The sequence below is a fragment of the Patagioenas fasciata genome, chromosome 2, assembly GCF_037038585.1.
Source record: "Patagioenas fasciata isolate bPatFas1 chromosome 2, bPatFas1.hap1, whole genome shotgun sequence".
Lineage (NCBI taxonomy): Eukaryota > Metazoa > Chordata > Aves > Columbiformes > Columbidae > Patagioenas > Patagioenas fasciata.
The window spans coordinates 71,059,505-71,203,683 of NC_092521.1; the positions used below are offsets into that span (position 1 = coordinate 71,059,505).

Consider the following 144,179-nt stretch of genomic DNA (forward strand, 5'->3'; position numbering starts at 1 on the left):
CTATCCCTTGGAAATGCGTATAGGCATGGGCATATCTCTGCAGAGCTTGAGAATCATCTTCTTGGGCTGCTTCTATTTTGCTCTGAGGTAGATTTGCAAGCAACTTTGCATCTGTGCTTCAGAGGCTGGGTGATGCCAGTGGAATTGATGATCTCTGGTGAGTCCTGGATACTTGTAGAAATTGCCCAGGAGGTAAGCTGTATTTTTAGAGGGCCAGAAGTACTTTAAATTATAGATTTAGAACCAGATGGAGACAGGAAGACTTCCATGAGCCTTGGTGGAGGTGGTACTTTTTGCATGCATAAAGGGAATCTCCTGCCCCACACAATAGCACCATTAAGTCCTGCAGTGCTTGCATCGAATATCCCTTTGGAGCTGCTGCCTTTGGCTCTGAGTGATTTGCCAAAGTTGCAAGTACTACAAAGGGTAAAGCTTCCATGAGGGATGAAGCCTCCTGGCTTCACAAGCCAGGGGAATTCCTGGGAAATGAAGATGATCAGCACCTCGCCTCAGCAACCCTTGGGAGTTACACTTGAGTATGGGCAGAGTCTCTCCTGCAGTGGCGACACACAGAGCTAATTTTCCTTTACAGCTGCACCTGATGGCATGTGTGACTGTTGCTTGCCTGAGAACAGGCACATTTTCACGCTTGACTCACAGTTAGTCCAGTGCCACAAGCCAGCACTGCCTGTGGTTACACGGAAATTCAGTAGGACTGGGAATGCGTACAGCAGGGGAGAGAAATAGGTCAGAAGAGTTATTTCACGCAGCTGTTGGTGATAGCTGCTGGTAGCAACAGTAAGTTATCAAAAGGAAATAGATACATATATAATCTTCAAAATGAAAACCAGCATCTGCACCTGAACAGAGTTTGGTGATTGCTAAATGGCTCCATAGGCAAGAGAAGAGCTTTATGGACAGAAGGTTTTGCATAAAGCAGTTGTTGTTTACACCTGAACCTCGTGTACAAATAAAGCCATCACTCTTTACTGCCAATCCTCTTCTACTCCAAGCCAAAGCAGCCTGTGGAGCCGCATGACAACACTCCTTGCAATTGTTCTCACAGGTGTAGCTTTTATACGCATTTGCCAACAGTCGTCCAGGTCAACTCACATGCTGAGTCCCACTTAATCCAACAAAGCAATGTATTAAGAAAAGCATAGAGGGTATTATTCAGGAAGGAGAACTTTGTCCTGGTCTCTAATTCCCCTTGGATGGAAAAAGTAGAAAATTGAGTTAATTTTCTGCTTTCAGTTTCCCTGCAGAAGAGTTGAACTTTTTCCATTGTCAGGGGAGCCCAGGGAGACAAGCCCCTGTGGACAGAAGTTTTCTAGTACAGCTGCCTCACTTCCCTTCCACGGGCAGCAATCACAGCCCCATAGACAGACCTTCAACTGAGTGAAAAATGAAGCCAAAATTGTAAAACACTATAAAACAATAGGTCTGAAATCCAAACACTTTCCCCCTCTTCATTTCTCTTCCTCTTATAAAACCGTCTCCATCATCTGTTTCTCCTGGATCTTCCTCCTTGCTAACATAGGTGACATATGGTGCTTCCACCTTGGAAGGGTCAATTTTGGGAGTTGTGATCTTCTGGTACCTCTTGCAGCAGCTGCGCACTCCCTGCAATGGCAACCCCCAGCTGCTATAGATATCCCAGGAACCGCTGTGACCCTCAGCACCAAAACTGCCTTCTGCCAAGTCTGTGTTTGACATGAAGGCAGCAAGTGCTGCATTACCACGCTGCCTTCTACAGCCCTGAAAGCCACCAGAAGCCTGGGGTGAGAAAGTGCCATTCCGATGGAAAGGACTTGAGCAGGGGACCAAGGGACTGTTGGGGATTACTGGTTGCTCACAGTGACTAGGAGGAGCACAGGGAGGTGGTGAGGAGGGAGGGAAGTCTGGGAGAGGCAAGGAAGAGGAGAGCTGCAGGCTGGAGTAACTCCAGGAGGAAAAAGGTGGAGAAGCAGAAAGGATTTGTACGTCTTAGTAAGGGAAAGAGGTAGTGATGGTGGTAGGGAGCCCTGAGCATCATTATACAGTGCTGAATAATTCTAACACACTGTTGTTATTGCTACACTTAAAAAAAAAAAAAAACCCACACTAGATCTCAGAAAGCTCAAAACAAATAACTAGAGACTGCTTAAAAACAGTAAGTTCGACCCTTTTTCTTTTCACTTCTCATTGTGGAAGGAGGACTCTGGTCACATATTCAGGATTTTTTTCTAGAAATTAACATTCGAGAAAATAATTTTCACCAAGCTGTGTGACCTAAAGAACTCGGGCTTTGGGGAAAACATCAGATATCACAAACCTTACCACCAAACAGCAACCATTAGCAAGTGGGGGATTAGGTTTTCTCAGGAGCCTTCCTGTTGAGTTCCTGGTAGCCTGTTTTGATGTTGTTGTTGTTGTTTTTGTTTATTTGTTTGTTTTTGTAGAGGTAGTTTTGATTTAGCAGCAGCGAAGTGAGATGGGAGCAACAGACCACATACTTCCTCCTGGATACTTTCCTTTTGTACCTGCATGTGATGCTGCCATTTAACCTTGGCTGAAATGGGAATGGATGTTTTTTCTTTGTGCGGGGAGCACAGATATTTCCCATGCAGGCACTCGCAGCCATCCATCCATTTGAAGAGGTAGTGGGAAACTGGGTCCAGTCCCAGCTGGTGTGGTTTCAAGAGACAGTTTCCCAGTAGAGGTCAAGCCAGGGCTGGCAACCTGATACCTGGGCACATACGCAGGGAAAAAACAAGCCACAGATGCAGACCCCGGCTGTGAAGCACTGCAAGGTACAGTGCTGTCCTCCTGGCAATCTTTGTTTAGCACTCAGAAACTCCTGAGAAACAGCTCAAGTCTCCAAATTGTGTCTGGACAAAATTTCCGGATGGAAAAATAACATATTTCTAGAGAAATCCGGGCTGTATCCAAAGCAAAAAAAAAAAATCCAGTTTCCCATTCAGACACCAAGTGATAGCCAGCCCCAGCCTTCAGATTTGCAAATTAAACCTCAAGCCTCCGCTTCCCCTCAGACAGTGTGAAAGCTAATTTGGGCATCTGCAGAAATCCGGATAAAATCAAGCTCATCTTAATCTTTCATCCAATGAGATATTTGATGCATTTTAAAATTTCTCTCATCTTTTAATATTACCTGTGGCTCCCTTTTAAAATGTTATCATCACACCCATAAAAAGTCTCGCTATGGAAGTTCATCTTTTAGACATTAAATTAGAATAGAAAGCAGCTGTATACATAGATACACAGAATAAAACAGAGTGGCTTACAATGATGTATGTTGTCTGTAAGGAAATATATTAGCAGTTCCCCATACAAAAACCACCTTTCTACCATTTTCTACCACTATGGAATGCATCAAATGACACTTTTTAATATATTTTTTTTTCTTCTCCAGTGAGGAAAAAGCGATTTGTCTGGATATGTCACTTGCCTGAGCCAAACCCCAGGGTGTGTACTATCATCCGTGTCACTGTGAATATTTCTGGTAGTCTCTGCCACAGAGAGCAAGAGAAAAAGACTTCTTTCTAAGGATGCTTCCTCCTAGTTGAAGTGATCAAAAGCAACAAATAAGAAATGTCTTAAGTTTATTTCCTTGCTTACATGTTTTCTTTCCTCTGAAATGTGTATTACAAGCACAATGAATAAGAACTGGAAAATTAGTCCTATGCTAGGTTAGATTACAGGGGCTTTTCTTTAAAGGTAAAGCACTTATTTTCCATTTTACATCTGCTTTTTCAAGACTATCATATTTTTTTGAGATTTGATAGCTCACCCAAAGCCACAGATGGTGTTACAAACCTCAAATCAACTCTCACATAAGTCTTCATCATTCCTTGGAAAAAAACCCCAGTGGTTTCTGTCAACAAGTAATTTTTAAAATATTGGCTAATTGAGAGGTTTAAACGGTTGAAACCCCACTCTGTGTGAAGCAACTCCTGATGACACCAGGTACCACTGTCTAGAATTGTGCTGGCTCCGTCCTCCTTTTTCACCCCAGGAAGACAAAACAAACCCTCCCCAAGAGATATTATTATGTGATATTGAAAAATTTCCCATCAGATGTAGTGAACAGAGACTTGGTGGGAGCCCTTTTGGTTGCAATCCTCTGCTCAGGAGGCTTGTGCTGGGGCTCTTTGGGGGCCACACATCTCATGCCAGTCATTGAGGGCTCCTTTCCGGCCCCGGTCCACCTGCTGACACTGTTTGTCCTCCGTCTTCTTCGACCCAGGGTGGTATTCAGCATCTTGTGAGAACTTTCTGCTGAGTTTCATTTGTACCTCGATGGGCGATTTATCATCTCTTTTGCATGGCTAGGCTTACTGGCTGTGCCCGCTCCAGTTTCCCACTCTGTGGCTTCTTTCGTTTGACCGTGGACGGCAAGAGAAGTGAGTCAGCAAGCCCTTTCTCTTGTCAGCTGTTTCCCAGAGAAAGAAACATTAGTGCATCAGACTGCCAGACAACACACTGCAGAGATTGTCCCAGATATTGCTTCTTTCCTTCCTTTTTTCATGTCAAGAGCTAAAGAGGTGGGTGACAGATTTCCAGTGGGGGGCAGGAATTTATGCTGAGTGCTGCTATTGTGACCTCTCTGTCTTTTACACTTGAATGGGAAGGGTTTGTGAAAGTGATGCACTAGAGTCAATAGTTTATCTACAAAGCCCCTGGCTAATTAGTCATTAAAAAAGAAAAAATAAAAATTGCAATCTGTCAAGAGAGGAAAGAGGGGTTTAAAAGGATATACCTTTATAGCTATAAATTGCTATATTTCAATCCCAAATGAAAAGAATTACAGGATAATGTGCAAAGGGTCAATTCAATTAAAGGAAGGAAAGAGACACCTGAGTTTCCTTGAACTCACCAGGGAGGTAGCTGTGTTCAGCGCACTTGCTGCACATACATGTAGCTGGATAATTGCAGGTTAGGAACTGAAATAGCAGCATGTGGGCATGATCCAAAGGATCAAGAAGACACACACACAAAAAAAATCACCAGCCCAGCCTTGGGCAAAGTTTCACTGCATGCAGAGCAGATCAACTATTTATTTCTGAAATTTATACTTTGTAAGTCATCAAATTTGCAGGGAGGATCAGCGTGCTCCCCCAGCAATCCACATACCCTCTGACAGATACTGCGTTTGGCTGTGTCTAATGAGTGCAGCCCCAGAAACAAGACTAGAGCCCTGCAGGAGTTGTGTGCTCTCACACAGCATTTTTTTAGAAAGCAGCTCAATTAATCTGAAGGTTAACTTAATTAAGTAAAGCTCACCTCCTTATCAGGTTCTTCTAGGCTTTTACATCTTACCAGGTACTGTGGAGCTATTCATTAGGCCTCACAATGTGCCTCTCAGCTAGGTAAATATGTGCTAATCATATTTCACAGGGTGTCTGGACAAAGGCAGAACAGTTAACCCCGAAGTTCTGAATGTCTGGCCTGCAGGAGTTGTGTAGGGGGCACAGAGGAAAATCTGGGCCAGTGGAAGGAATCCCACAGCATCTGGGAGACAGTGAGAGCCAGACAAAGGAGGAAGAGGAGACTGGAAATGAACAGTCACCCAAAATGCCAATGAGTGTTTTCTAAGCCCCAAGCTGTGTGCTGCATGTTCAGGGTAGGCCACCAAGGCTCTCAGGGCTGGGGTTGATTGGAGAAAAAACACACACGCCCTGGTTTCTGCAGCTGGGAGGCCCTGAGGAGCCAAGGTCACCAGAACCATGTGATAATACAGATCCTTTCCAATACATTTTAGGGTTCTGCTTTCCCAGTAGGAAAAAGGAGACCTCACACTCATCAGTGGGTGTCAGCCCCAGCAGGGTAGTCACTGAGCAAACCCCACTGGAAAGCCTGTGTGCAAACACAGCTGATATTGCCTGCACACAGCGAGCAGACAGCAAACCAAGTCAGAGCAGGGCTGTGCTCCGCTGGGTGCACCAACACGTCAGTGACGGTGAAACGCGGTGTCTGGAACAGCGGTGTGTGTGTCTCAGTGGCAGAGACTGGAGGGAACTGTCTCCTGTTCTTATGTGATGGAGAAGGGGGGATTGTCCTGGCAGTCACATGTACTGCAGCAAAAGAAACCTAAAGCAACTGGACAAGGTCACTGAGAGAGACAAAACCGAATGTGAAAGAGGTTTTTCATCCTGCCTTGAATCCGTGTCCCATTTGTGCTCTTCCTGTCTGTCCTTGCACTCCCAAGTTACAATTCCTAAACCCCAGTTTCTTTTCCTATAAGAGAACAAAAATAACGTAGTGTTTATTCTTACAAGAAGTGCAATGCCATAATCAATTTAAGAAGACAATTGACTGAATGCTGACATATATTACTGAATGAAACTTAATTCTGAAAAGCTTCATTTGATCACTGGGGACATATGTCTTGTTTACAGTGTCAGTTCTGTTACAAGTGTTTTTAAGGACAGATGCTTCTGAGAAAGAAAGGAGCCTGATGGTCTCGTGAATCTTGTACGCAAATTCATGAGGCAGGTTCAACTTCTGTCTCCTTACCTATCAGTGCTAATAATAATCACACTTATTTGTCTCATTTGAAGAAAGAGAGAGGGAGGGAAAAGGAGACAAAGAGCAAGAAAGGAGAGATATGAAAAGAAGGAGAAATGGAGGAAGCATGTGGATTGAGGGCAGCTGTGAAGGGTTAGTGGCAGAGGTGAGAAGAGCTGGATGTACATCACTAGCACACGGTCCTGTCTGCATTAGCTCTCTATCAGTTCTGTACCTGCCTTGAAAGTAAGTTCCTTGGTGCTACTTAATTACTGCATAGTCTCTGATTTCAGAGAGAAATCCATCTCCTGGAACACTATTTTTGTCTTGTCCTATTCTTGGCATTTTCAAAAACGTATCACCTCCCACTCCCGCCTCAACCAGTCATATTGATACTTTTCTGTCTTACCAGAGCTTCCTCAGCATTTTTATACCTATTTTCATTAATCAAAGTGGTTGCTTTAAAGGCTGATTTTTCTCATAAGTTGCTATTCTGGAGGTAACAGCCTCAGCAGCTGATTAGGGATCTTGTCTAGGTTTCCTTTCCCTGATTAGGACAGAGTCCATGTTTTAAGGACACATTTTGCTCACCTTTACATTCATATCCTCCTAATTTCAAACAAGCAAGCATTTTTTAATTAGAAAAACGAAATCTGTGATAGCCTAATCTCTTAAAACTTCTAGAGGAACAGCCACATACGCTCCAACACGGAAGACCAGCAGGTGATACCCCATGGAGGCAAGAGTGTCTCTCCATTGCCTAACCTGGAGAGGCCCAGATTTGCAACTTTAAGGAGGCTCCCAAGTCTTAGCCATTTTTGAGGGAGTTTAGATTACTATAATTTCCATACTTTTTGCTTTCCTGTGCTCAAAAGTACATGTGCTGTGAGCAGCCTAACACAGCTAACACAGCTAGCACAGCTCTGTCTGGTGTGCTGACTGTTTTTCCAAACCTTGAGCATTTGGCATGTGAAGTCACACTTGGCCAGCTACACAGCAGATTTGGCTATGATTAAAAAGTGTCCCCTCTAAAAAAGGAAGGGCTCCTTTTACTTGCACACCATCAGCTGCAAGAGTTTATGCCAAGACTGTAAATAATGAAAGCATGATAAAAGTACATGATTTTTTTTTCCCCCCTCCTTGATCCCTTTATCACATTTTCTGGTATAAAAACAATAATCTGCTGTTGTCCACCAGGTTCCTCATTTATAGAAGACTTCAAGTCCCCTTGAGGTTTAAGAAGTTGAATCTGCAGTAAAGAGCTGCACAGGTTTATGCAGACCTCTCCTGATTCATTGGGAAGGCCAGGAGGAGCGGTCAGGGTGATGTGCCAGCAAACTAGAGTTGAGAAGTACATGCTGAGGCACTCCTGCAAAGCAAAACAAAACAGAGGGGCAGGGCTGGAGACACACTGTTGAAAGAAGAGTAAGTGGCAATTTCTGTCAAGCAGTGGCTGAGGACTTAGCTGTGGGACTGCCAAACCCACAAGCGGGAACCAAGCCGGTTCATGGTTTGGAAAATGTACTCTGTGTTATGAGCTACACATGGTCCTAAGAGTCCATAGTTTAGCCTCAAAGTCAGTCTGATTAATTTATACACAGGACTGGGAGCAACATGGAGGTTCAAGCAATAGAACAGAGCTGGAGAGAAAAGAAAGCAATCAAGAGAACATACTCTTTGGAGCTCCATGGTGTTGGAGATACTGGGTACTATTAGCAATCAGTGGGTTTGATGCTGGGGTTGCTCAACACCTTTAGAAAAGGCAGAAGATAATGAGAAACAGCATTAAGTACAAATCAAGGTGGGAAAAAAATACTGCTGTCTCTACTGAGAGACTGTGGATAGAAAATTTGGAGAGAGACAGTGAAAATACTAAAAGAGGCCAAACAAACAAATTCCATGAGAAACAGCAGAGTGTTTTTAAATTGTGTCCTTTAATAATCTACTATTTGCATTACCATAACATGCCGTTGCGTTATTTGGGCATGCAAACAATTGTTGAGTTCCCAACTTCTGCTACTGGAAAAAAATGATGACCTGGGGGAAAGACTTTCTGTAGTAAATACCTCAGCATGAAAAATAAGAGGAGGTTATTTAAGTGACAGCTCCTTGAAAAATTAGCCTAACTTCCTAAGAACTGTACTACATAGCTTAAAGAAATCTAATTTTATCTCTGCCTCCCACACAGTAAATCTCCCTATCACATTCTTTCCTTGCTCCATTGCTATTTCTTTGCTTAATAATCAGCTACTTAAAAGATTGGGGATAATGTTAATAATAGGCAAATTAGATACACAGAAAAGAAATGTTTTCTGTGCTTTCAGAGGTACCCAGCATGACTGTCATTAAACCAAAACCAAGGCTTGAGGAGAGAGCACAGAAACCCGGGCAGGCTGCAGCGGAACAGGACAAGGACTCTTGCTAACTTAGTGTTGAGCAGACACCGTTAGTGTTGCAATGGTAAAATATTTAACAACAGGAGCTCTGCTCCCCTTCAGCATTTTTCTCCCATAAACTAATTAAGCTATAATACTATGAGCACTTCCTTTCAGCCTAGGCTTTCCTTTTAGCATTACTATGGGCAGGCTGGGCAAAGCTGGGTTATCACTGTGATGAAAAAAACTGACACTACATTTTGCCTCCATCTCCTTTATTATTTTTTTCAAGCTCTACACAAAGCCACTCACATGCCCAGTGGCTCAATCTCACTTCCAATTAAGTCAATGATAAAACTCACATTGACTTAAATGAGAGCAGGTTTGCATCCCAAAGGCTAACAGTCAAGGCTTTTAAAAGTCAGACTACTAATAGGAAAAGTAGAAAGAGTTAGAAAATGTTGTCATTTTCTCTTTCCTCAGGAGCAGTAATTCAAAGTGAATAGAGTAGGCATATTCAGTTTGAAATTCTTTTCAGGGAGAAAAAATACGTAGTGAGGCTATTTATAATGTGGTGATTCAGCTCTTCTTCCAATATGTGTGGATGGATCTGTTGCAGAGAAGGAAGCAGCACATAGCAAGAATTATCGACTCTCCCTTTAAATAGTTTGCAAGCCCTTTCTTAGCCCTTACTGTATCCAGTCCTCACTATATTACCTAGCCTGTGCAGCAGTGTACACATGACTAGGTTTTAAAATGTTTTGGCCAATTAACTTGTTTATATTGGAGTCCGCTGCTGAATAAATAGCAAAAGACCCGGCATGCTCCAGTCACTTCCGCAGCACTGGCCTCCTGTTATGGACAGAGCCCATACAAGTCCCAGGAAGAAAGAGAATTTTTATTTTCTTTTCACAAAATTGACAAAATCAAGACAAACGGAGAGATTAGAACAACAACAGCCACATTAATGTTGATTTCTCTCACACAAACCCATACACTTTCTGGGGAGGGGAGTGTAATCCACAAGTAAAAAAGCCTGGAGAGGGCTCTAGAAACAGCCCAGTGTTTACATTTCCCATGAGCATTTCAAAGGTAGCTGCTTCCACCCAACACGGTTTGCACAGCATCTGTGTGATTCCTTCTCCTCACAGAGGGCAGAGCCACCCCCCCAACACCCTCCTCCAGAAGGACAGCCCTTTGGGAGTAGCGTTTCAGGTGGCAACAACCTACTGGTCACAATAACCAATTTCTCCTCCTTCTCCCCTTTGCCCCAGTGGAGGAAGAGGGATGCAGGCTGCAGAGTGACTAAGCTGTGGTCCCTGACACCCAAGGGCTTCTGCCAGCAGGGAGAGAGTAGGGAGAACATTGCTACTACCCACGGGAGCCTGAAATCTGCCACCTTGCGGGGTGGCAGGCTGCAGTGTGCCAGTGCCTGGTGGATACTCGCCTCAATTGTGGCAGGCACCCCTCGGCTCCCAGCCTGGTGCCGCCCCAGTACATACAATGGAGTCATTCTAGGGAGGTTGGTGCCATGGAAAGTTTGAAACTTCCTGCCAAGTGGATTTGATATTTCTTCAGGATGGCCCAGACAGCCATAGTTGTAACTGCCCTGCCCTGCCACAATGTTGAAAGTATTTTCCATCTATTCTGGATATTGTTTGTTCATCACCTGGTGCATACATTCCACCTATAGCTATATCAGTGCCTCTTCCACTCCTTGCTTTTCCCCTGCTAGCACAGTGAGACATATTTGCCTTTTGCAGTGTTTATTATCAAGCTCAAACGGAGAACGCTGAACTGTAGTGCTGCCAGAGTAAACCGGTGCTATACGCCCACACATGAGGGAGAGGTAAAGGGGACAGCTTTTGTGAATGACATTCAAGTTCAGCTTGCAGGTTGCAACTCTTCTAAAAAATTGAAATGATTCATGCAGCAAGGACTGGGAGCAAAGTTTCATGACTCGTTACTCTAATGGGAAGCCAGGTGGCTCAGCAGAAGTTGATAGAGTTGCTCTGGATGAACACAAGGGTAACAGCAATCTATAGTGTCAGCTCTCAAATGGTTGCACCTCTGCTCAGTCTGTGATCAGGAGAGTACACCTGCATACACCCACACATGCACTGTTTTTCTCTGCTTTTCTGCACCGTTCTCTTTTCCAAACTTTTTTTTTTTTTAATTGTCATGGCTTCAGAATTTGAAACAGTTCCCACCTCCTTTTCTAATTAAAGCAGAGATCATGGTTTTACATTTCTGCGTCAAATGCTGAGGGCAAATAGCATTCCAAAAAACCACAAAGTAGATTATGACTGCAAAACCTCTTGGAAAAGGAGAAGGCAGTGCAGTCCTGAAGGCTATGGGTCTGGGATCCCTTCTCTTCCACCCTCCCTCCCAGCCCCCATAGAGCAGTGTGCCCACTCCCAGGCTTGGATGTCCTGACTCCAGCACACTCCCCTCCTGCTCCAGCTGCACTGCATGACCTACAGACCCCCTCCGGCCCCCTGTGCTTCAGAGGTCATCTCTGGCACGGTGATGGCGAGGAAAAGATGTACCAACGGCACCTCATAGGAAATCCCACCAATCCCCCTGCTGTTGCTGGCTCTGCCTCATCTTTGGAGAGCAAAAACAGAGAATAAAAGCATCAGAAGTGCAGTGGGGGCAGAGAGTAGCCCACCATTGAGGTGAAAGCACCCAGTGACCTCGGTACAGTTTGGTACCACATTCATGAAGAGCAGCAATGCTGCCGTGGTGTCAGCATGTCAGCCAGTGGCAGGACAGAGGAGCATTCAATTCATGATAGGGTTTGTACTGCCACGCCAGCCACTCTGTTTTTAAAAAAAGGTAGATGACTTTGAAAACTGCCCTCCCACAGCTACCTCGTTTCGCAGGCCAGTGCGAAGAGGGAAGAAATGTCCTCCCCACTTTCCTGCTGCCACAGGCACTGATCTGACTCACCCCATCACTCCCACCGGGATTTCATGTCAACCCCATGTCAGAGTTATGGGACTGCTCTGCCAGATCTCACCTCACTCCCTCCTTCGCCTGCAGGGAGGACGAATGTCCACCCACTGGCCTGCCATGCCCAGCCTGGCCCTGCACAAGGAGCACTATGGGACCCTGTGCTCGCTGTGCCTCTTCGGCTCAGCTTTGGAAGTTCACCCAAGGCTCTTAACGGATGTTTCTCCTGCATCATGACTACTGATAAACGTTTTTCATTAAAGTACTAAATTAATCTCTGCTGAATATATGCGACGCAGCCTGAAGCCCACCTCAATCTCCATTAACTGCATTGTTCTCACAGCCGAGAGAAATAAGATTTATTTTAGTCAGTAAAGTGAACAAACACCACCTGTGATCCACTCAGGAAGCTGACCTGAGCTAGAAGGTGACATTTTTGCTGTTTCTTTTTGACTATAACCAAGCCTAATGGTGCATGGATTATTATGCTTCCAGCCAAGATGTCTTTTTCAGTCGAAAATGAGGTTTTTGTCAATTAAATTCTCAGTGAAACAAAGATATGTACACCATACATATAATAATTCGATTTAAAAAACATACTGAAAGAAAGGAGCTTTAAAGAATGGCGCTGTAAATGACAGACAAGAAATTATTTTTGTGGCTTGAGTGAATTGCCATTTTGTTTACATGGTCTATATAGTGTTCACAGACTGAATCATCCTGCAAATATGAACAGTCTCTGTCCTTTCCAAGCAACTCACTGGCTACAGTAACTTATATAGTGCCACTGTTTTATGGATAAACAGGCTAAGTCAGTTCTTCACACTGTCAGTATGGCGCTCTGACAATCAATAAGTTAATGTTTTGAAGAGGGATGGAGAAATGCTTTCAGTGAACTGTGTGGGACTTTCAAAGCATAAATAGAGCTTATATGACAACAAGGATACTTAGAATCACAGGATGTCCTGAGTTGGAAGAGACCCACAAGGATCATCAAGTTCAACTCCTGTCCCTGCATATGACAACCCTAAAATTCATACCATGTCTCTGAGGGGGTTTTCCAAATGCTTCTTGAACACTGTCAGCTTGGGGCCGTGACACCTCCCTGGGGAGCCTGTTCCAGTGCTCCACCACCCTCTGGGGGAAGAACCTTTTCCTAATGTCCAACCTAAACTTCCCCTGGCACATCTTCCTGCCATTCCCTTGGGTTCTGTCCTTGCTACTTCTTTAATACATCTCTTTTTCATAGTTAATGCAACTCTTGGAAAGTTCAGAGCCTGTAGGAGTTTAGGCTTTTTCCATGTATGTTGCAAAGCAGGTTTCCTCCAGCAAAGTCAAACAGTATTTGCCAAGCACACATTGCCTTCCCACTCTGTCCTTCAAGATGTACTGTGCCTGATTTCCCGCACATGGCATGACAGAATTAAAAATACAGTTGGGAATTATGTAGTAGAGCTTGTATTCTGCTAGTGCTCTCTGCTGGGACTGTCTGAGGGTCTGAGCCTTAACAGGGCTCAACAACTTCAGCACTTGTCAAATCAGAGGGGGCTGAGGGTTCCCAGAGGAGGGAAAGGAGAAGGGGGAATGCAGAGAACAGATTAAATCACAAAAGGCTCGAGCACACTTGGGATAAACTTCTAGATTTTGTATTCCACACTCAGTCTCCTTCTCTGCCACCACCTGGGAACACAAGATGAAATCAGAGCCCCTACTGGGACAGCTAGGATGATCGTGTCAACTTGTGCTGATGTGTACAATAAGTCAGACCAGGTGGGAATTGCATGTCCCGATGCAGGACCCAAGCAATGTATATGCCTCATGTGGAAGGAAAGGAGGGGAGAGAGAAAAGAGCCTTTTAAAGGAATACTTTAGGTCCGTTCGGGACTAAGCTTTGGTTCATGATTTGAAGCAAATCTTGTGAAGCAGATAAATTATAGACAGACTAATGCTGTAATGATTATTAGTGTCAAAAGCAACTAACTCCTTCAGATTCCCTAAAAAATCCCTGCATCGTTGTCTGTCGCACTGACATAGCAGACTAAGGGCTCTGACTAGTACAGGGATAAAAAGCTCCCACCATTTTCATGCTTCATCTATGGTTTCCATAGCAGATTTGGCAACATCTCCAACCTTCCTCAGCCCTATACCTATTATCGGTTACGTTATGTTACAGTGCAGCATTTTAATTGCTGTGTTTTCTGAGACAGGGGGAGCTGAGTCTAAATATATCTCAAGCACCAGCAGTGATATTTAGCACAGCTACTGTAATTAAGTATTCAGCCACTGCCAAGAAATAAAACTTCTCACTTGAGCGAATAGGCTCTCTGAAAAACACTGAAATGTTTGACAAAATTCCATTTTCTGTTATTTTAATATCATTAGGAGGCCTTGGCTTTCTTGATTGGTGGGGTGTGCATCTAAACTGCCAAGGAATTACCCGTTTTTGATCACAGCTCTTTTCCTTTCATGAATACAGACACTGACAGCTCTAACAAAGATGCTCAGCTAGGAACCTTTTTCTCCTTTAAGAGAAATGAAATACTGCTGAGTTTAAACCACTAATTACAGTTTATAATAACAATACTTCCTGGAAAAAAAAATTAAACTATACTTAACTGCTGGGTTTTATTCTTCTTTAAACTAGGGGTTTGGCTACAGTCTGATGGCCAACTACTCACAAAAGTCTTCTCAACTTGTACAGTCTAGCTGGTAGATTCCAGAGCAAAAATATGTCCTTCTTCCATAGTACAGACATATTTTTCTGTTGAACCATTTTGTTCATATTTCTAGTGCAAAACTTAATGTATGCAATGGGAAGTAAAGAATTTGAAGAAAGATCACTGAAAAAAACCCAAAGTACATCCTTCAATTTGAGTATTTTTGAAAGGGCTTGGAATTTTTGCTAGTCCATAGGGAATAATTTAGAAAGAGGAAAATCACTAGGTAAAATGGTCAGCCTGGAGTAAACTGGTGCAGCTGCATATATTTATACCCAGACCTCTGTTCTTTTATATAAGTGCACGTGTCCCTGTTTTCTCCTGAGGTGTTGTCTCCTCCAATGTCTTCCACTGGGACTGGGAAGTTTTTCTCACTCTTTTTCCTCAGAAAATGTCTGAACATGACTTATATTTGAGAATGCTGAGAGATGGAGCTTCTCTAGCAAGAATTTTCAAATTACCAGGTTTTATGCTCCTGGGATTGAAAGAGATGCTGGAGGCAGAGACAGACACACACGGAGATGCAACAAACAACTGGGCTTTTCAACCCGATGGGAATTAACAGGGCGATGGATGGCACTGGAGCATCTGTCTCCCATGGGTTATTTTGCTAATTCTTTCCACTGACTTGCTCCAAAGATCATAAATGGCATTGAAAACTAAGCCAGGAGTACTGACCCAGAAGGACACTTTCTGAATGAAAGCACTCTCTCTCGTTTAAATGATAGCTACACAAACTGTGCAGGAAACACTGAGCCTGATCAGAGAAGTGACGGTGAGAATATTTATTTACTTTTCTTCTAAGTGCCTTTTCATTTTTCCCATGGGACACAGCAATCTAAAATTGACTGCAAAACCACAATATTTATCAGGTAAAGGAATCTTCAAAAAAATCTGCCTTGTGATGATCCAAGGATTGTCTCCTGCTACTCTTAATCCCTTGAGCAGAGCTTTGTTTCATGTGTATTGCCACTGAAATCAATGAATACAGAATGGGGCAAAGTCTGAATGATCATAGACTGTCTGGAAACATACTCTGAACTATTCAGATCTTTTACCCTAAAATTTAACAATGTTTATTGCCACATGAGGAGACATGTCTTTGTAGCTTCCTACAAGATATCAACATGGAAGGATTGGAACGTGAGCATTTTTAATCACCCACTTTATTTTAACAGCTCAAGCCACAAATCCAGAGCCCTCTTCTGGGTATTTCAGTGGCACACACATTTTCTTAATGTAGATATTGAAAACATTATATCCCAGTATATGCAGTCTAACAAAGTATTACAAAGGAAGATTTCAGTTGAGTCTACTTTAATACTTGATTAGATGGGACATACTGGCATGCAATATTTTAAACAAGTGGTAAAGTTAAGCCAAAACAAAGAAATCATGTTGCAGCTCCTGCTCAAGCTGAGGCTTACTGCTGAAGATGTGAAAAATTTGTCCCAGTGAGAAACAAAAAAATACAATGCTAATTATAAGCATGTTCTCTGCTCCAAACATGTGAGGCTACTTAATTCTATTTCTGTTGAAAACTCACACTTACAACTGCTGAAGTACAGAAACAAAACCACTGAGTTTCAAAAGGGCAGGTCACAAGATACTTGCAAACAATTTAGTGTTTAATTCAGTGTTTCTAGTCAAATTTGCAGCAAGAAACAAAAAGACGAATACGAGTGGCATTGTAAGCACAGTAACTTTTACTACCTGATTCAGATCTTCCAATCTGCATTCAAGAACAGGCAGAGATCTGACATCTCCTCTGGCTCTAGGAGAAAGCTTCAAAGGCTAATGCCAAGGATCGCATTCCTGAGTCTGCTTCTCTCAGATGTTCAGTGAAGTCCCACGCCCGTCTCTCACTCTCTCTTTACACCTCTTTCATGTTGGTTTCTTCCACTTGTCTCAGACTGGGTTGAAAAGATGTGCCCCTCTGGCTGCAACACAAGACACGAGGGTTCAGAAAAGCTCCCATGTCCTGTGTTGTAGCCGGAGGTCTCACAATAGTTTAGAGCAAACCCTTTGGAGTGCAGGCTCCTTTGGCAGACAGAGATCTTTCCTGCACTTTTGAATTCAACCTACGTGTCAATCTGCAAAAGAAAAGCAGAGAAGAATGGAAATCAGGCGCATATGGACAGCATGCAGATAACACTGTATGCTATTGCTACTGTCAACATCGCAAATGGAAAAACTACCCAAGTAGCTGCCAACCTGGGTCAGAAGGTCAAGTTCAGACCTGGACTTAAAAGCTGCCATTCGGTTGACCTCAACAAAGACACACCAGTTCCCAGCAGTCGGAATTAGTCCTACTGCCTTTCCAGTGCGACCTCCAGAACTTGAGACTGAAAGCATTTCTTTGGCAATTTTGCCAGCACCTCTTCCTTCAATGGCAGATAAAGCCAAGCAAATAATTAGCAACTAATCATGTATAAACAAATTCTGCCTTTTGTTTCTTGTTTGCAAATTGTCCTTACACGGATCACAACATTTACAAATTTGTTATGCAGAATTATGTATGAATGCCTTTATAATTAATAATTCCAGGTCTGCAGATCACTTATAAGGAGTTGTGAACATTTGCAAATCATGCTGCATTTCTTAATTATGTAAGCCATATAAAACTAGTTCCTGATGAGGTTAGTTGTCTAATTAACTGACACTGCGGATACACAGCTCAAGAAATTACTTTTGGTAAAGATTCAAACTTTCACATTTAAAATGGGCACTGTTGAGAATGGTTTCTGCTAATAAAGCTTCATGCCAAATATCCACAGAACATAATCCCTAGAAACGGTTCAAAGAGTTAAATTGAAATTCACTTATGACTCCAAGCAGATATTCACAGGACAGCATTTTTTTTTACTGTTTGCTCAACTCATGTCATAAATTAATGCTAATGAAAATATTCAGAGCTGTTGTTGAATTTCTTATGAGATCAGTGTTTACTTGTAAGTGTTCTTTTCTCTGTGGACTTACAATTCATTCCCCACTGAAATGCCTTAAGAGGCAGAGCTTCAAAATACTTTTTTTTTTCTTTACAAAAGTCAATCCAGTATAGTATATTGCTGTGCATTACAATAAAGATCAGCAACTTGGAGCCAGGTATACAAGACAAGATTATTGCTATCTCTGTTCAAAATATCTTTGGCAGATTTATTGCTTTTTTGTCTCTGATTCTCTACATATCACTTTTATGCTGTTGCTACTTTGTTCGGTACTTTTGCTTCTCCAAACAAACTCAAAGAAGTGGGAGAGGAAATGAAGTGTACTTAGCTGCTATTTTTATGAAGGTGACCCACTGAATGTCTGTTCAGGCACTCTGATGAGAAGTACGCACATTAATAGAATTTAGTAAACAACATAAGCTGTTTGCTCGAAAATGTACAACTTCTGTTCAAAAGATTTTTTATTTTATTTTATTTTATTTTTTTACCTTTCCTATCTACTTCAAATAAAACTCACAGCTATCAGCTTTGTTCATTTCCAGACTTATCTGGCATGGAATAAAGTACTGTTCAACTAGTCACAGCTCAGATTAGGCAAAGGACAAAGCTATGAATTAAAAGATCTTTCCATACGAGTGCATCAAAAGGAATACTATCAATATTTTTGACAACATAGCTTTTAAGGTTGTCTAATGATGAGTTTGCAACTTGAAAAACCTTCAGATCTTTTAGTGTATGTATTCTGAGGTTTTTGCTATGAATGATGTAGTTTATCTAGACATTATTTCCAGCCACCTGCCTTTCTTATCTCAGCTGCATAGTAAAAAGAAAAAATTAAATGAAAAAAAAATTACATTCAGCGTGGAAAAAAAATCATGCCAAGCTCCGTCTGTCTTACCAATTCCCTAAACTGTGCCTATATAGGCACTAAATGGAAATCAAAACACAGAGTACTAGAAACTTGGGACCCAGAATTAATTTGCTTTTACAGAAAAATTATGTTCAGATAAAGCTAAAAGATTCACTCCATCCCCATTACAGCAAGGAAATTCAAGGTTAGAGCTGAAATTGCATCCTTAAAGATATGCTGATGCCCTGTGGAAAAAGCATGAAAATCATTTGAGTTAGAGAAGATTCTGCTTAATTAGCCTTTATTTCCTTCTTTTGTGCCTCCTCATTTTTGTTCACTGAAGGCGTTTCCAAGAGAAGTTATCCTGAGCTCACAAGCCTCTCTGGAATGGTCTCGCTGTCTGCTCCGCAAGACGTCTCACATAGGAAGCAGGATGCATTAGCGCCACAACCTGCTCTATACAATGTATCCTTTTACCTGTTTTATACTACCAACAGGGGTAAATCGATTCATGGATAAATGAGAAACCTGCTCATTCCTTGGGATTAATTTCCCTAGTCTGACAGTACAATAATCTTTCACTCCATGGCTATAAACTTTAAGTCATGAGGAATGCTGATGAGATGGAGGGCAAGGGGGAGATTTGCAAATCACTTCTTGGGTGGCTTTTCACCTCCTTCTCCCCCAAAATGAGTGGGGAGCTGGTATGGCAAGCTGCAGTGGATGACCATATAAATTTGGCATCTCAGGTGGGCTGGTCAGTGTAATCTTCACAGTGAGCCGTTGAAGAACAACTACTGATGATATCATTAGCCAGACAGTCATTACTTCTGTGGTTTGCATCAGGAGCAAGAATGGATTCAATGTACTCATATGACTACAGAGGTGTCCAAGAGATCCTCCCCTGGGGTGAGAAGCTGCCATTCCAGACCTGGCCATCAAATCAAACTTCTAAACTGGAAGTCTGAGGAATTCTGACTTCCACCACCAAACCCACACTTAAAATTTGGTGGTGTGGCTGGATCCAAAATGGTAAGGGGGTTATTTTCCAGTTCCAAAAACACATCACAGGGATACTGAAGCCACAGAATGTGAATTTGAACTTGAGCCAGGGTGATTTGTCTTAATCCTTTAAGCCATTAAATGTAAACTAGCACTTTCCTTTGGATCTGGATACCACCTTCTTGGCCCATTACTATTATTAGTTAAGGGACGCATCTCTTGCCACTGTTGGAATCAACTTTCCCAGCCCACATTCTTTATGATTTTTGAGTTTGTGACAAATATCCTTTTGTTCTTCTAATTAAATTTCACATCTGTTCCACACCAGTTCACCTTATTCTTTGGAGAGGACCGTCTTGCTAGGGCATGCTAAAAATTTCAGTCACTTTATAGAATAATAAATGTGAGTATGTGTTACTATTTACCTAACCACTGTGATTTAATTTGGTGTTTAAGGTGACACTGCACTAATTACACATTAGCACATTAATGTAGTTGGAAGGTGTAATCATTTCCCTTTGAATGAGCAGTGCACATTTTCAGCAAAGTCCTCAAGAGCTGTTTTGGAATGCAAGAAAGCAATAATCAATTCTCTTGTCGCTGCTACTTCAATATAAAGCAAAGAATTGTCTAACTTTATTTTTAAGAACATCAATCTCTGTTTATTATTAGCAAAACATTTTTGACAAACTCTGCCCTTGCATGAACACAAACCTTTGTTGTACTCAATAGGTACACATCACCTCAGGCAGAATTTGGCCCTCGGTGACCTTAAGCTCTCCATGAGCCCATTCTTCTTCTAATCTGTATTAACTGTGGGATTTCCTTCATTCCAGACTCCAAAGTCTTATAACCATGCAACCTGGGAGAAAGCCTTTGCAGGACACGTAGCAGTGCCGCTTTAACACGGTCATGCACAAGCATTTATCAACGCTGAGTGTTAAACATTGATTAGCTTAATTTGAGAGAGCGAAAGGCAAGATATTTACTTTAAAACATGGAAAGCATTATGCAATATTTTATGCATTAAAGACTGTGATTTAAAATAATCCTGCAAATTGAAAATCTATATCTGATGTGGCTGAAGGGGGACTTCAAGACCTAACTGTCTTAAATATAGATTTTAAATCAATATGAGTAGTTTTGGAGCATTACCATTCAAGGATTTTGTGCCACCGCTGTTAAAGCATTATTAATTCATGTTCCTGTTCTTCTCATTTCATAAAGTGTAAGGGTCTTTTTGCTGCAAGTCTATTAATGTAGGAACTATAATCCATCTTTTTCTATTTTGCCTTGGTATTGTCTCCCCAGATCAAAGTTAGATTATACCACAGGGTGAATTTCATAAATTATTTTGAATGATTTTACAGAAAAAAAAAAAAAAAGGAAAAAAAATGCAGTTTAGAATCAGAAGCACACCACATATCACAAAATTTACCAAGAAGCAGTCAGACTACTTGAGATAATCTGCTAAAACTCAGCAATAAAAAGTTTGTTTAATTTCCAAAGACGGTAGATGTCATAAAAAAAGAGGCTGATGAAAAAATAAAGCCTCCTGAGTCTGGCAGTTCTGTTCGGATGTCAATAAAAGATAATGTAACCTGTCAAATTTGCAAGCATGTTTTATCCAACCATCGCATTCTACCTTCACCACTCAAGCATTACCTTCCAGGAAACATCCGCATCTGCCTGATTATCCTAAAGTAATTCTGATGAAGAGAGCAGGTTGCAATTTAAAAGTGCCTTTCTTTTCCCAGTTTTCTCTCTCTCCCTCCCACCTCACTTTTTAATCCCTCATTTTTTACAGTTCAGCTAATTTTTTCTTGAAAGGTTAAGAAGCTAGCAATTATTTCAATGGCTCTTGCAGCTTTAGGGTAAGTGTCTCATCTGGCCTTTATTTTCAGGAGCTTCCCTTCATGCTTAATACCCGATGCCTCTTATTGAACATTGACGTTACAGTTGCAGTGTAATGGTAACTTGGGAGATACTGTCTTGTTCCTACTGGGGCAAATAAACCGTGGTATGGAGCTGGTCTGCACATGTCATGTCATGGTTCACACTCCATTGAGCTGGTGTTGCACCACCAGACAAAATACTAAAGGCTTCTGCTGGCTTTATGCTGATTTAGATGTTTTCTCTTCTGGGAAACAATTTTTTTTTCCTGCATCCATTATGATTTTTTCCAAACATTTTAACTTGTTTTTTGTTAAGTCAGCCTTCACATTTTTTACCACCAGTGCATACAACGCGACTTTGCAAAGTTTTAGAGGTTGCTTGACTATTTCCATTGTATATGTTCATTTCTGGAAAGAGGCCCAAAGAAAGCCCACAGTCTCAACAAATCACACGTTTATTTTGAGGCTTCTGCTGACAGCCCTCATCACTGAACAGAGACAGTTTGCATCATATCCACATGATATCTCTCCGTGTTGTTATGCTTGATGGAATCATTCACCCTGGCCACGGTGTTTCTGGGAAATCTGTCAAAATTCTGCATCAACCTCCAAATAAAGTCTGGAAGTCAAAAGATCTGTTGCTTGCTTTCCAGCTGCACAGCAAACATGCATAAAATGTGGTTCATTATCCAGCAGCTTGGGTAGCACAGATAAAGCCCACCTCCACAGACAAAACCAAAACTGAGCCAGGCATTAATTCCTAAACAGAAAGTATCTCTTTCCTAAGTCACGGCAAAGAAAGGGGAAGGTGGCCCAGCACTTCCACTCACCACAGAGGAAATCTCACAAAACTGCCACTTCCACCCCACGATCAGTTTGGGAGAGAGGCTGTCGACACAAGCTGCGTCTCTTCAGGCAGTGCTGTTCTGAGGGCTTGCTCTGCGTGGCCGTGCTCTCCTCACTGGGAAACCACTGGCACGTGCCTGCTGCCACGTGTGCACGCCCTTTGACGAGGATGCTGTGGCTTGCACAGTTCAGGATGCTTTACCTCCCTGTTCCCACGGGGTGAAGATGAACAAGGAGACTGTCATTGTCATTATGACAAGCCATAATTTTTTTTCCATTTCTTATTTGGGCATGATTCCAGCTGTCCTTCTCCCACAGAAATGCATTTGTGTAACAGCATCCGCATCCTGCTTGTGCGAACTTAACACCGTCTTTCCACTGCTTTCTGGGTACCAATTTACAAAGCAGAGTTAGGCACTCAGTTATTAAAACTGACCTAATAAATTAAATGATGTAGCATTGGGGGAAGGCAGGTAGCTATACCCATGGACTGATATAAAATTCTCATCTAGCGGTTGTCTTCACTGATACAGTCACCCTCAGACAAACGTCTCCACAGGCTGGAGACATGCCACTGAATATTGCTTCTTTGAGAACGGAGCAGCTATTACAGACATTTTATGTCTAGGAGAGCTGCCACTCACTAGCTTATCTATGGTTATACAGAAAGTATGGGGTAGAATCAGCAATGAAAATAAGATTTTAAAGCTGAGACTGAACAGGCATTTGCTGATGTATGTAAAAATCCTCTGCCGGTTTTGAGCTGGTGCCCAGAGAGTATCAGAAAACAGTAGACACAGCGCGCAGCGTGTGCCACAGACACACACGAACAAGCCTCTCAGGTGCCACCAGCCATATGCAGCACTTGCCTTATAGCTCATCCCAACCAGCCCCTAGAGCCGAAGTGCAAACACAGCCTGTAAACCTCACCTTCCCAGAAACCGATTTCCATAGTCACTGTTAAGCCCCTGTTTGTGTTGTCTGTGGTACGTAATCGAAACATGGTGAATAATGGAGCCAATAATGAATTTAGAGATATTCTAAATTTGCTGGTCTGTAGGTGGTTTTGTCCACTGCTATTTCCTTCCAGTACTAAGCACTGACTATTTCTTCCAAAATTAAATACTCTATATGAAAGTTTTTTCCCACAACACAACTGACAGAAATTTGAAACGATATAATAATGTACAGTCCATTTGCTGTCTAATGTATGTGTGGGATTGAATAGCTCTTTGCAATACATTCCCGTCTTGCTAAATTACTCTAACTTCAAACTGAATTAAAGTAGCTACTTGCCACTACACTATTGAACTTTGATAGCCGGATCCTTTCCAAAACTTGGGATTGCAGTTGCTTTTCTTACAGAAATTCACAAATAAGATAAAAAAGATAATTAAAAAAAAAAAAGGCTAAAAAAGCTTATTCCATTCTCTAAGCTCTGCTTTGTTCACCAGTCTGGAAAGTGTGATTAGGACCATGAAATGTGTATCAGCTGCAAATGTCCCGCCAAGGTGGGGGTCTGCTGTGTAAGTGTTCCCCATCTCTTCTTCCACTGCAATGGTACAGCTACATCTCAGGCTGTGGCTGGGTGTTTACTCATGTACTAATTAATACACATAAGAGTAACACCCCCACTGGTAATTTTTGCTTACACAATGACATGCCAACAACACTACAGCAAACCTGGATACCTGCTACAAAATTCAGTGCAACAGCTTCCGACACCATTACCTCATGTCTTCCTGTTCTCCATTAGTGCCAGCTATGCTGAACTGTGTGAGAACATACCAAATTATAGAACACACAAAAGTATGCTAAATTATTGCACTGTACAAGTATTGCACCTAGAGTCCTACCCACAGGGCAGACATTAGCCCTGGCTTAGTTGCTGCTTAGATAGGTTAGGCTGTGACTGTGGCTGTAACGAAGTCATGCACCCAGGTGCAGCCATTTACTCAAGCGTCTACACTACAGTTGACTACAGTATTTGCTTTTCAACAGGCCCCACTGTACCACATTGGCAAAGGGGCAATGTCAGTAACTGTTTGCACTGGGCATGTCTAGTACCTGTCTGCTCAGCGCAAACCTCCTGTTTTATTGCATTTGCTCAGGAGTGAAGGATGTAGGCAGATACAGCCTGATGCAACTGGCTACCAGAAAATCATCCCCTTGTATTCTCCACATCTTTGATTACTCTTTCATTCAGTGATACTTTTGTGCAAAGTCCTTCTGACTCTGAACAAGCACAAGTATGTCCATTCTAGTTCTTAAGAACATGAAAGACTATGCTATACTCCTGTCCATAGACGCCCTTCTGTTACCCAGCCCTCTCAGAGAACAAAAGCATTCACTTAAGGAAAGAATAACATACAAGGTATTTTTTGAAGTTCAGGCTATTGAAGTACAGTATTTGAGCACTTCTTATACTTCAATTACTATTCTTGCAGCTAGCTGCAAAAGAAGAACAGACATACAGAAATAGTAAGTAACTTGTCCGAAGTCACACAGACTGTGGCTACAGCATCTGGCAAGGGCAGCCTCAAAGCTTAAATATTCTCAAAACTAAACATGTCTGCTGGAGAGGGGGGTGAGACTGAAATTCGCTGGTACAGCTGGGAAATGCCTTCCAGAGTATATGCCCTGGCAAGACCAGCACATTAGTGCAGGGCTTTCACAGACTGCTGACACCCTCCGCTGCCTGCCTCCAAGGCAGCCACCTGGAAGGATGTGAGGAGGAGGTAAAGGATGTCACCCTCGCACCCACTCTGGAGACAATCCTTTCCAAGTGCTGTAGATGGATTAAAGTCACTGAACTGGTTCTCTTGACTATCATTTAATGTTTCACCCATTTCCCAGGGTCAAAGGTGTTTTGGGTGGAAAATATAAAACTTTTGGGCAAGTTTGGAGGCATAGTGTGCAATACTGGGAATGAAATGAAGATATAACAGAACAGAAGGTTCCCAAAGTTAGCTGTGGGACCAGAAATGGGAAAAAGAAAACAGAAACTAATCAAGTCTCTATACATTCTTTAAGGGAATCATTCAGCAGTATAGTCTTGAGGTATCACTAGATCTTCTGCAATATTACTGACAAGAAAACAGCAGCAACAAAAATACTTTGCTTGGACTTTGTATTTAAGTTAAATGGCTTAGATTAATCAGTATCATGCATTTACACAGAGTGCATGTACCATCTGTGTAAAGAGTCTCTGAGTAAATCTAGATTAGAGCTTGTGTTCTGATTTTAATTCAAGTGAATTGGCTGTAAATTAATTTAAAGACAGTAAATGGTGATCAGAGCATGCTAAGAATGCTTGGCTCAGTGTGGGCTGAGCTCCAGAACAGAGGGTGTCCAGTGACAACAAATACAATTGAGTCGGATGTCAAGGGACAGCAGAGAAGCTTTTTGTGGGACGCCACGTGAACTTGGAGCTCTGTACATTTTCTACAGTCAGATGAAAGGACAGAGCTGGAGAAGGTTTACAGCTGTGTATGTCTGAGAGACAGTGAAAGTAACTGGAAGTTTTCAGTGGGACACAGGCAGGAGTGTGTGAGAAGCAGCAGGAGGCAACCAGTGCAGATTATGGGTGTGTATGATAATGCAGGAGAATATGATGCTGAGAGCCCACCCGTGTGATGGAGCTGGGGCTGAGCTACACTGCTTCAGTTTTTGCCAGCACGCTGGTACAGCCAGGCTAAAATCAACCAGGCACCAACCTCCTGTCAGTTTCAACAGAAGAATATGTACTTAAATCATCTTTGAGGATTTGTGTATAAAATGGTATTACTGCTGTCATCTGTCAATCCACCCAGGGAAGTCTCCATCTCCAGCTTGGGAGATATTGCTTATAGAGGTAGGAGAAGGTTGCGGTCTGGGAAATTTGTAAAATAATAGATTTATATAAGCAACAAAAAAATTACAATAAAGGCAATACTAGTATTCAGTAAATGAGGACTTGTATTTCTCCTTAAGAGGCCATAGACAGGTAAAATTAGCCCCCGTGGCTGTTCTAGTATTCAGACAGACAGATTACCTTTGTAGTTCCACATAAAAGAATGCAGGCAAAGGAGAAATTAACTATTGAATAAAAATCTTCTCTGGGGTTCAAATATTCTAAAATTCCCCTGCTTGTAAATACTGTTTTTCTAGCTCAAACCCAAGTAAAAAAGAAAAGCAATACCCATCACTCAAAATTATGCTCATTTACAAAAAATATACAGAAACACGCTTCACAACAAATCTCTGTGTCTTGTTATAAGCAAGGAGGCATCAAAATCCATAATAACAGCACTTTTAAGGTAAAGATCAATATGGCATTTGGTATTTCAAAGGCAGAAAATGATTTTATTAAAATTCTACTGGTAGAAAATAGACTGGACAAACTTCCTACAAGCCATAGTGGGTTTAACCTCTCATACTGTGCCACCGAATAAATCACAGGAAAACAATCACAAAATTCTTTGTAAAAGATGCACTGGAGCCTGCTTCACCCTCTTCTGATTGAAACAACAGCTCTACAAGACAAGATGGTGGCTCAATATGTCACTTACCTTTTCAAACTCACATCTTATTAGAGTATCTATGTTGTCATTGGCATGTGGGGGTAAAGCTTAAGTTGTTTTGGTTTTTTTTCTTCTTTTTTCACTGAGTGCCAGTGTTCTAATATTGTGTGCGTAACTAATTTAGTTGTGCTACATGAAAAAAAAAACACAAAAAACAAACAAAAGGGTAACAGAGTTAAATACTCTGATTTTGATTCCCATTTTAAACACATAAAAGCAAAACCTAAGAATGGCCACAGTGGGTTAAACCAAAGTTCTGTCCACTCCAGGAGAGCACCCTGTTTTTATAGAATTGACATTAAGAGATCTCTGAACACAGTTGTTGCTCCTGGGAATGCTGACAATGTCTTGTTTTGCTGCCTCAACCAAAAAAAAAAAAAAAAGTATGGCCATAAGTGGATGGTTGTTGAGCAGTAAGAATGGGACAACCAGGTGTGAAACCTCTTGCTATTACTCTGTCTTTAATGATTTTAGCTCAGGACCTTATTTCTCTGACTATGGGCTTTTTGAAATGCTCAGTGGATTTATTTTGTTGGGCTTCAGCCTCTGGTAAATTTTTAGTATCTACCATATACTTTAGCAAGGAATTTCACAAGTCATCTACCTGTCATGGGAAGAACTGAATGAGACAGCCCTAGCTAGTGGGAAGTTACAGTGTCAGCCCACTGGCTGTCAGCATTGTCATGTACTCTGTTGGTAACTCATAAATGGAACTACAGAGGAAAATAGTTTTGAGGTTTGATGGTGAAGTAGATGTTACTGGATATTTGCAGAGCATAGTCCCCCAGCATAAGGGTCATCAGAGGAGAAAGCATGAAAGTGTCTGTTTGCAAACCTTAAGAGACTGTGGAAGATGGCCTCCAGGCTGGCCCAACGTATTGGGTTACTGGCAGGGAGATGGTACCCATGACTGCCTCAGACCTTCCCAGGAAGGGGTGGTTCTGTGAATATAGCACTGAAGAACAGTCAGGAAGAGCAATATAGAGTCAGGCTGTATTTCAAATACAAAACAGATATTGCTAGGTCAGGAAAGTCTGGAAAGTTGTGTCTTTATTCCTTATCCTTTATATAAGTGATCAACCATCCTGTTCCTTCATTTCTGCATGACCTGGAATGACTGTGCATTCAGAGAGGAGGACAGACCAAAGCAGCAGCTCCCCTTTTCCCCTTGAAACCTGTGTGAAAGCTCATTTTGCTGCAATAAACTCTGAGCCTTTTTACAGTCAAATACAAATCCAGCTATTCATGCCATGTGTAAATGGCCTCGTCTCAGAGTAAGGCTCAGTGCTGAAGCCAGTGACATTAAATGAAGTTAGAGGCTGGATTTTTACATGCACCTGAGATAAAACATAGCAACTGGTATGCAGCCTTAAAAATTTGTACTTTGGTAGTAATTAATACCAGTCATTAACCTGGGAGCCAGAAGGGCTTATGGTGTCTGAAGGCCTCCCAGGATGCTAATAAAGCCAGGCTTTTACACAAGGAACAGAGCAGTTATGGATAAAAGCAGTAGGACAGATCTGACAACCTGCAATTTTAACTTACCAACTTGGAGCTTTATTTTTGAAAGCTTTTACTTCCCACTGATTGCAGGCTTCCAATTTTGTGTTGTCATGTAATAAATTACAAAAATTGGAAGCCTTTTTTTTTTTTTTTGGCATGGTGCTTCATAGACAAAATATCTGAAAAGCTTATTTTTTAACAGAATTAGTTAAGTATTGCTGCCATGGTGATTATAAGAAGAAATCAGCACCAAACAGCAGCCTAGAAATCTAGATACAGATTCAAAATTCTCAGTAGCCAAGGTATTTGATTTGAGTCCTTCCTACCATCAGGCTTTTACTGTGTGTGTGGAGGGGGTGGGGGTGAAAGGTTGAAGCAGAGGTCATTTTGAAAAGCAAGTCTTTAACCCTTTTCCTGAAAGCAAGAGTACTGTCTAACTTACTAATTTGTCTGAAGGAGAACACTCCTAGCAGGGAGGTGAACCACCTCCTGCCAGCAGACGAAGGTATTGTCATCCCTGGGGTGACTGATCATTTAAAAGCTGTCTCATTTGACCAGGACCTTCCCTATTTTGTGCTAAGGTAGTCCTGACTTGTGCATATACCAAATACTAACAAAGTTTATTAATATTCACTGCCACATTTACTTCCCACTGAATTTATATTCCAAATAAGTATTCTAGACCAAGAGGTCTAATTTGCTGACAGTGCACATGGCTGATCGTAACTGTCATACAAAGTCAGCAATGGATGCAAAGACAAAACTTACAAGAGCCATTGTGAGGCCAGTAAAAATGTTTTTAATATTTAATTAATTATCTCATATGTATCACCCACAAGAGGACAAAGATGTTGTAGTATAATTAGAGAACTAAAAGCACAAAGCTGCAAAAAATGCCTTACTCAAAACCGGCAGCTATGAAACCACCAATAGCCTGTTAAGCACCTGACTAAAAGGTAAAGTCTTCCCTTCAGAAAAAGGTAGTGAAATCAAAGATGGAAGGTTTCTGCCATTAATGTCCCCCATGGCTGGCTTGAGAAGGGAGCCCAGTGACTGACAGCTAAACTGACCTCTTCCAGGGCCATGGAGATGTAGGTGGTCACTTCAAACTGCTCCGTTCCATACAGTGCAGGGCATTCAAGATTAGTCACATTTTACAGTCAGTAATATAAAACTCTTTCATAGTGATCCATGTGCTATAAGTTATAATATATTATTTATAATATTTTAATCATCTAAAGTTCAGAGACCTCAAAGCACATATTAATTAATGCCTATTTTAATTAGCTCTGCTTCAGAGAGAGGGAGAAGACAAAACTGTGCAGCCTTATTAGCACTGCATTCCAGCACTGTAATTAAACCCAGAACACACAATGTAATACACATCAGGACTTAAAGCAGTGGAAGGTTGGTCATCACCATGGTAGCCTCCTACTCTTATAACTTCCTTTTTCCTTAACATCATTCTTTTTCCTCTCTGTGTTTTCCTGTGAATGGCAGTTTCCACAGGGGAAAAGGGGAAAGATCTTTGCTCCTCATGGGCCAAACTCAGTTCTGTTCTTGCAGTAACAGCATCACCTTCAGTGCAGTTATTCTATACTCCATTGTACCTGGAAGAATATATTGTTATTATGAGGAAAAATCTTTTTGTGTAAGTATCTTCACATGCAATTTTTTTCTTCCTTTTGGCTATCAGCCACTGTGGATCTGTCTGCAGGCACAGAAACCTCTGCTTTGCTGTCTTCGAGCATTCAGTCTCCTTCCCTAAGAATCCCCGAAGACACTTCATTTTAAATTTCACAGCTGCTGCATTCTGAAAGGAACAAAAAATGGATTCTTCATATTTTCTGATTCTTCACAACAAATGGGTCTGAAGGGGCAAGTCAGTGTGCAAAGGTCATACAGCCAGTCAATAGAAAAGCGTCAATACCACACTCAGTAAATGCCAGTCTCTAGCATCCTAACATTGCTTGCTGAATGACCAAGTTAGGAAATTCCAGTCACTGCTATTCAAGCATCTTCTTACATACATTTTAGCCGTGAAAGAGGAACAAAACTCCAATAAACTGAGGTGCTGATCCCAAGTCCCTAGAAGTCTGTAACAATTTTCTTGTTGACATCAAGCTTTTTAGGTTAAGACCTAAGGAGTTTAATAATGATATTAGAAAAATATTACCTAACTCTGTACTATCATATAGCATCATTGAAAACATCTGCTAAGAGGAAGGAAAGGACATTCATATAAAAAAAAAAAACAAAACACAAACCTTATCAGTAACTAAATACAGAAAAGTTCTTATTTAGTCATAGTTACCAAATTATTTCAACTCTAGCATTCCTCCTACCACATCCCATAAAGTTTCTCCAGACAAATAATGAAGCTGAATAGTTGAGCTTGCAGAAATTGCTATTACTTTATCAATGCCTGAGCCAATAAAAGCATTTTGCACACACCTCCATAAAAGAGAAGGAACTAAATAGCTTTTGAGAAATGTGCTACATTGTCATATGTCCTGGTGACATGTAAAAGCATGTCTACAATGCTGAAAGGAGTGGAGATGGAAGAATGAGTGGAGAGGGCTCCACCAATAACACTATCTGAGCTCAGAGCACTCTGTAATCCAAGAAATTTTGAACACTCATGCTTCTTTGTAATGCATTTATTGGTGGTAGAACAAACAGTGGTGCCTTGCTCCAGAAACAATTACTGGCCAGTAGGTTTTGCATCAAATCCTATATCATCATTTTAGTAATTTCTAAAAATCAAACCAATGTAAAATGTTAATGTTTCAGTATCTTTTACTCTTAAATGTAATATTTCACTTTATTATTTACTTATTTGCATTTGCTATTATTTTGCTTTACCATATTATAATTTATTTTGCAATCTTAACTGGTTTTGTGATATATTTAAAGTTTTAGTAATTCTGATAGTTTTCTTAACACAACACAACAGCATATTTAGTGGATTATAGCAGGTTTCCTTCCACTACTCAGCATCAAGCAACTGTAGAGACATAAATGTATGCCTAAATTGGACGAAAGCAGCAAGTGAGTTTAGACTAGTTTAACCTTCCCCAAAGTTTTAGAGGAGCTCATTAATGTTGCTCTGCAAAGCATCTATAGTCTTATAATGGAGCCATTATGTGATATCATTATGATACTTTTTTTGCAAGCTCCCAGTGTCTTGCAAGTAATTGACTTTTTATGCCATGTTATTCTCACTGGCAATTTTCAAGTTGCATCACCACAATTCTTAATTTTGACTCCTCCCATAAAGTGAAGTTTTCTGAAGTCCTCCTTATATTTTGTATGTTTATTAGAAGGACCAGAAAGAAAAGGGGAAAACAAAAGGCCAGGGTGTCATTCCTCTTATTCATATCAATGAATAATGCTTTGCTCCATAAATAATTAACTGAACTCATAGTGTAAGATACAAATGTTAGTTTGTCACAGTTTAGCCTCATATAGATATAACCAGTATATTCATGAACCCTTGGGGGCTGGGAGAAGACTTGCTTGTCTTTTGAAGCTGAAAATTAAAAAAATATCAACAAAAATTTTAGGAAAACTGTTTACAAGGAAAAAATACACACATACTTTATTACTTCAGTAGCTGAACCCCAGCCTGAGGACTCAGTTCAAGACGAAAGCTTCTCTCAGAAGTCCTTAAATTTGGACAGATGCAAAACTGAACTCAGGGACATCTTTAAATAGAGTGCAACAGAGTGTTCAGTTTACTGGGGGCAAATGTGACAGCTAAACTTCATTAAAAACCTACTTCTGCTTTCTCATGAATGTATATCTATGTATAAGTTCTGAAGATTTTGTTAAGTTAATGAAAATTTTGTAGAGAAAACAAAACAAACAGGTTCAGTCACTTCTGCAAAGCATTTGCAAAACACTAGTGGATGCCAGACTAGCATCTTTGAAGTCAAAGGGCAGGTGAATGGACACAAAGACTGACACTGCAGATTGACTTTCCACAGACAGCTGGCAGTCATTTTGGAAATACAGAAAAAAGGGTCATTATTTTTCTCCTCTGTCCCCAACTTCTCTCTTCAGTCCTCAGTGAACAAATTTTATTTTAACTATGAACCCAAGTGCATTGGGATAACTTAATTTCAACAAATGAAGCACCAGCTTCTCTTTTTGGACCTCCATTTTTAAAACAATATTTATTAACTATTAAATATTTAAACGTTAAATATACCACGCGCGCATGATAAAATGGAAAATGATGGGCCTAGTTCTCTGGCTCTCTGCATTCAGGTGGCTGAAGCAGAAGTGGAAACCAGATGGAACATGGCAGATGGGTATTCTGCTGCTGCAAAGAAGTCCCTGGAGTTGTAAAAGGTAATGCAGTCCGGGTTCTGAAAATCACACTTCAGGCAAGATGACTAACTAGAATAATCACAAAATCAGCAACAAAAAACCCACAAACAAACAAACAAACAAACAACAACTTTCTGCAATAAAATCAGAAAGAGATGCAAAGATAAACTAGGAGGTTGACTTTGCAATACCTTATGGTATTGTGCAGAGATCAAGATTACAATGAAGAGATTCATGCCTGAAAGCTGGCATGCTTCTTCCAAGTATAGCAGATGATCTAATAAAATATAATCTCTCCCCTAAAACCTTGCCTCTCAGATTTTTAATTCATGCCGTATAGAAAAATGCCATGGTTTAACTGCAGGGGGCAACTAAGCCCCACACGGCCACTCACTCACGCCTCCCCCTTGTGAGATGAGGGAGAGAATCGGAAGGGTGAAAGTGAGAAGACTTGTGTGTTGAGATAAAGACAGTTTAATAAGTAAAGCAAAAGCCGTGCACACAAGCAAAGCAATGCAAGGAATTCACTCATTGCTTCCCATGGGCAGGGAGGTGTTCAGCCATCTCCAGGACAGCCAGGCTCCACCACTTGTAACAGTTACTTGGGAAGACAAGACCATCACTCTGAACGTGCCCCTCCTCCCTTCCTCTTCCCTCAGATTTTATACTGAGCATGATGTCATGTTGTGTGGAATATCCCTTCAGTCAGTTGGGATCAGCTGCCCTGGCTGTGTCCTCTCCCAGTCTTTTGTGCACTCCTCACCTTCCCGTTGGCAGGCCAGTATGAGAAGCTGCAAAGGCCTTGACAGCTTAGCAACAAATAAAACACCAATGTGTTATCAACATTATTCTCATACTAAATCCAAAATATAGCCTCATACTAGCTACTGTGAAGAAAATTAACTCTATCTCAGCCAAAACCAGAACAAAAACCTACTGCCATTTCATTTTTCATTTGGAGATTTTAAAGAGCTTTACAACAAGATTTACAGATATCGCTGGGATTATTGATGTATAACGTATGATGGACTATATAATCAGAAAAATATTCCTTGATGTTTTGACATTTTACAATCCATATCCTGACTTAGATACTGATGTGCTATTAGATAGAGCATGGAGACTCTTACATGCCTCAGCATGGGACATATGGAAGGCCAATCTACTGAGGCTGGCCAAGTGGCACTGGTGGATGGAGGTGCCCCTCTCTTCTCTCCCTTCTCCCCAAAATAACTGCCATCCTGAGCCGTAGCTGGCGTTTCTCTTCTGCAGTTCATAGTTATGAACCCTTTCCTGACAATGGACACTATAACCATCCCTTTCTCACAAAATACAGAGTAGATCCCCTCCAACCTCCTTGGAGCTCTCAATTGGGGTCTAGAATCCCAGCTTCAAATCCTTCAAATGTCTGAATGTATTCATTTTGCCCTGCCCCAATCCAATGAACATTTAATCACTTCCTAGAAATTGGAAGAGCTTCAACTGAGGGAGGGACAACTTTGGCTCCATGTCACATCACCCTTTCTCAAAGTTTACTCTATAGCCAAATGCAAATTCATATCTACTCAGGCAGAGGTGGGATTTGAAGTGGGATCTCCCAGCTAATGGATGAATACCACTAGATCAGACTGAGGGTGTCAACGCCATGCTCAAAGAATATCCATAACATTGGATCCTGTGGGTGAGCCATGCATTTCTAAGTTTGAAAACCTGACAGGTCTGAGGTGCAAGACAGATGCTGAACTGCTCAGTAATGTCAAGGCATGTAAAGGATCAAACCTTAAGGTACACTGCGAACATCCTAACATTAGACACTTAGGCTACACCTGATATTCAAAGACAAGTGGTTCTGCATATATGTGATTGCAAAGATCTATATATTTTCTTATCTTGGAAATGTATATACTTTCAGAATGACCAAGCATCACCAGCTTCCAAACCTAGAACACAGAGCAGCAGGCTGTAAACAGAAGGGAAATCTAGGGTACATTAATTTGAGCTTTGTAAATTAAAAGCTAAACTGCTCAATAAGATCCTGGGAACTACAGATACATGAAGAACCTGGTGATGGCATGGAGGTGTGCTAGGAGATAGAAAATGAGGACAAAGCTCTGTGTACCTGGGGTCAACTTTCCAAGTTGTCTCAGTTCTGTTTTTTTTTTTTCATATGGTGATTTTTCCTGTGTACATTACCTGTGCTGCTAAGCACAATTTGGCATGAACTTGTCTGAATCCATTCACATGCAACTGCAGGCACATACCCTGTTGAGACCATGAATCCTACACAAATGTCTCTATGTAAGAAACTTTACACTCATACAAAAGGAGGCTTTTAATATCCTGTGCTAGGTAGCTATGGAAATTTCATGGGTATATGAGATGGACACATTTTATGAACCCTTAACTAATTATTGCGCCATTACTACCCTTGGTGCTTTCTACATTTGCTGACCTCAAACTATACTTACATACCTCTCTTCACATAATTTCAGACTGAATATGACTTTCCTCCTATACCCATTTTCATTTAACTCTAATCTGTCCCTTTTTTTGACATTCTGAGATGGTTTTCATAAAAATCTTATCTACAATCAAAGTTCTGATTCTCTTTAATGCTCTGGGATATGGCCTTATCTCATGCTATTATTAAAAATGGAAAGCTCTTTTATACGGGTATATATTTGACCTCTGCTCTTCTCTATTTGGAACAAAACCTGCAGCAGTATGGCCAAGAATAGAAGCAGCATTGCTCAGCTCCCAATTCTATACTTTAACCACTAGATGATGTTTCCTGTGAGTATATAAAATTTCATTTAAATGCAAAACTCTCGTTATGTTTGCTTCCACTTATGATGTGTTAATATTAGTTTTTACATCCTGCCTCTCCTTGACTGCCCTTGTCCTCCTGGGCTTAGCAGATTTTCCAAGTCTGTTACAACAGCGGAGGACGGTTTATGTTGCTACTTGTCACTCAGCCTGTATGTGAAAGGTTCCCAACAAGCAGCTGGGGATAGTTATTACACCATAGTCAGCCATGTTTAAACAAAGGACTCTCCTGACTCTTGTGAACAAAACTGATAGCTCAGGTATTTTAGGAAACAAGCAGAAATAGTTCAAGGAAATTACCACCAGCCAGGCATTTGTATTATCCAAGAGTTCGGCACTTTCAATATGCAATGAGGTGTCCCAAACTCCTTTTTTTTTTTTTTCGCAGCCACACGTGTAAATTGGGATGTATTCCACTTAAACTGAGAGCACCGTATTCGTATAAAATAGTGTAAAGACACAGTCAATCACCATTACAGTAAAATAAAAACAAACACTCTGGTTCTGTAGATAAAGCTACCAGGTAAGTGCATAAAGATTTGTTGTTAGCATATTGTACTCTGCCAAGAAACTAAGATTACCAAGAAAGTAAGAAAGAAGTAAGAGTGAATAAAAGGGTCAATAAAAGAGGCTTTATTGCACATCAATCTATTGCAAAAGCTTCTAATAGTAAAACTACAACTTATTTGTGATTATGACTTATTTATGACTATAGGTCATGAAGTTGTTTTCCAAGTGCAGTAGGAAAGTAAAAGAAACACGCTATTTTCTACAAAAGCTTGGGTTCTATTTAAAAAATCTTGTCAACCAGAAATGAGGAGGAGTGTCTGATCAAAAGCAACCATAAGAATAGTCATTATCTTCCAAAAATTTCAAGTTACCACAGACAATGCATTTGACCAGCAGTATGATCATACGTTCGTGTAATTTTGATCAGGAATAACGTTAGCCTGCTAAGCTCCCAATTTGCACAGCACTTTAGCACCCAGCTTTTCATTGAGCTGGTAAACAGCCACACTGAATTAAGTAATCACTGCATTGAGAGATGGTCAAAACTGAAATTTCTGTTCTGCAGGAAATCTTGACCCTTCAAAATCTGATCATGCTCTAAATCAGAAAGAATGCCACCACTTCAGAATTTCCCATTAAACAAATGTCTTGAAGAAAAGAGATTCAAGAATCTAAACCAAAAGCATTTTGTTAATGACTAAACAATTTCTTTTTACATGATTGAATGGTTTTAGTTTGATGTAGTAAGAAGCTTTACATCAATTGTATCTAATTGCTACTTAAACCAGTTTAGATTACATTTCATGTCATCATAGTAATATGGTCAACATGAATAGATAATGTAAAAATCAGGATGAAATAAAGAACCGGCATTACTAAACCAGAAGATTTTTACAAAACTGAAATAGTTATTTCTGACAGTTCTCCAAGGATATCTGCACTGTATCTAATATAAAACCTTAAAATATTGACTACCTTTCATTCATTGGTAAAAAACAAAACAACCATCCCTTCCCCTGTCTCAAAACTATTCTGTTGAAAAATGTGGTTAGTTCCGGTCTCACTGAAGTGAGTGGGAGTTTTGGCATTGACATCAGTGAAGTCAGAACTTTATTCACTGATTTCAGAAGGACTACTTGTGTAATTGAACACATGCAAACATAAGTCCTGTATTGATCTGGAACCTTAACAACAAAAGTTCAAGGAAAACGACCTCATCTCAATCTCAGCTGAGAGCATAGAGCAAGACTCTCAAACATAGTACACAGACTCTTAAATAAGCAAAAACATTGTCCAGCTAGATTCTGAAACTATTTTCCATGAATGTATATCATCTGGAACAACAATAAAAACAGATTATTTCAAAATCCATACGACCAGTCCACAAATTTTACATGTATCTTCAACCACAGGATAATAGTGACACACCATTTTTTACCATACACTTAGAATAAGTCCTCACCATTATTGCATTATTAAAATCTGCATACTTAGAAATAAGACATTAAGGAGATATTGTTCTCAACTGCTAATAGAATAAAACTAAATCATATGGCAACATAAACAAAAGGAGAATACACTATGAAATGTGGGAAAATATGCCTCAGGCACCATCTATTATGTGCACATCTGCCCACAGGGCAGATTGCTATCACCCAGCATTATCAAGAGCCTCCATGTATTTCTCAGGAAACAAGTACAAACACTCCCAACAAATAATGGTGCTAAATATATGTTTCTCTGTCAGTAAGACATTGCCTTCCATCTTGGCTATGCCTGGGACAGAACATTTCTTGTATTGTGAGTTAAAAAAAAAAAAAAGTAGATTCTCATCTTCCCTCCTGCCTAATCCCTTGAGCAAGTGTTTTATTACAGGTTTGAAAAGCCTTGTGAGGCCATGGAACAGGCAAGGCCTCATTGCCCACATGTGGGCTTCTTTGCCCATCTATACTGCCCACCACTTTTCTGATGATACCTTGGAGACTAAAATTCTTTTAGATGTCCACTGAGCTGGCTATAAACATGAAACTATAGATCCTTACATCGTATCAGGGCAATATAGTCTGAAGTGATATCCCCACTGCTGCAAATGATAAAAGACTAACAACCACCTCCATCTACCTCCGAAACCAACAGCCAGTACAAAGTAAAAGTATATTTAAGAGAAGGTAGGAAACAACATTTCAAGCACGAACCATGCAATGCAAATGACTGCAAAATGCCATTGAAATATTCAGAATGATGACTTAAAAGCTTCTTTGTTTTCTTCAAATGAATGTTTATTTTTGGTACATTAACTTGGTATTTTTGGTATCAGTAGGTGGAATGTACTATCTAATCTCAACTTCATATGACTATTAAGCAGAGATTTGCAACTACTTTCATCCAAACAGATAACTGTACTTAATACTGCAGTATAACCTTGCTTAGCCTCCAAAATAAATTTGCAAAAGGACTGGAATACTCAGAAGATGATTAATGTGATAGGGAGGTTTCTTAAGCTTGATGTCATTACTTGAAACTGACTAAATTAAGTCTGTTATGTTATGGGGCACCAAATGGAATTGGAACCCTACTTCGTAGGTACATAAATACAGCAGGAAACAAAGCCGTGTCACAAAGTAAACTATCCAAGCAGCCAGGGCATAAGAAAGAAGTCAGGCCTATTATGACTGGCCCAGGAGCAACTCACCTATGTTCCCAGAGCAAATACATAACAGGGCAGGGATCTCCCAAGTGCCAAGATCTTAAGTGAGGGTCCCAGTCACTACTATAGAAGAACCCACATTGACCCCACTGAATCTATATTTGATCTATATTATGGCAGCCAGATACAAGACAAAACAGAGATGGGGAGCAAGTAAATGTCCACTGAAATGCTAGTGTAACAACCAACTGTCTGTGCTGACAGACGTGTTGCCTCATTTTGACAATGCACCTCCACTGAAATTCTCTGATCAACGTTTAAGTATTGTTGGATATTGTTAGGGAATGTGTTACATTTTTTAAATGAACAAAGAAAGATTAAATACCTTGCTCAGTTAATGCTATTTTATCCTATTATATTAATTATCTCTATGGACAGCAAAAGCCAATAAGGTATTTAACAGAGGTGAAAATTAATGACCTGTTAGAATGTGCAAAAATTTCATTGGAAACTCATGGAAGAAGTCAACATTACCACAAGCATAAATCTAGAGGATGATTCCAGGCCAATTAAGGTTCAGTGAACATTCAGCATCTGTGGGTTCCTTATGCTTGTTATTAAGCCAGAATGAAAGGGTTAAGTACATCATTCTGTATCTCTTTTTCTTTTTTCCTTTATATTTTTCAGGTGGTTTTTGTTTGTTTTCTTTTTTTTTTTTTTCTTTTTTTGTTAGGAAGAGTCTCCCTAGAGGTCTCCCAAGGTCTGAATCTATCGCCACATTTAATCACTTTTGGCGTCTTTCCTTCTTTGCAGCAATTTTGCCTGAGCACTCCTGGGACTGGTGTTGCATTACAGATTCATCAATGATTTGCTGCTTACTCTACATTATCCCACAAGTGCTGAGGCAAACAGTTCTTTGCCAGGATCAAATGATGTACTATATTCGTCTGCAGTTTAAAATCTTGTTAATGTTGACACTTCTGATGAAAACTTTGCAGTGAAGCTGGAATGAGTGAAACCTGCAGGCTTTGGTGACTGCCAAATAAACGGGTATTCAGGGCACAAAGTTTTTCTGTGTCCTCTATATGCGCACAGGGGCATCATAAACTTAGCCAACATCTTTACCAGAACCAACGGCAAATAGAACACGTAACTCACTCTGTCTGTGGGTGATATTGCTGGTGGGTGACAGGGTGACTGTTTGCTACCCTGTGTTGCTAAACCTGTGTGTCTGAGAAAGAACTTTGCCCTAAAGTCAATTAACTTTAGTGGAAAGACTCCAAATTACTTCAATGATCTTTGGACCAAGCTCAATAAGAACTAATTAGGTCTCCGTTCCAAAGGTTAGTTGTCAGAATTATCAATGGATTTTTGTTTTGTTTGTTCTTAATACTGGATGAGAGGTTCTTTTTAAATTATTCAGAGTGACTGACACCACTTTGAAAGTCATAAGTTGCAAATACAGTTGCCAGTATTTAAAAAAATGATTTCAGATAATAAGACAAGTAGAGAAATTTTACGCACTGTGTAAATGTGGTCCACTTTGTGGGGATGAAGGAAATAAAAACTACAGTTAGTGACACCTGTAATTTAGTTCTGTGGTATTTACTATACCCCACAGCCTTACCAAATGTTACATGTGTTCAACATGAGTACAACTAGGTTTACTGACTACAGCTTCCAGTTCTGCCAAAAAAATTAAGGACCGGAGCTGAACTTTTCAGAACTCACCTCACTCCCTCTTCTCAAAACTCCTGAAACAGAAAAAGACTGTTTCTGAAAAACTTACCACAGGAGAGAAGATACTTGAAGAAAGATGATGATGATACAGATTCCTTTTGTGGCAGTGATACCACAACAAATGGCTGAGCATTCTTGGCATTTTCTAAGATTCACATATTCTGGCAGCACATTATTACCTGCAAATCAAATTAAGAAATGCTCAAAATCTGAAAGTCACCAATTAGACTAGAATGGATCATATGATGTCATTTATCTGATTATTTTCTTCCTATTTTTTTCTTCCTTGTAAGTTGTCCCAGTAGGCCATGAAGTTTTTTCTTCGGACTTTTTCCATTACTAAAAAAAGAAGTTGTTAAATAATTCCTATATATTGGTCAGTAGCTTATTAATTTTTTTAAAGGAAGTTTTCCTGGAAATTGCAGGAAACACTTAAAGTTCAAAGTCTGATAAATATAATATACTCACATTGTATTTATAGCATACAATACAGGAAACAGATGTAATTTTTTGCGCTGAATTTGTCAGACAAAAAAAAATATTTATCTTAGAGCACAGTCTTCAAAAAAGACCTAAAATCTGCGTTTAGATACTAGAGTCCAATTCTCTCTTGTGCTAACAAAATTTCAAGTCACATTTGGGCAGAACATGGGCCTGTACCTTTGCTGTTAAACTCTGAAAACCTAGTTATAGGAGAAGAGGAGGGTCTGTCTTTGTGCTGTAATGGAGGGCATGATAGGAAGGACACAGCTCGCACACTCATATGGTGCATACAAAGGCAGAGAGCAACAAACTCTTCCTATGTGCATGGGCTGTTCCCCCCTTTCTTCCTGATAGGGATTAATCCCCCTGAAATACAAGGTGAGGCAAGGAGGATGGTTGCTTCCCTCTCCTCAGCCTCCCACCCCCCTTGTACTCACCAAAGGGACAAACTCCAGTGAATTATCGCAGAGAGGTTTTCAACAGGCCAGAGGCCATGTCAGCTGAAATGTGCGTCTGCTCTGCACCCCTTCCAAGTCACAGCTCACTCATTATCTTACAGCAGGTGAAACACTGGGGTAGAAATGGGATGAACTGAACGTGGCCTGATGGAAGTCATGGTGGACATAGATATATGCACACTCCCTATTTGCTCTGTGTGGACAAGAACCACTGACTAACCCTTCTGGTCTGAAGTGTTAGTCTGAAGAGCTATAGGTTAACTGCAGAGCTGTGACATATCAGGTACAAACCCAAGCTTTAGAAGCAGTGACACTGTTGACCTGCACTGAAGCCAATGAAGATATTGGCAAATGGCCTTTCTGAAAATCAGTTTCTCAAGAGCCTTGTAGTTACACTGAGAAACAGTTACTCAGATTTCTAATTAATAGACAGACTATATAAAAGTGTTGAGTGAATAAAAAGAAGAATTGGAAGAGCACGGATACACTAGATAAATACCTGTGACGACCTTAGCCTAAAGGCTCAATTATGTTGTGCAGGTATTTTTGCAATTTGTGTTAAAAATAATAACAGCAGAACTGGCACTAATTTATGCCCAGTCAATCAGAATGATCCACAATGTGGAAGTTTTTAACACGCTGCTGTCCAACAGTTTTGACATGTTTTAAAACATGTCGTGATCAGCCCTGTAGAGGGTAAGGCTTCTAAGCCTAACGACGCTCCAAAGAGGAGGAGGCAGAAAGATTTAGCGACTCGGTAGACACGACTGCACAAGCCCCTGCAGCCAGCTTGGAAATGACAAACAATTTGTTAATAGAGGAGTTTTATCCTTATATTATTTTTTGCCAGTTAAGTGAAAACAGAGCATTGATTAAGCAATCCAAGCTAAGACCATTCTATCCAAATCGGAGAGCTTTCAGACTGGCAGCTGGTTTTAAGGCTTTGAAATAAAACTTCTGCTTGTTGTTCGATCCTTAAAGATACCTATCCTAGAGCCACAGAGAGTAATTGATGTCAAGCTGACACTGCAGTTCACAATGGATTTCAGTTGTGTGGACCACGCCACATTCACGACACTTGTGTAAAAAATGCATTTTGTCTCAAATGCTATGAACTCAAGGAAAGGATTAATAGAGCCATCAACAAAGAAGTTCTCTGTACAAATAGAGTATGGCAGAAGAATACCAATAGCCCAATATGCTCTTAACTCACCATCATCCCTCTGTTCCTTCTATCAGATGAAGTAATTTGTATATACATTCAGACTGAGCCTTTCATGTGGATCTCTGTGTTTCTGCACAGTTCAAATTCTAAGCTCATTTCCTGTGAAATGAATTTACCGAAGTCACTGTATATATTCAACAGTAAATGAGAACTAGGTGTACAGAGGTAATTAAAAATATCTCTGTTTTTTCCTTTGCAGAGAAGAATTTAATTTTCCAGGGGACCTTTAAATACAAGCTTTTGGCCCTCACAGATATTAAACTTTGAGTGACTCAAACATTCATTCTCTTGTGTAGCTACATTATTAGACTCTGTTTCCCTCAATTCATCAGAGAATAGGTTATGTCTTTAGCCATAAAGCAGAGATAGTAGTACGTCATGGAAGATTAGGTCCAGACAGGAAAACAGGCCCATAAGTAGAACATGAGCAAGAAGCATCTCAATTGTAATACTCAGAAGGTATTATGGAGCCTTTTTGGAACTAAAAATTATATGATTTTGTGGTTCAATATTTGAGTTTTGAAGTGGTTTTGTTTTTTGCTAAAATAAACCCACAAAAAGAACATGCCTGTCACCACAAATCTCCTAATGCACCCATAGAAAACTGCTGCAGTGAAAAATTTTCACATTAATCAGGTCAGTGTGTTTGGACAGACTGCTGAGTAAATACCTATGCCACATTATTTGTATTGTAGCTCTTTCTCCACAGCTAAGACAAATCAACATGGACATATAAGCCAAGCAAAAAATGTGCTATTTTTCACAAATAAGCGTTAAATTATACATTTTTTCAACAATAGACCTGTACATTTTACATCATTTTACATGTCTGAAAATTCAACCAGTTATTTTTGTCTCTCTGGATATTAAATCAACACCCATCACTCTAAGAGGCTGTTAACAGAGGGAGTATCCTTGATGCAGTAGAATTGTTTTCCTGAAAAGTTCCTGCAGGAGTACAAATCCTAAGGCTAAGATCCTGTTTTGTGAAAATCTTGCTCAGAAAGCCAGCACATATACTGGAAGGGGCAGCTTTCCCTTACCATGATTTTTTATCCCCATGTAACCTATTCCCTCCACATTCTTGATAGAAAAGTTTCTAATTGTTTGAATAGCGTCTCCTTCCCTGAAATTTAAAAAAAAAAAAAAAGAAAAAGAACAAGAGAAACAGATTTGTGTTGGATATTTCAGAACAGAGACTGTGGAGAAAACATTACTGGTGGTAATATTAGGTGGATTATTTTTTTTCTTCTTGAGATGAATTACTGAGCACAAGATCTGCTGGGTGAGTAACTGCAAAACTGGTGCCAGCGGAAACCCTCTTGTGGTGTTGTTTACAACACTGTGCTGGTACCTGACAATTCTGTAGGTATTCATAGCATGAGTATCATCTTGAGCAGAATTTCTCTGAAATTCCTTAAGATAACATATATAACATCATGTGAACACCTCCATGAGATTTGTTGCTGTTCTTTTGGTAAATACAATACATAGTTTCACTGCCAGAGAAGGAAGTAATAGCTTTGTACATACATTATATGACACTCTTCAAAATTCTGTTTCTTTTTCTTTCCTATGACCCAGGATCCTGCCTTCTTGTGAAGCTGACACAGCATTAAGTACTGAATCACATACAGATTCCTCACTAATCTCTCCTGAATCTTTCCAGCACACACAGGAGTGACACTGCAGTGAAGTTTTATTGGTCAAACTTAGATTCAACAAGATGCTGCTGAAGTAAATGGATGTATTTATACATGAAAGAGATTTGGATAGTTTGGGTTTGTGTATTTTTCATTCTCACAGCAAAAAATGACATTATTCAAAGTAGTTGTGTCCATTACATTTAAAAAAAATACTTTTTCATTAACTCATTATTTTAAACTTATTTCATAATGTATTTGTAGCAGAAAAAAGATTTGTAAGTAGAAACCACAGAAGAGTCATAATTCAGGTCACATATGTGCAGCTCACCAGCTAATCTGAAAATCTAAATGTATTGAGACTTCTTAATATCTTCTCAGAATTGTGTGTAATGTTACTTATGAACAGGCTCAATCAAAAGGCAGATTTTATATACCAAAAAATATTTTGTGCATTGGCATTTATTTCCTTGTTTGGTCATTTCATGCCTACTGCTCAAAATTTGCAAATAGATAGCCAAATCAGGTTTTGACCCATCTGCTGCCTTTTCTCTGTAACTGATTAATAGCTCATATGTACTTCCCTACTGCATTGGCTAAAAAATGCAATGGCACCAGTAAAGAATATATGATGCTCTCTCCTTCTACCAACTACTTCATCATGTAGTGACAGATTATAAAAGTAAGTGAAACAGCAGGAAAATAAATGAAAATTTGTCTCTTTTAATTCTCCGTATCCTACTGAAATTTCCCACTCCTCTTAATGACTGTAGTGAATGAAAATAGGAAAAATCTTCCTGCAGCTGAGAGAGGGATTGAGCAGTCAAGGAGGCTGGGTTCAGCTACTGGTTATGCCATACATAAGTGACACTGGCTTATTTCACACATTTCACAGTGACCGTAAAAAAATGTTTGCTTCCTTCAGCTCTGAATGTATCTTACGTCTTCCACTTGCAAGCTCTTTGGGGCAGAGGCTGCTGCTGAATACGCTTTTCCAGTGTTAATGCAACACAGCCATGATGTATCTTGAGACGTGACAAAAATCTAAGTAGTAAGTAATTAACAAGGAACTTCCTCCATGCAACAATTTAGTTCTGTGAAAGATCATCTTCCTGAGTAGTCAGTACAGTACTTATACATTTGCAAATCACAAGGGTAACAAAATAAAATCTACTTAAAAAGACAGAAATGAAAACTGAGTCAAGTGGCAAAAGGCTATTACAGAAATACTAAGGCACCTGGACAAATCCCTGAATCCTTCGGTTTCCAAGCAGTTTCATCTTCCTAAATATTCTGCCCTTTTTTTTGGTACTGCACGTGTATCTCTTAAACAGCTTTTACACTTCAGCTAAAAAAGGCACCACTGTGAGAAAATGCTGCACCTGCTGAAAGTACTTTAAGGAATGTAGACCCTGGCCTGCAACCCTTTTCTCACACAAATAATCTTCATAGATTTGATTATTACATGAGTAGGATTACTTATGTAAGAAAGAACCAAGATAGGCATTGAAACTTAAGAATTGCACTGGCATAGTAAAGCATTGTAAAATGACAATAAAAATGGCATTTAAGCTCTCACAAGTTATGTCTGTTCTGTGGTGCAGAAAAAGGACAGTAAATTGAACAAGTTGCTTTTACAAAGCTGCAGCCAGCAACTAGCGGCATGTTGTAAGAAGGGATCCCAGGTATAACCTGAATGAACCACGTCAAAAAGAAGGTACTGGAAATAAGCAGAGTCCACATAGAATGCCAAACGTACTGTTCACAAACTGAAAATATCTGAGAGGTCAGGAAGTACAAAGATAAAGTTTGAACTGCCAAGAACCCAACTGAGTTATATCTTGCAAAGCATATGAAAATAAATAGTAAAAGACTCTTTGGTAGTATAAATAAGAAAAAGACAAGGAAAAACACTGTGTCACTGTGGAGAAAGGATGGTGTAGAGACTGAAGACAACACAAGGAAAGGCCATGAGTAAGTATTTTGTCACAGTTTTCAATAAGAATTTTTAAGTTGGACGTAGAGATGGGGATAGGGTGAATACCGAGAATGTGGGTATGCAAATAGAAACTACCACAGCTAACACAAAAGCTCGATTCAAAAAGTTAAATGCATCAAGCTTGAACTCTGGCTAATCACTATGTTTGACTTCTAAAAATTTCATATGTGTAATGCTGGTCCAGTGAAAAATATTTTTAATAGCATAAGCAAGTTGGGAGTGAAACTGAAAAAATAGTAAATATAGTTTCTTTCCTTAAAAAAAGTGAAGAAGAATAAGAGGAGAAGGCAGCTGGGAAATTACAAGCTATTTCATTTGACCTCATTAGTATCAAAGGCCTTAAAATACATTTTGAGGGAGACAATATACAAAGACACAGAGATAAATGAAAAATGGGATAAAATGCAACAGCAATTTACCAAAGGATCACCATACAAACTATCCATGTAGTTTTCTTAGATGAGGTAAGTGATTCTCTGAACAGATGAAGTGTAATAGACCTCATTTTTCAAGACTTTAGGAATGAATTTGACATCATATTATACATTATTAAGGACTAAGGAGTACAGTTTTTTTGGCGGTTTAAAAAATAGCTAAAGGAAAAGTAGTATCAGTTAAGTGCCGTTAAGATGGGATGCATCAAGTCAATTGACATTAGCAGTGAGGGTCTTCAGGATCCATCTTGGGGCTTCTTCTGTCCTTTCATAGTTCTTGATCATTGTGGCCCAAGTAGGAGAATACCTGGGCACTCTTGTACTGTCAATACAAAAGAGAAGTGAAACTATACAAATAGAACATCTTGAAGATAGGAGCCACAGAAATGGGGCAAACAGCAAGGTCACGTAAAGAAAATTCAAATGTAACCTGGGAGACGACCAGGTAGAAACAAATGAAGACTGCAGTTGCCAATAAGAGGATGACTGAATGGGCAACGTGATGAAAAAGACAAGTGAGACTGTAGGACATTTTCAGTAGATTTTCAGTAGACCCTGGGAGACACCATGTCCCAAGTACCTCACTGGAAATCCTATACACATTCAGAAAGATGAACTCAAATGGGGAAAAGTGCCGACAATATATCCTAAAATGAGTAACCTAGCAATAAGTCTATGAGTTACTCAAATAGTCTCCCAGATAGACAAGTTAAAGCAAAATTACAGCCTTCCAGTTGCAGCCTGAGATGCAGTTGGAAGTATCACATGCTGTACCACCCTTCACAATTGCCCAGGTCCACTGCTTGTGTCTACTGCAAGAATGTCCTTTGGCTCTTCCATAAAGAGTGTGGTGGTGATATTTTCACTGCTTTGATGTTACTACTGTCATTTTGGAGGACATATCCAACAAGATTTGCCATTCCATTTTTCACATAGAGTCTTCATTACAAAATCCATGTAAAGCTAATTACATAGATAAAGGCTTTTGCGATAATGCAGGCTACTTGTAAGTGAAAATAAATAAACAGAAGAATGTAGGGCCCAAGATTATTTGAATAGCTATGGCTCACACAAATATAATCAACAGGAGCTTAAATTAAGAATAATTAAGTCTTTTGTGAAATAATCCAGGACAAACTATGGAATTGTTCTAAAATTGTTATTAGCTGCTCAGATGAGTTTGTCAGATCAGTTTTCAGTGCTCTAAAGCTGAGAAATTTAACAGAAATAGTATCTTGCTGTATTTTCAGAACTTGTGGAGAGATATATCTCTCCTGAAGAAAGTGAAGATTTGGCACTTCGTGTGAGCAGAGAGGATCTGGCCCAAGCATTCCTGTTTGCAGATGATGACTTTACTGTATTATTCACTTTGTCTTGGCACAGTTAATCAACAGAGGAAGTGCAGTGGAAATAACAAAGCCTTTTCTCTATTTGCTGATAACATTTTTAGCACATTTAAGGAGAAATCTGGAGAACCACAGTAATTTCTGCACCTCAGAAAATGTGTTGAGCAGAGAGAAGAGGACAGAGAGGACATCAGTACATGCAAAATACAAAACAAAACCCAGGAAAATGTCTCCAAAAAGGGAATGTGAAAAAAATAACTCTTAAAATACATTTTAAGGAAATATTAGAAAAAACCTTTCCACGATACAGTGTCTGTTTATACCCATCAAGTGTACACCTGTTTGAACACAAATCTGTGGATTTATACTAGGGATGAATCTAATCCTTGCTGAGTATTCAAAATAATAGGTTCAAGGGATTAGCCAGGACAACAGCAATTTTATGAAATAGAATTCATAGAATCATAGCATCATAACATCATTTAGGTTGGAAAAGACCTTTAAGATAATCAAATTCCTTTGTAGCCATCCTCACATTATCAGAAACACAGCTATCTCCTAATTAGCACAACTCCAGCTTTAACCTTTTGTCTTGACTGCAGTCTCTTAGATTAGTGGTGATGTTCAGCCTCCTCAAAACTTCTTTCATAAACTGACTATTTCCATGGTAACAGCTGCCACTTTCATTCTACAAGCACCAAGAAAATGTGATTTCCTTTATAACAGTGGGCCAGGCTGGGTGCGCAACTCTGGCCTTTGTCAGTACTCTTTTCAGAGAAAACTGTTTATTCCAGAAGAAGAGGAAACAGGTGCAAGCACAATTCAGGAGACAGTTGTTGGCTGATCCAGGAAGCAAGATTGGCAATGGTTCGAAAGGGAGCTGTCGGACAACCCACCTGCAATGCCAGTATGTTCTGCAGCTGCAAGAGGGAAGGCCAAACACATTCAACACCAGCCACCAAACTTAAATCAGTATTTTCTGTGGATTTTTTCACTTGTCTGTTTGTTTGTTTTGTTTTCTTTTTGCTTGTTTCTTTGGTGGCTCCAGAAACCGTAGCAAGAAATCAGCTTAATGCCTCCACAAGAATAGTTGAGAAATACTTAATGTAAATCAAGTGTTCTCATTCAAAGAACATTAAACTTCAGCCAAAAAGAACATCAGTTCACTGCTGAGAAGCTGACACAGGTTTGATGATCAGTGCCTTTATCTTCAACAGTCACACCAGTCTATAACCAAAGTCTTAGTCCCAGCTAAAGCCAATTCCCAAAGTGGGACCAGCGAACATTCACAACAAAGGCGCTTTGTCTCCTGTTAGTCATGGGAAATTTTTCTGGAACTTTATCAAACTGGAGGCTTTTTCCAGAACACCCATCTGTTCCATATGAACTCACTCTGACACCTTTACCTCCTTTGAAACTGAAGGTTTCCAAGTCAATCTGTTAAGATGAAAATGGGATAAAGTGAGATTCACATCTACTTCTCCAGCAATCCTCTAAAATAATCGAGTTTTTCCTTGGTCACAAACATAAGGGTATAAGAAAACAGAGCTGCAATTTTCTGAAGCTAGTTTTGTATTTTCAGTTTCCTAAACTGGTCTTTAAAACGTATTTTTTTTTTAATGAATCTTTTAGCACTCATGTTAAGGACTAGCAGACAGGAAAGGGACTGAAAATTTAAACACATCTCCAGTAGCATTTTTTAATTGTCTCCTTAATACCTCATTAACCCTTTCGGCGCTAGACCAGGTGACTGCTTGCCTTTCCTTACATATTTCTAATTCCTGGTGTACCAATACCTGTTGTCAATTAGGCACTTTGAAAACTAGAACTCAGTTTGGATATGGGCCTATTGTTTTACGCCAAAATTACCAAGTGTTTGAGGACACAAAAATTACCGATCTGTTTTTCTGGAAGTGAACAGTCGATGACTGCAGTTGTGCAACCTGCATAAACTCTGTCCATGCTAACAGGTGTTAAGATTGTTTAGAAATTGATTTATTTCTGACCCTCATATCTGAGCATTTATAATGCTTCAACATTTGCAGGTTTTGCTACCATCATAAGGCACCAAACGCAATACCAACGTTAAAGCCCACAGCTCCTCTCACTGTAGCTGAAAACACCACTAGTTAGAAATGAACAGCAGGTTGCAAACACACTGCAAGCACTAAACTCAGATATTTACACGAGTATCACAGAAAGTGGATGCCATTCAGATTCAAAACCTAATTCTGTCGTTGGATCATAATCCACGAAGGGCCAAATTAAAACTATTAGTTCTGGGCTCACACTGGGAAAGCCTGAGTTTTAGTTTGAGCTCAGAGTCCTAAACTCATGTTTATTGTCACTTCAGCTCACAAAAAATTGGTCAATAATCCAGAACTGCTCATCCAGGAAAGATTCCAAAGGCTTGCCAAGTTCCAGACAATAGTCCATGGAAAAAAACAAGCACACAGATCTGCTGGCAGGAGATGCCTCTATCCATGCTCAAGTCACATGTGTTCCTAGGGTGGTTCTCAAAAATGGAATGCCCTTTGGGAAGGGAAGGATGAGGGAGTTATTTAAACTGTACCTGTGAATGCCATGAATACCCCTCAGATTTAATGCAAAAGAAAACCAAAGAAATGACTGCAGATTAATGAAAAAGAGAAAATGGTTGGCAGGAAGGGTTGCCTGCATGATTGGCAATATCACAGCAACAAAAGCATGTTACAGGACAACTCATAGATCTGCACTGTGGATGTTTGCCATCTCAATAGTGGTAGCCTGTATTCTGATGCCACAGCCCAGTTTGGCAATTGTACTACAGGTAGCAGGGCTGTTAAGGTGTTGTGTGCCTTCCCATGCTGTCTGGCCTGACTTCCACCCAGGACAGGGGTGTAACTGTATCTGCACTGGCTCCCGGAGTCAGAAGCGGCACAAGAGACCAGCAGCACCCGTCTCCCGCTTTCCTCAAGGGCTGCTCTTTCTCCCCAGTAAAATACAAGAGCAGAGCTGCTGTACATTTTACAAGGATCTGTGGATTCTAGAGAGCTAAAGCACTGGATGGTGCCAAGATGGAAAGTCCCATACTTGAGAAGGATAGAGAGGAGGGGATCTCATTTCCAATGCCTTCCAAACTAAATCCTTCAAGGCTAAGTCCTGGCTTCCCTCCCACCATCCTTGCAACAACGTCAGTTCAGATCTTACAGGAAGCATGCTAGGGAGGAGACCACTATCTTGACCCACAATTCCCACAAATCTCACTCACCCTTTTCTCAGAAATGTTAATGGAATTGCCATATTTAGTGTCTTTACTACACTGTGGTTTTTTTGTATCCATAATAATGGGAGAGTCAAATGGTGTTGCTTTGTCTTCACACTGCTTGTGCCTCCAACTTCCGGCAAGCATCGCATCACAGGCCCTTCCCACCTTATGCCAGGGAGACATAAACAGCATCCTTTCATCACTGTATGAGTTTTGAGCTTTTCTGCATATGCTTTTAACATATATTAATGGAACTCGGCCTGAACCAATTGGTGTCAAAGCTGTCAAAGCAGATGGTCAGACAGGCCTGAAAAAAATATTTGGTACTTTTTTATAATGTGAGTGAAATGTATAGGAGAATGGATGTCGTTTCCATATCCTGAGGGCAGGAAGAAAGTTAAAGCAAACTTTTATGATCAGTGGAGTTTGAGGAACAATTATCCAGTTCCAGTGGATGCATACCTTACATCTTGTTCTACCTGATGCTCTCCTCTGTGGTTTAGTTTGCCTCCTGGGAACATGATGTGCTGAGGGTTCATAGACCGCCAGTTCAATCTTCTCCAGGCACCAGTGTTCAGATAGCAGCATCATGAAGCAATTCAAGATACCAAAACCAGGAGCAAACTCATAAGGTACTCATGATAAGAGGTAACATATTTTTCTACATTCTGTGCAGTTATCTTGGAGGGATGCTGGCACAGTAAAGCCCTCTGTGGGAAATTCTTGCACAGTGCTAACTTTCCAGTGGTGGCCACCATAAATATTCAAACAGAGATATAAATAGCACTGCACTATAAAAAGTAACAACAGCAACAGAGGTCTGTATGAGGATCAGACCTCAAAACGTGACACTGCAGAAGAGATGCTGCATAGGAGCTATTCAGGCAGAAAGCTTCATATTTGGAGAAGGAAGTATAGCTTGCCAATTGGCATTCCATCAGTTAGTTGCCGGCCAGGATTCTCCTAGGATTTACCCCTAGTTTCACAAAGGTCACACTAGCAAACTGATGGGGATTAAAAGAACAAAGAGGTATTTGGGTCTTACTCCAAGGCCCTATCCCCCATTTTAATATTGATGACAATGGAACAAACATCCCAATAGCTGCACAGAAAGGCCAATGCACAAATATGCTATACTCAACATATGGAAGAAGTTTGAAGCCTTTCAAACCACTTATGTTTTCATGAGAAAGCTGTGGATATCAACAGCAGAATGAAAAACCTAATGTGTTAATTCATATTATTAGAGAAGAAAGTACATGGCAATGTTAGCTATGCTGAGGATTTTCAAAAGCTGTATTTATTTTGGGTTTCCTTTCAAAAATTATATTTTAATGAATATGCAGCATGCTGGGTCTGTGGCACTGGTAGTGTGCCCACCACTATGGTACCTGAGCACTCAAGCAAATGATTAACCAGCAGAGCAAACGAAACAGAAGCAGAGAGCCAACAGGCACTGTGACAAGCTCTTCACAGACCTGCCAGTACATCTCTATCTGGACCTTTATTCCTTCAGGCTTTCCACTGTCCTGTCTTTCACCCATGCTCTCGTGATAACCAGATCTCTTTTTCTAAACAGTGCTAAGGGATGCAGAGATCCCAGACTGGCTTAGAAGGAAGGGTGTGATTAATAAAGAAATCTAAAACACATATTTTCATCAGTAAAACTTCACTTAAGGAAATAAATAATTTTCATTTGCACAAACAAAGATGAATTATGAACTGACAAAATTTGTTATGCCTGCCATGCCATCAGCCTGGTCACTTTAAAATTACTTTTCTAAAGAGGGAAAACAAGCCTTTTCCACATTGAGGGCCAAAACCACCTTTCAAGAGACTGGTGCAGACCATACATGAACACCACTGTTAGCATTATCTAATAATAATGAAAACAATACATAAAAACATATGGCTGTGAGCCTTCTGGGAAAAGTCTGGAGACTGCATCAGCCCCTCCCCACACTTCAACTAAGTAGCAAGTCAACGACAACTCTGATGATGTTTGTTTAACATACGTGCATATAACTACCTCCAGCTTTTTCTGACTTGGGTTGCTTAAGCAGAGACCTCTGGGGTTTTAGAAGAAAATATTCCATTGAATCATCTACCCCTTGCTGTTTTGTTTTCTGTATAAAATCTCTGAGGAGCACAGGAAAACAGAGGGCTTTGCATGCAGACCAACTTTAGGCAGCCTAGCTCCTTTCTGTACTGGGAAATGATGCAGCTATAGTATAAAAACCTCACTGAAGAAGTTTCCTGTTTTGCATCACTAGTCCGGACAGTAACACTGCAGTCTAATTAAATTACTGTCACGAGGAGCTTTTTCCTCTTTACTGTAGCTGCTTCTGATTTACAAAGTAGTTACATCCTCTCCATTCCAGTTTTTCCTTTAAAAGAGGAATTAGTTTTGGGGGCAAGCCACATTAGTAGCAGTGAAGACTCAGGTGCTCTCTTCCCAATGTAGATAAAATATGCTGTGCTAACACTGTGCCTCAGCAGGAGGTTTGAAACAGATAAGGAGCACCAGACCACCCACCCATATTCAGCTGTGAAATTCTGGTTTAACATTCACACCAAGCCTCAGTCTGTTACCTCTCTTGTGTCTAAATTATATCCATCACTGTCATCTCTAAACATTTAGATCTCCCATGGACTTTATCAGTCTTTATAATCGAAGCTTATGGAATATGTGTTTGTTTAGCACTTGTATGGCTTTGAAGATCCCAGTCTCAGCAAGAGTGATGAATTAAAGATGTCAGCTGGGCAAACAGTTTAATTTTTAATGAATTTAGCCAAAATTGATTACTGAAAAACTGATATGAATCTTTCAAATGCATATTATTTCACACACTTTTGCAGTAAATATTCCACCCCTTTTTGCCACCAGACTCACCAAGCATAAAACTGGAAGAATCAACAATGATGGAAGCTTCTCAGACATTAGACCAACTTTGGATACTATAAACAGAGGCGTGAGAAGCCACTTTTTGATTGCAGCAGGGAATACAGCCCTAAAATGGTTTAGCCCTCAGCTGACTGAATTTTTCTGTAATAGCAATTCTGTTAAGCAGCCTAAACATGATGGCTGAAGCAGTTATGACAAAACTCAGAAGCCAACAAATGCAAAGAACAATTACACAGTTATTTATCGGAAGCACCTGTTTTTTAGTCTCTCTGGTTCAAGTGAATTTAAATAATAACTGGGGGGATGAAAAAAATAATCTTAATATAGTATATTTTTCTTTTCCTCTCACAGCTAATTTGGAGACAGGAAGAATATAAAATAACAGCATGAGTGTTGAAAATTACAGGGGGAGTTTGCAAATCCCTAGAGGTCATCTAGTACAACCTCATGCTCAAACCAGTGCCACCTTAGAACAACAGGTTGTTCAGAATTAAAAGGAAAAGAAAATACAGCAAAAAGAAAAATGACGACTTGCCCATCCCCCCTCTGTACCAGGAGAAAAAAAAAAGGCAAGAAATGTTCTTCTGAAACATATAGCTCTTCTGTCTTGCTCATAAGTAAATATGACCAATATGGAAAATACCTACATCTGCCTCCTTTGGTTGACCTAGTTCCCTTTCTGTCTTGATGCAGGTAAAGTTTAGCACAGCATGTGGCAAACTCCAACTCAGCCGCCAGCACTGCTCTGCCACACTCCAGGTGGGAAAAGGCTAGGAATGCTGCACGTTCAGCTCCAGCGACAGAGAAAATGCTCCATATTATTCATTAGCAGTCCCCTCCGAGTTAATTAAGGAACAGAGCCTAAGGCTGCTGAAGAGGGTTCCACCCCATCTTTGGGCTGGGAAAGCAAGGCCTCTAGGGCGGGGGCTGGACTTTACAGCAAAGAAGAACAGGGTGGGGGAAACTTGCGAGATATGAGTGAAACCCAGATGACTCATCAGAAAGTAAAATGTTCCTATTTTGGCAAGAGGCTCAAATAGCAGTCCTGGGTTGTGCTGCAGCACAGCAATAAATGACCCCGAGCACTTGGGACAAACTCTTTGCACAATGATATTCCTAACAGTAGTGGCTATTTCACATCTCATTAAGCAAAGAGGTTTACATGACAATTAGCACATTAACTAGCAGTGTCTTGCACAAGTGGAACTTCAACTTGAGATTTCAACATTTTTAGCCAACCGTTTTGTGAGGTAAAATGAAGGAATAGTTTCTTAGGACTCAAGGTGACAAGGACTCATATCCAGAACAGGCATAGGAGTATATTTGTCTGTGTACTGAGGGACACTGCAACCAGACAGTGCCCTTTCCCATAACTTCTATGCAAAGGGGGCCTTCCTGTACATCTGCAGCCTGCTATTCAAAGCCTAGCCCTTAGCGTGGGCAAGATGCCAGGCTGGCCACTTCATAAACTGACCATAAAAAAGCCCAAGGTATCACAAAGTCACACAGAGGCAAGGCAAAGCCTGGACTTCAACAAACAGTAACTCCCATTTCTCAGCCCCAGCTGCTGACCTGTATGGCTCCCCGCTACATAAATCCCTTTCATTATATCCATAGAGATATGACCCGTGAGAAAACACTTCGGCAAACACCAACAGGCAATCATGCTAATTTCACTGAAAATAGGTATCAGCTATAAGAGAATGTTTATTGCCCTAGAGCTTCACATTTTAGATGAGGAACTAATCATTTCTACCAGAGACCGCTTTAAAGAAGAGTTGGTACACAAGTAAGGATTTCCTTCAACTGCAGGTATGTTTCTCTCCGAGGTTTTTGTTCAATACCATCTTTAATTTCTATTATCTTCTGAAATAAGGGATTTGCAGGTATGCCAGAAAATACAGAGCACTGGAAATGAAATAAAAGGAAGAAAAATTGGAGACTGGAACTGGAACTTGTAGCCTTCAAGATCAAAGGGATTCTGACATTCATTGAGTCTCTCCTCTGTCAGTTGGGTGTTGCCAACCCCATGGAAAATTGTGACATACTTTATGTGTGTTATCTTTCACTTCTCTCATGTACCTACTTCAAGGAAGTTGTGTTCTAAACAATGTATAAACAAACACTTATCATATTAATCTTTTACATATTTTGGCACTCAAAGCACAGATAAATCACTGTGCTGTAGCCTTCCCTATCATACTACTTACAAAATAAAACCAGGCTCAGGAGGAACGCTAGATAACTTTTCCTTTAATTAGCTTTTCAAAGCTGATGGTATTTTCTGGAATATGATTTATTATTTTTATTTATCAGCCTGCCTTGTTTTGGATAGGTACTGTCTGACTGACCTCTAGATACCCTTGCACTTGCTCTGTGATATCCCTAGAATGTCAATGCTTCAATTCTTCATCTTGCATTTCCCAAGTGTTTCTTATTGGTCACTTCTGGTATCAGTGGCAGCTGAAGTGGAAGTTTATCCTCTGATAATCTGTACTGCTTTAATGGTTCCCAGCATCCTGAGGATATTTTCCAAGTGTTATGGTGACACCAGCCGAGATGTTGGCAACAGAAAAGTGTTTCATATGCTTCTTTCCTAACTTAGTCTCTTGGGTTTTTTTCTGCTTTCCCAACTGTCTGTCAGACCCCTGATTTCTGTGGCTTAACTATTTTTGTTATTGCCATAGTCTTTAGTATTATTTCTCAATATCTATCTGATAATAAAGACTGAAGAATCTGACGGCATCTCCACCATACATGCAAAATCTCTTAATAAATTTCTCCAAACCTCCAAGCCCCATTTGTCCAAATGCTTAGCAAAAATTCTCTCTAAAAGGAAAAATAATGGTGACATTTTCTCCATCTATTTATCTGTAAACTAGAGTCTAGGAACTATAGCATATAAACCTTGTAAAATTATGATCATGTTTCAAACACTTCTAATATAAAAGATTACACATAAAACAAGTCACCAGTTTTAGCATGTCTCCAAAATAATGTATGCTTAGAAATGCTTATCCTTGTAGCATGACTATCTTTTTCTTTTCCAACATAAAATTAGTCGTGCACCAGCATGCCTGAAAAAGCAAAATTCTCATCTAATTTCAATCACTCAGTTTGCTCATGACTTTTATACAGCTGACTGAATACCTATTATCTCACCTGAAAGAGAAGCTGTGAGTTTGCTCACCTCAGTCACCTGCAGATTCTTTGAAATGCCTCCTCTTCTGTTCCTTCTAAAGAGTGCTTTTCCGCATCTCCCAGTCCATTCCCGAGTCCACTGAACATGCAGTCATCAATAAGTTCTGGCTAAGTTACCCTCGGTAACTCTGAGGAAAAAAGGAGAGACTCGCAGATGCTGCAGAAGGTCGTCTTTGCTCTCTTTTAAAATTTTGTTTTATTGGTGGTCTGTCACAGTCAGGTCTCGAGTAGTAAACTGAACAACCTATCCTCCCGGCTCTTCTTTTCTTCTTTTTCTTTTCCGTAAACACATAATCAGTGCTTCAAATCCTTTAGGTATCACAAACTGTATTTCTCTATTGCCCTCTACTGACTGCTAGCTACCATCGCCTTCCCGGGGAATCGGCAAGCAACAGATACAGAGTCTGCTTTCCTCTACCGACCTCCCTCAAATCAATAATGATACACGATGACCAAAGTCAACACTAATCATTCTATTTTTTCCTTTGCTACAAAACACCAGGCAAGATTTACAGCTTGTTAGTGAGTCGTGGTAGCTAAAAAACACTAAACAACAAAAGCAGGAAGCAGTCAGTAACATGGGTCTGCTAATGTGGGGTGTTTTTTTTGTGAACAAAAGCCAGGAAAAAGTAGAGACAAATCCATTCTGCCTTGAAATGCATACACGGCAGTGATGCCATAAATACTGCATGCGGGAGCTGAGGGTTATCTGATTTTAAGGGTCTTGTTCTGTCAGCACTGGATGCATGGAAATACTGGCTTTTGATGGTAGTCCTGCAGAAAGGGGCTATTTGAAAGCCATGGAGGCCATGGTTTCTTGGTCATTTTTCCTTCATTTCTAGAGTTTTATTTGTTTAGTACATTCAGCACCACACCTAATGTGAGTAATACAGAGATACGTAGTGGGACACGACATATGATATACTGTATGTGAATGGCACCAGGAGGTGCTGTTTGCGCTGCTTTTCAGACAATGATGATCTATAATGCAAAGAGAAATTAGCGAACTAACATAAAAAAAAAAAAGGGAATGGCCCATCCTAGTTTTAGGAGCAGAAAAAAAAATTATATACATGCATATATATATATATGTAATCATTTCAGACAGACCGGAAAAGACCAATGGGAAAAAAAAAAAAAAACAGGGATAAGAAAAATATAAGAGTAGGGTGGGAGAAAGAGAACGAAATAAAAATGCATCTTTTTGTTTTAGCCACTGCTTCATTAGTACAGTACAGTGCTTGTTAACCAAGTCACTCAGACACTTGTTATCACCAAAAAAAAAAAAAAAGATATCCTGATGTGCTCTGGCCCACTTGCATCACTCCAGGGACAGGGAGGCGTCAGGTCCCAGCACCCAGACAACAGAAAAAATTCCCAGTACATTTCCCTTTTGCTAGGCAGAAGCTGGCAGAGAACATGGCACTATCTCCCCTCACCATTCCTCCTCTGCAACTGAGTCTTGTAGGAAGCAAACAGACTCGCATGGTTAAAAATCATAAAAACAGCCCCACCTCCCAAGAAAGTGTTCAAATTATTTTTGCTTACTTGTGTTCAAATATTACATTCGTTCTTTTCCACTGCTATTAATAAATAGGAAATTTCATTTGCCAAAAGTCTGTTGACAGATGAACACTGGTTGTGTTTTAAATGTGACATCCCTGCTCTTCCACTCAAGGAAGGTTCAGTTCACACAAAAACCATCATCAACAAAGCCAGCAACCTGGCAACAAAAAATGTGATATTGAAAGGTCCATTGAAAAATGCTTTTTTAATTAAAAAATAAAGTCAGCAGAGGTTCTAATTGTAGCTATTATGAGCGTTTCATTAATAAGCCTGGATTTATTGACTGCACTGTAAAGCTCTCCTATTAAAGGAAGCATGGAAATTCAGTTCTTCCCATGCTTTTCTACTTCTAAAGCCCTGGGCTACTCCATGTTAGAAAATAAGAAATAATTATATTTATTCAAATTCCTTGATAGAATATTGAAGCCTGCTCAGCTGAATACCTCTTCTAAATGAACATTACCAATAGATCAAAGAAGAAGAGCGTCTAGCAAATGAATGGGGCCAAGGGAATTAATAAAACATATATCAAGCATTGAAAAGCTGAGGGTTTTTTTCTTTTTAATAGGAACACATTTGCAGAGTGATAAAGCAAAGCATGTAGTTGCCAAAAATCATAAAAAGCCATCTAAACAGAGTGGGAGATGGCTCATGTTCTGCACTTTTGAACATCAAGAGGCCTTCTGGAGCTGCTGGTTGAAATTTTCCACGTGACAACTCTTGACAGAGAGCATTTTATTTTTCCTTTCCCTGAGGTAAAAGTTTTCTTACCCCCACAAAAAAACAAACAAAAAAAACCAACCCCTTTTCACACCGCGGAAGTCACAAGCGGTGTCCAAATACGGGATCTCGCTCTCGGCCGCTCCTTAACACACCGCACGGCGACGGGAGGGGGGCGGCCGCCCACCCCCACGGCGTCCCCGTCCCCTCAGCCCACGCTCGCCAAACCGGCGCGGTCCCGCCACCCGCGCGCCGCTGCCAACGGCTCTGCGCGGCCGTTAGTGCCGCCCCAACGGCCGTCGGCGGCGCGATCCCCAGTGGCGTCCCGGGCACGAGACCTTGTCCCGCGCAGCGCACCCCGCGGCCGGGGGCGAAGCAAGGGCTGCTCCGCCGCCTGCCTCCCCGCTCGCCCCGCCGCAACGGCAGTGCCTCCTTGCCTCCTCGCCTCCACCATCAGCCCGGGGTGCGCAGAGCCGAAGGGAGCGCTGCGGGCCCGCCCCAGCCCGGAACTATAGCGCTGCAGCCGGTAGTGCGCGTCGGGACTCAGCGAAATGCTGCACATGTCCCCCGTCCCCTCCCTGCTCCCGGCCGCCGGACCTGGCTGGCGGCGGCTTCCGGCGGGGCGGGCGTTCAGCGCCATGGGGCGGCAGCGGAGGTTCTTGGAGGCGGCAGCAGAGGGGCTGGTGGGCACCTGCCCCGGCCAGGCGCGGTTCTTGCTGTAAGCGCCCCGGGGAGGGGCGCGGGTGGCGGGAGGCCGGCCAGAGGGGGTGGAGGGAGGGAGGGAGGGAGGGAGGGAGGGAAGGAGGGGGGGGGGGGGGGGAGGAAGGAAAGAGGGAAGAAGGAGGGAGGGAGCGAGCTGGCTGGCTGGCTGCTGACGCGCGTGGGAAGCGCAGCCCCGCCCCGTGTCCTCGCGCCTGCCGCGGCGCGCCGCCGTGTGGCCGATGCCGTGACGTGACGTTGTGCTTTTGTCCCGCGCAGGTGGACGCTCCGCAACCGCCGAGGTGAGTTTTGGGGCCCGAGCGGTGAGGCCGGGGCCGCTGCCCCTGCCCGGGTGGTAGGGGGAGGCTGCGGAGGAGGAGGCGGCTCCCGCTGTCCCCGCCGTGCCACCGGGGGAGCCGGGGCCGCCTGAGCCCGGCGCAGCCCAGCAGGGGCTTCTGCAGTGGGGGAGCAGCGCACAGGGTTTGCGTGGGCAGATGAGGGGCAGAAGCGTGGCCCTGATGATGGGGACCAGGCTTTCCCTTGCTCTCCATATTCCCCTTCTCCCTACGCTGCCCCCACAAAAGCTGTGCCCGGGCGTGCTGCGGGGCTGCTGGCAGAAATGACAGACTTGCTGGACAGCAGGGTCCAGGTGTTTCCTCAGGGGTTTAGTGAGAGATGCTGGAGTCTGGCTCTGGCAGTAGGAAGTAATAAGGCAGATACAGGAGCACGGTGCTTGTTATTAGGTCTAAAGTTTATCTCCGAACATTTCTTTATCCCATGCTGAGGTGCTGTCATCTTGTGCTTAAAATGGGCAAAGAGCTTTACAAGCCTTTAGTGTCACTAATCTGGCCTGAACAGAGCTCTTCCAGACTTGTGAGCTAACATCGTTAAAAGATTTTTGGGAAGGAATTGTGTTTTTCTGGCAAAATTTGCAACTATGCGTAAACTTACCATGAATTGTGCTCAGCTGGTGTTCAGCTTCCTCTTGTGTTCTAGTTGTGTCTGAAACATAAAATCATCTACCTAGATAATATTAAAATAGAAATATGCCATTTTAATATTTACCTATAAAACATAATTATTTCATTTAAGTTTTACTTTTTTACCTTTATTAATCTGTAGATAATGAACATGGATTAGAAAGGATATGTCCTTACTGCTTCCAGTTCCTGGTTCCTGATAGCTACCGGGTGCGTCTCAAACCAAAGATGAAAGTGACTCCACAGATAGAGAAAGTTCTTAAACGAGAGGCGAAGAACCATAAACTTAATATGAAACAGACAAAGCTTTTGAAAAAATTCAGGGAGTCAAGAAGTGTTCTGGTAAGGATATTTACTTGGAACTGCCAAATACCTGATATTTCCCTGAAACCTTTCAGTGGCATAAAAAAGAAGATATGGAAGTCTTTCTCTTAGAAGTGGAGCTCACACCTAACACATTCCTTTATTTTCATGAGCATAAAACTTCTCCTTTCTTTTGGATTAACTTGCATTCACAATCAAAATTTTAAAAATCTATCCACAATGGCAAGATCATGAGCACAATGACAAGAACTGTAACCTCCTTTCTCCAATAAAACCCAGCCCCATATGTCAGAGAAGCTACATAAACAGCTCTGCCCTCCCTGTGGTGTCTTCAGCAGCAGTCGGGGCGGATTCTGCAGATGTCTAAGATCTTGCTTAAAATTAAGTAATATCTTTCTGCCAGGAAGCTCTGGCATTTCAACTGCCAGCTACTGTATCATTTGTATAGCTTTGCAAAAATGGCGGGAGTGGAAGATTTTTGCCTTTTTTCCTATGAATGTGGTAGAACCTAGGAGTAGGCAACTCTGCTAGATGCAGAGCCTTAATACTGCCATGTAGATCCTGAAATCCATTAGAATCCTTAGAAATCCATTGCTAAGAATACCCAAAAAGGTACTTCAGAAGAAAAACATGCCATTGACTGAAGTAAGGCTGGTTTTGCCAGTATGTTTAGCTTTCCACTTACTACTTTTGTTTGAGCTGTGAAGGGCTTGAGGGACTGATACATCGTCAGTTTTTTTCACTTTTATCAGTTGTCTAAAAATATTATTTTAGCTTATAAGCTTCATTTATCTCAGCAGACCATCATGACTACATCAGATTATTGTTAACTTCTGTACAAACTGAGTTTTTTACATTTGTCTGAATATTACCCTTTATAAGAAGCCTTTCACAACTAAACCATATAGGTAATTTAAACAAGTTGATGTTGCTTTTGGGGCTTCAGTTATTTTTCTTAAAATTATTCAAGAATATAAGATTTAGTCACTATTTTTATAGTAATTACTATTATTTGGAGAATCATAATATGCATTTAATCTAGGGTTGCCAAGCCATACACTGCTATTAAAACAAGCTATGTGAATGGATGTTTTAATAAATGAAATGGCACCCTATTTTGCCCAGCAGTTGCCAGCACAGTTGGCCTTTTCTCACATGAGAGTTTGCTGGTTTTGAGAGTAAAATTTGTGAAGCGAACTATTATTAAAGAGTCAGTAACACAAAATTAAACTGAAGAAATATCACAGAGGTTCTCAACTGTCTAGGAAAATAAAATAAGGGACTTCAGAAAGGCACCTTTGCTATTACTCTCTAAAGCTGGAATCTTTGCTTTTTTTTCTTTTGTGGGATCACAAACTTTTAGTGTACAGTAAGTACTGTCTCTTTAGACAACTGATGAACAGTGTCCTACTGATTTGTGATCAGTTCTTACATTTATTCTGTAGCTGGAGAGGTTTGTAGGACACACTATACATTCATATGAGTAGTTTAAAATTCAGTTTTAAATAGGTCCAGTTTAAACTTTGGGTAACATTCTAATCTTGGGATGTAATTACAGTTTGCTGCACTTGTGTTCTGCTCAGTTTTGTTTGCATTTGTACTGTGGATTATGATTCAAATATTTCTCATCTTAAGTATTTAAAATATTGTCAACAACTGGTAGCTTTCAAAATTAGCAATGCAGATACCTATAATCTAATATCTGATACTTACAAAAATGAAAATTTGAGTGTGGATAAAAGTGAAACCAAGCAAAAATGTGACAGGTTGTGCCTCTGATACCTTTCTTAGCAATTAGAACTTGATTTGAGAATGCTTCTGCCACAAAAAGGTATATAAGATAAGAACTATTTCAGGACTTCTGAAATTTTTTGAGTTAACTGTATATGCAATTCAGGGACTGGAAACTAGCTGTGCAGTGCTCCATTTACATTCTGTAGAGTGCTAAATGTGATGCTGTTTTTTTTTTTTTTTCCCATATTATTTCATTTAGAACAACTAAAAATACATCAACACCTGAGCTGTAAAAGTTAATGATCTTTCTCTTTTTCAGTTTGTTAGGCTGACAAAATAATGTCTAGAGACAGTCAAAACACTTACCTGAAAACATTTCATTTCAGCATTTCTAAATGTAATTCTTTCTAAGCAATCTGAATTTAGGTAAATTTACACAAAGAGTAATTCAGTATAGATGCTTTCAAAACTGCTTAGACATTTTTGTGACATCCTTTTGTTTTCTTAACCAGAGACATCATGTAACTGTTTTTCAATCAGCGTAATTGTGTGCCTCAGAAAGTTGTCTGGCTGTATTACTCTCATGTCTCTTAATCAGAGTAGTTGGCCTGGCAGTCAGGGATATTGGGGATATCTGACAGTCTCTGTGACTGTCTGACATGATCTGTTCTGAGGTACCTCTGCAACATCCTGTGCTGCTGGAAGTTCCCTGCAGCCTAAAAGTAAACAGATAGAAGAGAAAGTGCCCATTGTTTAGAACCTCCTCTGTTTTGTAGTAAGTAGTTTTGCACTAATAGAAAGACTCTTTGTTCACTAAGAGTTGCTGTTATTAGTTATAGATTACTATTTTTGAAAGTTTGGTAATTTAAATATTTTCTCTCAAAACTCTCTGGAAAGCATGTAATATAACTTCATTTGGGGTAGAATATGCTAGTGAATTTAGATTGCTTTGTATGTCCTAATTTTTAGCAAAATACGAATACTCCTTATGTATACTCAAGATAGCATACATCTTGTTCAGGTGCCGTTTCATCTTTCTGTTTTGACAGAGTTGTTTTTCATATTTCACTGTGCAACATTGCATTCAGAGTTACGGGTTTCCTGAAATTGGTTGCTAGGGGACTGGAGTCATCTATAGATAAACCCATAGGATGTGTTTGGCATAAGAAGCCTGAATGAAATGTAAATGGTGGAAAGCATATGTTGCTTTTTAATATCTCTGTGTTTCCCTTAAACAAATATTTAACTTGTGTCATGGTATTTGGAGAATAGTTTGGATAATTCTTACAGTGGCTTTATAACATAGAGCTGAGAAGACTGAAGAATGCTTGATATTTCCTTTCTTCTCTCCACAGCTGGTTACTTGCAAGTTGTGCAACAAAACAACAAGACATGATGGTAAAAGCAGGGATTTTCTGTCTACCAAGACACACAGTTCTGGTACTCCAAGTATTAAATCCAGCCTGAGGACACCAGATTTAAAAATTCAGTCTGCAAACAAAGTGACACCTGTCGGCTGCAGTAGGTTGGGATCTAAGGGGAATAGTCCCTCATCACTTCCCAGGTACCTGTTTCTCTCCTGTTTGAAGAGGCAGCTTTGCTGAGCAGAGTGTTATGTCTTGTTGGGGAAGGGCATCGTGTACTGATTTCAGATCTGTCACTTAATGAACCTTAAATTGGTAACTAAGTATTTTTTCTTGAGTGGTCTGATTGAGGAGATCAGTTTTAAGCTACCAACTTTAAAAATCAAAGATTCTAACAGAAAGCGACTGTGTGCAAAGAGTGCACAATTACGTTTTTGTCCTTAATGTGAAATGTCTGGCTTAAAACTTACATCCTAACTACTAATTTCACGTGAAAATACACTACTTATATTCAAAATGTTTCACTCAGATTTTATATGTGCACTTTCATAATTACTTTGTTAATTTTGATTTTGTCACCTTTAAGACGTTTGAGTGTTTTGTTTTTCAGGACACATCTATCTGGACAGGCAGCAACCAGCTCTGCTTCCAAGACTCCCCGAAACTCCAAATTTCACTTTTCTAAGCTAAAACGGATGCTTAACCTAGAAGAAAAAGAGAAAAGCCAGAAAGCAGATTTGAAAACCTTCTTGACTTTACTTTAGTTATTCATTATTTCAAGGTAATAAAGATCACAGCAATAAGTATTCTTCCAGTTTTAGTAAATCAACAAAGTTTTTTTAAACTCAGGCTAGCAGCATATACCCTGTGGAAGCATAGACCGTATTTTTTAGAAGCAAGTTCTGCTTCTAAGAGGACAGTCTGCAAGAGGGAGAGGAGAAAGTAGCCAGTGCAGTATCCTTGAGAATCATGAACATGTTTTGCAGCCTCTGATTGGCCTAAGAGTTAAAAGTATCTGTCATTTGAGGAAGCTGACAATACTGGATCCATCAGTGGGTCCAGCAGGACCAACAGAGACGTTGGCAGACCTGAAAGCAATTTGAGGCTTGGGGAGTGGTGAAAACGTTTGTTGCAGTTTCCTCTGCCTCACTGTCCCACTATTTTTAAGATAATGCATCATCTTCCTTTTCTTAAGAATGTAGTCTGTGATTTGGACTGCAGACAATAACTGGTTCCAGGATACTGTAAAACTGCACTCTAATGCGGGGTGCTCCTGATACTGACTGACAGCTCTACACTACACTGCTGTCAGCACACAAATGCGTTATTGCTATGAGAGTGGCACAGTCATAAGGAATATGGGGTGCTTCCTTTCCAGTTGCTCTGGTGCTACCAAAATGGGTCACTTCTGTCTCATTCAGAAATGACTAAAGAGAGAACCTCCTTCTTAAATATCTTCCCATTTTATCAGGCGTCAGAGTTGCTTCCTTCATGGACTTCCATCTGGAAAACTAGGTTTGCACTGGACTGTCATCAGCTCGTTGCACCGAAGTGTTTTGATGTGAATAGACAATTGTCAAGGGTAAAGTGCTCTCCACTGTCAGATTTTGCATTTTGATCTTGGCACAGAGGTGAGAAAGGACAGTAGAAAGTCACCAATCAAGACTGAGTTTATAGCCTGCCCTGTATATAGTCTGCAGCGACTGTTCTGCAAAAAGTGCTTCAGATTTGCTCTCTCAAAAGAGAACCAGTTAAAAACATTTACATTATCTAGTTTAAAGGCCTGCATTTTCTTTTTTTTTTTTTTTTTTTAAATCATTTCCTTTGAGTGTCTGCAGACTCAATGGACACTGCTTAAGAATAGGATCAGCAAGCAAATTGGCGGACTTGAAAACAATCCAGGGCAGGGGAGAATAGTTTGTTGAAAATTCTGCTTACAGTCTCAAAGATTGGCATGTAACCTTTTTATATATCCTGTACACTTGCACAATAATTTTGAAAGGTTCGCTGCCATTTGTTTCTTGCCTGTGTGTAGGATCAAATTAACTGTCATTCTTTGATCAAAATAGAGACCTTGGAGTTATGCCTTTTCCACTGTAGAACTTGGAATTAATTCATCTGTTGTTGCTGTAGTTCTGATCCAGTTCAGTCTTTCTTGATGGAAAATATGCATTATAAAAATGTATTTGAAAAACAAGTTTTGCAATAAATTTTTATATTGAAAGTACACATATTATGTACTCTTTTGCTCTGCTTCATATGAGGGTTATGTGCAACCAGCATGGGCATCTGCTGTGTTTTAAGGTGCACCAACATGAGTGTACTAGATCAGATCAACAGAATGCTTTTGAAGCAGATCTCCTGAGTGTCCCTGTTAGGCAATACCGACTGGTCTCAGAGTACGTGTAGCATTCCTTTATGGACAAAAGTCTGTGCTCCGGGATACAGCCAAGGTGCTGCAAAGGCTAACTAAGGAGCAATCCATTTGCAGGATCAGCAAAGAGCTGGTCTGAAGTACACTTCTCCAAAAAGCGTGGTGTGGCTGCCAAGCACTTAGCTTCAGGTATTCAGCACTCGAGGTGCAATGTGCTATTTGTTAATGTAGACAGAGCCTTGTCATGCTCCAAACAACATCTTTTTCTTTGTAATTACCAGAGCTGGTCAGAAATGTCCAGACATGGTGTTACAAGTGATCACTACTGCGAGCTATTAGACTTTACCGTGGAATAAAAGCCATTCAGTATGTGCCATTCTTTGTTTTACAAGTGTATTTTAAAATGCTGAGCAGAAAGTGTTGGTGTGTTCTGTCATCTGAGGTGCTTTTGTGTTTTTCCTAAGCTGCTAATACAGTCTGTTGCTGGCCTTTCACAGAATTAATATATTGAAGAACATATATAGGGAGACATATGCACATATATACATATTTATATATAAGATATATATAGGTAGATACATACACATAATATGTGTATATATGTATACATACCTATACACATCTGATGCACTTTTCCCTTGAGAATATATTCCATTCCTGTACTTGAGGAAATGCCGAAGATTAAGATTAATTGTTGGCTGCAACAGGCTATTGCTGAGCCTGCTCACCAAACCTCTGCTGTGCAGCGCTGCTGTTTTGCGTTTGGAGAGCTGGAAGAAAAACTCTGTATACAGAGGAAATGGTCTCCCTGATTTCAGTGAGGCCAGAATTTCACTCAGGCTTTGTAAACTAAGACCAAGAAGGTTTTCTGTTAAGCATGCACCCCTGGGTACAGGTATTACAAAGTAAGAGTTCTTTCTCAGCTCACACAAATTCTACTTATGCAATGGTATCTATCTGTGTCATTTGTAGTAATAGCATTGTAACCATATATTGAAAACATTGCAAAGTATGTCTCTTAATCTAACCAGCTCAGCTAAAGTGTGTTTTGACACATCAGTTTGAGCCATTTTCCCGTTTTTGAGCATAGGGAACCTCAAGCTGGCATATTACAACTGGTTCCCTCACACGCGGCCCCACCTCTGAAGAAACACAAACTTTGGCCAAACTAGCTAATAAATATATGAACAGTATTTCTTTTAAAGAAATGTACAGTTCTGGAGATATGATGTCAGACTTTTCAATGCGCCGCTTCCTCACTGAAAATTGTCACACAAAATACAAATATAGGGAGTAATAAAATTCAGAATTAATATAGACCATTTTCTCAGCATCACTATGAGAGAGGGAGCAGGTTATATTTAAGCCATTTCACACACTGAGGTTGAGTAGGCAAGCAATACACCATTTCAAAGATGTTTTTACAACATTTTATTCTATTAAATATGAAAGCATACATACAGGTGTTATTCTGAGGACATAAATTACACAAGGATTACACATTCTGTCAGAAAAGCACAATAATGAAACATCTTTACATTTCAAACTTTTCTTGTTAGCTTTAACAAACGAGTCTATTTTTGTTGCAAACAAGTAACGAGTGCTATTGAACTTTTGTAAATTCCCACAAAAACATCATGCTTAGTAGGATAGTTTAAATATTGTAAAGATGAAATCAGAATTAGATTTCTAACTAACAAGATGGAAGAGATTTACTACTTAATCAAGATAAATGACACACTGAAATAGGAGCTGAGACAAAATTGGTCATTTGTTAAAAAAAATTCCACTTCAGACAATACATTTGAATTTGTTTTCTTGCAGGAATAGTCACTGTGATTATATGCATGAGTAATGAGCAGAACTGGCCCTAAATATTTATAAATGCAACCGTCAAATTTCAGATGTGCTGGTTTTCTAGTTCACTAACTTTTCCACTGACAAAACCCCGCACCCATGAATCTATTTGCTTACATTTCAAAAGGTTGAAATCCAGCTCTTCTGTAGAGGGCAAATCAAGCCTATGTCTGATTTCCATGGCTCCCATGGTCAAATGTGCAGGGGGCTTCTGCATCCTATGTATGTATTTTAGGTCATCACTGAAGTACTGGACTGAGTTATCACTGACTTAGTGAGAGCGGTGTTAAGTCTGTGGAAGTCTTAACACATTGTCTTTATAAACCTGAGGTAAACAGGAACATTATTATATCATAATGAAAGCTCTCATTTCAACATTCAGAAGCCTACTCAGATAAAATACATAATAAGCACATAGTCTGGGTTGTGTTGCTAGCGATTAACTGAGGTGTTTTAATATATTAATACAAAAATTAATGGAGTGAAATGGCCAAACTGATGTCACTGCAGGGTGAAGTTCAATTTTCAAAAGGAGTAATGGAACACAATTTCTAAGAATGGTAATTTTTGTAACTAAGGATTTCACATTTATTTTTAAAACCACTAAGCGGGGTAATATTCCTGATACCTTTCAAACCATTCTGCAAAAACACAGCTTGAGCCTGCAAACACTAGAATATACAAGCAGTCCCAGTGACCTCAATGGTAAGCATTCTCATATGGCAAAGAGCTGCAGGATTATCGCTGCTTTTTTCAGAGAATGCTCATTAAAAGTGCAATATAGTGAAGCAAATAATCTAATTATTATGCTTTTATTATTAGATGAAAAATGTTCAGATATTTTATAATTGTGCCTTTTGTAGGGTGGGCATTCCGGTTTGAGTAGAGTCACACCAGAGGAGCAGGGTACACCGACACATTTCCTTTCCCAGGGTCGCAACACCCCAAAGCAGTTTTATTGTATAATCCCACCTACAGCTAAAACATTGTGCTGCCCAGAGTTCCACACTGTTATTTCTGTGATGACAAAAGCTGACATTTGTTTTTCTTTTCATTTCCACTCAGGCATGTTCTCCCTTTTAGCTCCCAGGCATCCTCCCTTCCCCCAGCCACCCTCCTTTCTTCCTGAGATGTCAGAAGTCCCTATGATAAGCTTTGGAACCTGAGAATTTGGAGGTATTTTTGACACTAAGGGGCTGCATTTGTATTGTACCATGTTATCTCCTGCTATATTATTACAGTCACAATATAAATCTTCTATTTAGTTGATAACTGATGCCTTTCCCATATAAATAAAAAACAATGTACCATTCAGCCACTAATATATGACACTTGCTCTAAGAGTGATCTTTACCTTCCACAAGTCCTCCTTTCCTAGCAAATGTTGGGAGATCATTTCCAAAAACCAACCTATGAAATATTCCTTGAAGTAAACAATTTCACAATAAAGAAAAATATATCCAGAAAATAGCACTCTCTCAAAATTAAAACTTATATACATCAAGAAGTTGAGATTTTTCCTCATTCTTTTATCAGGTCTACATTTTCTGTAGATACGCAAAATTTTCACTAAAAGTTATGAATACGAAAAAGAAATCTAGTGAAGTGTCTTTTTAATACTCTTGAGAGATGAAGGAAATTCAGCATTCGGCTTTATTATTATAATTTTTTTTAATTAACGTAGAAAAAGACAGCTTAAGCTTAATTCCCTATGGTTTTGAGTATCCGAGACTCAGATCCTATACAAGCCACACCACTGCACTTAAAATCACCTCTGGGTACAAATTAAGTTTTCCATAGATGGGATTCAATCATGACTTCACTGTTTATCCTTCTTGTTTTAATATTTGTTTTATAATTCTTAATAGATTAAGATTTTTGTTATTTATCAGAAATTTGGTGCTATTCTTGAGCAAGACTGAACATAAACTGCCATTGTAATGCACACACATGCATATATAAATTTATGAGGTTAATTTAACATACTAGAACATAAATATTTAAAATATGAAAACTGTACCTGAACATTTCTTTTCTTATCAAGAATCTATGCTGAAAAGATGCCAGTAAGTGGTTTTTAATTTTACATATTAGACTTAAAGAAACATTCCTCTGGGTCCACTATAGTTAGCTCTTTTCCTATGGAGTGGAAAATTGCCACTCAAAACTTACAAATCTTTGGACAGTTAGTGAGCTCTCATGAACTATTTTCAGGATTCCTCTCTGTCAGGCCAAATTTTTGATGAAATTAACATTCTACATTGCATACTATGGAATGCTATGTCAACACCTTGTATTTTTATCATCTTGTAAGGGTTTTTCCTGCTTATCTGAGGTCTAATTCATGGCAACTTCCATGAGAAAAGATAATTGGACTGAGGTGCTTATGTCCAAGTGTATCTAAAGATCATTCTCCATTCACATCCAGCAAGTATTCTAGCAATTAACCTTGCAGAAGTCAATAGCAAGTGACAGATCACCATCTTCAACAATTTCACTCAAGGACTATTTTGAATCATTGTGGTTTTTGAAAAGGAAGAATAGATTGGTTTTGGTTTTATTTTTACTTTTTTTTAAAATTGCTTTCACGTGAGAAGGGTGTTAAACTTGTAAACTATGAACTTAACTGATGCAAAACAATGCCTGGCAAATGCAAACCCATGAACAAAATGCTACTATTAGATACTCTGATGATATATATCCAACTGAAAACACTTGCAGCTTAGGTTTTTAAGGTCATCTAAATGCCAAAGGTACAGGCAGGCATTTTGTAAATCACTTCTCAACAATTACGTGCCTAATTCCGATGGACTGAAAAGCCTAAACTTTCTGGCAATCTGCTAGATGCCTGTCTGTATCTTTAAGTGAACTTAAAAGCCGGTACATAGTATAGTAACAAGGACTTTTCACAAATTCAGCCACCTGTAGGCAAATACCACAACTGTGCCACGCAAAGGACTTCCTGAAAAACAGACACTCGGCAATAATTTTCCCCAGTTTAACTTACACACGGGCCTGAGCTGTCTCCTCCTGTTCTGTGAGAAAAGACAATCAAGATCTAGAAATGTTTGCTGGAGCGGGTGGAGGTGTGGGGCTGCATGTCCTGCTGGCCTCCAGGGTTTTTCAGTGGAACAGGATGTACAGCACGGCTGTATCATCACGCTGCTGCATGGATGGATGCTACACAGCATCGTCAAATTTTAATAATGGACATTTAACAGTTGGGGCAGTTTAGAGAATGACCTTTCAATTTAATTAAAGCTGTAAAATGGCTCCACATTTCTCAGATTAACCTTTTTAGATGGTGACGGATGTTCCAGAAAGGGATTAGACTACAAATGAATGGTCCCTCAATTTAGAAACTAAGCAGCTGTAAAAAGAAAGACACAATTTTGAAACAATTAAACTGGTTGACTGCATAGTTTCTTATGCTGCCTTTTAAATGAAACTAAAGTGTTGAAATATTTTGAGTCATTTAAAGATCTGCTCAGTGTAACATGATTTATGTTTTCCAATACAAAATTGGTTAGTAACATTTACTTCAAAAAAAACCCCACCTGATTTGGCTTGGGAGTTGGTAATTTAAATGTAATGGACTGTAAGATCACTTTTAACCTTGCATTAAATTGCATCAACCTTCTTGCAAACATAAGCCTGTGATTTCCACATTTCACTCCCTCAGTAGCAACTGAAATGTCTCTAGCTGGAAGTATGTGTTGGTTATATGTTGTTTTACATTAAATATAGGGTACATAAGAAAAATCTTAGCTTTTTTTTTTTTTTTTACAGGGCACCCAACTAAAATCTGTACAAAAGATAAGATAATTACCCATACTTCAATGTAATAGACACAGATGCCACTTTTATAAATGTACCCTTATGTTCACTCGCCAATAAAATAGTAAACAAATCAACTTTTTAAACCATTTTTTATAAATTATTAGAGTATTTTTACTGTCACTCTCCAACCATATACAAAAATAATACTACAAGAGTACCAATCAGTCTGACCTACCCCTCATTTCACAGAAAAGTAGAGGTTATAGAAGGATGTTCTTGTAATCAGTCATCGCTGTAGATGTCTCCTGCAAATGGCAGGTGTACATGGCTGCCTGTGACATTGGGAAGTCGAGAGAGATCTGGCAGGTTCTGGATGCGGGACCTGAGTTCTTTCCGTACTTGGGACACTCTGGCAAGCTTGCGTTTGTACTCCTGTAACGCAGAAGGATTCAACATGAGACTCTTTTGCTTCTACCATCCCTGCTATTTACTGCACTTGACATTTTCTAAAGAAGCATTCCTTCTGTGAGTTAGATGACTAAACATCCTTTAGTAGGTGAGAAGCCAGAGAGCTGGGTATTCTGGAGGCAGAGGCATCAGCTCCAGCATTTTCCCAGCATCTAGAAGGACAGCCATGGGATTATTTTGCTTTGAATTATAAGTACATAAACGCTAACAAGTAAGACAATCCCACCTAACACAACTACACACGCTGCTCCATGCAACTGGTAGAACTGGGTTATTATTAGAAATCAAATTAAGGGTAATCAATACACAGAGTATGGGAGGATAAACTTACTGATGTCAAAGAAGTTACTTTCAGCTCATACTAATGAAGAATAAACCACAACCAAATACCACCTACCAGGCCCATTGATTAGCCCCACCAAGCTGGCAAATCATAACTATTTTGTATTAACTTTTATAATAAAAAACAGATTACATCAGTACACTTATGGATCTAACCCTGAGTTTTCAGAAAATTTCTGAATTGAGAACTTAAGATTTCACACTGTGTTGGAATACAAGTCAAACCACTCATAATTTACATATTTAATGATTATGAGGCACTTTTCACATGACACAACATTATACAAGATAAAGTTCTTAGCGGTGTAAACCAGTGCACTAGAATATAGTTAGTGCTTACCTATTAAGAATACAAGACATAATGGAGAAGAATACCAGCTTGCACGAAATCACAGAATCACAGAATCGACTGGGTTGGAAAAGACCTCAGAGATCATCAAGTCCAACCCTTGGTCCAACTCCAGTCCATTTACTAGATCATGGCACTAAGTGCCATGTCCAATCTCAGTTTAAAAACCTCCAGAGACGGTGAGTCCACCACCTCCCTGGGCAGGCCATTCCAATGCCTGATCACTCTGTAAAGAATTTCTTTCTAATATCCACCCTAAATTTCCTCTGGCAGAGTTTAAGCCCATGCCCCCTTGTCCTGTTGCTAACTGCCTGGGAGAAGACACCAATCCCCACCTGGCTATAACTTCCCTTCAGGTAGTTATAGAGAGTGATGAGGTCACCTCTAAGCCTCCTCTTCTCTAGACTAAATAACCCCAGCTCCCTCAGCCTCTCCCCATAGGTCTTGTGTTCAAGTCCCTTCACCAGTCTTGTTGCTCTTCTCTGGACCCACTCCAGCACTTCAGTATCTTTCCTGAACTGAGGGGCCCAGAACTGAACAGTTCTGCAAAATGTAGGAAGATTAGGCTACATTTTACAGGAGTATTTACATTTCAGAAACTTGGAAACACATTTTTTTTGAGAGTAGAAGAGACTAAGCATTAGCAGGCAAAGAAGCACTTCATAGCGCAGCTGCAGGTTTTCCTGCAGCCTGGGAATGGCTGAAACAACACGAAATAGTGAACATACACCTTGGATAATCAGCCCAGGGGTAATCAAGATCTTATGATTATAACGAGTTCTAAGTAATAGTAGGGAAAGAAATCAACATCATCCTGTAAAAGTGCCAAACATAAATGCTTGGAAGTTCCAGCAAGTATAAAAACACTGGGCAAATGTCTATAAAAGGTATCAGTCATGCTTTTTACAAGGTCTAAACATAATTTTAAACATTTTTTCTATACTATTACTAGCATGGAGTAAAAAGGAAGGACAATAAGAAGACCCTTTGGTAGTAGAACCCAATACAGTAGTGCAAATGTTAAATACCTGGGGCATGATCACGATTATTGGACAAGGTCCAACACACATAAAAACAAGGTTTGAGATTATTAGTAGCAGTGTGGTCTTCTTACCAAGGGCAGTAAGAGAACCACAAGAAAAATTTTTAATAGGAAGGTAATGTATAGCAAAAAAAAAGATATATATATATATATATATATATATATTTAAAAAATCAATCTTTACAGAGAGAGAAAAGAGCATTCCTGAATTAGGATCATTAATTCCTTGTTATCATTTATGTTTAAAAATTAAATATTACATACAGTTCAGAATCTTCTGAGATACTGAACATAGTGAAAATACTACAGATGCCCCGTGATCAGAACTGTAAACACTTGGTGATGGCGCACAGGGCAAAGCAGCATTCCTTTTACGATACGCATGACCAAAAAAGTCCTATTACTGCAAGTGCCTTGGTCCTCGGAAAACTGTCACTTGCTCACACTTGCCCAAAACATTCTTTCTGGCCCAAGCAACTTCAGGACGTGGCTGTGGAGATGAAGGGCTGTATCCTGATACCATATCCTTACAGTAGTGCCCAAAGGCCACAAATACTTTACTGTTCCATAGCTAATATTAGAGCCAGAGGCCCCAGTGCGCTGATCCTGTGTAAGAGTCATAGTCCTTTGCCAGCATGTAAAAAAAAACAGTAACAGAACACTTCTTGCCCTCTTCACTGTCTGTTCTAGTCCAGATTGCAGCAATATTCTCATGACTATTGTTTTAGGGAAGAGATTTTAATGTTAGATGAAAAGATAGATTTTATTGTTTAGTGAAACAAACAATTTGGCAATATACAGAACACCAGGTAACCAGGTAATCACTGTTTTCAGAGGCATGATGGCCGGAGATGGAACACTGGGCAACAAGGGCTTTGAGCAAGCTTGAAAGCTTGGAGACCTGGCCTCTGTTGTGGCAGATGTACTACTGTATAGATGAGGATAAGAAGCACTCTAAACAGAATCAAAACACTCAAAAGGCCCAAAATCAGTAAAATAAAATAACTGTAAAATAATTCCAGCAGTAAATTCTCATAAATGGTGTTTGAATCAGCCGAATTCTGAGGAAGTTTATTGTCTGTCAATGAAGAATGCGAAGCAGTATATCAGTATTCCTCCACAAGCTCGCAGCATGATGCTAGGCAAATATGCACAGATCACATTTAACAGCTATATTCTCTCACAACTTCATTCCAAAACCTGAAATGCGCATTAGATTGGATTGCCAGCTCCTTGACTCCATTACAATTCCCTTTAGCTGATAATAAATCATTTCCATAGTAACATCACATTTCTGACATCCAGCATTTTCCACACAAATTTTGCCTGGAACTTGCTCCCTAGTGAATATCAGCTTGATGGATATTACTGACAGGAGGCTCCTCTTCCTCACTAAGGAAAATGTTCTCAGTACTTTGGTCTCCCATACAATACAGTCACCTTCCTCTTGCCAACACCTTTAGCATAGTGCACACGCTCAGGGAGTCAAAACTTCTTTGTGCCTTCTCAGAAATACAGACTTCTGAGAAAGTTTGCTCAAGGTTTTTACTATAAAACTGAAGTAAATAAAAAATTACAGAAGGTTTTATAGTTCATTATATTACTGATGGAGTATAAGCTACAGAATGCAATTTTAATACAATTCTGGTAATCTGAAGCATTTGTGAGATCTGCAGCTACGAGTTGGATGCCCATGAGAATCCTCTCCAATAAGTAGAAATATTTTCCATCTTATCCAGAGTACCCCATTTTCCATGACTCCCAAAATCATTCTAGAAATCACTAGAAATGTCTAGTTTTCCTTACTGGTGAGAAAGATAAAAAGAGGTCCAATTTTCAAGTACACTGACTTAGGAGTTTTGACGTACTTCCAAAGGGGTTGTTTTTCACAGCTTGATTCTATTTAAAATCACTAGTCACTTCTAAAATTGTTTGCTTTTACATTTTAAAGGCTGCTAATATAGTCCTGGCATCACCCAAATAGTCCTGGACTGCTGGAATACAAGTATCAAGTACTCATTATCAACAATATTTGTTACATGTACAACCTTTATTATTTTATTATAATAGCATGTGTATATACCTACAATCTATTTCCTGAGTGTATACATTGAGAGCGTGACTTAATTAAAGCAGAGGAGTGGGAATGTGGACACCCAGGTGTTATTTCTCATGTTGTTGCTCCATTAGAAATGCCATATCCTATATCACTGAGTCACACTTCATCCATATTGTTGACACTTCTAACTGCAGAAATCCCTATGGTGAATTTCAATTTCCATTTCACTACATTGATTTTAAGATATACTTCAAATTACCCCTGTGTAAATGAGGCAAAATTCGAGCTATTTACTTCCAACAGTCAAGGACAAGCAGAAGTATTAATATGATGTTTTCTTTTGCTATGCTGAGCATAATTTGCATCGCTTGCTACCCACGGAGAACCTTACTCTTGGGATTTATGGGCAACCTGATGTACAGAATTAAAGTCTCTTCAGTTCCTTCAGCGGTTTAAGATAACAGTACTTTCAAGTAATAATTTTTGTACTTTCAGTCATAAAAGTAGGTTTATGAGATAATTAGAAGAACTTACATTGCGCATCAGAAGCCCACTGATTACTACAGTTTCCATTACTTGACAGTGTAGAATATGGATGTTTTGTGAAACCAATGCTAACAACATACCGATTCCATACCAAGATGAATAGTCATTCTCTATCAAACAAGTACCAGGCAAAAAGCTAAATAATTTTTGATCAGACACTACAATCATCATGAATAATAAAATTGTGGACAGGCCAAGCAGGCTGTGGACTCCAGAGAGTATTTTCCCTTCCAACTGAAACAGGCTGAAATAGATCTTAATATAGTTTCTGCAATTACCATAGAGAGGTGCCACAGCTGAAAGCAATTTGGAACTTCATGGGTATGCTTTCCCTTTACAATATTAATATGACTTTGAACCCTCATCTGATCACTAAGGCTACGGCATGCATCAAAATACTGTGGGGCAGAAAAAGTAGAGCAAAGAAACAAAGTCTGATTCCAAAGCAAGAATAAATAGTTTGCAGAAAACAAAACAAAACAAAACAAAACAATACTTCAAGTGCACCCTTGCTAGCTGCAGAAAGAAAGGTAAGGTGGAAATCAATACTCTCCATACAGAAAAACAAAACCCAAAAGGCTTAAAAGGCCTGCAAGGTGTTGAGGGTGTGTATGTACATCAGCATCCATAGCCTGTATGTACATCATATTTAAAACAAAGGTCTCTGAATTTCGTGCTGCCTTTAAAAATTGGGCATGTCTCACGTTCTTCACCAGTTACGGATTTAAAAAAAAACCACCCTGAAATAACTTTCATTTAAGACACTGAACACGGTCTGAACAGATCTATATGCATCACATACACATACAAAGTTGAAAAATTAAGGACAGTTATGAGCAGCTTAGGAAAGGACTGACTTGGCTAACCTTCAATTACACATTATGCCTGTTCACTAGATAACAGACTTTTGGAAGAAAGCTTCAGCTTTCCAGTATGTCAGCATCTACCAGTTTTCCATTAGGTCCTATCACATTTAAAGCAAAATAAATAGCACTGAGGAAATGAGCACATACCTAGTGACTGCTTTGTTTATTCCTTATTGTTCTATGCAATGCCCCACATATTACTTACTGCACACATTCCTCTGTATGCAGATTTACTAATATTCTCCTAGGTTTTCTAATGGCATATTTCACCATTACAAAACACAATTCATTATTCATAAAACTTCTTTGAGCTGACAGACCAAAATGAAATGCATCCTCTGAGTATCTCATTTTCCTTAGTGCTTGAAATTACCAAGAACTTGATGCTTCAAAGCAAATTTTCTAAATTAAGTTAAAATATCAGAGACTCCTCAGTCTGTCTGCAAATGAAGCAACAGGAAGTAATGACCTCCAAAGTTTGAAACCCACAAACTAAATTAGTGACCATCTAGGGAAAGCTTGATTAAGTGACTTTGTCTACTATCAACTGTTATGCTGTGGTACAGACATGAATACACTGCAGACCTTCAAACTATAAATTCCTGAGTGCAGCAGTAGTAAAAAGGAACAAAGCATTTTACCAGGACATTTCCTATCTGAAGGGTGATTATGAGAAACGTGAAGTCCTTCGAAATGGCCACAAACTATTCTTCCCATTCCTTGAAAATGCAATTTCTTTGTCTAGCTGCTTCCAGCATAAACCTGGGTCTCAAATCTCCTTCACCTCAGCCTTGACTCCTGGTATCCATCTGCATTCCTCAGACACTGTTCCTAGAATCAATCTCTCTGTCCAGCAAGGCTGTTCAATGCCTCGCAGACTCCCGTCACGTCTGCATCCACACCCAATACAAACACAACTGTTTTTTGCCTAACTGCTCCCATTCTTTCTGACTCCATATCTGAATTACTTCCCCTCCAACCCTGGTCTGCACTTATCACTTTGTCTATAGTTTTGGCTGTGTCTGGTTCCAATTCCACCTATTTCTCCCCAGCCCCATACTCAGCCTGTCCCTGTTCTCTGCCTAAATAATATTTCCATCAGATCTCTGTAAGACTTCCTATCAGTTTTTGCTTCCATTCTCTTGGTCCAAAGGACTTCTAGTCCCTTTCAGTTTAGTCCTACACGATGTTATGCTTTTCTGGCCAGCCACTCCCTTTCTTCTCAGCCAGCTGGTCTCCTATTCCATTCTTTACTGTAATGTCTAGTCCTGGATCCCTTCTTAATCTCTGCAGCCTCTGGTGCCAAGTTCCATAGGCACTTGCCCAAGTTCTACATTCAAACCTGCCGGCTTCCACCTCCCCATTACTTAGACTCATGGAGCCATGGACAAGCCACCCATGGAAGAAGTTCTCTGCTCTCGTGTCAGGTGCTTGGCCCATGCTCAGCCCAGAGAACTGTATATAGCTACAACTGCAGGAGTCTTCTTTCAGCAGAGAAGCTCTTCATGGAACTTACTAATGTTTTAAGAAATCTCTGATGACTATATTAAAAGTAAGATTTTTTCCAAAGGCTTGTAATTTCATTAAATTCAGGTTGATTTTCATTAGTATATCAAAAAGCATGCTCCTGACAGAAAGGACTTTCCCGTTCCATAACATTTTGAAAAAGAATATGAATTACATCATCTCAAATAAAACGTCATTTCTAAAGATTGTTTTACTACAAACTTGTCCTTAGCTTTATTCTTGAAGATTGCAGAGCCAAAAAATTGGTCAACATTTGGGAAAGTTAAAGAAAATAAGCCAATAAACTTAATTACCAGGAGTATTACTGGGCTTACTTGGTTTATATTTACCTTCATTCAAACATGAAAGGTCAGCAGTGATTAATTTTAATTTATAAAATAAATTACTATTTAAAGAATCATATAATAGTTTGGGTTGGAAAGGACTTTCAAAGGTCATCTAGTCCAATCCCCCTGCAATAAGCAGGGACATCTTCAACTAGATCAGGTTGCTCAGAGCCCTGTCCAGCCTGGCCTGGAATGTCTCAAGGGATGGGGCATCTACCACCTGTGTAAGCAACCTGTGCCAGTGTTTCACCACCCTCATCGTAAAAAAATTTCCTCATTTCCAGCCTGAATCTCCTCTCAGTTTAAAGCCATTACCCCTTGTCCTGTGATAACAAGCCCTGCTAAAAAGTCTGTCCCCATCTTTCTTATAGGCTCTTCTTAAGCACTGAAACGACATTGATTTAATTAAGAGAATCTCTATGGGACAATGATTTAATTTAAAGCATTTCATGATGACAGATATGAGCAGCAGCTCAAATGAATGATGCCTGCTTGAGGTTAAATTTGCTCTCCTTGTGTTTTATTATCTGATACAGCATTTTTATCTGGTTGAAAATTTAGCCATTATAATAAAGTCTAAGTTACACAACCCCAAGAGATCCTTACATTACATGGAATTCTTAAGTTTCAACTCCTGGTTGACAGAATGAAGTTTTGGAGAACTTCTGGTGACACGCAATCAGGCACTTCAGAACAATTGTGAGCAATTGCACTCAAACAAATACTCAAGTTGATACTCTATACAGACACACTTACAAGGGATAAAGGAGAACAGTTCTGAAAAGAACAAAAAAATAAGTGGCTGCAGGCTCAGAGATAGTTTCTTAAAGTTTCACCTATGCACAAATGATCTGAAGGAAATCCAAATTAATGGATCTCAGGGTTCAATTTTAAAGGAATCTATGAATGAAAAATGTTGATGGTCTACTGAAAAAACCACACCTTTAGCAATGCATTTGATAACAGTTGTGTAGTGTTCAGGCTCAAATATTTACTACACCTAATAGCTGAACTGTAAAAACTGTGTATGTCGGATGCACATCCCTCAATTTCACACAACCCTTGTCTGCAGGTCATTACAACAGTCTCAGTTCCAACTTCAGATTCTACATGGGCAACTCATCTTTCTAAAGCTAACGCTGTGAGTGTTGAACAACAAAAACGTGGACGGTGATGTTCATTATTTCACGAAGACAAATGGACATCTGAAAGTGTGAAAATTCTGTAAAGCCAAAACTACATGCAACTGTTTTGAAGACGAAAAGTCAACCTGAGAATGAAACTAACACTGCAGGTCACTAGGTAGGGAATTCATGTATAGCTAGCCAAGAGACAACTGCTTCAGATTCTTCTGTTTTGTCAAAGACAGATCTACATAGAGCACTAGACCTAGTTTTATTGTAGCAAGGCTAAATGCTGGTAGCAGGCCAATCCAAGCAGCAGGGAGCTTGCAGCAGGCTAATGTATACAGCTTTTGCAAGTGCAGTGTAGAGCCACTCAGTGTTAACCTGTGAGCAAGAAACAAATGAGAAGTGTTTCAATCCAAAGTGTTTTATTGACCTGGACTGGGTATTAGCTACATTCCAAGTGAAATAAATAAAAATAATACAGATAGAGGACCTCAGCTTTCTGCTACAGGTGAGCCCAGGCTGTTGATCTTGTTCATTTAAGAAATCTATCTATGTACGTCTGTCTCTGCAAAACTGGTCTTAGGCATTTTGAACAAACTCTTAATTTTTTTTTTTTTAATGATTTCCATCTTTTATTTTCCAAGTTCATAAATGACTTCCTATCCAACCTGAAGAAACAGCTGTGAAGAACGACTACCTTACAAACGTCAGAACAGTCTCACCTGAAGAACATGTAGCTGCTTCTTATGAGATTTTTAAAGAATGGTTTTCAAAATAAGCCAAGAAATGCCAGGGTGTCACCCAATGCGTGAATGCTCAAATTTTACCAGCTAGACAGTTTCATATCAAACTTGCCAACTCATTCTTACAATTTCATTAAGCAGGTTGAAACATCCATTTTAGATGGATGCTTTTTAAAGGGCTTGTCTTGTAAGGCAGTTTAGAGACATGGATTCTAAAGAAGAGTATTTAGTGACAGCTGAAAAGATAAGCATTCACAAGCCTGAATTGCCTTAACAGTAGTTGAAAGTGCTCAGTGTCACTTGAGAATTGAAACTATCGTTTACATGACTAACGAGAATAATTATCTGTGTAAGACCAACTGTTGACATGCCACTTGGTAATTTTGGTTTTCTCTTTCGTGAGTGTGAAATAGATACTTCAAATGCAGTGTTCAGTGATGGGAGTGTGAGAAAGGCAGAGTTGGAAAGGCAGAACCACACAGTAGATATTCTGACTTATTTCTTGAAACTGACCCTCATATGCCCTGTGGGAATATCTCCAATGAAAACTCTACTGTGCATGAAGTAAGCAAACAGCCGCAGTCCTTCTACAGGCAAAAAGAGAGAATCTTAATTTCCTAACAATGCACATTGATACAAGCCCTATCATTTTTAAAAAACATGCTTGCCCTCAAGCTTTGGTATTAAAATATTATGATGAGAAAGTTTTGCATAAGGGAAGTGATACTAACAGAGAGGTGATACTAACAGAGAGGTGATACTAACAGAGAGGTGATACTAACAGAGAGGTGATACTAACAGAGGGGTGATACTACGCAGAGCAACTACAAGAAAAATTCACAATATTAAAGTCTCTTAACAAAACAAAAAAATTCAGGCAGCAAATTTGGCAAACCCACCCATTTTTGACATTATTTACACAATTCTGAATTGCTCAAATAGCTAGTTTTATTTTATCATTAAAAGGGTGTAAAAAGAGGTTGTCAGGGCAGAAATTTTGAGCAACCAGAAAAGAAAATGTCTAGAGAGAAAACAGAACAAGTAAACAACATTAAAAAGAACAAGGAAAGACATATACAGTGTTTTTCCTGAAGTTTTCTTTCCCATTATGAACTATTTTCTTTCCAAAAGTGTACAGCTCGCAATAACCCCACTAATGCACATCCTTCTGTGATCTACTCATAAAAGTAAACATGTACCAGAGGTTAGTAATCATTTCTGTCTAAGCTGTCTTAGCTTTTAAAAAATCTTCCATCCATTCAAGCCACCTGCATTGCATTAAAAAGGTCTTTAAAATTATTATCCTTGTTTACACAGCAGCTCTAAGAGCACCTGTGGGGTTTCTGTTTTGTAGGTCTGTATTTCTATCCAGCTGTGGATGAAGAGACCTTGGAAAATCAGGTTATCAGAAGAATATAGTAAATTAAATATTGGTGAAGTAATTTAGTACTAAGATAATTACAAATAAAAACATGAGTAATTTGGTAGATGTGTTACAGAGAAAAAATGCAAATAGTGTAAAAAATCATTTCATTCCTTCAATTTTCACCCTATTTTTAACAAATTTGTCATTTTGTAACAGAGGGGAACACAGAAGAATCACTGTTTGCACAGTACAGCATTTCAGATATGCCTGATAAAGATTCTAATGACTTAGATTTCTGAATTTTCAGTAGGTAGTAATAAAATATCTAAACACAGTTACTCTTCTTCATCAGTTCCTTTATTGTATTTCCTAAACTACTTATTTGGATTTTGACAGTGTTGAAAAAAAATGGAATTATACAAAGTAGTAAATCAGTTAAATTCCCTGTTTTGCCACGTGGATCTTGCATGTCAGTATGCAAATCACTTAGGTACATTTTCACAAGCTACATTACCTTGGGTTTTTTTGTATGACAGACACTCCAGATTTCTCTTATTCATAAAAAATGCACTCTCACAAACTTGTATCAAAGGTTCCAGAGAAAACCTCAGGCTCTACTTCCATTTGTACAGGCTAAAATAAAAACTTTAAAATATTTTAAGTGTTGTTTTTCCTTACAGTACCCCAGGAAAGCAGTGCAATATGTAGTTTTGATCAGATTTTATATCCAAATTGCAAAATAATTACATCTGTCTCATTCCACTGGTGAGCTGTTTCGAATTCCATGAAAAACAAGACCTGCAGCAGCAACAGATACTGTACTCTTGCTGCAGAAAAAGGCTTACCATTGTGGCAAACTGAATTGAATACGAATTGAATATATGTGACTTGTAAGGCAATTGGAGACCTTTTAAAGTACTTGTCCCTCTTCCCTACTTGTTCAATAAACTGTTAAGACTGGTCTGTCCATAAGCTCACGCTTCCAGATCTGCCATAAACATGAAGTTGGAAAGAAAAAGTAAACTATGCCGGACATCTGACAACTGGGACTTCCATCTAGGGAAACAAAACCAGCAGGTCTGAACCTGCAGCTGAAGTTCAGGCAAGAGCTGGACTGAGAGGCTGGCACAGCAAAACCAGCCTGCCAGGAGATGCTTTCAAGATTTCTGGTCTGCTGGACATAATCAGTTGCAGGGTAGTATAAGTGTTTATTAAGAACAATGTAGATCACAGAATCACAGAATGTTAGGGATTGGAAGGGACCTCGAAAGATCATCCAGTCCAATCCCCCTGCCGGAGCAGGAACACCTAGATGAGCTTACACAGGGATGCCCCCAGGATAGGTGTTTCTAGCCTGCTACAAGGTAGAGGGCTCAAGTATTAGGCCTGGGTATGTCACTTTGTTTGCACCCTGCACTGCAACCACCATGCAAAAGGGCAACATTTCCCCAATGTAGGAGGAGAAACAATAAGCAGCACTAAATCTAAGGTATGCATACAGCAAGTGATTTATGATTTAACCATGACTCATAATAAAATATAAAGACTCGCACCTAAACTTAAGATATCGTCTTAAAGAGGGACTGTAACTCACCATGATTCAGATTCTTTTAGTTAAAGGGCTTGCCTTGTAAAACAAAAGACAATCTATGTATTGATACCCTGCAAACCCACTTGTGACTGAAAAAAAATCAAGCAAGCCAGGCACTGCAAGCTGAAGGGGCTTAGCAGCCCAAAGGAGTGCTCAAGTGACTCCCAGCCAACTCCAGTATGTTCCTAATATTGTAACACAGCAAGAAGTACATGTTGCCCCTGACAAAGGGCAAGTAACTGCTGACGGTGCAGAGAGAACACAACCGTCCCTCCTTTTACAGCTGAAAAGAACAAATCACAAAAACACGCTTTTGCCACTGTTCAGGGAAAGTGACTTGCTTGCGGCTACATTATCAAGAGGAGTCAAGACAATGGAGCCAACTAAAACCAGGAAAGAAAAAAAACTAACATCCCCACTGTAACTCACATGTAGGTTGAAATCTGCAACTGTGTAGGGCATATTACATTATGTTTCCAGATCAACTGAACTTTGGAGGAGAAAGTTTCATCTTGCAACATGGCAAAAGCTGTGTGACGTAGCATAAAAGTATGCTAGGTACTCAAATATTGGAAGAAAAAGTATTGTTAAACACATATATGTCATGAAAATTGGGCAACATGCTTTACCAAATAACTGTATGTAGTAACGTTAAGAGAAAGCTTTTCTGCCATTAAACATTTTGAGGGCTGTGTAGAACAAGCTTCTTGCAAAGGCTTGGACCTTGCAGATTTGTCAGAATTGTACAGTATCCCTCCCTCCCAATGCAGCACAGAGAGCCTGCCTGCTGTCCCTCATAACAGTTCATCTGTGTGTGTTTTTCACTGATAGCTTTTTTTATTATTGGAGCTGTAATGAAATTCAGTATTTTCCAGCATCTTGGGAACTGGCTCACATGCAGAAAATAAATTTGCTCTAAATCTTAAAACATATAATAAAATTATGATTTCTTAAATTAACAAATATCCTTCATTGTAAGAGAGACATTGAGGTGCTGGAGAGAGTTCAGAGAAGGGCAATGAAGCTGGTGAGGGGCCTGGAGCACAAGTCTGATGAGGGGCAGCTGAGGGAACTGGGGCTGTTTAGCCTGGAAAAAAAGGAGACCAAGGGGAGACCTTACTGTTGTCTACAACTACCTGAAAGGAGGTTGTAGAGAGGTGGGCACCAGTGTCTTCTCCCAAGTAACAAGCATTAGGATAAGAGGAAAAGGCCTCAAGTTGTACCAGGGAAGGTTCAGATTCGATATTAGGAAAAAAATTCTTCACAGAAAGAGGTTGTCAAGCATTGGAACAGGCTGCCCCGGGAGGTGGTAGAGTCACCATCCCTGGAGGGGTTTAAGACACATGGATGTGGCATTTAGGCACATGGTTTAGAGGTAGACTTGGCAGTGTCAGGTTAATGGTTGGATTTGATGATCATAAAGGTCTTTTCCAACCAAAATGAACCTGTGGTTCTATACGCAAATGCTAAGTTTTTATCAATTACATCAACAGATGCAAATCTGGAGTTTGTGCTTAGCATTTTATATCTGGAGAAAGCTAAAACCTAAATTCTACATTTTGGTCTTTTTTACTTTTGGTATTTCTAAGAGTAGCTTCTGTAAACTCTCATGTTCTCTTATGTATTACCTAACCAGATGTTAGCTATTCAGACACCAGAAGACTATGAATACCTACAGGTAACTCCAAAACTGAAGTTGAAGTGATCAAGATTATTCTACAGCCCATATACAGGATCACTCTCAGAAGCGTAAGAATTATTGCTTACCAATTAACAGAAGCATAAAGCTAAAATCTACAGTTGCTCTTGAGTGTGTTGGTTTTCTGATCATGTGGTGTGAAAAGAACATTCATTTTTCCACTAATTACAGTGGCTGTTATGCAGCATGGCTTCAAAGACTTGGGGGAAGGATATTTGCCAAGTTGTACATGCATACATAGAGTGCAGAGGACATTAATGGAATAAAAGAGATGTTCCTAGACAGCACAGGGACAGGAAGTTTCTCCATCTTGAACTGTAAGATTTGAAAAAAAAAAAATAAAATGCTAATAATCACTTTATGGTTTGCATTTACCTCAGAACAATTTTCAACTACATGGCTTGAAAGCAGCCGCATGATTCTTTGGAGTCCAATCTTAGTAACACTGATTAGCCCAATAATAAAGCAGCAGCCCTCTAGGACCCCAGGGTTAACACGTAAGTGTAACAGCTCTACTGGAGTGTGGGCTGGGGATAAAGGAAGATCTTGGTGTTCCAGAAAACTGGCCTGGATTCTTCTCCTTGCATAAGGCAGAAGACACTAATCAGTCAGGAGATAAAAAAATAAACAAAACAAAATAAGTTTCAGGGTGTTGCTTTGTAGAAACGCTGAGAATATGGGTATAAAATGGCTGCAGAAGAAACAGCACATTACATTTTTAATGGCTTTGCAGCAATAAATTGACAATCCTTATAAATTACAGGTGAGAAGCTAACCAGGAAATCAAAGTAGTAGTGGTTTAAATATTACTTTCTGGAGAATAGCCTAGTCACATTAAATTTCTTGCTGCTGTGTTCTAAGACAGCACTATGGCACAAGAAGAAATCCAGAAATTCAGGAATTATCCATTCTTGAAAGGAACATGCTGCCTGAAAAAGTTCATGCAGGTTCCCTGGAACCAAAGGAGCACATAGTGACAGTACTTTCTCGTTTTGGTTTGTACCTGTATCACTGCTCAGCTTTATTCCACAACTTTTCAGCCTCAGGATTAAAGGGCTTTGAGATTAACATTGCTGAGCAAGAACACCTGATTTCTTCCACAGATAAGAATATTATAAATAGGGACTTTCCACTCCTACATCTTCATATAATGGCATAGCTAAGCATAGTAATTGTGTTAGGGCCAAGACAGTAAATTAATAGGTATACACATAGAATATATTCTCTCAGAAGTTGCATCTAATATCATCCAATACCAAACTATGGGGTTTTCTACTGGAAATGGCACTCAATTCACTACATGACCTGTCGCAGCAAGCACAAGAAATGCCTGGCTTTCAAGATGGCATGCTAAATTGTTTTGCTTAACAGTCTGTGTACACAATACTAGCAGAGGTACAGCTTCTAAATCTAACTTGTTTGAAACAAAAGGTTGTTTAATGTACCACTGGTTTAAAAAACAGCATCAACATAAAAAATCACCACCATGAAAAAAAATGTTCTCCTAGGGCAGAAGGAAGAACATGAAGACAGACGAAAACATGATTCACTAGCACCCACAGAGTATCTGTCACATTGGGTAACTTTCAGCCGTATGTTTTCAGTCTTTCACTCTTCTTTGATTCCATACTAACCATCAAATACCAGTTTAACTAACTCCCTGGATGCCAAATGATTATCAGTATCTGGGAGGCCAAATACTCCAGAATAAAGCTGGTACAGTGATGGCACAGCTCACTCAATTTATCTGTCAAATATACTGACTTTATAAATGAGCTACCACCTTTTGACCATAGTTCACCATGGCCGATGGATGTCAATTATCTCAACCAGAAAACAAGCGATTTAAAATGGGAGATTTTATGATGTTTCTAGAATACATCTAGAATTTAATCAGGATGCACTTCGATACTCTGAACTCTAAGGCAATGAAGAGCACCAGATTCAGCTTCACTGTTGAGTCTTGATAGGTAGGATAGCAAAGGTGAGGTGGAGGGAAGGAAAGGAAGAGGAGATTCTACACAAATGCAACACTCTTAGCGTCTTCTTAGTGATCATGGTTTGAGGAGAAAGCAGAATAAGCAATAGTGCAGAAAAGAAGAAATAAAGCTATGAAGTCAGATTACAAATAGTGAATTAGGATATAATGCAGCGAACTACCGATTTCCTGTCTCCCGCCCTTGCAGAATCATTCCTCCTACTCTGGTAGTTACTAGCAACCTAGAAATAAATTAAAACTTTGTGTGTTTGAAACATTGCCAATAGTAACACTTCGGGGAGTTATGACGTCTGCTCAGTCTTCTGCCTTCTACTGTTTTCATGATCAAAGGGCTCACATTTATCAGGACCAGGACAGCTCTGGGGCTTGTTTTTAAAGGAGTTACAAGCAGTTCAGCACTCCACATAAAATCCAATAACTTGTTTACAGGTACAGCTTCAGAACAATGAAACAATGTTGTCCCTCCCTTGCTCTCTGATGAATGAAGCATTTGGGCCAGAGTAAAATGCACCTTGTCTGAATGCTACTGACATAAGAGAAACAAAGGATGAAAAGAAATACATAATTATCAGTGCAAAGGGATAATGAAAACTTAGCATTTGAGGAACTAGAACAAAGCATCTACTTGATCTCTAGGACTACAGTCAGATGTAAACCTTGCTTCTCCAGCCTTCTTCAGATTGCTTTATTGCCATTTTTGACATGGTGTTAGTGTGGTATTTTCAGAAGTGACTTCAAAACAAGAACTTTTTGAGTGGTGGAACTCAAAGTTCAAATGCTTATCTCCAGCTTTTAATTCCGTGCCTTTCAAAACTTGACCCTCCCTCTTGCAATGTAGTAATTAACAAAGCAGCCACTACACATTTCCTAACCCCAAACTCCATGTGCAGCACAGCGTTAAAGCCACTGCATGTGCTGGTTGCAAAACCGAATCTCCACATCTGGTTTACGGGGCCTCAAAGAAGGAGCAGCATTCAGAAGTCTGGTTTGGATGCATGCGGAGACAACAACCAACCAACAAAACCCACAGTGGGAAATGTTTAACTCGTAGGCAGATCCAAGGCCTAAGCTTACAGTTATTTCTATATTATCTATTAGTTAACACTGACCTACACTGAAATCAAAGACCCACAGAATAGCTTCAGATACTTCAGGACTTAAGTTAAATCACAAAATACCAATTAATATTCCAGACTTTTGGTGCACATCTACTGGAACTTCTACAATTACTTTAAAAAGCACGTGGCATTTGTCCTATTTGTCAGCTCCCTCCCTCCCCCTCACTTACAAATTATGTGTATGCTCTGCCAAACAAACCCAGCTATGGGGAGAGAACTGAACTCTTGCACCAAGAAACCAGCCTGATTTAGGGAGATAAGGTTGGTGCCAGATAGTGCTGTTAATTTATCTCCTCAGTGTCATTATTTTGTCCACTAATAAAAATGCAAAATGTGTCTTTCAGGTCCACTATATTTTCTGCCTAAAACATCACAGTTCATTCCCCTCCTGCCTATGCTCCTCAAAAATACCATTCTTATTGGTTTTTAAAAAGTGGTGTTTTTTCTTGTTTTGTTTGGTTTTTTTTAATTTGGTAACCTAAAGGTGTGGAAAAACAAGTAACTAAAATTCCTTTTTGACACTTGGACAACAAAGCATTCCAAACATTCCCATTTAAACATGTAACATATCCCACTTCAAATACTGAAGCTCTTCTTCAATTTGAAAAAAGTTATGACAGCAGACTTCTCTTCATTATCTTCATGAAGCAGTGTACTTGATTTGGTAACTGTGCAAAAGGGTTGGTTTGGTTTTTTTATCAATTTGAATTCATAATGTATTTCTAAATTACCAAACCACTGAGAATTTAGATCCTGCTGTGAGGTCAATTTCACAAAAGAAGAAAATTGAACACAAAGGTGCTTTTGTGAAGAAAAAAACTAAAACAGCAGCAACAAACCACACAAGGATTTAATCTAATAGTGAATCAGACAAGAAAATAAAGCAGCCAGTGATGTTAGAGAGAGCATCTCAAAACACTGGCTCTTCAGACTAATACTTCCAGAGAAATACTGTTTCATCCCTGTTATCACCCTCAATATTACCATTTATTCAAGATGAGGTAGTACAGTGGTAAAAAGATGCCCAGTGAACAGTGATTCCTGTAAAGAAACAGCTAAACATCCCACCTCCATCCCACAATTAGCTGAATTCTCCATCCCACAGTAACTCCCGCTCAGTGTACCCTCTCCAACTCTTCCCTCCCATTCTAGTATCCACTGACACCTTCTACATTATCCAACCATTGTTTTGGCAAAGAGTAGCAGAGGTCATGGCTGGTTCCACGCTACATAGGCTGACTGAACAGCAGTCTGAGGGGAGAAGAGCTACTGGAACACTCCTTTGGGCCTCCCTTCTATCCACTCACAAAATTAATTTTAGCAGACTCTTAAGGAACAGAATTATTTTTAAAATTGTTCCATTTTCAAGTGGAAGAAGAATTGATAGACTGGCAGTCTGATTGCAGTAGTCAAGTCTCCTGAGAAATCACACTAGCACAATACATAAGTCATCTATAATAGTAATTCACTTTCCCCTCTTCCACCAATTACTGCCAGCAGTAGCTGAGAAGTGTCAGAAAAATGTTTTGCCTTCTCTAATCAAGTCAACTTAATGTATTTTTTATTTCAGAGATGTATCTTCATACTAGATTAGTAGAATGAAATTCCAAGACAGAGCCCATTTACAGGATTTATACATCATCCTAAACTGTTTCCCTGTGTTCTGTTTCACCTTACTTCCATCATTTTTAGTCCACAGCATTTCAGATTTTGGCAGAGGAAAAGCTTTATAAACATCTCCAAAGTGCACCGATACAGTATTCTTTTACTTGGGGCAGTACTGAAGATCACAACTGTTTCAGCCTGAACACAAAAAACTATACCCTGGCCATTCCTTTGGTCTAGAATTCAATTTTAAGGCAAGCGTAAGGACCACGTCATACCCTTATCGGTGATGGTGAGACTCCTGTGACAAAAAACTTCCATTCCTCCCTTTCCACAGCTAAGAAACCACTCCTCAGCAAGCACAGGCATGGACTACATTGTTTCTCATTGTTGCTGAAATAGCTCTCCCAATTGCTCTCTTACTTTTCCATTAAACCCCTCCCGAATAACTGATGCACACAGCTTCAAGAGATGGCCATTAATCAGTGCCAGTGTTTTCACACTGTCCTCAACCATTTTTAAGTTCTTAACTTCCAAGTCGTTCCCCCCTGCAAATATCTGCACCACACCCCTCTCATTCAAGGAAACGTAGGTAGAAGCTGGATTATTTCCTTCATAAGATAACACATTTTGAAATAAGGTCCTAAGAAAAAAAAAAGTGTGTTTGTATATATATAGATGATAATAAATCTCAGCTTCCAATTCTAATCAAGGCAAGAATGAACACTTCTACCCGGTGGCTGTAGCATCACGTAAAAGCCCCGCAATTCTCTTCCTCCCATTCTCCCCTCAGCATTTTAATTCCAAGGACATACATTGTGTATGGAGGTAAGCCTTCCAGACTGGCTTCTCCAGGGAAAAAGGTTGTCATTATTCTTGGAGATTAATTTTCAGAATCAGGCCACTAATTAAACTACAGTTACTACTAGATGAAAAGAAACATTCTTCAGAACTCCGCATTTCACCTGTGTGCTTTACCAGAAAGACAAAGGCCATTTTTAAGAACTGTATTTTTCAGCAACAACCTAGCTAAGGGAAGTGTTATTTTCCCCTAACAATTTTCATGTTTTATCAGCTGGAGCTCTACTGCACCGTGATGTGGTCTACTATTCTGTGGGCTCTTTAATAACCAGGGATAGCTGATTTTTTATATAAAAGTCTGGATTTATTTTTTTGACTTAGACATTGGTGTGTGATGTTTTTGATCTGTAAAACCGATTTTCACATTTCAATCCTACTGAACAGTATTTCTACCCTCTACATTTAGTCTTAGCTGAAAAGATATGGAAGTTACTAATTTCCATGATCTGCTACTTAAGCAGAGGTTGCTTAAAAAGAGCACATTGGAAAGTTACTGGTCAAATGAGAAGACCTCACTACCAGGATGTGCCAGCTAACGTTTGTCTACTTACTTGTGCCTTTATTAACAACTTCAGATGGAGAATTTGTAATTAACAGAAAAGTAGAAGGTGTCCTTCAGATCATCAGTAGCTATCTGAAAAGAGTATACAGACCATAAAAGATATCTGAAATGATCACAAACCTTGTGACTAGTTTAGTAGTACCACTAACACAAGACCTTTATTAATTTAAACTAGGGAAACAAAATAGTTTTGGTGTCTGATTAAAGCAGCTCAACTATGAATGCACTCACTGATTCATATGAACTCAAATCATCTTCATTTGACAACAGAATTATTAAAACCAAAAATGACATTTATCTTGGTCATGCAAGTTTCATATGAATTATTCCATGTTTTATTTCGTGATATTTTTCCTGTAACTGATGGATTTGGTAACAAATTTTAATTCAAGTTCTGGGTTTCAAAAACAACCAACCAACCCACAATATTGAAAGTGCACTATCTTTACGTATCAAAAATTGTTTGAGTATTCTAAAACACAAATATTTCACTCCTAATACAACTTTTTTTAAATGCCAACAGGTTTTTTGTCATAAAGACAACATCGAAACTTGCTAATTACTTTATGCCAGTTAACATCTCTTCCAGCAAGAACTTTACTTTCCCCTGTGCTGACATTAAAATACAACTAATAACAAAAGGTAATTGATTATTTCAGTAAGAGGCTCTGAAAATATTTGCCACTTTAGACTATGACAGAAACAGATTAGTTATTTTCCTATGTATATGTGAGGACTCATGTAAATATGAGCAGTCTGCCCAAGACCTACACTGGATGAAAATTTTCTTTAAATGCTCTCTCACCAACAGCCAGTTATTGTCCACTTGTGGACTGTTTCCTTGCTGCACACATACTCTTTAAAAAGGAATCAGCCCTGTCTACAAAGCATGAGGGGTACTATGCCCTGCAGCAGATTTTACACATATAAATTTTTTTACGCTACACTAGTTTTAGGTGGAAATATCAAAAGTCTGTATCTGAGAATGAAACTGCTTTGTGCGGTTTCAGCAAGGCTGAGAGAAAAAGCAAGCTGATGTTCTAGCCATTTCTCTTCTTCTGTCAGATTCCTAGAAGCACGTCTTGTCAGCCCTTCCAACCAACTAGGTCATTATCAGAAATGCAACAACAACCTAACTACAATATACGTCATAGTAAAGTGAAACCTGAGTGTGGTGCTTCTTCTTAATTGCACATAGAAGCTTGTTAGACAAAAAAAAAAAAACCCAAAGTTTCTAGATCTTAATGATGGCAGGAAATTTTCCAAATGCAACTTTTGAGCATCAGTCTAACGGCACAGGCTTTAATTAGGACACAATTTAAAGAGAAAACTAAGGAGCACAGCGTTTGAGTCAAACACAATTATCTTCAAATACACATGGGCTTATTTCCCTGTTAAGAGTACCAGAAGACATTAGCTAAAACAACAGATTTTCTTCAGTTTGTTTATACAAGCCATCTCAAATTGCGGAGCAGAGCTTTCCAATAGCTTCCCTTCCCGCTTCCTTTCCACCTCCAACATTGAGTTTCTTTCTGGCTAGTTACATTTTGTGCTGAGTTTTCCCCAACAAGACTGCCTCATTCCATTGTGGTCTTAAATTTCTATTTAGAGTTTACAGTTGCTTCAGCAAACAATTCCAAAGGCAAGTTACTAGTTGCAGGAGGGATACAAACAGGGTTTACAGTTCTGCTGACTTTGTATTCACAATAAAGATGAAAAAAAAATAAATATGTACTTAAAATTTGATAGGTGAAGAGGCACAAACAACAGAATTTTAACAAGTCTAAAGAGCAACAATATTACTGTGGAAAATTAAGGCTTGTAGCAAGGGTAGTCTTAGCTTGAAAGAGTAATGACATAAAGAGTTGCTTCAGTTTTAGTATTTCTCACAAGTGTTTTTTTTTTTTCTTCCAGTAAACATCTCATCAAAGCAAAGGGAACACCTGCTGCAGAAAGCACTGAAGTAACTTGTGAATCTACAGCTGTCCTTCAAAAACTTCAGAAGTTCTAGACAGAGCACTGATTATTTCATTTCCAGTTTCCGACCCTCTCAGATGTTTGTTTGCACAAAAACCCCAATCCATTACATACCTGCAAAGCTTGTTCTTCTGAGGATAAGACAATTAAATTCATTCATTTTGGTTAACAGTATCAAATTTTTGGCTTGCAACAGCCAGGAACATTCTGTCTAAAAGTCTTATGAATAACAGCAAGCCCTAGTTAGATAAGACCAGTATCTTCTCTTGGTATTTTTATAACACGAAATTCAAAAGGTACCTCAAGGGTACCTAGTATCTTGTACTTGCCTTTCTTTTTTTTTTTCCTCTTAAATAAAAAAAATAACTGGTAAGTTGGAAAGCATAGGCTAAAACACCCTGTTCTTCACAAACAATAAGGGTAAAATTGGTAAAATTTTTGTAAATACAAAAGCTATACCATTTTTATTACCCTGTTTCAAAAACAGTATCTTCAATTTGACAACCAATGCTTTTAGAACACGAACTGAAGCAACAGGTTATCCTTACTTCACAAAGATGAGCAAAGTATAACCTACAACCTGCCTGATCTACTAGAAAAGCCAGGATTTATACTCTAAACACCTGCTAATTCAATTTTGAAAGTAGGAGCTTTCCAAGTGTTTCTGTTGCTCTGAATGACAACACAAAGCTCTGAAGTCTAATATTCCTTCAGGTACAGATTGAGACACTATATATCAAGGTATCTGAGGCTGTAGTTATTAGATCATGATATGAAAAAGGGATATTTACTGGTCAAGCACAGAGAGGTTATACGAAGTATGACAAGTAAGCGTTATTCTCATAAAATCTGTACAGCACAGAGGAATAAAATGCACTGAACACTTAGGATGTGACATAAGGGCTGCTGTTCTTCACTCTAGCTCAGCAAATTACTTCTACATAACCTATACAACTGCATTTCCTGTCACTTTTCAGTACTGGAAAAAAATGCTCATGGAAACAAATCAACCACATTTAAAAAGACAAGTTAGCAACCTGTAAGCAGGCTTAGCAAGCCTACTTCTACTGCAGATAGGAGATAAAACCTGTGTCTCATTTTAAACATCAGCTCACGCTAACTTCTAACCTAATATACCTTAAGGATAGATAAGCATTGCAGTGATTAATTCTCTCCAGTCATCTTCAAGTAGACAATCCAAACTACTAAGCTTGGTTGGGGTGTGTTGTTTTTCTTTTTTTTTTTCTTTTTTTTTTTTAAGAAAACCCCAGTGACTATATTCACTACAGAACTCGCACTGTGCAACTCAACTTGAAGATCAATGGAGCATTTACACTACACAAACCACCTCATATCATCATTCAAAGACAGCAGATGACCGAGAGCTTTGAACCAACCTACACAAATCTCTCAGCACAGGGACCTGCTTCTGAACCTCATTCAATTTTGGACAGGCTAGGATGGGGAGAACAAGAAAGAAGAGAATCCATCCATTAGACATCCTGAGCCTATATATATCCCTCCTGATGGTTAAGAGTTACATATGTTTCTGTGAAGAACAGTGAAAGTTACTTGAAATTGGCCCACAAAAAGAAAATTCTGGCAAAAGGTCTCCTCTGTTTTTTATAATAAGAGACCCAGAGTGATGTTCCCCTCAGCCCAAAAATACCAAGATCAAGCACCTCTTTCAGTAAAGGTCATATACTACCCTGAACTGGAAGCACTGTCAAGCCAGCTTCAATTTCTGAAGCAGTAATCCTGAACAGAAATGAAATGCAATGGTTCATACTGTCAAAAGAGACCACACAACATGGTCTATTTGCTATCATTACTTACAGTGAGTCTTCTGCTGCCTAACATGTATCAGAAGATCTTAAAGTAGTTCTGACAAGTATGGATGAACCTTATTGCCCACTTCCTGATATTTCCCAGCTACCAATCCTGTAGTCATTGCACTGTTAACAGCAGGTACAGTACAACTCAGTTCTAATTCAAGATTGAGTTACTATGGTGCTGCCACACTTAGGGAGTTGTACATCACCTACAATGCTGCAAACTCCATCCTACGACAAAATTGGTGCAGGCTTCATGCTACAAAGCAATTTTCCTCAACTTCAACCAAAGCTCAGCAAAATACTTTAGCTGCTCAGCTGCAAGGTTATGAAGAAAATAATCCAAATTATTTTAAGTGGAGTTGAAAAGTATGAAGCATGACTGAATGCATTACAGTTCATCTAGCACTCAAAGAAAGGAAGCTGGCATACAAAGGTACTAGGTATCTATAAGGGGTAAAAAACCACAAACAAGCAGCGAGGAAAGCACTACACCCTGTGATAACATGAAGGCCATGGTGGAGGGAAACAGTAGACAGACAATCTGGCACTGAAAAACAAAACCTTAACACAAGAGGCCTGTTATGCCACTGTCATCCCTATGTTCTTTGTTTAACATTTTGTCTGCATTTGAAACCATTAAGCTGGAACTGAAAAGCTTCATCTCCAGAGTTACAGACTAGGAAGACGAATTGCCTGCCATCTATCCACAAAATCCCATGACAAAATTAAACCCTTTAGAAATCAAGCTATACTGAGCTATAAAGCTCAATCACGAAGTAGAACTGCATTGAATAGATATTCTCTCAACATGCTAAGAAACTACAAACCATTAAAAACAGATGTATGAATATAAGGATATGGATATTGTTTATACAGCTGTAGAAAATAAGGAATGCAAGATGGCAACATTATCAGTACAAGTGTCTTAATTAAACGCAAGTTGCTAAAACATAGCACGCCTCCAGCAGCAGCATTTCCTTCATAATTTTGATTTAGTGACACAAATGTTCCCCAGTTTAAAATAGTAAGTTGATAGAAACACTATGTAAGAAACTGGGTCATCCAGCACACACTAAGTGTAGTGATGCCATGTTTTCCAATAACATCAAAACGATGATGAGAGCAGGCTGTCTTGTCCTTCTAGAAAAAGGTCATATGATGGCCTGCCCACACTTAACAAGTCATGTGTGATCTTGAATTATCAAAGCCTTTATGTGAAATTTAGTAAGAGTTAGTTTACTCTGTAATCAATGAGATCACAGAAAAGGCAAATACAAAGCAATATGAAAAAAAACAGTAAATCAAGTTCTTCTCTTGTTCATTTAATCCCTGTATTTTTAAGGCCATTTTAATTCTAGAATGTCTACAGGACATTATTTTCTCACAAGATGATGAACACACCTGGATATTACTCTATGCATATCTAATCTATATCGAATTCCTGCATAACATAAAAGGCTCTTTTTTATTAGCCTTCAGTGAGATCAATAAATCAGCCAACATTTATGTTCAAAAACTAGGGAACAGGCAGTGAGGCAGGGAGACATGGGTCACAACAAGGAAGCAGAGAGTGAAAATTCAGTCAAAATAGTAGAAAACAGGAAATTATATTAGTTCTCAAAGTTCCAAGAAAAAAAAGGGTTCCTACAAAAAAAAAAACTTTCTGCAAAAATCTCCATTTTCTCTAGCGGATAGAATCACATCTACTTATCAATTCAATATAAATTTCCAGATACACCTACAGTACCACTGAAACTTACATATTTATGCCTTAAAACTTTAAAAAGTGAATGGAAAATGCTCTATAGGACAATTCTAAATTTGAAGGGGGCATCTACAGGGGCATAAGAACAATCATAAAATACATCTTCTTTGTTACCTACATAAAATGTAAAATAGATGTATGTTAATAAAGCAAAAGTCCTTTATTGTACTTGTGAAGGACACATTCTACATTCACTACTTCTCATTTCTGATGTTCATGTAAACCCAAGAACTAGAGTGTAAGTTAAAAAGCAAAGTCTGAAAAGTCTTATTTTCACAGTTCTTTCCTTTTAGTAATGGCAGCTTCAATGCAAGTGACACCCAAACTTCTGCATTTGGAATTTTAAATGATTTAACCAAAAGGACTTGTGAGTTTAGGAACAACTATGTGGAAGTTTTAATCTTCAAGAAAAGGGAATGACACTGGATAAATACTTATCCATCTCAAGCATAAACTCAGGAATGTTTGTGAGAACACAGATGAAAATAGCAGAGGTTTGTAGAATCCCTCCTCTTCAGTTTTCAAAAACAACAGACAATACAAGCTTTTGATTATTAAATTTATTTTTATCAGGATGTGTGTACTAATGGATGGTGACATCATTAGAAGAAAGGTCCATGTCCACCACCTGCAACAGAAGCTAGACAGATGTTAAAGAAAACAATTTAAGAGTTAAAGGTGACACTACTTACCCAGATCAGACTTATGAAAGTCACCTACTAAAGCAGTACAGTTAGCTCTGATGCAGACATGTTAGCTCATATTATTTATCTGTGGTCAAAATTTCCTGTCAAGATTTAATGCATACATTACCTTGATTCTGATGGGAATCAAGCTCTTCTGTTTAGAAATAACTATAAGAGAAACTCTTATTTAAAAAGAAAAACAAAAACAAAACTACTCAGAGAAAGACTGATTATTCAAAGTTACTTACCTGTACATTTTCTTCAGAAGATAAACGATCTGCAAATTTAGGTCTAAAGCTACCATTTAACATTAAATAGAATTCTCTGGGAATTCAAAGTCTAACACTGTTAAACCAGGTCAACAGTAGGTAATATTTCTAGATTCCACTAGAAACACAACTGCTTGTTTCTTACCATACCTGGGTGTTTGACAAAGCATTAAGGTAGGATGCCAGCAATATACTTAGAGATGAGTGAGAGCAATTCAGAAAGAAATGAAGGCTTGATATGTTATCACCCAGAGACCACATCATACTAAAAAAAAAAAAAAAGTTAATAGCCAGAGGTCTAACAGAGAAAACAAGTTTGTCTAGAACAAACTGATTTCATCAGAAATTAAACTTCAGCAGCAAAACTAAGGAAAGACCATTCAGGAAATACATTCTCAAAGAATTAGGTGACAGGCCCTTTCCTCAGTGCTATTTAAAATGAGAAGCCAAGAAGCAAGGCTCAATCTGAGGTATGGTTTCTCCTAAGACTGTAAAAAGAGGCCTTGCTTTCCTTTCCTTTGGGGAAAAAAAAAAAAGCATCTGGCTATAGCTCTTTGGTATTTACATCAGAAGATAGCCATTTCTTAAAAACAAAAACACACACACACAAACCACAACACAAAATGACAAATAAAGCCACAAACCCACAAACAACTATAACACACCACACAAAACAAACAAACACCCCCTCCCCCCCGCCAACTAAGTCAGGTGGCCCTACAAAAGGTATCATGAAGACATCCTGATCTTCCATTTCAAAACTTCAGAATGTTTATTGGCCTGCACTTCCCAAACCAAAAGGGACTACTGGTAGTGAGCACAAAGTCACTCTACTCAACATTAAGTTTAGAAGCTCAATTTTACGTTTCTTTTTCTTTACAATCTCCTGGCTCATAGTTTGTTATTAAGTACCTTGGGTTGAAACCATCTTGGTTCACAGTTCTTTATTAGTAACCTGCATTTATACCACACTGATGAGCCTAAAATGTTCTTACGGCATACCTCAACATCCTAGGACTTCATCTGTTTAAGAGACTGCTATAGATATTTCAAACAGGCTCCTGCTTTCTAAAGAAAGACCTCTGAAACAAGTCCAAAAACTGGAAGCGTGCTGTATGAGAATGAGATTCTTTAACAGTTAAAATAATTCAGCCAAGAAATGCAGTTTTACAGACCATGACAGCCTGGCTAAGCAACTGCTTTCTCTTACAGTTATAAACTCTTTGATCTAGTAATACTGGGAAATTAAACTGTTTTGTGTTGGTTAAAAACAACCAAGAAGACTGTTCGCAGCTGCAGTCCATTTTTAATTTCAGATTAACTGAGTTGTTTTGATTTTACAGTAGTATAAATCTGTATGAAGGACTAAGTCACTGCCTTTTGAGCAACTCACTGTCCCAGTGGTCTACTATATCTGAACAAGGTCTAATTGCTGGTATTGATCTACAAAAGGAGTGTCACACTGATACTGTGGTAACTTCTCCTTCAAACACATTCCCCACACACAGATAGAAGGCAGGGCAGTCACAAAAAGCTTAAAGCTTCGTTAATCTTCCTGTTTCCAGCGTGCAGTTGGATCAGCTGCTGCTGCAACCAGCACTACCATGTATACCATCTACCTTATGTGAAGTTGGTTGATATTCTTCCCACATGATAAACAGAGTAAAGTTGATAGGAAGAAGCTTCATTAACTGTTTTTCTGTGAGGCACAGAGTGAAGGAAAGAAGTCAGGAAATGAGTAGCCTAGGAATGGCACAACTGATCTGAATGAGCACTTCAGATATATTGTGAACAGCATTTTCCTGAAGAGACAACACAGAATCTGAACAAGTTATAAAGACATGAAAGTGTAAAGAAACCACAAAGTGAAGAAAGTGTTCTTGACAGGTCTATATGATATGAAACCCAAAAAGCAATCAATTTGTGCAACATGCAAGGACTACAAGTGTGTGCTGCAGTTACAGGGCACCACAGCTGTTCAGCTATATCACCTTGCAAAAGGATGCAGCTTCAGTTCTATTACTGTAATACACAAGTTCGAGCTGGAACCTACATCTCAAAGCTGAGACCAGGGATTTGGAAAGCAATGGGCATGAAATTATGGACCTATTTAGGACATGTGCGATGTTCAACAGGAGGCCTGACAGTATTTGGGGGTAGGAAAGGAAAACAGATGACTATTAATAGTGATGAAAGGAATAACTTGGTCATTTGTTCATAATGAGCTGTTCACTTTGCATCCTTTTATTAAGGACTTCTCCCATACTACTGACGCTAATGCTACAAACGCTGCTAACCAGCTCTGTTGGAGGCTGTAAAACCTAGAACTACATTTTACTGGGTTTAACGGATGCTTGAGTCAGGTTAAAAAGTCATGCTGAAAGCAGTAACAAAATTCTTATCCCTTAAGTGGCTTCACAAACCTACAACTAGCAGAAAGATTATTCTATTTACAAAAAGCGTATTATTAAACAATGTATGACACAACTAAGACTTATACCAATGAATGAAAATAATAAGAAAAAGTTTACTCTCTGACAAATTAAGTTTGCACCATTCAGGATGAGACTCTATTTGCACTACTAAAACTAACTCTGTACATATAATGATGACTGAATAAGCTGAAAAACAGAAAGATAAACACTGAAGTCATTACAATTGTAACATTACCTAATGTTGAGCTGGTTTAATAGATTTAGAACACTAGAACCAAAAGAAATCTTGTTAATAACATGCTGGAAGCAAAGACCTAACAGTTATTAAATATTTACCTTTGGAGAGAAAATTTGTTTAGACGAACTAAACACATTTGCAAGAACAAGCTTTAGTGAAGAATGGACTAAATAAATCATTACGCACTTCCAGCTTATGTTCTTTCTCTGCAAGGAATTCTTTTTGACATCGGAGAAAGTCTGACAACATTCGAGTCAGCTGTTTTCTATCATCTATTTCAGCTGCCAACCTGCCATTGTAATCCGCCAGCAACATACATGCATCATCTACCATTTTGGAAAGTTGCTCTCCAGATTCCTTATCTAAAATGCAAGCAGAGAAAAACAGGTAAAGCATGATTTTGTTACATACTGTTAAGTTTTCAGAACAGCATTTCAGTTACTGGATCCCCAGCCCTCACCTGTTATTCTGTCTAACAGGGACACATCTTGGACCTCTATAGGCAAAGAAGCTATTCTCTGATGAACTGCTGCATCCCCAGAGGCAGCGTTTTCTAGTTCTTGTAATGCTCTAATGAGATCTGTGGTCTGAAAAAAGCATGTGAGATTGAGAACTCATTTAAATAAACAGATCCTAGTACAAAACAGTCTTTCACAACAAGCTCATGGTGTCAATTTCATGGTAATTTTAAAAGCATTTACCATATCATCATTAGAGCAACATCCTATCCCCTCTCAGACAGAAAACAAAACAAAATCTAGCCATTAATTCTCCAAATAACATTGCAGTGCTCCTAAAGGTCGCTTTCCTAAAATAAATTTTTCATTTAAATTCCTGGCATAGCACTACTTACAACTTTTATTTTTGACAGGAGTGATTTTTTTTACAGTACCTTTCATTTTACTACACATTTTTGAAATTATTTTTCTTGTTGCTTTGCTTCACTATTGCATCACACTATATCAATGCATTTCTTTTGGAAGTAGGGCTGATGCTCGTAGAAGCACAAATCTCTGTTACAGAGAAACATACTAAATTGTGATTATTTGAGGAGAGTCATTCCTTGCCATAACAAAAAGCCTTTTGAGATAGGGCAGAACCATAATAAAAATCCCATGAGAATTATAAAAGCCATTACACTGGAAGGTCAAAAAGACCTCTTCCCAATCATTGTGACTGCAACATTGAGAATTATTTTATTGATAAACAAAAACCAATCTTATTCCAATATATGTGTTCCTCGTTACCACCCTGGAAACTGAATGAGAACCTAAAACACTGTAGAAAATAATGCTGAAGTGAACAAAGCCAGATATATAGTTCACACATCACAGTTTAGTGTCAAACTGACTGAAGTTACAGCATGCTCAACTTCTCAGCTCCACTTGTAACTTTAAGTACTGTGAAGAAATGTTTCAGGTGTAGTCACCCTTGCTCAGACACAGTACCTCATTAAAAAGAAAGAGACCATTCAAAAACAAGAGTTACTGAAAAACTTGATATTAAATCATATGAAAATATAGACTTTTACAAACATTCTATTACCTGTGGAGGGTCAGTGGGAGAACTTCGAGGTGAACAGTTATTTTCATCAACTTTTATCTGTTCATATGTGCGCTTCCTCACCTTTCTGTCTCCATCTAAATGAAAACAGAGGAGTCAGAGAAATAATATTTCAAACACAAGACCGAATCTTCACACATACATAATACTTACACAAAGCTTGCCTAAGTTGTTCTAATACATCATTTTCATAAACAGACCTTTCTTCCCAGATAGAAAGCACTCGGCCAAGGTGTTTCTTACAACTCTCATCAGACTCACTGTCACAAGAAAAAAAAAAAAAAAAAAAGAAGCAAAAATCAGCATTAGGTAAAGGTACAGCAGTACCACGTGATTATTGATAAGGTATGCCAAAGTCCTTCTATGAAAGATAAAGTATCAGAAGTCAGTCTCAGACAATAACAACATCGTGATTTAAAGAAAGCAAAGATCAGTTCAAGATGTCTTAGTAAGCACATTAAAAAAAAAAAGGCCAATGCCCAATTCCATTATTCTGTTTGCTTGTTCAACCCATAAATCTGTAGGTCTGTAACCCTATTATGCAAACACCGCAAATAGGTTTGTGTTGCTTCAACAGCTGTGTACTATGTGAAAATAATTCTGTATCAAGGGTCTAGCATCCTAATGCAATGAGATAAATGGCTGCTGGGGAAAAACAAATCATGCAACACTACTAATGAAACATATCAAATTGTTGTAGCATATAAACACAGACTGAAAGCAAGTCTTAATTCAAGACATAGCTAACAGCTTTCTAAGGCAAAAAGGGACTAAATGCAGATGAATTTATTGTGTAACTTCATCCAACAGCATTAAGACATTCAAGATCAAAAAAAAACAACAAAAAAAATTGACAAGATTTCAAGTATAGAAATAGCACTCAAGGACTAGCTGTGTCAGAAGAGATGAACTGAGGACTTCTCTAAATCCCCCTCAAATACAGTATGAAGAACACCACACTTAACAGTTTACTGTACCTTGAAACATGCTTAAAAGCCTCCACTATTACTGGAGCAAAGTCTTTCGTAAATTCTGGTCCTTTCCTTTTGCTGTTCTGTATGACATCATTGGCCAAGTACAGGAATGTCAGCTTTCTATTTGGTTTTGCTAATAAAAAGAGTGATAAACAAGAATAATTTTAGTTCCTTCAACTAATACCTATTTATCCACATTTATAATAAAAACCCAAATCGAATGTGCTTTTCCTATTCTTTTTACTACTTACAACATTTCACTCTAATTTTGTATTTAAAAATGTGAAAAGACTCTGGTGACCCATTGGCTTTTTTCCTCTCTTTTGCTGTAACTCTTTGCTCAGACGCTTCCTCCTTCATAGTATGACACAAGTTCCCTCTAGCCCCATCACCAAAAAACAAACATAAAAAACTATAATATTTCAAAGTGTTCTTCAGCTCCCAACTATCTTCAGATGTATTTCTGAACCTGATGTGATCTTTCAGTCTGATAGCCTTCATGGATTTCTTCCAGGTACTTCAGCCTGCATAAATTTTTTTACACCTATGAAGTCCTCTGACAAGGAGCTTCACAGACGCACAATCACTCACGTGAAGAAACTCCTCCTTTTGGTTTGAATTTCTTATATAGCAACTCATCATTCTTGTATTTCAGCAAACTAAACAGTCAATCCCTAGTCAATCTCTCCATATCGCTGTGATGCTCCCCTCTCTCATCTCCTAATCATTAAAATACTCATGTGCCTACAGCAGTAATATGAATAAAACACTTTCAAAAAATCACTCTTAGACTGCTATGCTTTATCTCTTCTCCCAGAATCATATGCATTTTACCTCATTCCCATTAACATGCAATAGATTACAAGCTTTCAATTTACAAGTTGCTTTTGAAAATCTACTCCGTGTTTTCTATGTGTTCCTACTCAGGTATTTTCATTTACCATCAAACTTCAACCATTCTTCATTAGTCTTCAGGTTTCTCAGAGCTACAACTCCTATTGTAACACTCTAACCTTGTGTTAACACCAGAAAAACTTGCAATATGCATTACCACCATACAGATTCAGCATGTATGCTCTGGCTTTAAAAAGACATTTCCCTTGAAAGACAACATATAAGTTTTTTCTGTACTCTCAAAGAAAGCAGCACCATACCAATCTAAGATTTCTTAAAACTTGTGCTTAGTTCCCAAAAGGATTTGATTTTAACTGCTGCTCCAGTGTCTCAAACATGTGGAACCACCACCCTCACATACAAAGAGAAAATTTAATGTTAATATGCTTCTATTCTAAGGAAATGTTTTTGACAAGAGACTTCGAACTATCTTAGAAAGACTCCTCTGAAGGACTTCTTGGAGTCCTGAATTTTTCTCATCCTCTTGGAAAAGTTAAAAGAGTTCTGGGTTAAGTGAGAAAAAAACAAAAACAAAACAAAAAAACCCACCTGCATTCAAAGTAAAAATGCACCTATCTCTTAGAATCAAGGCAAACTAAAAAGTAGCAAAAAAGAATTAGTTTTGAAGTGATGGACACAAGGTGGATCTATTAAAAGCCTGCTCCAAACAGTCAAGTCACTACATGCAAACAGCAGGAAAGTCATATATTTGGGTCAAAATCTGGCTAAACTAAAACGCAGATTTTTGTAGACTTATGCTACTTAATTTCTATATTAAAAACTGACAATATAGCAACACATCTCCCCCTGGTGTTTCCGGTAAATCATAGTTCTGACACATAAAAAGCTGTGAATTATTCAAAGAGAGAATCTTAGTAAATATGTCTTGTCTTATGGGTGCACCAAAATGAACTAGCATTTAACAAAGCTGACCCTGCCCCCCCATTTCATAAGTGAACCTAGAATTAGCACTTAAAATTTAATGAAGCAGACTGTTCCCCACACTACATCCCCTGAACTGCATGCAAGATATGACCTTTTTCACCTATTTCACACACAAAGTCATGTTTTAATCCTCAGTGACATAATGAATTTGTGACAGACCTCAACTTCCTGTCTTTATTGGCGTAGTTGATTTGGCTGCTTGTTGGCAACAAGGAATGTATGCAATGCCATCAAGTCAGGTGATGTTGATTCTTAAGTCTAGACTTTATCTATTGACTATACTAAACAGATCAATATAACCTATCTGGGAAAAGCATGCTAAAACACAGAAGGTCACATTCAAGCTTGTTTCTTACCACTACAATTCAACAAAAACAAAGATGCATGTAACAAAGAAGAATCCTCAAAACACTATTAAGCTGTGGTGTTGGTTAGAAATTCAACTAATATTTTACCCTTATGTTCATAAAGAATATTGTGAAGTAGAATTTAATTTCTCTTGCTGTAAGAATGCTCCGCATAAGATTCCAAAGCTAAAAAGTATGCCTACTCCGAAAAAGTGTTCCCTTGCACTTGACAAATCTTCAGAAGAAAAACCTTCAGCAGTAGTAGACCACTCTGTCTTACACACAAGACTAAAGTGCAACATAACATTTAGCAACTGAGGCTGACAACTCTGAGATGAAAAACAAACAGCGTTTTATTGTTACTATTGACTAAATGAACTACTGAAGTCTGAAATACAAAATTAAATTCTAGATCAGATATATCTGTTTAAAAAAAATTTATTTGTTTAAAGCAACTCTCTTCAGTGGCAGTGACACTAACTTTTTAGCCACGAGATTTGATACCCATCAGAACACCAAAATGGATCAAAGAACAATTAGACTATTTAAACAAAAAAGGTGCTCTCAACACTTTGTAAGGTTATCAGCAAAAAGCACTCTTGTTGTCAGAAGAAAATGAAAGAAAAAAGGTATGATCTCAGGTTAAAGAAGGATCTGAATGGCACATACTGCCAGAGTATACGGTGTTAGAAGCAGCTAGCCCACAGCACCTCTGGTGCACTAACAGTATAGTCTGCAAACACAAAACAGCTAAGAAAGCATCCATGTAGGACCGAGACATCTTTTCAGAAGCCCTGTGTAGTGTTCACATAACTCTTCTGCTGGTTTCAGTTAGATTTAACATTTACTTTCCAAAGCAGCTGCCTGAAGTGCTGGATTCTGAAATATTTTAACAGTTCAATGGTGTTGTCTGATATAAGAGCCATATTAAACAGATTACTCTTCAAGCATTCAGAATGACACTAACTGGGACTGGCACCTTGCTATTGAAACTAAGTCACAAAAATGTATCTGACACATTGAAATGCCAATGAATACTGTGCAGGTATTAATATTTCACCTCCAACTAGCATAATCAGACATCTATGGTGGAGAGACTTAGCATCCTCACTATCAAGCCTTAGTTTTTGGCAATCTTCTTAGGAACACATACGCGATAGCCTGGCCTGTGTATTCTTCATTCTCTACCAGCCCAATATAGATGCCCTGCCATTGTATATTTGAGGTCATAATGCTTAGAGAACTATGACACTGAAGAGCCACCACTTTTGTACAAGAAACTCTAGTGTTTTACCTTGGAAGGCAGTAAGGGTGGGGTTTTTTTCCACTGAGGTTAACTTTGGCAACCAAAGTCAGCATAATCACCCATATTTGTATCCGCCAGGTTTACCTCCTGGTATTGGAAACTGAGCTCCCATGAAGACTGCTAGAAACATACCCATTAGTTTCATGCTGTTCTACACCTGTTCCTCAGAGCTGCGAGATATTTTCCATCTTAGATATATAGGAAGAAACTACAGAGAAAGAGAGGCATAAGGGATTTCAATTACATCCCACTTCAAGTATATAAACTGTTGACCCATCTGAACATGTCACATCAGATTTTAACCTCCCACGTGCTGGACCTTGAATGAAAATATCATTTAACAAGAGGTTTTGAGAAAAACAGCATCAGTAGGTTAAAAACCCACAACAGTTACCAGCATTAAACAGTTTCTTTCTTACTGAAGTTCTCTAATATGGATTAAAAAAAAGACTTATCTCAATTTCTTTTTAATTACATACATCAACATACATGCAGCAGAGTATACGAGTGACAGCACTTCTCCCAGAATCCCTGGGACACTACCTATGTTACAGCATGCTTCATGTCTTTGCATGAGAAGTTACGTGACATGTTTGTAGACATCTGACAACCTTCAATCTGTTTATTACAAGACCAAATCCTTTTTTTATTAAGTCAAGCAGCACTTAAATTTGAGTGCAAGACCACTGACCCTTCATACTGAGAGCAAAGCCAAGTTTTTATGACAGCTGATTATGTGCAGGATCTTTGTAAGATGACTGAAAGTATATCTGTAAAACGTCACTTGAGAGACTATCCCCAAAAAGGACAATTCAAAGATAATATAATCCATAAAAGGTATATTGTACAATGAGCACTTCATCTTAAAATTCATTAATCTTCTGGTTTTGAAAAGTTAAACTAAGTGTTCAACACTGCACAGTCACCCGATTCTCCTGGTGAATTTTACCAAGGTTTGAAAACTGATGTGTTTCCTTTCCAAAGAGGGGAATGAGATTGCCCACACGATGTGTGTTCAAGGTTTGAGGGTCTAAGTACCTTGACTTTGAGTGTGGAAGCTAGCAGACAAAGGGAACAATACAGAGCTACTGCTGGGAAAGAGGCCATCAGCATCAAATTAACCATGGGGATGTGAGAAACTTGGTCACAAACCAATGAAACCATTCCAACATAATTACTCTGCAAAAGCTTCCCACTGCACTTAGTGTATGCTGTATTACTCGAACACATGAAAGAAAAATTCCTTTCACTGCCTGGCCAGTACAACACCAAGATGGACAAAAATCAATAGCAACAACAGTTCTAAGATAGGAAATTACTGAAGTATTCAGAACAAGAATGACGAAATACAATCATGTACAGATATAGTACCAGGATACAAGAGGTACAGCAATAAATGAATACAGATTTGTGCACACTACATTCTTTCAAGACTAATATTAGAGAGTCAACTAGTCAGGCTGGATTACACAATACAGATGAGACTATTTTGAGTTAAAGATCCTTACACTGCTAATCTGTTGCTCTGGACTGTAGGCCCTTTTGTAAATCATATATGTAGCAAATACATTTCTCTAACTTACCTCAACAACTTGTGTTCACCTGAAATTTTGTCTGCTGTTGGCAGATCTACAAATCCTTCTGCATAGATGAGAAGATTCGTGTGGATGAGCACAAAGCTGCCCACGAGCACCTCAATCTTAAGTATCTAACTGGCCTCAAGAACATCTAACCAGTGAAATCAGGAAGCCATAGTTTTATTTCTTTCAAGAAAATAATATCTATTTATTCTCATGCGTGTTACATAGGCCAGTGACACTACCATTAAGTAAAATAATCCTGCAACCATTAGTAGTAAAAGATTCCTTCTCTTGACAGAAGAACTACACTACATACTACAGAAAATACTTGTTTTCAATCAGGAACTTGTTTCCCAAAATTTACTTCACATCTGCAGGGCAACGTATTTCTACCACTTTTGGCTGTGGTTCTGCTCCAAAGCAGTAGACTGAATATCAGAGCCATTCCAGTGTAGAACAACTTTCAACTCTGGGTTCAATATTGCTAGGCCTTTTAAATTCACTTACTAAAATCCTCTGTCTTCCAATTGTCAGCAGCACTGAGAATCTGCCACAACGGTCACTAGCTTCAGAAAAATGTATTGCCTCAATGCCAACAGCTATGAGTGAGGACCTAGACAGCAGCATATGTCCCAGTAGCAGCAGCTGTAAACAAAGAGCCATAAATAAGCAAAAATAGTTGCTGTTTATACCACTGAATGACTTTGACACCCCAAAAACAAAAAGTTCAAGCATAAGGTATTAGCACAGCAGGTAAAGCAGTAGAATCAAGTGCTAAAAATATGTCTCTCTGTAGCATTCCTGATGTACTTAAACTACTGTGTGTCCATGTCTTACAGAAAATATATAATGGCTCTGCTAACCTGGACAAGCTTTGCAGTGAAGATAATGACCAGTGTGACCCAGGATGGGGTGATAGATGACAGCCAAAACAAGAGGCCAAGTGATCAAGGCGCACGGCAGGGGGAAGGAGGGTGTTCAGCATCAGTTTCTGAGACTGACTAATCTATGAGATGCCACATGCAGCACTGAGGAAACAGATACCTGAATGTGAAATTAGGTTTAAAGAAACAACAGGACAACTATTTAAAATATCACTAAAATGTAAATATTGAACAAGTGACTGAGCTAGACTGGAAAACCTTACATAAAATGAGCTGATAGGGAAAGAGATACTACAGACAACTAACTAGAGCTTGAAATTAAAGGTCCCATATTACCAAACTCAGGCAATTAGCAATTTTACTTTTTTCCCCTTTTAAACAGAACACATTTTAACCCAGTATAGCAAATCACATGAAGCCTACTGAACAAGTGCTTACTACTAATCCTTGAAGGCTGATGCTTTGAATTACAGAATTGAATTTTTTCACTTCAGAACAAGGCACACAAACAACAAATCCCTACCGCTGCAGAGAATCCTGAAATCAGGGACCAAGAGATGTATGCAAGAGAACATATCTGATCTTCAAATCACAAAAAAAATAAGTCTCAATACCCTCCACCTCTGAAGAGCTTCTTCAAGAGGATTCTTAAAGGTTTTTCCAGCAGCCACTCAGTGGCTGCAGGTTTATACAACAAAGCTGTGTGTACAACGCCTCTACTTAATTTAACCCCCTCCACACTTTAAGTCAATCCCTTTATGGATACACAAAATGATATAGTTTTAACAGGCCTACCAGTTGCATTTTGGGAATGGCTGATGTATTCATATTACAATTAATTAATTAGTACTACTTAGCTAGTTAAATACTGAGTAAGCTTATGACCTGGGGTTGTTCAGCCTGGAGAAAAGAAGGCTGAGGGGAGACTTTATTCCTATCTACAACTACCTGAAAGAAGGCTGTAGCAGGGAGGGTGTTGGTCTCTTCTCCCAAGTAGCAAGTGATAAGACAAGAGGAAATGGCCTCAAGTTGTGACAGGGGAGGTTTAGATTGGATATTAGGAAAAAAATCTTCACAGAAAGTGTAGTCAGGAGTTGGAACAGGCTGCCCAGGAAGTGGTGGAGTCATCATCCCTGGAGTTGTTTAAAAGGCATTTATATGAGGTTCTTAGGGACATGGTTTAGTGCTACAGTTAGATTATGGTTGGACTCAATGATCCTGAGGGTCTCTTCCAACTGAAATGATTCTATGTTTCTATGACTACTAAGCAATTAACTGTTTAACTTTGAGTGTTACACTTCATACAACTGAAGTAGAATAATCTTCTCGGTGCATTCTCTTCAAGCCTTTACAAAATTCTCTCTATTCTCCCCCAAAAGGTCTCTGTAAAATCACTAGGTTGTGTGACAACGTTATCACAAAAATTAATCCACACAAATTCCTTTGAATAAATCACAAAGCTGTGATATCACAAGTACCGAAGAAAAAATGGTACTTAATACCCTTTTCTAGAATAAAAATCTAAACTGCATAAGATTCTCATGTTAGTAAGATATTTACTACAAATGAAATAGTGAAAGAGTAGCTCCCCACCAAATTATTTATTCTATAAATCAACTATGAAATTCTAAAGAATCCAGACTCCTGATCAGTGTCAGGCCAGCATTAACACAGGCTGCAGCCTAAACAGGTGAACCTAGCCTCACAGTCTCCTTTTGTGCCAACACCAGCTTTCCATTAGGGAACCCATCTATTTCAAAATTAATTGTCCATTTTTCTGGATTTTTCATTAGCAGCACATCACAAGATACTGTCAGCAAGAAAAAGGGATCAGAAATATTTAGAGGCATATTTAACCAACAGCAGAGCATAAAATGAGTTGTTCTGTTGTCACTGTAGACCTCTGCTTCTCTGCCAAAACAGGAGAAATCTTTGTTACTTCATTACAGTCATTATTTAAGTTAAAGGCATTCCATTAATCTTTTCTCAGCATTTTACTCATCAATGACCTAAAGATCAATGAAATAGAGAATTTATTTTCTGCTAAACATAGCAATAGATAGCGAGAAAAACCCTACATACACCAAGATGTGGAGTACCTGGAGTGACATCTGAGCAGTCTCGCACAGATGCAGAACCAGTAATACTTAATACCCCAGGCAGAGCACCAGCTCTGCCACAGCCTCACCCTAGTAGTACAGTTCATCCATACATTTTTCATTAGCACGTTATCTGAGGTCAGTCATTTAAGAGCATGTCTCTACACTGTGTCTACTGAAGCATAAAATACACAACTCCTCATCATAATTTCATCAAACCACTGGTTGTTTTCCTTTAATATTTGTGACAGTTACCAGGAGTGTCTGGACAATGCAGAGTTATCAGTACCCTGTTTCCCCAAAAGTAAGACAGGGTCTTACATTAATTTTTGCTCCAAAAGATCAATTATTGTACATGTAAAAAAAGGTAAGTTGACTTTTTAAACGAACTATAACTAGTGCTTATTTTTGGAGCAGGGCTTATGTTTTGAGTATCCTCAAAAATCATGCTAGGGCTTATTTTCAGGGAAACAGGGCACTTTAGCAATACAGTCAATTATAGAATACATTATACTAGGTCACCTCCAACTTCTGATTATTTCTAAGAATGACCCCATGAATTCTATATGCCCATATTTTAAGAACTACATATTAAGGTTATGGTAGTATTAGGGAAAAATCATATATGCATACTCCTTCAGTAACGAGAGCCACATCAACTGTCTTGACGCAACTTTAGCAACACTGGAGTTCAGCAAGACAAATCCAAATTTATGTTATGTTACAACAAAGATGTGCAAGTTTTGCCTGTTCTCCAAGTTTACATCTAAGTGCAAGAATTCACCAAGAGAATCAATGAAAGTCTGTTGTACTGTAGAAAGCCTGTAGAGGAAGGTGTATGGAACCAATGATCTGCAGAGATGCCCTAATAAGGGACCTGAACACCACCAATGAATCCAAGCAAACAGAAAGGGACTCAGATACTATGTTGCTCAAGTTCTACCCACATTTGAAAAGTTGCCTCTTCACCTCTACTCCAACAGGATATAAAGGCAACGACTGTTTTAAAAACAAAAGAATTAGAACGAAATATTTAGAAACAAAAGAGCTGTGATCCTAGCACTTGCTTTCATGAATAACTAAAGACATCTTCAGAAAGGTTCATGCAAACTGATCTGACGCAAGGGATCTTTAACCAAAACTGAAAGCATCCAGGAAAAAATGTACTATCACATTGTACTGTGTTCAACTCAACTGGTTACACAATGTTCTAGGAGCCTGAAAAGTAGTACGTTGGAAAGAAGGTCTGCAGATAGGAGTGACAATAAGAAAGGGATACAATGAGGAGAAAATTTAGAAAGGCAAGGTTCCATTTTCAGGTCCAGTATACTACTGACCAGCAACAGTAGCAGACAATGCCAATATTTTTTATGCCCATATTTCCCAAATAAAGATCATTTTCCTCTCAGGTAGGAGGGAAATAATGTTTCTACAGCTTGGATGCTAGGTAGGTCAGGAGCCTTAAATTTGCTCTATTTACGGCCTCATTGCCAGGATTCTGCTTTGTGACGTTTTATGCAAGTCACTTCAACAGAGCATACTGGTTTTCCTTCTCATCTTCCACATGGTGTCTGCTTAGACCACTAAATCCACCCTTTGGGGATTACGGACCATCCTACAATTCTGTGCTGCAATTAGCAAAAAGTTAGTATTGGGTAAATGTAAGCTAACATGTATGAAGCTCAGGTATTAATATCACAAAAAAATAAAATACATCCCACGTATCTTAACTATGCCAGCTCTGAATGAAGTAGCAGAGGAACATAAGAAAGAAGAAACATTTCACATAAGGCCTAAAAGCCCAGAAGAAAATGTGGAGGACCTGGGAAGCAACTAACCTGTTCCTACTGAAGGTAACCTATTGCATGCTTCCACATATCCTTGAAGGTTGGGTTCCAAAAAGAGGTCACCAGAAAAATCTTACTTTGAAGCAGCAAAAGCTGGACAAAAACTTCAACAAATTGAAGATCAAACCAATTACAGCAGCTATGCTTTATCTGAAGCTCCTGAGCTACATCCTCAAAACAGGCTTAGAAGTGGAAGCCAGGCACTGAAAACGGAGAAAAGGCAAAGTATTCCCATGGGTTCTTAAGATCACTGTCCTTGTCTTTCTCAATGCCACCTACAAACATGCAGCCCATATTTCAAGTATTTCACTTCTCCAGTTAGTCAAACAGCTCTACAGGAAAATTATGCTAATACTAAATACTAATTATATATAATTACTCTAATTATGCTAATACTATAATACTAATATTATAGATTATTATGAACTGGTATTGTGCATGTTAATTAACATGAGCAACTAAAACTCTGGCTGTGTGACAATTAAAGATACCTTTCTGATATCATTCAGAACACCAAATATTCAAGTTGTTTAGAAGGCCCAGAAACATGAAATGTTTCAGATTCAGACCTGAGATCCTTTCATTTGTTCTCAGAACAAGAAAGCTTCCAACAAATATATATTGAATATATCCTTACTTGTAAGATGAAATATGTGACTAAATACACTTTTCTTTAGGTAATAAAGAATTTGAATCCTGTTTGGAAGATCAAACAATAACTTTTCACACAAAAAGCATAAACAAAAACACAGTAGCCATGTGAAAACCTACAGCAGGAACATTTTTCCATAGTACAGTGTAAAGTTCAGTATTACTTCATACTTAAGATTTTTATTTTAAGGGTGGTTGAACCCATTTACTATGAAGTTATACCCCCTAACCAAGACATAGTTGTGATCCAGCCATGCACTCTTTCCTCTTAGTTGCACAAAACTAAGGGAGTAGTTTCTATTCCATAAGTCCTGTAATAGCTTAGTGTTACTTTTCCTCTCCACTTGAAAATCTACCCTTCTATTTTTCCCATTAAAGAGTCGCATATTAATGGAACTCCAAAGGAAGCTAGTGGAAGACAGTAACATTTCCTACAGTACAATATAGACCTAGCAAGTGATTTTTCTTTTTCTTAAATGAGTCAGATTAAGTTATTTTCCAGTCAGGTCAAATGAGCCTTCATAAGCTATTTCTATCTTTCAGTCACTTGAACTATCGCCTATAGCTGCAAGTTCTTTCCTATTACAAGGAAAGCCACATAAGAATCTAAGCCTGCACACTCAACATCAAATAGTCAGCACAGTTAGAAATTCATAATCTTTATTATGCTAACATCGGTATTAGCCATCTGGCAAAGCCAGGAAGTAAAAAAACCACTTTGAACACATTAAATTGCTTTTTATTCCCCCGAGAATTTCCATCCTCACTTGCCCTACAAGAATTCTTGCCATCTCAGGAAACTCAAACAATATTATAGCTAGCCATAGTTAGAGATGATGAAAGGCTGTGCCTAAAAAGGGCACTTGCAAGATGAAATATGTGTTGGAAGAGCTGTAACTATCACTATTAAAAAAAAAAAAATTAAAAATAGGTAATAGTCCTAAACCCCTTGCTTGCCATCTTCCTTCCCTTCTCTCACGTTCCTGTCTCCTTCCACAAAGAAAGGGAGTAAAACATGAGAAGCAGCCTCCTGAGATGCATCTCACTGAGGGAGACAAGGAGAATGGGGGAGGGAGAGGAGCCAGGGGAGAGAAAAAAAAAAAAAAGCAGCACCACCCAGCCCACAGTCCTCTAGAAATATAGACCCCGAGTTTGACACTTGCCCCAGCAGCTCCGCTCTCCCCAGGCGCTGGGGTGGGCCGACCCACCTCCCCCAACCCGCGCTCCTTCCCCGGCCCGAAAGGCCGAGCAGCCCAGCCATCCTTCCCGCAGGAGCCGCACACCCCAGGGCGGCGGCCTCCTCCTCCCTCCCCTGCGGCCGCGCAGGCCGCCGCCCCCGGGGAAGGCCCCACCGAGCAACCGAGGGCGGGAAAAGTCCTGGCGGCGTCGGCGACCACGCCAGCCTCACCTTTCCGCAGCTCCCGCTCCCACACGCTGACGATGAGCGCCGAATGCTTGCGGTGGTGGATGAGCCACAGGCTCAGGGTCTGCACGCTTTGCTGCGAGTTGCTCAGCTCCGACAGCTTCCGCTCCAGCGCCGCCTCTGAGAACGCCGACATCGCCGGGCCGCGCTCGGCTCAGCGCCGCCACCACCCCCACCGGCCCGGCCACACTCAGTCCCCGCCTCTCCGCCCCAGCGGGGAGGAGCCGGGCGAACCCCGTCCGTTCCCGCCTCGCCGGCAGCCCGGCACGAACAAAATGGCGACAGCCGAACCCCCCGGAGAGCCACCCAGCCCCGCCCCGCTTCTCCTCCGGTCCTCACTTCCGGCACACGCCCACAACGAGGAGGGGCGGCGGGGCAGGTCCTGCCGCTCTCCCGGCAACCCTCGCGCGGCCCCGGGCCGGGAGCGTGCGAGCGGGAGCGTGCGAGCGGGAGCGTGCGAGCGGGAGCGTGCGAGCGGGAGCGTGCGAGCGGGAGCGTGCGAGCGGGAGCGTGCGAGCGGGAGCGTGCGAGCGGGAGCGTGCGAGCGGGAGCGTGCGAGCGGGAGCGTGCGAGCGGGAGCGTGCGAGCGGGAGCGTCTCACACAGAATCACAGATTGTCAGGGATTGGAAGGGACCTCGAAAGATCATCCAGTCCAATCCCCCTGCCGGAGCAGGAACACCTAGATGAGGTTACACAGGAACGTGTCCAGGCAGGTTTTGAATGTCTCCAGAGTAGGAGACTCCACAACCCCCCTGGGCAGCCTGTTACAGTGCTCTGGCACCATCACTGAGAAGTTTCTTCTCATATTTAAGTGGAACCTCCTGTGTTCCAATTTGAACCCATTGCCTCTTGTCCTATCATTGGTTGTCACCGAGAAGAGCCTGGCTCCATCCTCCTGACACTCACTCTTTACATATTTATAAATGTTAACAAGGTCACCCCTCAGTCTCCTCCAAGCTAAAGAGCCCCAGCTCCCTCAGCCTTTCCTCATAAGGGAGACGCTCCGCTCCCTTAATCACCTTCATTGCCCTGCGCTGGACTCTCTCCAGCAGTTCCCTGTCCCTCTTGAACTGAAGGGCCCAGAACTGGACACAATATTCCAGATGTGTTCTCACTCCTTACCTACATTGGGATATGTTTGTTCTGTTTCTGAATTCATTGCTGAAGCAAGTCTGTACATTTTTTGTGGGAAGGCAGAGAAGCCCACCAAGAGACCCTGCTGGGATTTTAAACTATGTAAACAGAGTGGGAAAAAAATATTACTGTCTCAGAGTGTAATTGATTTCCTGTAAAATATTTTGTTTACACCAGCAGAAGTAATTCTGATTATGTCATTAAATTTCACTGGCATGTTATTTTCAGTACTGAACACAGAATAAATGTGATCGGATCTTGGATAATAATCACCAGTTCTTGGGGGGGCTGTAGGATGCAGTGAGTGGAATCAGAGCTAGGGGCTGTTACTACAAAAGGCCAGATACACCAACGTTTTGCCCAGGGAAATAACACAAAAAGACATAAATAAGGCCCCACAGCAACCCAGGCCTACTGGTTTCTTTCACCTAGCAGGCTGTGGAACTTCAGGGGTGCATGGTATTTCATACTTGCAGAGAGATGCACACTCCACAAATGTGTCTGGCCTGATTTTTAAAAGCTGTCTCTTCTTTTTTCTTAGAAAAAAAGTTCAGGTATTGACAGTATTGTGACAGAATTCCAGTGTTCAATGACAAGATTATGTGCAAAAGTGTTTCCTCCTGGTTGTTTCAAACCTGTTCCCTTAAAGCTTTATTGAATCCTTGCTACTTTTGCTTTTTTTTGAGCTAGTGAATAAAAACAGTTCTCTGCTCACCTTTGCGTTCTTTCATAGATTTGGTATCATATCATCTTGAGTCATTTTCCAGGCTGAAGGATCCAAGTCGGTTTTCCTTACATGGAAGATGCTCTACACTGCTGGACATGAGTAGCATTTCTGCTCTAAATGTGAGCATTACTAGCCTTCCTGCTGTTCTACTAAACACCTGATATAACTTCTTACTTTAAACATTAACAGCTAACTGTCATTTTCAGAGAACTATTCACCTTAACTCCTGCAGATCTATCCTGAATCATGTTTCTGTAGCTAATAATTATGACTACAGTTAGTGTCTTTCTTTGGTAGTATTTTTTATTATTTCTATAAAATTATGTGTGTAAATATGCATATATCGTACTCTTGGGACATCCTGGCAATGGTTAAATATCCACCCTCGAGACGGAGTATTCCTATAACCTTTCACACATCCAGTTTGTCCTCACCAAACAGTAGAAAGCTAGTTAGGAAATAAAATCTGTAGAGTATTTTTAAAATTTTACAAAATTATTTCCGTATTTCATGTCTGATACTCAGAACAGATGTCTCAGAAGATTGTTTTCAGGCAATTTCCTAATACCGTTTCTTAGTAAAATCTTCCCTTTAAGCATAAAACATTGTCGAGGGCGAGGCAGGATTTTTAAGAGGTTTTAATGTGAATCGTACTTACAAAATCATCTGTAGCATGAACTATTTTTCTGGAACGACAAGGGATTTTACAAAAATGCTTTTGACAGAGAAGTTTAAGTGAAAAGCTGCACAGATCCCTACAGAGTCTCTTTTTCTATGACTTGGCTGCATTTTGATCATCATGACTGAAAGAACCTGTAATAAATTGCTATTTTTGCTATGTACAGCAGAGGACACTCTCACATTAAGTAGAACTGACCAGTGAAGTAAAATTAAGACAGAGCTAACATGGATGCAAGCATTAGAAAAATGAGATGTGGATGGTAATATCTAATAACTAACATTCAAATGCCATTTTCTGGAGGCATATATTTGGATGTTAGCAGGGGAAACTCGTGGGCAACTATGGAAAAATAAACACTTCACTCATGCAAGACTAGATTAAAAAGTATCTATCAACAAACAGTGAAATTTAGATGTTAGCGCCAAAAAAAGATGAGGAAAAAGAGCAAGAAATTGGTAGAGAATTTTAGCGATGATTGTGGAAATGTTTATTACTGCTTCCTCTGCATCTTTCATCCCAGATTATCAGAACACTTTTCAAACAAGCATAAATCCTCTGAGATTATAGATATTTGCTCTGTAAATAACTATATTTAGATACTGAATGATTTATTGTCTGTGTATAATATAATATAAAGCAAAACTGAGATTTTACTTTCCCCATAAATCTTTATAGCACATTTTAAATTTGTGATCGTAAAAGTTTACATCAGTATTCTAATTTTAAAAGCTATGTTTGTCCAGCCAGTGGATGGAAATTTACTACGAGACTTACTCAAAGTGAAGTGAGTGTCAGACAAGAAGTACTCAATGGAGGCTTCATTTGCTGCGGAGATCTGAAAATCTTAGCTTTCATTCAGAAACAATTCATGCATTATTCACCTGCCTTTAAAAGAAAAAATCATCCACGTTCACAGGGGCAGAATTGCCAACAGATGGCAAGCTTTGTTCCACTCATTCCTGCATTCAAACCATAATAACGTATTTCCTCTGATTTCCTAAGAACAAAATTCTGCTCTGCTCCCCTCTGCCTGACCACCATGGGTCAGTCATTGTCCATTGTGTTCTCCTGCTCCTGGAAAATGAAGCCCAGTGGAAGTGTAAGACAATAATTGTGAATAAATCACTTGGTTGGTGTTTTTGTAGAACACAGAATCACAGAATCATTTCAGTTTGAAGAGACCCTCAGGGTCATAGAGTTCAACCATAACCTAACTCTAGTACTAAACCATGTCCCTAAGAACCTCATCTAAATGCCTTTTAAACACCTCCAGGAATGGTGAATCCACCACTTCTCTGGGCAGCCTGTTCCGATGGACTGGGAAACTCTAGGTAGCTCAAAGGTGTAATTACATTTCAGGCTTCCATCACCAAGTTTGTACAGCATCCTTACACTTCATGTGCTGGTTGCAGATTTTTTTTTTTTTCTCTTTTTGCCTTACCCAAGGACATACACATAAAACCTTTTAGAAGAGGGGAATTTAATCCTTGTAACACTTGGAAGTTTGAAGTTCTGTTACCTTGAGGGAATCCTAGCAGGTGTTTAAGCACTAGAAGGGCTGATCTGTGTCTTAAATAGCAATGGTTATGGTGCTTTTTGGGAAAGGTAAAAAAATTAAATAATAACCAGGGCACTAAGCATTTAAAAGATAACAAAAGATAACAGGTTTAGATATTTTCTCTGAAACTGACAAGAAAAGGCGAAATTTTAAATGAGATCAGTATTAAGATGGATAAGGCAGATTGTCTATACCAAGCCTCTATTTCTCATATTTCAGATGGGGCCAAAGGAATGGCAAAGGTGGCAGTTTGTGCTGGTTAGAAGAGCACTCCAAGAGGCAAAATGGGCAAAGGCATAGTGAAACTGGTCATTGTATGTACTCCAGTCATCGTGTAGTTCAGTGTGAACTGGCCACTATTGCTCTACAGAACATCACTCTACCTGCAAAATCCGAGAGGTATAGACTATGTTAAAAACATCCACCACATGACTACTTTGCTCTTCACCAAGCCTGTGTATCTAATTGCATAGTTTGATAATGTGAACGTGTCTTAGTTTCAGAGTCAATTTTAACTTTGCATGTTTCCTCCAGGGCACTCCAGTCTGGTACTCCCCCCAAACAACTGTCACCTTTAGAAGTAATTTTCTCTTTAAGGCCATAGATGTAACTGGATGATTTATTTATCCTTGTAATATCCTGTGCTTCAGTGGAATTATTTAGGTACCCTTGTTTTACACTGCCACATAGAGCAGTAAAACAGCACAGAAGTAAAATCATGTTAATGCTAAAGTTAAGGATTGACCATTAATATTATAGATTATTATGAACTGGTATTGTGCATGTTAATTAAGACAAACAACCAAAAGTCTGTGTGCCAATTAGTTTAAGATACCTTTCTGATATCATTCAGAACACCAAACATTCAAGTTGTTTAGAAGGCCCAGGAACATGAAAAGTTTCAGATGCAGATAAGAGATCCTTTTATTTGTTCTCAGAACAAGGAAGCAAGCTTGCAACAAATATACAGTGAAAATATGCTTATTTTGTAAAATGAAATATACCACTTGGTTTACTAAACATTGCTCATCAGCTGGGTGGGATCTGAGCTGAAACTAGCACTTGCATCAGAACAGACAACATCTTTTTCTGTATGAGACTGGCCTCTTGTCATTTTTACCTCTTTTAGCCCGTTCCCAAATAGTCCCACTCAGGACATGCAATAGTAGTAAAGGAGAACTGAGGCTTCTCTAGTCTGGTTTCACATCTGAGAATTTGTGTTAGTCAGCACAGTAATTGCTACCTGAATCTCAAAAATACAACACTGGCTTATCAGTTCTTTTCTATTGATTCAAGTGTCCAGTCCATCCAGTGTAACAATTTCTGCAGTTTCATACTTAACAATATTTTTCCATCTCTCACAACATGCTTATGCATCTCATGACCCAGTTCTGTGTAAATGGTCCTACTTCCACGTCCCAATAAGGGCATGAAAAATGTTGAAACACAAAAAAAAGACCCTGAAATAAAGCTGTAAAAGGATTCCTGACTGAGAGGCATTTCTTCAGAAACATTAAATCCCATTTGATACCTGTTTAACAAGAAGGCATATCTCTGGCAGAAATTATAAATAAATAATTATTGAGTTGAATCAGTGCAAAGCCCTGCAGGCAGAGAACAAAAGAGAGATTAAATGGAAGGAAGAAGCCTATTGAAGTCACTTACAGAAGCTGCCTACTGCAGCCAAAAACCTCAGGGTGAATAATGGTTCTTTTACATGAGTTCCTGCTGCTAAGCACTTCACCTTTTAATGTAATTCATTAAAGGCAGAAATTATTTGTTACTTAGGAGATTAGCAAAAACCACTTACTGAGATATATATATATGATCCAGCAAGGCCTTCCCGTGTTTTATGCAGAAAGATAGATTGTGCAATCTGAAAAAAAAAAAAAAATTATATACATATATATATATATATATAATTTCTGTGATTTCTTTGGCCCTCTGTGGAGATGTAAAGATGTTTGTAGAAAACCTTCTCTTTTTCCTAAGTCAGGCATTCAGCCAGACAGTTATGTACATCCGGCTTCTTCATCATTACTCTATTAAGTGAAGTCATACTATGTAAGCATACACTGTGATTAATATATGGATACAATCAAGTCCCAGTTTTCCTTAGCAGAGAGAGTGCTGTAACTAGGCAAGAAAGCACTCCAGGGTATGTATTAACTCAGGTGTGCAGAAAGGCATGAAATATTAGGCTGAGTGATTTTAAACATCTGAGCAATATATTAATGGATCATTAATATGTGCCCTAGAGTGTATATAACTCTTAGTCACAGCATAAAAGTAATAAAGCACATTCCTAACAATAAATAATGTTATCTTTGCAAGGAAAAGGAAAACTCTGCAGTGTATTGATACAGTGTGAAGAACCTTCTTGAAATTTCTGAAAATACAGATTTAAATTTGACTTTAAATCAAAGGCGATGGGCTGGTTCACCATTATGATCCAGTAGAGGACATGATGTCCCAGAAACCACTCAACTGTAGGAAGGAGGCACTGTATTTTTGTTACTGTGTACTCAGCTCATGGCTTTGGAGATAGTGGCTGCCAGCACACTGTGCTGTACTGCCACAAGCATTGCCAGAGGGTTGAAAGAAATTATTATTCACCTTTATTCAGCATTCACTAAACCACATCTGGAATACTGCATTCAGTTTTGGTCTCCCCTAGTACAGGAAAAATCTTTCTAAACCTGAGCAAGTCCAGCAGAAGGCCACCTAGATGATCAGATGGTTGGAGCACAGAACACAGAAGGAGAGACAGTAGAAACTGGACTTCTTGTTCAACATGGAGAAGTGAAGACTTTGGGGCAACCAAGTGTTAGCTTTGCAATACCTACAAGGAGGTTACTGAGAAAAAGGAGCCATTCATGGACATGCATGATGAGAGGCTGACAAGCAATGGTCATAAACTGAAATGGAAAGTTCCAACTAGATATAAAGAAAAAGAATTTTTTTCACCACAGGGACAGTCAGACAGTGAAACAGGTTGCCCAGAAAGGTTGTGCAGTCTCCATCCTTGGAGATTTTCAAGACTTGGCTAGATAAAGCACTGACCACTGTGGTCTGACCTCACATGTGACCCTGCTTTGAGCAGGAGGATGGTGCACTAGTGCTCTAGACTATGTCTATATAGTATTCTATTCACATTTTCTGTGCAATGTACTTATACAACTTGGTTTTGTACTTGTACAATTGCAAGTACAAATCTACACTGTAGGGCTTAGTTTGCTTGGCTTGTATCAGTTGGATCTTCAGAGCATGCTAGGTTGTCCAGCTACACAACTTTACTTCCTTATCACGTGGAGCACCTTAGGTTAACTTGTGTGTCAGCATCATCCTTCAGCACAGAGGGTACTTGTTGTCTTCTGAAGTGTGCTTACCCCCAAACTCCTGGTGATCAACAAGCAGGCAGACTGGAATGCAAAAACCTACCATGAGAATTGCCACCACACAACCAACAGCCATACTTTCTACATGCTAGTCATCAGTTATGTCATCAAACCCATCAATTACTTCAGTAACCAGTTTCCTCAAATGTATGAGGGGTCCACAATTAAAATCCGTCCAATTTTTGGATGCATACTAGCTCTTCTGCCTTCCTTACACTAAAAGCACACTGGGAATTGCCAGAGTGATAGGTAGCTGTTCCGTGGGCATGTTTATTTGTTCACCTCAAAACTGTATTTTTGAGCTTTTTGAGGAAAGACCAATAAATGAGGAGAGGCTATGTAGAAGAAAAATTGTGCAGGCATGTAGTTTGCTCTTACAACTCTTTCAGGAACATGACAGAAACACACTGATTTTGCCAGTTGTTGTTAGTGACATGGTCTGCTGCTGTGCTTATTGTCTGTGGCATCTTTTTGTCATTAATGACTCAAAATGTAGTCAGAGTTGGTGATGGAGAAGCAGTTGTGTGCAAGAGTCAGCTGTGAATGCAATGGAAAGTCCGTGTTTCTTCAGATGTCTGCTGATTGTAAAGTGGTGACCAGACATGCTGTCAGTGTCTAGTAATGGTCAGGGCCACCATGTACTTTGTCGCTAGGTGGCTCTCCTGTCCTGTCACATCTGGCCAGAGCTGCTGCCCAGTTAGGATAAACTCCCCTCATTTCTATAGGAGTGGGATTGATATTTCTTTTGGGAAATGGTGAGCAGAAGGCAGAAAAATTCAGAAGCAAGGTAGGGATGCTGTACCCGAGAGTGCTCTATCAACTCTGGGAGACTGTGGCTGCCCAAAGGCATTGTCGTCTGAACTTGTATGCTGTATCACCTGTTACTTTCTGTCCCCAACAAACAGAATTTCCAAAACAACATCTTTTCCAGAGATTTGCTCTAGTCCCAAAAAAGAGAACCTGGCTGTTCCTTGGCAGTATTCCAGGGCCCAGAGTGGCCACTCACTTTGCTTTTGTTTGAACTTGAACTGGGGTCAGCGTGAAGGAAAGAAGGCTCACAGCCTTCCCAGTACTCTAGTGTCTTTGAAATACTCTAGGCAGAGCAGCTCAAGCCAGACCTGTCTCAATTGCTTGCCTTTTGTCTGTGAGAGTAGGAGTTGCATGTGAGTAAGCTGCTTCCAAGTCAAGATTTCCCACCTGAGGAGCCAGATGGTATCACCCCAAAGGTTGTCTTAGTGCACATCACACAGTGTGTGGATGATCAGGCAGTCAATCCTTAATTAGAAAAGAATGATTTAGCCTGATAGCACTGACACAGACATGGAAATGTCTCTCATGTTACATCATCAGTGTCTTCTAGTGAGAGGCCACACCTGCAAACTCTCTGTCCTTTATTGGAGCAGAGATTTAATGGATGCATTTTTATTGTCAGGACCTATTACTTAGGGGTTATGCTATCCAGCACCTTCACATTACCGAATCTTTAGCATCATAAACATAAACTGATGCATTTTTCTAAGTTGCAGTGCTAATATAGCCGCTGGTATTTTTTTTGGAAACTAGGTGTCACTAGTGGTTTAGAAGTAGCAGATACAGTTTCGCTCCGATCTCCTTTTTCTTGCAACTCCTTTATAGCCTCTCAGTCTTTCCTAGTGCACCTCCAAAGGAGAGTGGAGCTGTCTCTTTCGTGACTGAAGACTGAAATTAGATCCTTCTGTAGTCTTCTTTTCATCAAGCCAAATAAGAACAGGTTTCTTCCTTGACTAGATGTCACAAAAAACATCCTGGTATCCCATTGAGACACTTTCTGATTTTTTTTTTCTTTTCTCTCTGTACTGAGGAATCCCAAAGCCAGATGCAGTTTTCCAGGCATAGTCACACAATTCCCAGGTAGGGGGCAATAACACCATCCCTTGACCTGGCCATGGTGCAATAATACTGCCCAGTAAGGGATGATCCTCCATCATCATATGGGCTCACTATTCATGGCTGTTTCTGCCATCAGGACCTGAAAGTTCTTTCCTGCAGAGATTCTCTTCAGCCAGCCCAGCCTCAGTCTCAGGACTCTGTAGTACCTGCATTGCAGAGCCCCAGGACTCTGCATTTTTCTCTCTTGAGCTTCATGACATTTCTGGCAGCCTGTTGAGGCCCGTCTGAATGGTTGTCCAGCCCTCCAGTGCATTGACTAACTTCCTTCACCTCTCCATCTGACCACCAATGTCCTGGTTATCAGCTGCAGACTTCCTAAGTGTACATGCTGTCTTCTTGCCTATATCTTTAGTAGGAATTAACCAGTATTGATCCTGGTATTGGCCTCAGGTCCCTCCTGTGGGACACACCTAGTGACTGGCCATCAGTTAGACTGTGTACCGTTGATTACAAACCTTGCAGCCTGGTAATCCAGCCATTGTTCCACCACCTAGCAGTCTGCTTCTCTAGTCTGTGCCTCACTGAGTTCCTAGGAAGATGCTGTGGGATACTGCATTGTAGACCTTCATGTGCCTGGATGTGGTTTCCAGGAGGATTTGCTCCATAAGCTTCCTGAAGACTGAAGTTAGGCTGAGTAGCAGGTAGCTGCCCAGTTTCCCCCTTCTTTCCAATGTGGAAGGAATCTCAAGCTCTGTCCTCTTGTGGTAATCATGGCCAAGGTTGTCATTGAGTATCACATCTTCAGCCAGTACTTCTTTATCCATGAGTAAGGAATCCAACAGGCACCTCCAATGCTTGATGCATCCAGCATCTGTATTCAAGGATTGTATCTAAACTCCAAAAATTTCCTGGATTCTTGTGCCCTGCTGTCTTACCCTTTGAGTGGATATCCATCAGAGTACTATATGGCACTGAAAATAAAAAATGTCATCTAATGCATTCTTATGTTAGAGGTAGGTTATCAAAGATCACTTAAAAAGTCAGAATATGGCAGAAATCCAAGACCTGCATAATCCTTTTAAGTAAGGAACTTGTCATGTAACCATTATGTACTAGAATTCCTTCAGTAAGTTTCATAGTGTAGGTAGAAATCTATTTATTTTACACTCCTCAGAGAAAGGGTACAGATTCAGTAAAGCATAAATAACAGTGCTATGGACTGGAGTATTCTTCTGTATGATCAAGGGATCGGTGCACACTAATGATTCACACTGTTAACATACATATAATTTGCTATTTCTTTGCAGAAAGGAACTCCATGGCTATGAAGTGCCTGAAGTAACCTTCTGTCCCTAACAACATCTGCTATCAGCTCTCTGTAGTAATACCACTCTCACTGTGGTTGGTCCAGGCAGAAAATGTCAGAAAGAATGTCCTCTCAGGGGAAATATATATAAGTGATGTAAATTTAATCAATTCCTCAGATTTTCAGCTTGCACAGAGTGATGGTACTGATCCTCAGCAATTTAGAATGGATTTCCAGATAGACCTCCCATCTCTGTTCAGGGCTGAGATAAAAAGAATAAAAATATTTTAAAGCATTTTTAAATAATGCAGAAGCAATTCCTCATTGTATAGTTCTTGGTTACTGCCTGGTATTTTGAATCAGACGTACTTAGCTGTGATCAAAGTTATTCTTGTTTCATAAGTAAATGAATGATATAATTCAGCTGCCTGACTTAGAAATCACTCAAACCATTTTCAGAAAGAAGAATAATCAGCTGTGTGTTTGAACACAGTCTTCATGGTACCAGTACATAAGATTTTACGCAGATAAATACGTATTCTAATAGATGACATAAAACTTTAGAGTGATAACACAACAATTGGTCACATAAAGTAGATAATTTCTCTGTGTTAAGACAGATCTCAGCTTGCTCATACTCAACAGACCATCTTTTCAGCGTCCATTCCCAGCCTGGATATTCCAAAAAAACTCAAGAAAGTCACCTATGTATTATGAATATGAAATGGCATCAGAAGAACTTGGCAGGGCAGGGAAGTATTGATTGCTAAAACTACCTATATTGCTGCTTTTATAAGGAAGAAGCTCCAGCAGCCTTGAGCTGCATCAGTTCTATTGGTCTCATATGCCACAGACTTCATGTGATGTCACCAAGAAATTTGACTCACCCAAATAAATCAGTGCTTGTTTACAGTTACCTGTATGATTTGTACTGAAAATGAACTGAAACCCCACCCCTGCAATGACTGAAAGACTATTTTTTTTTTTTTAATCTGAAGCTGCTTATGTGTACTCAGGGTAACCACACACCAGAGACACTCATCCTGAGTTGACATCTGCTGTGTCTATATGGCAAGCACCTCATTTTACTGCATAGCACCTCTCAGGATTCAATGCATCACTGCCAAATGTCTTCACTCTGAGGTGTCTGTCTTTGCTATCTGCCATCATGGCATTTACTCCTTACCATTTTCCACCTATCAGCTGTAAACTGGCATAGCGTCAAGACGTAAAAGGGCCTACTAAAAATTCCTAATCTCCCATTCAGCATGAAGGATACCAGAAAGTCGATGCTGCCCTCTCTACCCTCAGACTTTGACCTTTTAGAGTGGAAAATTTAACATCCTAAGACCAATTTGTTGCTTGGAGTGGAAATCACTCAGGCACTGAAACATGATTTGCAGGTCTATTTTCACCCTAACACATAGGTATTAGAGTAATAGTTGAAAAAGGCTGGAAATTTTATACATCCCTGTGATGTTCAAATGCATAGCCAAATGCTTTCAGTCTTACTATACTTTGAGGGTTGGTAAACTACCGAAACCAGTATTTGGAAACAAGATGCCACCAGGCTTGTGGCAGAATGCAGAAGGTCTGCATTGTAAATGAAATTTTAATCCATTCTCAGCATGTCAAGGCCAGACTGAGATCTCCAGTCTGTTTTCCTCCATTTTTTAACTCATAAACTCACGATCTGAGTTTCTTGTTTACAGCAAAGGTGATTCTCATCTTTCTTATACTATTACCAATGAGGGTATATACCATCAGTGACCTCAGCAGAACATCACCAGTGCATGGCAGTCCTACAACAGTGTTTGGAGTTCACCTCCAGTTTGTATAGCCCATGTCTTTCTTGCTGATATCAGTATGCAGTCACTGCCAAGCGTACATCTTAAATACGTATTCTTGCCCGCCAGATTTAAGGTAAAATGAAATTCAAACAACACTACTGGAGCTTTCCCTACTCTCAAGATTAGTATTCTGATCTGGACGCAGATAGGCGTGTGATGCTGGGAGCACTGCAGTGCAATGTACTGCACGTTGAGGCACACTGGGTCCTGCTTTGGCTTTTGCTGCTGGCAGTACCTGCCAAGGCAGTAGGAATAAGCTTTTCAAATTAACCCTTATTGATGTGAGTGATTGTCTTTTCTATTTTGCAATTGCATTGTGCATAATCTAAGAAATACTTTCCAGAGGTTCAAATTACATACAACTAACATTCACTGATTTTTTACATTTACCTTTTGTCTTGATTACAACTACTCCCAGTTTAAAATATAGCTTTGACATTACAGTATATGTATATATAGTCACAGTAACATTACTAGCAATGCATTTCTTCCAGTCTGCTGTAAAAAGACCTGATTAGGTCCATATCCTCTGTTTGGACTGTAAAATTTATCGGATAGAGTACTAAAAACCAGAAAGAATAACAGTCAACATGCCACTAATTGTATTGATTCCACAGAATAGATTTTAAGCATCACCTTTTGAATTAAAAGTGACATAAAAGTAGCTGCCAGTGAAAGAGTTTCTGAAAAAAATAGACTGTGAAACAAATGAAAAAGTTGCACAGGAGTCAGAGCTGGTATCATCTTGAAAATTAAAAGAAAGAGAGCAAAATGAAAGCCAGGCAAAACAAGATTATATTTTGCAATTGTTTTCCCAGCTGATAAGAATAAAATCTGCTTTCCTGTTAGGCTTTCAACAGTCTCCAGAATAAATTTTCCCATTTCTACTCTTATTTGTGTAACAAATGCTTTTTACTGTCTGTGTGTGTGTGTGTGGTAAATAAGAGGTTCTGATGACTCATCTCAGACAAATACTTCATGTGCCACCAGGTGCTACTCAGGTAGAACTTCTGATTGCAGCTTCATGTTATCATTTGATTGGTTAAATGTGGCCAGTGGATTTTATTTTCATTAAGGAGTGCTGGATGGAAACTTGATGTCTATAGCAAGACTGATTATTGGTATTTCACTTTGTTCTCCAAGTACTGCTTTATAGATTGTAAATTTTGCCTTTTTATCAGTTATTTACATTTTTCCGTTAATAAGAAAATGGATCTTTTCTGGGTTGTAAGTGCTTTTCTGTACTGCTGCACAAAACCACCATAATTAAAAAAAAAAAAAAAAGCCATCTGCTTAATTCTTTCACAAACGAGTATAAGAAACCAACAAGCCTGAGATGTAATCAATCCCAAGCTGTGATTACCTTCACCAGTAAATTCCAGACCCTATCACAGCCCTCCCAAAGCTTAGCAGATCTTACAGTGTGCCTGGAAAGTCAATCCTGAATGGCTGTTCAGTCCAAGAGGAAAGCAGGTGCCAGAACCAAGCATGCAGCTCAAAGAAGCAGAGAAGTGAGCAACTCCTGTCTAACTGCAGTGAGACAGACCAGCTCCTGAGGTGAGCATTTGCTCGCACCTTCTGATAGAGCTGTACTTTATTTCCTCCTTCTCATTCCACCTGTAGCCAACTCCACTGGCAGGCAGACTGAGTGTCATGTCTGGCATCGGACCTGAGACACTTTTCTTAACCTTTGTGTCTGGGGCAGAGCAATGTGAAGTTATGCTTTAAGAAAGGAAAAAAAAGCTATTCTAGGGAAAAGCTTTTATGGTGAAACAATAGAATAGAGCCCTTGAAAGCAGTCTCTGGACAAAATATCCCAGAAGAAAAGCAAAAGCTTCCAAGCAAACCTCTTTGGAAGACAGCAGATTGAAAAGCAAGCTTTTTTCTTTAGTCTTTAGCCAGCGCTGTAATATCTGAAGATAAGTAATGAATAACCATTCAGTTGAAAGCTAAAGTTATTGACCTACTGTTCTGCATCTAGATTCTTAGAGTATTTTAGAGCTTTCTACATTAAATAGCTTCACTGGAATTGCACCCTGTGGTGGTGGAAGCTTCAAGCGCTAGGCTAGCAAAGGGTAAAAATGGTTCCCAATTTGCTGGCTGTGTGGCAGGGCTATTGATTTATTCTTCCAAAAGGACTCACTCAGATACCTTAAAATTACAGTGAGATAACCATGCTGGCAAAGATCATGACAGGACAACAACAAAGTGTGTTTTCTCCCATGAACATCAACTGTCAACAGTCTTGGTGGCATGTGACTGCCAAAAGGACAGCAAAAATGTGAGATTTTTAAAAATTTTTCTGGTGAATGTAAATGTAAAACTAAGGCTTTGTATTCTTTCTCCCAACCACGGGGCAGCAAAGCAGACCTTGGCTTTACCTGTCACTGCAGCAGGGTGGTTGTGGTTTGGTATCATAGGAGTAGGTCTACTGGCTGGGGTTCAGGAGAGCAGCTCAGGTACTGCCCTGTCACTTCTACCTTTCCCCTTCACACTTGCCTCAGGAGAAAACTTTGCACTTTCCACTGGCAGGAAGATGATCTCCTTAGACAGGGCATGCGAAGTTCACTGTTCTTTCACTGCTCTACTCAAATGATTCAGCTGGTGCAGCTGGCTACAGCATGATATTTAGTCTTTGCTCCAGCCGAACCCTTCGCATCCACCACTTTGCCAGCCATTTTGCTCAAAGTTATTTATTTCTTTCTCCAAGATAAGCTTCACTGCTTTGTTCACTCTGGTCTGGATAAAAGGTTTACCAGGAATTTTAATATAAAATGATTTTTAGAAGCAAAGCCATGTGCTGTGTGCCAAGAGGACAATTAAGGAATCATTGTCAGACTGCAGCTGAGTTTGATGCTGTGAACATGGAGTGCGTTTGCTTTTGCATGTCTGCAGAACATCATTAATCATGGTGCTTCTGGCTCCCGCAGCCCTGTTCTTGTCGTGTTCCTCCTCTGCCTCTTCTGAGCAATCTGTTTACTAATGACTAGCAACAGTGCAAGAGGTTTAAAGGCTAAGAGCCTGAGAGCAGGACCCCGTCAGGCCACAGACTTTAATCATCTTCTCTGGGGAGTCTTTTTTGATTGTGTCTGTCTCTTCTCTCCTTCTCTGTCAACATCTGATTGAGTTATGATTTTGGCACCTCTCTTCTGACTACAGTTAAGATTGGTCCACTAGGACTTTCCCCTGCCATCAGTACCATTATATTTCTTTTCCACTGTGATTTTTTTGGTTTTGTATAAAAAAAAGACACCACCCTTGTTTCCTTTTCTTGTGGTAGCTTTTACTCAGTTACAAGTTTTTGGAAAAAACTCAAATTGACAAAAAAAAAAACCCACCCCAAACCCTAAAGTAAACCAGACGAAGCCTAAGAAAATAGGCAATAAAATGGCAAAAATTAGGGAGAAGAAAGAATAAGAAATATTCTTCTCTTTACATTCAGTAGCAAAAAATGAAAAAAGAAGAAAAAAAACATGTCCCCAGAAGACAATTTTAAGAAATATCTTCAGCTAGACATTAAAAATGGAGATCTGTAAAAATGTGTAATACAAAAATATCTCTGTCTAGTGTGAAGCAATTTTAGGAACAGGTATAATCTAGTCACAAATAGAAAACATATATTCTTTATTTAAATAGTGTGTGCAAATACCTTTTCAGTAATAAAATATTAACTATCTGAAGTTATATCCTTGTGTTTGATGGATTTTCTTCCTTGATTTTTTCTAATTCCTTTCTAAATCAAATTTTACTTTGATGTCCACAGTTACCCTATAACAACGGATTCCAGAGTTTAATTTTACTCTCTCTGTTGAAGCTTACTTCCTTTTGTGTGCTTTCCAGTTGCTGATAACTTCAGTTAATTCCTCCTAATTTTTATATTGCAAGGAACCATAAATAATCACTTCCTACTCATTTTCTCTCTTCCCACTGCTCACAGACTTCTCTTATCACCACCCTGTCATCACATTTCCAGACTGGCAAATCCTGGCTTATATACCTCTGGTACAGCAGTTTTTGTCAAAAAAACCTAAAATAATACTAAACCTCTGTAACCTAAATAACTCACATTGCACAAAACACCTGAAAGACTAATTCCAACTCATTTACACTTGAGACCCTAAGTTAAGTCACTCCCTTTTAACAACTCCAGTTATTTAACCCCTTGGAATATGACCTCTTTGGTTTAAAAAATTCCTAATGCCAACATTATCCAAGGCCTGTAGTTCATTCCCGAACAATAACATCATTCTGGACGCTCACACTTGCTCCTATGTTGCTACTGGTGATACTCAAGGTTGGTATGTTGTACACTACAAAACGTATCTGTCAGCTTGAAACCTGAAGGCATAGAGTGTACACTACTGTTTTTCCACACCAGTCATTTTGAGAGATGTATCCTGTCCATCACTAGGGAAACAATCTCATTTTTGGTAAAGAAATTCTGCCTTAGCTCTCAGCTGAAAATATATAATTTGGTAACACGGTACTGAGTAATCGTTCTTGTAAATATGCTTAGCTGGATTTTTCTCTAGAAAAGTAATGACGAAAAATGTCACAGTTTTAAATAAACATGGGAGAAAAAAAAATTAAAAAAACCAAAACCAAACAAAAAACCACAAACAAATAACAACAACAAAAAAGCCCCAAATTTTAACATACTTTAAAAATTGTGACTGCTTTAAATTAAATACTGTGTTTTGACTGGGAGATTTAATCCTCTTCCTCTGTCATTCACAAGGCATTCCTCCCTGTGATGCTGTAGTCAAAATATTCTTTCATTTGCTTATGTGTAATTTCCATAAATTTCAGTGAGACTACATGGCAGTGAAAAAAAAATACATCTTATGGAGGACATTTTCTATGTGCTCTACTTTCAGTGAGCACATCCCATTTTTGTCAAAGGCAGATGTCTGCATAGGCTAGGTGCAGAATGTATTCTGCTGAACCACACTACTCACATATGTATTTTGGTTTACCTGCATAGAAGATTGAGAGCCAGATCCTGCTAACAATGTGAATTGTATTATTGATTTCATGTGTAGCTGTACAAGGAAAGCTGATTTATCCCACAGCATTTTAAATACACATACAAAAAAACCAAAACCACCAACCAACCAACCAACCAACCAACCAACCAAAGCCAACTGCAGTGTATTTCTCCACTCCCTACTAGCTTTATTTCAATGTAAGAAAATTCAACCAAGCAAAGAGTTAATTTCCATGAGTGTGAAAGAACAGATAGTTTTTAGCTTTAGGAGACAGTATTTCTTTGACAGAAGAAGGACAAGAAGCAGAAGAAGAAAAAGAGGAAGAAGAAGAAGAAGGAGGAAAAGAAGTCCTCTTCATTCCACATGTCATACTGCCTGGTTCTCCCAACACATACCTAAGCTGTTGGACAGTGCAGATGTAGGTTACCTCTCATTAAGCAGTGCTTTCAGGTAGCCTCCCCCCCCCGCAATATGGCAACTATCTGTGCTTCCGTATTTTTAGGATGCAAACCAGACAAAATTGTTCCATCAGTTAGAGTTAGGCAGATACTGCCCAGGCCTCATTTTATCTGAGCGATGGTTTTGGGTGGGCATCAGGCAGTGACACAGTTCCAGACTAACATGCTGGCTGGGTCGGGGTCCTGTCACATGCTGTGTACAACAGCTGCGGTTCTGCACGGTGTTACTACTGGTTGTTAGCTATTACACTGAGCTAGGTAAATAAGATGAATCATTGTGTTCTTGAAAAATGCCCTAGGACAGCATGCGTTGTCACAAAATGTTGTTAAATGTACACCCAGACAGTCTGAAGCTGTTTATCAGGTTCACTGGCTCTGACTGATTTCAAAACATCACATCTATTAGCATTTACAAAGTAATTTGCAGAAGGCATTGCTCAAAATAAACAGGGATGTGTCAAAATCACTGAGACGTGTAATGCTTTTTATATAGCGTACCATTTAAAAATAAACATGCTGTCAGCTTATCTGCCTTCCAATAGCTCCAAAGTAGTATAATTATTTTTGGATGCTTTAGTGCGGGAATTTGGCCCATAAACCAGGATAGGACATTTTAAACAACTTTTCTCTTTAAAAGAATCACATTATTTTCATGCCTTGGCATGATTTCTCACATAGTGACTGAGCCAGGTATTTCCAGTATAAAGGTCCGACTGATGAGCTGACAGAATATTATCATGTCTTACTGGAGTCACACATGGCTTGCTCTATATCAACAGGAATCCAAATCCTACAAGTGTTAGAAATACGCTTATTATTTACAAGACAGAAAGAAAATCACAGACAAAGTTATTTGCACCAAAAGCCAGACTCCATTTGTTTTGATTTCTGGACTGTTCACATTTTTCCATGGATTTTTTGCATTATACATTGTAATCAAAAATGTTTTGTTGTGAATTCTTAACAGGAATAATGATGAATAACTGCTAACATGTTATTACAATTCAGTTATTTGAGTTTTCAGTTTGCCCTTATGGGATGCTACTGCCTGATGACCCTTCTGAAATGGCAGAACTCCAAAATCCTTTGGCAATGAAAACGCACAATTAGATGCATTCCTGCCGTTACATATACATGTAGCTTTCTGAAATTTAGCTTGATTTAATCCTTGTGTTCATTCATCTAGAAAATCCTGGGTGTAACAGATGTAGTCCGTACGCATTTTTTTGGACTTTAATGGAAAAGATAACAGGATCTTTAATTCTTCATCCATTTCTCTGATTGCAGACCAATTCACAGTCATACAGTTATATGTTTGAATTAATTTTAATATAATGAGGCTTCCTGATTCCAAACTCATCTTTGAGTGAAATTCTTTCTCCCTTGGAGCACGTAATAAAACTTCCACTGATTTCTATAAGGTTCATGGACTTCACCTGTGTTTATTAGGCTTGAACTGTATAATTCAGATCTGGATCTGGATTTCAAACACTGCAGAATTTGAGGAAGTCTGAATCCCAAGTTTGACAATTGCCCATCTTGCATGAATCTGTACTCATTAAAAAATGACATTTTGGGACTGAACACATCTAATACTATTTAGTCATTAATATCTGGTTGGACATTTTTTTTTTCTTGGATAGGGACCTTTCAGTTTATTGCTGTATCTCTGTGATTTAAAGTAAGAGTATTTTAACACATCATCCAAACTCTTAAGTCCTGCTGGCAAGCTACACAAAAGATACTGCACCAGTTCTCTGACAATTGCCCCAGTATGCTATTAACTGCTCTGCACATAACAAGGTATAAATCATACTATGATTCATACAAGTTCACTAACCAGTGAACATTATTACAGTGGTTGACGTGAGTTTGTCCAGGATTGAACATTTAGTCCTGACCTAATTCAAATAATGGAAAAAGAATTTTACAAAATGCATTGCCATTCTGAAGTTTCTTTGATTCTGAAAGCTCGAGACTTTAGTTTTTCCACCCACATATTTGTGACCTTTCAGAAAAGATTATTCAATTAGTTATTTTTTCCTGTTTCTACTTTTTTCCATTGAGTTCCATAAAAAATGAACAAAGTTCAAGGTTCAATTTGGTTTGGGTTTATTTTCCAATTACTTCTCTTCTTCGCTATTCTACAACTATTCAAACTTGCTCCAATTCTGAAACAGTTACCAGATCTGCATTCACATATTTTTCCAAAGGTATGGAAGTGCTGAAAAATTCCCAGCACAGCAAAGATATGTTACAAAAGTAAAGGAACAGTGGGAAGATGGTAGGCAACAATTTCTTACACAAGGAGGCAAAAAGATGGGAAAAAAGAGAAAAAAAACCCCACTTGTTTGACATTCAAATGAATTTTATTTCTGTGAAAATTTAAAAAAGCATGGGGAAAGTGGGAAGTAATTTTTTAATTAAAAAAAGACTTTGTAATGAACGGTTTGATAGCTTTGCTCTTGAGGCTGATGGTGATGACTCAGACTCACTAGAGAGAGCTACTGGAACCCAGACTAAGCTTTACATCAGCTGTCTTAGCTAATTTGCATAAAAGGAAATAAATTATAATAGTTTAATTTTGAGATAAATTCTTTTCTACTAAAACAAGGCAAAATTTAGCACCTACTGAAGGGTAAAAGCATCCAGGAGTGACTGCCCTGATAGGAAACAGACTGACTGTGCCTCCTGTCCAGGATTCCATGTCTTTGGGAGAGAGATGGATCTGGGAGGGTGATCCTCGCTTGCCTCCTTGAGACACCTGTTATTCTACTTTTATTGCCACAATGGGAACTTAAGAACACAGAAGATCTTTTTCAATATTTAGTCATTGTACTGGGAATCAGGAAAACTAATTTTAACTCTTGGCCACAAATTGACTCTCTGTATCTTGGATTCACTCATGATAAGGCAAGTTCAATAGCACTTACTTGTGGTTACACCTGTTATCATGCTAAAACAAATCCAAAAAGTTCAAAATTACATTCTTACTATTCTGCCAACATAAGTAATAACAAGAATTTTCAGAGCATTATTGTTCAAATAGTTTATGCATTCTTATCGGATTGCATTAGAAGGATTAAGCAATGCAATGTTTACATCAGTTGTTCCTCACACCTTTTCCAGGTGTGACTTTTCCAGATCCACCTAGATACAGGGAGGAAGTTCAGATTCTCACTCCTGCTGCAGAACATCATATTGGAGATGAGCCATTTATCATTTAGACCATGGTAAATACGAATGATTTATGATATTCACTCAGCAGCAGTGAAGCTAGTGCAGAGTAATGTACAGGTTGTTGTACCAGCTGAGTAAACCTATTAACTGCCTAGGATAACTGTGTAATACTCCAGTCACTGAATTGCTTAATGACACATTTATAACAGACACTGCCCCAGATGTCTGTGTCTTAAAAAATTTGCTCAGATACTAGATTTAAGAGGTTTTGTGTTTTTTATGCAAGGATAAAAAGAAAGTAAGAGGTGAATGTAGTGGCTTAATGTCTTAATTTAGCAAGATATTCAGCATGTGCCCAGCATAAGTATAAATAGCTCTGCCAAAATCAATGGGACTTGAGGATCATTGCAGAATTGCTCTTACTCTGGACCAGCATGGATGCATCAATATCATCAGATCAACAATGTCATCAGAATTCAGAAAGCAGGAAGCAGGAGGGATGGAACAAATAATATCAAAGTATAAGCCTGCTGTAATAGTACCCATTACTTGGGATGAAGTGTATCAATTAACAAGTTAGCTATGTCACTTAGTAAACAGCAAGTAAGCTGTCTGCAAGCACACACAAATAAGATTATTTCTTTTCTTAGGTGCCCTCCAGAATATAATTGCACGAGAGACATGAATGGTCTGTGACAGAATATTGATGTGTCTTGCTTAGGCTGTTTCAGAGCCCATGAAAAACAGAACTTGAGATGACTAAGACTGTTGATTAAATTCCTCTGCACCTGTCCTTCATAATTAGGCTCCTCTGAACTTTCTTTAAAACAGTAAGAAAACTCTTTCCCCAAAGTTTGAAACTACAGGGATCATCCTACTTCCCAAAAATTAGCAGCAAAATTATCTCTTAATTAATCTGAACAAGAGCAGAACTCAAAATGGCTGCTTCTGACATATTTAGACAGAGAGTTCAGCTATGCATCTGTTTTTTCAGAGATAGTCTTGAGTCAGAGCATTCAGATTCTTTACAGCTGACCGCAGGGGCTGGCACTGTACATGAAATTGTTGTTGCAAAGCCATGATACCAGTAAAAAAGGGCATTAGAAGGGCTTTCAAACAAACAAGGGAAGGAGCAAAAGGTAAAATCAGATATCAGTCTTGCAGAAATAAAACTCACAATAATATCTGGATTCTGCATCTGTCCAACATATGTAATTTCTGGCAATGAGTAACTTACTGTTGGAGGAGTAAATAGAGAAGGATGACAAAAGAATCAAGCTCAACACCACGGCTGTAAAAATCAGGCTGGGCCAAGTTAATAATGAAATAACATTGATGGGCACATAATACTACAGTTTTTTTGAGTCTTCCTGTTTTTTAGAATAAGATTCTGTCCTGCACGTACTGCTGAAAGGGAAAGGCTGATATGCCATAGATCAAAAACAAAATAATATTTTGGTCTACCAGATCTAATTTAGCATAGATACAGGTGTTTCAAAATAACACAGGTTACAATCTCTTTCACATTGATTACTAAGTTGACATTTTAGGTTATTCTTTTCATTTCGTAAAATAATCAAATGCTCTTTAGACTAAAAGATGTATGGAAGCCAGACAACACCAGATAAGTGTTTGTATTTAACATGGAAATGCAGTTCTTTGTCATGGGTGGGTCAAAAACTTTCAGTTCAAAAAGAAGTGGAATAGAGAAAGAGGAATGCTGTCCTCCTGATTTATCATTAAAAAAAAAATACCTAGAGGTATTTTTCAGAGTATGTTTTCTACTCTTTCAAGGCCCAGAAATAGAATTATGGGATACTGGAGAACAGTCACATCATATTCTTCTAATGACAGAGGGTTATTTAGGCCATTAAATACAAAGTCTTATGCTGGGAGAGGGAAGAATTGCTTCATTCTAGTAGAACAGTATCTGCTATTGAGCCCAGTCCTAACTCTGAGGCTGCAAGAAGAGTGCTCCAGTATTCTCCAGGACACTTCACAAGTATCCCAAGTGAAGTCCTTTATGAGAGAAAATCAAGGGAAAAGAGTGAGTTCAGATTATAATGTCCTCTTTTTCTTCTTTATGGGAATAAACTGCAGAAAGTAGCTTCAGTACTTACTTTCTGGTGTACATTGCAAGACAAATGGCTTTATAATTCCAGGGGAACGCAACTACCTTGGAAACTAATAGTCATATGAAGAGAGATAGTACCTGAAGAATCTACATCTCAGCTGACAGAAAGCTTTACATATTTAGGACAGATATCTTAAATGGGAGTCTGTTACACTGGGGGCTTCATGTAGGAGAAAGCAGTAGTATGGTATTATCCAAGCAACCTGTTCTCATAGCAAGTTGGTTCCCATATCCCAAATAGCGTATGAGTCTTCCTGATTTTCTATGGCTTCCTAGTAACTGAATCATTATGGTTAGTTCTAAGCCCTATAGGAAATGACACAATGTCTGACTCTTTTGTAAATTATCACCGTTATTTTTGCCTCTCAAAAAGACATGTTCCCTTATGATAATTAAAGGAGTCCAGCAGATCAAATGTCTGTACAATGACCTGATCAGTGCTGGATATAGATGAGATTTTATATGAGACAACTCCCTCTTTTGACCAGTATAATCCATTAGATGTTGTATTTCACTAGCCATAGAGGAAACCAGAAGGCAATGCTGCTCATGTTTGAAGTAAAGTAAGATGCTGTGTAACAGGCCTTGCCAACACTGGACCTGTTCTGCTCCTCCTGCTTGACTGTTGTGGATCTGCACCTGTGTGGGGTTACAGTCACTACCTGTCTTGGTGTGACTTTTGGCTCCCACCTCATCTTCTCTTGTCACACAGAGCAGGCCTTCAATGACAACCAGGTTGAGCTAACAGTCCAGATCACCAGGCAAGTCCATAGGGATGGGACAGGTTCAAGGTCAAACCAGAAAGTCAAGCCAGTGGGTAAGGATCAGGGCCAGAATTGGGGAGGTACAAGAGCAGACAAAGGTGAACCAGCAGTGTAGCCCAGAGAGCAAGAGCCTGAGTCCTTGAGTAAGTACTACCTGAACAAGGGACAGGCCCCCACCACAGTTTCTCACAGCACTGATTTAAGGCTGGACATCTCTGTTATAAAAATTGGCCCTGAGCCCCCAGGTACCAAACCCTCAGGAGGAGGGAGGTGTGCTCAGGTCCATGACAGTCCAACTACTCAAAGTTTGAAAGTATCAACTGTTGAAAAGAAAGATGAAAAGAAGGATGCTAATATTCTTAAAATAACCAATTTTTACTTCCTTTTGGATCATTTTAGGCTGTCTGGGAATGTCACGTGGACATCTGTTTTAAGTTTGGAGAGGGTGTGCTGTATTCTTCCCATTCAGTTTTACCTTAAGTATGGATGGAACAAAGCACAAATAAAGGTTTATAAGACTATGCCAATGCTCTGGGTGTCTGAGAATGTTACTGCCGAGTTTCTGGTTCCTTTTCAGCTCCATGCACAAGCTGCTACCAGCTTGCCTTGATACTTATCAAAGAGGCTAAGTTCTCAAATACACTAAGTTATTAAGTGATTAACAGAAGTCACTAAGATCTAGAGGTGAAGTCCACTTACACTTGCAGCTGTTCTACTCCAGGGTCTTTGCTGAGGTTCTCCCTGTGTATGCCCTGTACCAGTTTGCTGAAGATCAGTCAATGAATTTGAGTGAAGTATCTAATAGTTTCACCTTCTGAAATCAGATACACAACAAGGATGCCAAATGATCATCTATATTCTTCTGTGGTCATGTTTCAGGACCTCCACATCTTTCTTAGGATGTCTTAGAGAACATTCTTAGATGCCTTGAATGACATAAGAAGAGATGAGAGTAGTTAGCCAGGCACTTTGTAACATTATTATCCCTCATTCATCTCACTAAGTGGGATCAAAGATCCCTGAAAAAAAAAAATCAAATTTCAGATGGAGTTACTCTCAAATTCCCTCAGCAGCCCTGTGGTTGTGAAACTCATCTTTGCCTTTATGCACCACCTTTTCCAAGACCAGCAGATACCGATCATAAAAAGTCTGATATTCTCCTAAACATGTAACATCTTCCAGAAACCTATATCTGTCTTAACTTGTCCTGTGAAACATGTAGAACATGTTTCTAGCCAACAAGTAGTCCACAGCATCCTGGGAACCATTTTTCTTTATCCCACTATATTCCTACCTCTCAGCTTGTCCTTTTTGAGTCTGTGTGAATCCTAACACCCCAGACACCTGGGAGTACAGCCAGCACTGAACATATTTGGGAATTTGCCACCTATCCAACTGAGAAAGGCTTAGTAAGTGCTTGGAAATTAAGAAGGCAGATGAAAAGATAACGTGACGTTATTTTTTTAAAGTATTTTGATTTTTAACCAACATAACGGGGTTTTTAAATGATCTGGGGGAGAAGGAGGTCTAAACTATAAATTTGGGGCTGACCAAGCAGGATATGGCACTTTCTATTTTAAACAAAACCAACACTAAAGCACAGCAAAGACTGTGAAGTAGGCAGGAAATGCAGAATAAAGTTTGAAAACTCTGCTTCAATTCCAATCCTTGTATTTATGCCTTACAGTAAAGCTATGCAATATGTATTTTTAAATTATTTATCAAATAATAAGACTCACAATTTGCTGCAACCTGAAATTGTTTATACAATCTCACAAACAGCAGTTCTGATTCCTATGGGCAACAGTTGCGCTCGGCTGTGAGCAAAATATCTTCAGTCTGAAGGAGTGACTTTTTGAGAAATCTCTGCATTTCCCATCCCGGGGTCTGCAAAAGAAGGTGTTAAGTCAGGACAGTCTGTTGGAAGAGAACATTTATATGCTTTCCTTAAAAAAAAAAAAAAAAAAAAAAGCAAAGGAAAAAAAAAAAAGCACTCCAGAATACCCTTGAGAAATTGAGGGTTGGGGAGGGAAGAAGGTGTTAAGTGTGTGGAAATGTTTATGAAACTGCATATTGATTTCACTGTCTCAGTTGGAATCTCTTTCTGTCTTCATTGCACAGAGCAGCAGTAGAAAAGAAGTTAGTCCAAGCTCAGCAGAAGAAGTCAATCAATTAATCATCAATGACTCCTCCTGTAGTCAACAGAGAAAGGTGAAAGGTTTTCCAGAGCAAGGCACTGGAGGAACTCATTTTATGCACTCTGAGAAACTCTCTTTCTTCATCAACTGCAGACACCTAGGAAGTCCTTGGACTATGAATTTTGGGATGTAAGGTGATTACCTGAAACAGGGAGGTGTGATTATCACCACAGAAAAATTTGTCTCCTGAAGGCTGGGGAAGGTTAATAGGGCTGGGCCTTTTTGTGGTGCAGCATGTGGCCTCTTCCTTGCTGTATTTCCAAGACCTGCTGTTTGTCCTCTGGAAGACAGTGTCACATTTTTCCCGTTTTTGAATTGATTGTTCGACACAGTCTGGATGGGTGCCAGAGCATGAACCCTGCTGTCTGGAACCAGTAACTGGCTCCAAGGAGAAGTCTCTCCCCATTTCCCTCATACACTGGAGAACGTGAAGGAGCTTTGCCCCACTCAACTCTGCTCTTATCCCAATTCTTATATGCAAACTCTCAAACATCAAGAAAGCAGGAGCTTGAGTTGTTTTATAATTTCTGAGTGCAGTTGGAATTTGGGAATTACTTTTCAGCTCATTCTCATTTCATTCTGCCATGGGCTTCTGGTGACTTCGGACTTTTCCAGCATCGATGCCGTCTTTTGACAACTTCATTGGGGAGAAAAGAACACTTTTCATTTTGGAAAAATCATCCTTGTATAATCTTGTGTCTTTCCAATTTATTGTGGAAAAGGAGAAATGCTGGGAAAAGGCTTAGCAGATCATTTGCAGCTTTTGATGTTTCCTTAAAGCAAACTTACAGGGAGATTGAGGAATACAGTGCTTTCTCCCTACTGGTGTCCTGACCAAATGCCTAAAATCACTATGCAGGAGTTTTCCATGCTGCAGTCCCTCTCTGGGAAACTCTCTCAGACTCTTAAAGTTCCTTTTAGCAGGTTGAACTCTAGTGTGTGTTCTGTGATGTGTTGATTACCTTTCCAATACAGAGGCATAAGCACAAAGCCAACCAGCTGTCAGGCTGTAGGGCTTACAATGGTTAGGGCCAACATCACTCTACTTTTTTTTAAATTTTTTTTTTTAATTCAGTCATAGAAAATTGCAAAGGAACAGGCACAGGTACTTTAAAAAGCTTGCGTATTTAGTATTTTCATGCTATTTTTGTTGTTGTTTCTTGCAGTGATATACTGCAGGCTTTGCAATCCTGGCAATATGGAGATGAGACTGAAGGGAAATCATTCCTGATTTTTATGCCTGCCCCCTTCTTAGTTTGAAATCTTGTTTTGTAGGAGTATTTTTCCTGCAGATAAAGGCCTCATCTGAGATTCAGACGTATTTGGGTTTGAATTCCAGACACTGACTTGGAAAATGTTGTATTGCAAATGGAAAAAGTGATACCTGATTCTAATGATTTGCTGTTGCTTTAGTATGCTCTCATCTAGTGGCAATACTTTCTTAGCATACTGTGCTAA

The 144,179-nt window shown here is 39.4% G+C and overlaps 2 protein-coding genes and 1 long non-coding RNA gene across 3 annotated transcripts; 1 reads left to right on the forward strand and 2 right to left on the reverse strand.

Moving 5' to 3' along the window:
• Positions 1-55,573: 55,573 nt before the first annotated feature.
• Positions 55,574-60,204, reverse strand: LOC139827190 (uncharacterized). Its single transcript, XR_011737496.1, has 3 exons — positions 60,043-60,204; positions 57,149-57,287; positions 55,574-55,866 (listed from the first exon to the last, which is right to left on the reverse strand). It is a non-coding gene; the product is annotated as an uncharacterized lncRNA (long non-coding RNA).
• On the forward strand, positions 59,982-66,775 carry C2H18orf21 (chromosome 2 C18orf21 homolog). The gene is made up of 5 exons (XM_065832963.2): positions 59,982-60,163; positions 60,424-60,446; positions 61,267-61,466; positions 64,538-64,746; positions 65,157-66,775. The coding sequence occupies exons 1-5, from the start codon at positions 59,997-59,999 to the stop codon at positions 65,308-65,310; spliced, it is 753 nt and encodes a 250-aa protein (XP_065689035.1). The 5' UTR covers positions 59,982-59,996; the 3' UTR covers positions 65,311-66,775.
• A 1,561-nt stretch (positions 66,776-68,336) lies between these two features.
• On the reverse strand, positions 68,337-116,788 carry RPRD1A (regulation of nuclear pre-mRNA domain containing 1A). Its single transcript, XM_065830123.2, has 7 exons — positions 116,460-116,788; positions 104,502-104,631; positions 103,678-103,784; positions 103,507-103,601; positions 102,422-102,548; positions 102,148-102,323; positions 68,337-72,989 (listed from the first exon to the last, which is right to left on the reverse strand). Exons 1-7 carry the CDS (start codon positions 116,608-116,610, stop codon positions 72,840-72,842), a joined length of 936 nt encoding a protein of 311 aa, XP_065686195.1. The 5' UTR covers positions 116,611-116,788; the 3' UTR covers positions 68,337-72,839.
• Between the last annotated feature and the right edge of the window lie 27,391 nt (positions 116,789-144,179).

Excerpts from the sequence above, each read along its gene's own strand:
- RPRD1A (XM_065830123.2), bottom strand. The coding sequence starts at position 116,610 with ATGTCGGCGTTCTCAGAGGCGGCGCTGGAGCGGAAGCTGTCGGAGCTG. Across the intron at positions 103,602-103,677 it reads ACAACTTAGGCAAGCTTTGT|ATGGAGACAGAAAGGTGAGG; the intron begins GTAAGTATTATG and ends GTTTTCATTTAG. Across the intron at positions 72,990-102,147 it reads AGAAAGAACATAAGCTGGAA|GAGTACAAACGCAAGCTTGC; the intron begins GTGCGTAATGAT and ends TCTGCGTTACAG.
- C2H18orf21 (XM_065832963.2), top strand. The coding sequence starts at position 59,997 with ATGCTGCACATGTCCCCCGTCCCCTCCCTGCTCCCGGCCGCCGGACCT. Across the intron at positions 60,164-60,423 it reads GGCCAGGCGCGGTTCTTGCT|GTGGACGCTCCGCAACCGCC; the intron begins GTAAGCGCCCCG and ends TGTCCCGCGCAG. Across the intron at positions 60,447-61,266 it reads GACGCTCCGCAACCGCCGAG|ATAATGAACATGGATTAGAA; the intron begins GTGAGTTTTGGG and ends ATTAATCTGTAG.